This window comes from Arvicanthis niloticus, chromosome 13 (assembly GCF_011762505.2).
Source record: "Arvicanthis niloticus isolate mArvNil1 chromosome 13, mArvNil1.pat.X, whole genome shotgun sequence".
Lineage (NCBI taxonomy): Eukaryota > Metazoa > Chordata > Mammalia > Rodentia > Muridae > Arvicanthis > Arvicanthis niloticus.
The window spans coordinates 48,922,065-49,043,960 of NC_047670.1; the positions used below are offsets into that span (position 1 = coordinate 48,922,065).

Below are 121,896 nucleotides of genomic sequence, written 5' to 3' on the forward strand. Positions count from 1 at the left end.
GCACTTGGCTGGTGACACAGAGACATCTCATCAATCATCCTTCCACCTGTTACCATGTAGCAGAGCCCAAGACACAATGGAGCTGTGTCATGGCATCCACAGGTATCCAAAAGAGTTCAGCCAAGCCGTCTCATCTGTCTCCTGAGCTGTTGAGTAGACACTGTTTCCTCTGAGTTGTTTCTAAGATGAGACCCATAGGTGGACAGAATGACAAAAACAAACTCTCAGTGCTAAATGTCACAGAAGACAGCTTTCCAAAGTCAAGGACCCCAGAGACTGGGATCCGGTCTGGTCTCCTGATTATGAGGCAGGGGGATATGTTCCCTTCATCAGGACTCTGACAAGGCCACCAACCAGGTTTGTCTCACTTCCCAGAAAGCTGAAGACCAGACCCTGTCTTTCCCACCACCTATGGAGACAAATGGAATCAAGTAGAGGTCCTGCCAACTCCACCCTTTAAAACAGCAACTGCTGCTCAGATGCAGCCAAATGGTGGCTCGGCCCCCAGAATAGATGAACACAGCACCCTGAGATCTTATGTCATATCTCTACAAGACCAAGGTCATTTCCCGCCTCATCTCACACTGTGCTTAGCACACTCGGGCGAGAGACAGTAAGGAGAAAGATGCCCAAGTATAAGGCTATGGCAGACCATGTAACAAGGGTGAGTCAAAGCGCATTCAGCACTTCAGGCAGTCAGTGCACACTGGGCCTGCAGAAACTGGACCCTTGCAGGACAGGGACAATTTCAAGGCATGCTAATGATCTACATGCTATGCTAACCAGGTTCTGTGGTGATTACGGTAACCCACAACTAACCAAAAGAGAGTGCTATGGCTGGAAAGCACATACCCTCCAGTCACATGCAGGAACCCTACTCCTAGGAGGGGAGTGAGATGTGATGAGATCATGAGAGATGAGAGACCTGAGTGACTTCCTCATGTTCATGAAAAGGTTGGGTTAAAGCCTTGTCCATTTCCAGCATGAGGATATAGCCATAAGGCATCTCTTTGAAGCACCAAATGTTCCTTCCCTCAGCAGACAATCTGAGAGCACAGCACCCTGCTCTTGGTTCTCCAACCTCCAAGCCCATGGGGAGTAAACTGTTTTTAAGGCCATAGCCTATAGTATTGCTAAGATCCTGGTGTCCCACTAAATTCAGTATACCATTCTAGAAACACACTCAGTTCCCAGGGGTAGCCTGGGACCAGAACTCTCTAATCTACCTTGCAGTGTTGTACAAATATAAGTATCACAACTGCCTTCCCTGTAGCCACTAAGATCCAATGCACCAAAACACCAGCAAAGGGCCCACGGATGGGAACAGGAAGCCCCTGTTTATTCCCAGGCCAGCCCAAGACTCCAAAGCAAAGCAGAACTGGGTGGGCATCAACAATTCACTGAGTGGACCAGGATCTGGGCAAAGCATAAGGAAGTAAGCCTACAACCCCTGTTCTCAACTTTTTTCCTGTGCCATTCTAGAGGTGGAAGCCATGCTCTGTACTGATGGCTTCCAGTCTCCCACAGATCTGCCTAAAACCCCTATCTGGGCTTGACACCACAAACCACCATCACTCCTGGCAGGCTTATCAAGACACAGTGCCCCTTGCCAGAGATGGTGCAAACTGTCAGTGTGGGCTGATAACAATGGTGACAATGCCACACGTCTGCACCCACAGCTGCTCCTACCCTGTAGACCTGCAGGCAGAGCTTCTTTCTGCCCCACATCTTCCTCCATTACTGGTGACACTGCCACAGGCAATCTACTCCCTCTAAACCTGCTCTGATTTCATTTTGCACTTGGTTGGTTTTAAGCATCGCCTAATTCCAGTATCGTGCAGCGTATTAGGTAAAAATGACACTCAGAACTGGAAAAACAAGCCAGGGATGGTGGCCATATGCCTATAAACTCAGAACTTGGGAAATGGAGGCAGGAGATCAGGAGTTCAAAAAAACAGCCTCATCGGTCAGCCTCAACTACATGAGGTCCAGGCTCAAAACAAAAACAATTTTTTTTTAGAAGCACAGGGCTGGGAATATGGTTCTGTGCTTGAGTGTTTGCCTAGCAGATAAGGCCCACCAAGCTTTTCAAGTCACAGTGGCACATGCCTGATCCCAGCAGTTCCAGAGTTTAGGAGACTGAGGCAGAATGAGGACACATTGGCTACATAACAAGACAAAGATAAGACAAAGCAAAACAAAAAGGGCAGTTCAGACTAGAAACTCATAGATAGTTGTAGGTGTTGGGTAACAAGCAGAGATGACACTATCTCGCTGTACTGTTCACCTTTCTAGGTCTAAGAAGAGCAATAACAAATTTCACAAAAACCCTTCAGATCAGACCAGGGACCACCTGCCTGGACATCCTCCAAAACCAGCCCAGGTCCGGTTCCTGTGCCTGTGGGTTCACTATGCCTAGATATCTGGCCACACAGAAGCATCATCAGGGTAGAATAGATCTTAGAACCAACCCTGGCCTAGCTCAAAGCCTAGGTGACCTGATAGGAATGACGGCACAAGAAGGAACTGTGTACCAGGGCAGGCTCATGTAACGGTACGGGGAAGCTGCTTGTCCTCACAACTGTAGGGAACCAAATGAGACAACACAAGGACTGAGCCAGTGAGTACCCCACCCCCCAGTTCAAGGATCCTTCTTGCCACACTCCTAATAAAGAAGTCTAAGCCCAGCAGCTGAGCAGCCAGTAGCCACGATGAGCCTCCTCCAGCAGCGGGCATTCTCTTGGCATGGGTAGCAACAGCAGAAGAGCCTGGAGCTGGAATGCAAGGAAGATGGCACTTCCACAGGCAGAAAACAAACAGCCTGAAGTAGTGCTTGACTTGAGAACATAAGCCAGGCAGCCTGATACACCCTGGGTATGCACCAGGCTTGGCCACTGTGATGTCGCTCTGGGCAAATCACTTAACCTTCACATTCTGAGTTCTATCAGAGGGCTCAATGCTCTTTGTGTTAGTGGCTGTCACTCCTACTCTTCAAGTGCCTATTCCACAAGAACAAATACCCCTTGGGCCCATGGTTATCACACAGAGACTGAAGGCTGTGTGAGCCGTGGTGGTTTCTGGGCCAAGGACACAAAGCCAGGGCTGGCCACTCCCTGAACTCCTCCCAGGACAAAGCTGCCAAGCTCCCACTAAACAGTAAAAGGTACAGGCCCCTCCCCACCCTCTTCAGAATTAAGATCACTTTAGCTATATACGTGACTCATTCAGCAAGAGTGGAAATGTTTTCAATAGCTTTGCAATTCTCTGTACTTTGCCTTAGGACACAATTGTTGATCCCCACTGCCTTCCCCACAACACACACACACACCCTACTCCTCACCATACCCAGCTACAGTCTATCTGTTGGGAAAAGACAGTTTGACCTATAATCTGACCTCCCTGTTCAAGCTTTCCCAAGTCAGAACTGCCTTCAAATGGTGCTGAGCAATGGCAGAACGGCTGGCCCATTCCTTGACCTGACTCCATCCATCAGAGGGGAGTGCTGCACAGAGGTGTACAGGGCCTCAACGGGGGAGGGCTTCCCTATTCCAAGCTTTGATGCAAACAGTTTTACATAAGCGATATGAAAAACCACTAACAGTCACTTGAGCATTCCTGTTGCTTGCCTGACTGGGAGGAGATTTGCATGCTGGAAGGAAGCCCAGGGGAGTGCAGTTATTTCTAGAGAAATAAAGCAAGAGGACCTCTGTCCTTTCCTGTACCTGCCTTCCATCAGCACACATAGATTCCCCAAATCAGGAGACCCCACCCTCCATCTTAATGCCCCAAATACCAAGGAAACTGAAAAACAGTTGCTGTGCTGGAGATAAGCCAGCAAGGCTCCATCTCTGGGGTCACTCAACATCTCCGACAGCCTCATTCTTTGATTTCAGTTGTCTTCTCTTACCCTTCGAACAAAGGGGCTAGGGTCCCTCTTTCTATGCTGACATCTCCTTGCTCAAACAATCTTGAATGCATTCTTTGGTTTGTGTTTTTTAGTCTTGCTCTGTAGCCCAGGCTGACCTCAAACTTCCACTGATGGTAGATGTGAGCCTCCACACCCAGCTCTCATGTGCTGTACCCAGCAGCAGTGATGCCAGAGACAGGTGAAAAGCAAGGTTGGACCATGCTGTGGCTCTCTAAAGCAGTCAAATCTCTTGCCCACTGCTGGGCACACAGCACTACCTCAGTGCCTGGATTTGATGCTCTCCAGCCACTGCATGTTCTGTTCTGAGCATGAGGTTACAACAATTTGTTGTTGAATTACTAAACACCCCAACAAGCCAGCACATTTACACGCCTTAGCAGGATTTGAGGAGTTAAGCACTCCACAGCAGCTCATCCTGGGTTCTCAGGAAGAGGTTCTAACGCCCTAGTCTCCCAGTCCAGGTTTTCTTCATCATTCTCCCTGATCCACTCAATGGCTCTCACCTGAGACCTGCAGGCGCCCTCAGGCCTAGAGCAGGAGAAAAAGCAAATGGGAAACCTGGATTACTAAGCTAGAGTCCCCAAGAAGCCCCAGGCCCAACCACCTTGCTCTTACTGCCATTCCTTTTTCTGGCAAATTAAATTTTAACTCAAGGCATAATCCACAGGCTTACATTTTAACCAACCCAAGTAAAGATGCAAACCCCTAACTGAACCACACAATGCCTTTGAAATCCCCCATCTTTCTGCCGTTTAACACGTGGAGTACTCAGAAAGTACGCAACACAATACTGTGAGGTGTAAGACAGACCATCTCCAGTGACAGCTAAACAAAACAAGGGCCTAGTCCCTCAGATATGCAGGGGACATGTAAAAGCAGGAGATACCCTGGAAGAACACTCTCAGGGTCCCCAGGTACAGTCTTCACACAGTATCTCCTAAAATTAACTGCCTGAGAAGTCCCTGGCAGGCCACATCTAAACCCAAGGTCACCTTCATGCTTCTTCCACACCTAGACAAAAAGAAGGCTGTCAGACAGAGTAATGGTTCCTGCTTATAATACCAGCACTTGGGAAGCTAGGCAGAAGAATTGCTGCAAGTTCAAAACCAGTACAAAACTCTGTCTTTAAAGAGAGAGAGAGAGAGAAGACTGTTCTCACAGAATGTTCCAGCAGCAGAGGTTCCAGGGACAGACAGTTCAGTAAGTCCTTTCCCTGAGACACACACCTTATAGGTCCCTTACTCAGCCACTCTGTTCAGAGACCCAATTCCATGATGTTCTAAGGCATTCTGTAACGTCTCACTGGGCCTGATGAGTTATGATTCTGTGACCAAGCCCATAGACCATAGTTACAAAAGTCAAAACTGCTTCTCTGGACTGAGATGACATAGCCTAAAGATTACAGAAATGTTCTGAATTACAATTTCCATGTACTTCTGTCACACAAAAGAACAAAAGTAACCAATAAAAAGTTTTTCCAGTATAAAGACAAGTTACATTAGAATAAACTTCACAGGGGGAAATGAAGACAGCCATTAGTATGGGGGTGGGGGGGAGGTGGCTTTGACACTATTAAGAACAATTTGTTCTTGTTCTTCCAAGAGGCATTAACCGTGGGAATGATGTCACTAGGGTGTCTGGCATTGGGTCTTACTTTTAAATGCCTACAAATACTACAAATGACATCTTTTCAAAGCTATTCAAAATTGGAACCAGGCACTCGGGAGGCAGAGGTAGGCAGATTTCTGTGAGTTCAAGGCCAGCCTGGTCTACACAAAAAGGTTTTGGTATGTCTATATTTTTAAATATGTCCAAAGTTTTTCAAAGTTATATGAGAGCATTTGCACAAAAACATGGGAAGGCATCTATTTTAATGAAATTTAACCACTACTGTAAATAAGAGAGTTTCTTTTGGTATTCAGCTAGTCTTCCCTATGTCCAACTTTGATCCTCCTGCCTCAGCATCCTGAGTGCTAGGATTATAGGTATGTGCCACCATGTCTGGCTCTATATTTTCTTTTCCCCTAGTATTTTGAGACAGGGTCAGTCATTACCCCAGGCTAGCCTAGAATTTATTATGTAGCTCAGGCTGGCTTTAAATCTGGGGCAATTCTCTGCCTCAGCTTCTTGAGTATGGGAATTGCAGGTGTGTGCTACCTTGCCCAGCCTTGTTCAATACAAGTGATTTTTACCTCCATTATAGCTGTCAAACCATGCCCTAAAAAAATAAAAAATAAAAAATAAGTAGATGGTGGTAGTGTACACCTCTAATCTCAGCACTCCGGAGTCAAAAGCAGGTGGACTTCTGAGTTTGAGGCCAGCCTGGTCACATAGCAAGTTCCAGGAGAGCCAGGGAAACACACAAGAGAACCTGTCTCAAAATAAACCAGTAAATAAATAAATAGGTAAGTAAACAGATGGAGGTAGAGTGCCATGGCTCTGCAGGTAGAGTTAATTGCCATGTGAGGCCACAGAAAAGCAGGAGAGACCCACCACTCAAAATGTTCTGATGTCACATTTTGCACAGTTGCATGTGTACACCTCCAATGCATAGACATTAAAAACTGTTAAAAACAAAACCAAAACCCAAAACTACAGGGGGCTGGACATGGTGAGCATTGGGATGAGGCGGCAGAGGCAAGAGGTTGCCTGGAACTCACTGGCATGGCAGCCCCCAGGTTCACTAGGAGACTCTTGATTCAAAATTAAGGTAGTGATCTGTAGAGGAAGATACCCAGTGTTAGTTTCTGCACGCGCGCGCGCATACACACACATACACACACACACACACACACACACACACACACACACACACACACACACACACCTGATGGAGAGCTGCAGTAGTAGCAGCGAGTCCCACACAGGTCCTGATTCAATTCCAGTCTTCCAAAAATTTGATGGAAAAATACTTCCTCCTTACTCCAAACCAAAAAATCACACTCTGCTGATTGGCTGCACTTCCCTCAAGTGGTGACTAAGTTGCTGGCAGCAGAGAGCTATTTATTATCCTTTGGCTTACAACATCTAAGTGACTGCATAAAATTATGCAGTAGGACTTGTACACAAAGTACAGTGTCCACTGCATCAGAGCCAAATGCATGCCCACCTCAACGCCTCAATGTCTCTTCATCTTCTAGTCCAAAGTGTGGCTTTTCTTACTCAAGATTTTCCCTTGTCTGAAAAGGGGATGTGGTAGCTAACCAAGTTATGTGGCTGCAAGTTCAAGAGACACTAACTACAAGAACTCAGATCAGGGGTTGGCTGTATAGGGTCCATTGGCCATGTAAGAGCCTGGCATAGCAGGTCCCATGCTAGGGCCCTTCCCTACCAAACTGCCCAGCTCGGAAAACCCTTCTATAGATGTGGGAAGGTTCAGCTGAAGACAAGGAGACCTAGTCTGTACAATGTCTCCCAGTTCTGGGCTTGAAAGAGGAAAGGAAGCTAAGCTTAAGGATCAAAACTATAACTGGGCAGTGGTGGCAAACATCTTTAACCCCACCACTTTCCAGGAAGAGGCAGGCAGATGTCTGAGTTTGAGGCCAGCCTGGTTTACAGAGTTAGTTCCAGGACAGCCAGGGATACACAGAGAAACTCTGGCTCAAAAAGAAAAACAAAAGGATCAAAACCATAAAGCAGATCCCAGGGCTGTTCTGGGTTCCACTTGTGAGCAGCCTGACACCCTCGGACCCTTGTACTTGGAGGACACACCTAGCACCAAATAAGGATGAACAAGACAAAGAACGGGTTAGCCCCTTTTTTACATAGACAGTAAAACACCAAAAAATACACTCATACACATACAACAATAAAGTAAATAACACAAACAAACAACCACCACACCTAAGCAGTAGCTGAGCTACTACTACAGGGACTTTGGGACTGTCCTCACTCCAGCCTCAGGTTCTGTGTCTTTCCCACAGCTCCCAAAAGCCCAGCCACAGCATCACTGGAGACGGATACACTCGGCTATCCACACTGCCTGTCTGACCTTCTGAGGCACTGACACCCACAACCTCCATGGAGGACACAAGGCTGGCCACCTGAGAACACAGTGGCCCCTTGAAAAGGGGCATGAGGAAAGCTAACAGTAATTTTTTAAAAAACAAAACAAAACGCTGGGCGGTGGTGGCGCACGCCTTTAATCCCAGCACTTGGGAGGCAGAGGCAGGCGGATTTCTGAGTTCGAGGCCAGCCTGGTCTACAGAGTGAGCTCCAGGACAGCCAGGGCTATACAGAGAAACCCTGTCTCGAAAAAAAACAACAAAAAACAAAAACAAAAAAAAAAACAAAAACAAAAAACAAACAAACAAAAAAAAAACAAAACAAAACAACAAAGAACAAAAAAACCAAATGGGCTATGTCTGCTGAGTCTGTGTAATCCAATCTTTTCTCTTTTTAAATAGGTCTCAGGCTAGAAGGATGGCTCAGTGGTTAAGAGCATGTATTTTACGTGTTAGAAGTTTTTCCAGAGGTCTCAAGTTTGATTCTCAACATCCACATCAGACAGTTCACAACTACCTCAAACTCCATCGGGCTAGGAGGCTAACACCTCTGGCCTCTGCAGGCACCTACATTCTCATGTACATATATACACATATACAAAGACACACATATATACATCACTTAAAATAAAATTTAAATATTAAAGAAGAGGGGCCTCCCTACATATGCCAGGCTGGACTTGAACTTTCAATCCTGCTGCATCACCCTTCCTAATGTTACAATGTTTTATTCTTAAAAATGCTTCTCAGAGCCAGGCACCTGAGTACAAAACTGTAATTCCAGCACTTGTCACGAGGAGGCACCCCGGAGGTAGAAGCAGGAGTATCAGGATTCCAAGGTTAGTCTCAGCTATGTGAGACCCAGTCTTTAAAAAACAAAATCCCAAACACACACAACCAATAACAAACCCCAGGCACACTCCAGCCTTCACATAAAAAGCAGAAGGTGCCTGTCCTGAGCCTGACCAGGTTCCTCAGGCTGGGAACAAAGATGTCTTTTCCACCAGCATGGAAGAGGCCTCAAGTTTCTCTGAGAGGGAATATCACGGGGCTCAGAACTTGATAGTGGGGGATGGGGGAAGAGGAGATGGGGGGGGACACTCGAGGCACATTTTGAAAGTTCCCATTTAAAAAGATCCTTGTTCATTGACTTTGGTGGAGCAGTTACGCTAATGCAAACAAGGAGACCTTGTCTAGGAGCTGGTGGGGGAGGTGCTTCAGCTGAGCCCTCTGTAGACTCTGGTTTATGGGGTCTTCCACCCCCACGATGGGTTTCATCCATGAGGCTGTCCCCACTGCTGAAGCGCTGCTGGACACCACTGAGCACTGTGTTACCTGGTCTACAGTTGAGGCTCTCTCCTAATGGCATATCACTGTATGTACTCTCGTTGACATAATTACATCATGATTAAAAAAAAAAAAAATCCAGGGAACCACAGGAGACGAGCATAGAGTAGCATCTTCACCCACCCTTAACAAGAACACAGCTTTTAGCACATTCTGATTCCACAAATTACAGGCACAGTTCTGCCAGGGGTGTTCCCCAGGAGGGCACTAGCAATTTGGGGTTGTCTGCCACCTACAATGATCACCAGCCACTCTTATTCAATGCCAGCCCACAAATCTGTCAGAAACCACCCCTGGCTGGATACCCAAAGCTGGGGCACCAGGGTCCTCCGGACAATGAGAGGGCATAAGGCAGGGCAACCGAGGCATCCTAAACCCTAACACTACCCTCGTTCAATGCCCTCATCTGCCTTCTGGATAACACAGGTGAATCAATTCAGCATCCCCTAAACACCACTCAAATACCTTCTGAGGCTCCGTTCCTGCACAAGAGACCTCAGGAGTTGCAGCATCATAGCCCCCTCCTCCCCAACAGCTCTACAGGCAGTCAGATGAGGGCAAGAAGGGTTTACTGCTCCCCCAGCACAGACTCCCTCCTCTCCAATAAGCAAAGGTGGAGGGTGTTAAAAGCAAGCTACCTTGGAGATCACCCAGTCTAATCTCTGATCTGCTTCCGAGATGCAACAAGGGCCAAAGCTGCAGCACACAGCATCTCTGCAAGGAAGCCAGTGAATCCTCCAAGGCACCCGGTGCTGGCCCTGGGCCACCTCCCTTCACAGTCCCTGGGTTGAGGCAGGGATGTTTCCCAAATAAATCACCCCCACATATACCTTACATGCATTTCAAACCTTTCAAGAGAACAACTTCTCCGCAGCAGTCACAAAACAAGCACAATCAGCTGGAATGCCACTCAAGTGTAGGATTTTCAGATGACCTACTTCCCCAATCTCTCCCCGAAAGCACTTGATTTCTTCACTATGCTGGAGTCTCTTCCCACCTGGAGCCCACACAGCTCCAGGCCCTGGTCACTGCCTCTCTCCCTTTCTCAGCAGCTTCTGCAAAATCTCTGCAGAGCCTTAACTTGCCCATCTAATGCAGGATTCAGATCTAAGCAGCAAGAGGGTGTTAGTCACATTGTTTCAAAGCTGGTGGAGTCTCCCAGTTTTAATGACCAGCCATTTGTCACCCTTAAGCAGTAAGGCACCCCTCCAGCTTCTCACTTTATGCTTTCTTTTTTTTTTTTTTTGGGGGGGGGGGTGTTGAGACAGGGTTTCTCTGTGTAGTCCTGGCTGTCCTGGAACTCTGTAGACCAGGCTGGCCTCGAACTCAGAAATCCGCCTGCCTCTGCCTCCCAAGTGCTGGGATTAAAGGCATGTGCCACCATTGCAGGCTTTCACTTATGCTTTCTTACTACAAGGAAAAATAACAGAGGAAAAGATTTCCACCACACCCTACCTGTCAGCAGACAGTGGAGCCAGCTGCAGGGAATTTGCTTAGAACACACTTCACGGTGCAGTGGGGCGACCCAGGTATATGGCCCACCCTATGAGTTTCTGGGCCTAGATGATCACTAGAAACAATGGCTTCAATCGCTCATCTTCCAAATCCTGTTTGCCAGGCACTCTTTGAGCACCTCAGTGCAAGAAGCTGCAAGGCCCGGAGGGAGGGCGGTCAGCTAGGCGACCAGAAGGGGAGACTAAGGCAGAAGTTGAAGCCACACTCTATCAGTATCCCGCCGGGAAAGCACAAGACCCTGACTCCCCAGGGCACCTAGTACCTCTTCCCACCCATGGCTGGCCCCACCTTGTAGAATTATTACGAATAACTAACCAGCAGGCTGGGCTCCCCAACTTGGACATACCTCCCCTGGAAAAGCCCTCCGCAGGAGTGTGCTCTCTGGGCGCCCATCAAGCGCAGCACACCTTGGAGAGGAATGGGTTAAGCTCAAGGGACTGGAGGAAGATTGGTCTCGGGGAGAGGGACCGGGTTTCTCCAAATCCGAGGCTCTGCACCTGGAGCGTAGTGCTCCCGTCTTCTCCAGGGACGAGGTGGGCTTCGGGAAATAAAAGGTGCTCGCAAAGGGTCAGACCACCAGCTAGCAGCGCTGCAAGCAGTGCGTGTTTGGGGACAAGGATAGAGAGCGGTGACCCAGGAGCATTTCAAGGTGGTGGGCCCAGAGCCGGTGAACTCCCAGAAGTTAGCAAGGGCTGGGCAGAGGAGGGTGCGCACCCAACGCTAAAGGCGGGAGGTGAGTGCTGGGGTGGCCCCGGGCGAGTGTGCAAGGAGTGCACACACCGCGGCCGCAGGGCCCGGGATGCGGACCAGCAAGGGCAGGTGCGGGCTGCACCGCAGCAGCCGGGTGGGGGCGGGGAAAGACGCGGGGTCAGTCGGGCCGCGGGTTCGAGGCACGGGCCGCGCGGAGGGGGGGGGGCGGCAGGTGCGGCCGCTCACCTGTCTCCTCCGGCCGGGGCCGCGGGGCTGGTGGGGCTGGCTGGTGGCTGGGGTGCGGGGCCCCGGGCGCACCGAGGCGACGGCGGGGCGTCCGGGCGGCGGCTGCGCCCTCGGCGGCGGCCGGCCGGGCGGGTCCGTCAGTCAGCTACTCGGACAGGGTGCGAGCGCTGCGAGGCTGCGGCCAGCTCGCGGGGACAACGCCGCTTTATCAGGTCGGAAACAGCCGCTGCGCGCCGCTTCCGCTGACGCAGCGCCGGCCTGCGCCTCATGACTATGCAGCGGACTCTAGGGGCGGGGCCTGAACCAAGCGCGCCCATTGGTTAGGAGCTGCCTGTGACCCCGCCCCTATGGAGGTCCCGCCCCCTGCGCGCCCCGCCCTGGGCCTGCTGGTGGGCTCTGGAGACGGTTGTGTATTCGGCCGCCCTCGCCTGGTTTTCCTGCCAGACACCCTCAAGGTCTCCAGGCCGCAGCTGTGTGGCGCGCTGTGCTCTCCCTCCACCAACAGAGCTGCACCCCTCCTGAGAGCAAACCGACTGCTTGTAACTCCCCTATCCTTATTTCTTCCCAACCATCGCACTCCCTGGGCATCTCCCCTTTATGAAGCACTTTGAACATCCTCTCAATCCTGTAAGCCCTCCGGATAGAGTTGGGCAGGATATGACCCACGCATGCCCAGGGCACGCAAGCCTGGGCCACAGAGCCGATCTCTTCCCACTGCTGAGAAGCAGAACAAGGCCAGGTCCGGAAGGGAGCTGAACGGATAGCAGAATTGATGACTGATGTCAGACAGCCCTATTGGCATACCAGCCCTAAGTCCGTGCCAAAGTTTAAGTGTCTTTGGACGAATTATCACACCTCTCGGGGCCCCGATGTCCTCATCTGCAAAACAGAAACCCTAAGATCTATCTGAGAAGCTAGGAAGGAGTTTAGAAATAAAGTGCCCCGGTCAACATCCAGAACAGCTAAAATGGGAAAATCTGACAATGCCAAGTGTTGGCAAGAAAGGGAGCAACTGGAAGGCTTGTACACTACTCTTGTGGAGATGTAAAACTCACTGCCACGTGGATATCTGCTTTCTTATTTGTTTTTGTTTGGTTGGTTGTTCTTGAGACAGAGCCTCAGTATGTAGCACTGGCGGGCCTTGAATTCACTGACAAGGCAAGACCAGGCTTGCCTCAAACTCACAGAGATCTGCCTGCCTCTGCCTTCAGAGTGCTGCCACACCATGCACAACCTGGAAATCTGCTTTAAAGGGCTTAATGCCCAGTACTTTCACACCCACGAGGCTGCCCTAACTTCCGTTTTCTGTTCTTAGCGGTGCTGTTTGGAGTGGCCTCAAGTAGAAACTGTACTGATAACCTGTAGGTCATTAAAAGGTTATATAAATTGTGGCATATTCACTATTGGATTGACACTGAATAATTTACAACTACATACAATGACTATGGGTGACTCTTACAGAGGACTTTGAGCAGAAGAAGTCAGATAAGAGTTAGGCACTCATCAGTGGGGAAACTCAGGATTCTCCGAAGTTCAAAGCCAGCTTGAGCTACTTAGTGAGTACCAGCCTGGGCTATTTCACACACACACACACACACACACACTGGAATGAATGAATGAATGAATGAATGAATGAATGAATGAATTAGGTACAGTACTCACTTGCTTTCCCAGTGCTTGGGAAGTTTATGTGACATTGATAGTTCTAAGCTAGGTTTGACTATATAAAAATATATCTCGGGCCGGGTGGTGGTGGTGCACGCCTTTAATCCCAGCACTTGGGAGGCAGAGGCAGGCAGATTTCTGAGTTCGAGGCCAGCCTGGTCTACAGAGTGAGTTCCAGGACAGCCAGGGCTACACAGAGAAACCCTGTCTTGACCCCCCCCCCCCAAAAAAAAAAATATATATATATATATATATATTCTCGGGAAGGGAAAAGTTAGATATATAAGGTCTATGCCTCATGCTTATGGAGTTATAGATGCGTGTAGCAGGTATCGGGAGTCAGGACAATGGCTACGCTTGTGGGAGAATGCCAGGAGGTAGATAATAAGGGTGAGTCTGGGGACTAGTTTGCTTCTGGTTGCTGTCCACATTTGTGTGTGACTCATGGGTGACCACCAATGAGGGCATCACTCCCCTGTTGGCATTTTGTTGTTGTTTGAGTACTTATTTAGAGGATTTTTTTTCAAAGCAGGGTTTTTTTTTATTTTATTTATTTATTTATTTTTTATGTAGCTCTGGCTGTCCTAGAACTCAATCTGTAGACCAGGATGGCCTTGAACTTACAGAGATCCTCCTGTTTCTCCCTCCCATGTGTTGGGATTAAAGATGTCCACCACCACTGCCCATTGAGGGTTTTCTTTTTAAACTGTATGTATGTGTTTCTTTGTGTGTGTGTCTGTCTGTCTGTGTGTGTGTGTGTGTGTGTGTGTGTTTCTCTCTCTCTGTGTGTGTGTGTGTGTGTGTGTGTGTGCTTTTGTGTGTGTACAGGTGCCCACAGAGGCTCTAAGAGCCAGAGTTGTACATAGTTGTAAGCTGCTCACAGGGGTGTGAGATCCTCTACAAGAACAATGTGTGCTTTGTACCAATGAACCATCTGTCTAGCCCCATGCGGGTTTCAGGGAACAAACGCAGGTTGGTGGGCTTAGCAGTTAGCACCTCTACCCCCTAAGTCATCTCATCAGCCCCTCCCTGGTTGGTTTTTGACTTGTAATTCCAGCTGCAGAGTGTGTCATCTATGTGACCATGTACTTTCCTGAGTCCTCAATGAGCATGGTGATAAGGACTAGAGATGGCTCAGAAGTTAGGAACGCATACTGCTCTTGCAGGACTCCAGTCTGGTTCACAGCAACCTCATCAGAGGCTCCCAACTCTCCAACTGTCCATAACTACAATCCCAAGACTCAACATAGCTGGTGTTCCCCGGTACCTGCACTCATGTACACAGACACACGCATACACATAATCTAAAACAATCTTTCTTTAAAATGTAGTTCTCTATGACACTGAGGATTAAATAAAATAACAAAATGAGAATTTTTATTTGTCTGAAACAAAGTTTCATATAAAGCAGGCTAACCTGCAACTTACTTTGTAGCCAACAAAACCTTGAACTCCTGATCCTCCTGCCTCTACTTCCGAGGTAATGAGATTGCAGGAACACAGTGCTACATCTGCTTTTTGAAAGATTTCTTTAATTCTGTTGTTGTGGTGGTGGTTTGAAGCAGGGTTTCATTAGCCCAGGCTGGCCTCAAACTCTGCTTGTACCCAAGAATGATCTTATTCTCCTGGTGTATACCATCACATTCAGCTTTTTTAAAAAAATGCCTTTGAATAAGACAGTTCAGAACGGAGTACCAAGGGCAGCTTAGAACGATGTTTAATTATTTACTAACTGATGATATTTATTGATCTTTTTCCACCTTCATTCATCAGCAAGCAGATAGGGAGTGTATGGGAACCATATCCTCAAGCCACACTGGACTCCGTTACTTAGAGCCAGGAGCTCCTCTCCCTAGAGATGCCACAGAGGAGAGGGAAGCAAATATGGATGAGTGAGCATCAGCAGAGGCAGGGACATTGTCGAAAGTCTGAGGCCAGCCAGGGCTTTGGCTCCATGGCAGGATTCTGTCTGAGCCAAGTAACAGAGGACAGTAGTACCTGGTTCAGGGGAATGTGGAAGGTAATTTCTGAGCCTCGGGTGTGGAAATAGCTCAGGCGTTTAGTTCTGTGGTCTAGAGCTAAATGAAGATATCAGGTAAAAGGTGAGAGAGAGACTAGGGAGATGGCTCTGTTGATAATAGGGCTTGCTTGCTCTGTAAGCATGAGGACCTGAGTCTGTATCCCTAGTATCCGCCGCCTCACACACTGGGGCTGCAGAGATGTGTCAGAAGTTAAGAGCCCTGAAAGCTCTTCCAGAGGACATGGGTTCAAATATCTATACACATATACATATTTTAAAAGCCTGACAGTGGTACGCACGGCCTAATCACAGCACTGAGGAGCAGAGACAAGCAGATCTCCAGACCACTCTAGTCTGCCAGCCTAACTGAAAAGACAAGGCTCCGATTCAGCCAGAGATCCTGTCTCAGGGCAATAAAGCAGAAAAAGATGCAAGAAGATACCGCAAGTCCTACTTTGGCCTCGGTATGTAACTGCATATTCACACATATATACTGTCCCACACACATACACACATCACAACACATTCACACACACAGCACAGCACTTTCACACACACTATACCGCATTCACAAGCACCACATCATATCCATATCCATATCCATACTATACTATACATACCACAATATATTCACACACACACACTACACACACACACCACCACCACAAATACACCACATCACAATACCACATAAATACTCACACAATATACATACCTACACACTGCCATGCTTCCTGCCTGATGATAATGGACTGAACCTCTGAACCTGTAAGCCAGCCTCAATTAAATATTGTCCTTTATAAGAGTTGCCTTGGTCATGGTGTCTCTTCTCAGCAATGAAGCTCTAACTAAGACAGGTATGCATGAATGTGCCAAAGGGCCAGGGTTGAGCCACCCTGACTGTACTCTGTCCCAGGCCAGGCCTGATATCCAATGCTGCCACCAAGGAGGTTTTATGTGTGTGTAGCCTTTGGCTCTGCTATCATGCTGTACTCAGCAGCTTGAGAAAGGGTTCTCAGTCCCCAGGTAACTTCTCCCTTCTCTAAACTCTGCATGAGTGACAAAGTCCTGAATAGCTGCTCCGTCTAACTTGTCCCAAGAGAGCTTGACACAAGGCAGTCCTCTTACACTAGGGTCTGTAAGCCTTGTACCCACACCTGTTTTCCTAGCACCCAAGAGGTTGAGATAGGAAATTCAGGAGCACATGGCTACTCTCTGCTATATAGTGACCTTGAGACCAGTCTGGGCCACACAAAGCCCTATCTCAAAACAAAAATAAATAAGCAAAGCTCTGGACCTGGCCTGTTGCAGGGGCAAGAATGCTTGAACCTTTACCTGTCTTGGGGCTGAGCTGTGAGACCCCACTGGCTTCGCAGACAGGAAAGTGCCTGCCATATTTGGTTTTTCATTCCATCTCCATCTTCAGATGCTTAGCAGTTGCTTTTTGAATATTTAGGTTTTTTTCCTTTAAGTTTATGTATACGTATGTTTATGTATGTGCATGCATATGTGTAGGTATGTGTACATGAATGCAGGCACCCACAGAGGAGTTGGATCCCACCGAAGCTGGAGTTATAGGTGATTATGAACCACCTACCTAATGTAGGTGTCAAGAACGGAACCCCAATCCACTGAACCCTATATGCTCAGCGATCTTCCTTTTTTTGTTTATTTTGGTTTGTTTTTTCAAGACAGGGTTTCTCTGTTTAGCCCTGGCTGTCCTGGATCTCACGCTGTAGCTCACTCTGGCTGGCCCAGAACTCAGAGATCTGCCTGCCTCTGCCTCCCAAGTGCTGGCATTATAGGCTTGTGCCTCCACCACTCTGCCGCTCAGCAGTTTTTAAAACAAGGGTACCACAAACTACATAGCAAATCCGGAGTTCTTGTTTGTAAAGCACAGTGATCTCCCAGCTGCTTAGGAGCTAGCAGCCTAGAGTGTCACAATGGCTGTATGTCACCCCATCTTACCTAAGGATGCCTGCTCCATTCTTTCCATTTTTGGCCGTGTGTGTGTGTGTGTGTGTGTGTGTGTGTGTGTGTGTGTGTGCATGTGCGCATGTGCATGAGTATGTGTGCTCCTCTTGAGACAAAAAGGCCTAAGAAGTTGTACCTGCCACTGTGCAGTATAGTTGACACAGCCAAGATTCACCTCTGGGTCACATCTCATTAGGTGTCCAGTAAGCGAGATGGCAGATGAAGGAAGGGAGGATTCTGTTTATTGTTGTTAGGCCTCTTTCCTTCCCTGCCCATCTTTGTGTCTTACCTATGAGGAAATGAGAGCCCTGTCAATATGGATGTCTGCACTGCACCCTGAATTAATCAAGACAGCTACCGATTGGTGGTCTTCCCTGAACTGCTCCTCACCCTGTGCTAAGAAAGAGGAGATCCCCACCCCTGGCATGCATGGCAAGCCTGTTGGACCACAGCAGAGGGGAGGATGATGCTCAGAAAAACCCAAGTCCACAGCAAAAAAGGAGATGGACTCAACACACTCAAATCTACCCACACCCTGCCTTTAGTCTTCCATACTTTGGGCACTGGTATGATCCCATTTCACAGACAAAGAAACTAAGGTGGGGGAGGGACTATGTCTAACCTGAGTATCCTCTCTGCTTGCAGGAATTGCTGGGGTTGAGGGCAGGAAGGTCCCAAAGGAAAAACCGATGGAGGCTGTTGAGAGGTACAGACCTCTATGTGCATCTAGGACACAATCCCAAGGGCCTGTTCCATCTGCCCTTCCATGGACCCCCCTCTGACTCATCAGGCTGACTGTCCAGATGCCCTTTGAACTCTCCTGGGAGAATTCTTGCCTCTCTGCAGCCACTGAAGTGTCAGATTGATAAGGGATAACCTTGGACTTGTGGGTTCCAGGGAAGGGAGGGAGGAGATGCACACTGAAGCCCTGTATATATTAGAATGGCTCAGATTGTACTATGATTAAAATTCAACAAAGAACTGGGTGTGGAGGTCCACGCCTATAATCCCAGGACCTGGAGGCTAAACCTGAGGCGGCAGGATCGAGAGTCGGAGGCCAGTCTGGGCCACAGAGGGAGATTCTGTCACGAACAGACAACTAAAGAAAACAACAACAACAATAAGAACAACAGTGGCAACAAACACACCCAACTAATTAATTGAGGCCCCTTCCTACCTTGCCAGATCCCTTTAATCTCAAGGTAAGTTCATTCAGGGGACTGCAACCTGCTGCTGGGCATGGGACAGGTGGCTCTGAAGAGGGAAGAGAGGGACAGCTTCCCTGACTGAACAGTCCCTGGGTAAGCACCTTTCCTCATACAACTGCTTGCTTTGTTTTGAGACAGGGACTCTTGCAGCCCAGAATGGCCTCAAACTCATTAGGTAACCCAGGATTGGCATTGAATTCCTGATACTCCAGCCTCTGTTTTCAGAGTGCCAAGATCATAGCAGACATGTATTACCATGCCCAGTCCACACTAAAAAAAAAAACCAAAAACCAAAAAACAAAACAACAACAACAACAATGAACACCTTAAAAAATTCCTATTTTCCGGTTCCTCATTGTCTCAGTTATCATGCTAATTTAACCACCTAAGATTCTGAGACTGCTTTGAGCCACACCCCTTTCTCTGCTCGGACTAAATAGTACAGCTGCATCTAGTGTGCCCTAAAACCCTCATCCCAGCTAGCCCAGTTCAAGTGCCCTTCAAAACATGTACCCTGGGGAAGCACACACACCCCCAACTCCCCCCCCCCCCCGTTGTAAGCCCCATAGAGAATGAAGTGGGTGGGAGCCCCACAGAGTGGGGCAACTCCCTAGGAAGAGAGTGAGTGAGCCTACACTCTGAGGCCAAGATCTCCCTCCTGCAAGGTAAAGACCTCTAGCCTCCCACAAGCCCTGAAATGTCACAGGTCAGCCATCCAGGAGTCTTGGCAATGAGGAACCTCAAAACGCCTCAGGCTTGGGCACAAAGCTATGTTAATACTTTAGGCTCCAGAATTGGCCACAAAGCAGAGATTACTGAAATCCTCAGGAGTCCACAAATCTTTCCAAGGTCATGGGGCCATTTGGGTCCCAATGACATGGGTACAAATCACATAATTTCCAGGGTGACCCCCTAGGTCATATGGACACCTGGGGAATCACATGGCTTCCTATGGAAGTTCAAATTCCTTCCATTGTCTCTGAATACCAGGTGAGTCCTTCCCTAAGTCTGTTTCCCCATCTGTGAAGTAAGTAGACAATGTCCCCATAGCTCCAGCTCTGTGATGAGGACACTGGAAAAGGATTGTGAAGGACCCACTGAGGCCCAGGGAAGTTCAGAACAATATCAGCATCAGAAGGTCCCTCAGATTAAGCAAACTTGTGTCGCTACCCACGTCCGACCTGCGGAATAAGGCAACGGCAACCGTGTTCTTCTTCAAGCGGTTTATTCAGCTATCCCTGTACAGCGAGCTTCTTCTCTCTCTCCTTCTACTCCCCGTGCATCCCCTTAAAACCTTTTTCTTGTTCCAATCAGCGATTGCCACGATGTCACTGGAGATTGGCCATTCTCAATGATGTGAGGTGGGGTGATCGGGTAACCACACCTCTCAGCTCAAAAGCTCCATATATGGAGTTGTCTTTTCTCTCAAGCAATGCCTATGCCAAGCGCCACCTTGTAATGGCGAGAGAGGAGCCGCTTCCCACAAACTTGATAGTGCATATCTATAATCCTAACACTTGGAAGGGAAGTCAGGGAAAGAGGATCTACGAAAGTTTGAGGCTAGCTTGGGCTACATCACAAAAATCTACTGAAATAAAACAATTGACAACAACAAAAAGATGTTCGTTGTGCTGTTTAGTTGAAATTCTGGGGAAGGTAGAAGCAGGAGAATTAAAGGCTCAGGTGTCAGCCAGGTAGTCAGGAGGCAAAGGCAGGCAGATGCCTATGAATTCGAGGCCAGCCTGATCTACAGAGTTAGTTCTAGGACAGCCAGGGCTATACAGAGAATCCCTGTCTCAACCAACCAACCAACCAACCAACCAGCCAGCCAACCAACTAATCAACCAACGAACCAGCCAACTGACCAACAAACAGCTCAGGCCTTGTGTGATCAAAGCCATCTTAAAGCCAGGCATGGTGGCACAGGTCCATCATCCTAGCAGTCAGAAGGCAGGAGCAGGAGGATCATGAGTTCAAGGCTAAGATACTGTCTCAAAACACAAGCAAGCTGCCTCAAGCACATAGCCATCCAGGGCTGTTGGTGCCTCTCTGTAGAAGAGGAAACAGGAGCAGAGACGGCTGAGTTATCAGACCTGGGATCAGACAGTAGGCAATCGGCTGAGCAAAGATCTGAACCCATGAAGGCTGTATAGCTTCTGCAAGCAGCTTCCAGGCCTGTAGGGAAGAGGGCCACAGCACCACATATGTAGGTCACCCTGTCAAGATGAGCAGGGGCAAGGGAAGAATCATGTCACTTCGGCTGGACTCAGAAGCCGAAGCCATGAACCAAACGACCAGGGTGACCTGGAGAGGAGGCAGGGAGCCAGCCACCCACAGCAGGTGGCAGGGTGAGGCACCTGGCACAGCTCTAAGAATGAAGGGTGAAGACAGGTTATGTACGGGACCGCCCCACTGGCTGGCATCAACAAGGCACTGCAGTCTCCAGGGTGCTCCTCCCTGTGGCGTCACAGTCCTCGGCTAGACATCTATCTCTTAGGACAAGCCCCACATCACCTGGAGCTGTCTCTCTTCCCTCTCGTTTTTTCGATCAAAATCCTTTTGTCCTTGCTTTCCTTGGGCTAGGCTGCCCTGTGTGTCACTTCTCAAGTGCCTTCGCAGGTCACTGTAGCTGATAGTAATTCCTGCCTCCCTCAGCATTCAGCCAACAGAAAGCTGAGGACCAGTGAGCTGACCCAGTGGGTAAAGGCTCTTCTTACCAAGCCTGACAAAAAAAAAGAGAGAACTGATTCCCTAAAGTTGTCCTCTGTGTGCTTGCATTTTACACACACACACACACACACACACACACACACACACACACACACACACACAGAGAGAGAGAGAGAGAGAGAGAGAGAGAGAGAGAGAGAGAGAGAGAGAGGATGGGTGGGTGGATGGATGGATGGATGGATAGATAGAAAGATAGATACAATTTAAAAACAAAAATAACTTAAGAGCCAGGCATAGTGTAGCACAAGCTTATACTCCCAGCACCATAGAAGCCCTAGAAGGAGAATCTTTAATTTGAGGCCAACCTGGGTTATACAGTCTGAGGCCAGCCTAATCTGCATAGTAATACACTTTCCTAAAAGGGGATGGGAAGAATGAGAGGGCAGCTGGGAGATGCTTGCCCTCTTTGGATAAAGTCTGGAGTTCTGGGTCAGTCTTCAGCACTACATAACACAAACTGTGGTTGCTTGAACCTGTAATCCCAATATGGAAGGTCGAGGCAGGAGGGTCACATGTTCAGGCTCATCCTTAACTACATGGTAGGGTCTAGGTCAGCCTATGTTACCTGAGACCCTGTCCCAAAAAGATAAGTACGAAAAAACAAGATAAACCCTAGTTCACATCCCCAGAACCCATGGTAAACGGAGTCTGCCATTCCAGCATTCTTGCATCAAGATGGGTGAGAGAGACAAGAGACGCTCCAGAAGTCCGTGGACCAGTTAGCCTGCTGTCTCAGAGATAAACAAGAAGAGACCCTAACCCAAACAAGATGGAAGGTGAAGACTAACACCAGGGGTTGTTCTCTGAACACACACACACACACACACACACACACAGAGAGAGAGAGAGAGAGAGAGAGAGAGAGAGAGAGAGAGAGAGAGAGAGAGAGAGAAGGAAGGAAGCCCAGCGTTAGCTTTGATTGTGACCTTGACCCCAGGGGAGTCAGAAATTCTCAATTCACAGATGGACCCAATATTCAAAGGCAGCAACCAAGCTCCCCAATACTCAGAGTATCAATAACTAGTACTTCCAGGGGACCAAGGGCTGGCCCTTCATTCTCTCATTCATTCAATGGCAAAAATATAATCTCATAGAGGGAAATGGTAACAAACAAACCGGTCCTCCTGCTGGGGCACCAGAGGTGAGAAATCTGTGGAGAAAGTAAAGAAGCTATAGGGATATTGAGTCACTCCCCAAAGGAGCTTAAAGAGCAACCTGAGGAAGGAAGGGACCAGAGAGAAAAGGGTATCCATTCCACAACTGGGCTTGGCAATTACTGAATGGACTGTCCCTCATTCCTGCCTCCCTCTGAGGCTAAGGCCTGGCCTCTCTCCATTTGCTGACCACTGACCCTAAAGCAACCTTGAGGCTAAAGAAGGTGGGCTCCAGTCAACACATTGGTCCCAGTCTCTGATGCCCAGTGTATGCCCAGCACACACTTCATAGCTAAGAAAAGAGCAAGTGGGTGAGAGACCCTGTGGACTGTCAGACTCTGAATGCAAAACACCAAGGAGCTCACCTTTAAATGGTTGGCAGCAGGAAGTGAATAGAGGGCCTCAAGGGCTGGGGTGTTGGAAAGGGGAGAGAGTGGGGAAAAGGTAGCCAGCCAGTCAAGCCACTAACATGTTGAGCAGGAGAGTTGTTGAGGGTGTCAGAGTACAGGAGGGACAAGCGGGGAGGGGGGAGGCTCGCACGCTTCATTTCAAAATGTTCTTCAGGAGCGGCAGGGCATGCAGTGGGAGGAGGAGTCAAGAGGTCAGGAGTTCACAGTTATCTTTTATGTTTGTGTTGGTGAGGGGGGGTTCCCCCATCCTCAGCTACATAGTAAGTTTTGAATGAAAAAATAAATGTGGCTATGATTGTTCCAAGGTATGGTCAAGGAAGTTTATTGTAGACATGGGGAAGAAAACAGCCAGAGGTATCTGGAAGGGTCACGACTGAACTGAGCCAGCAGATTGAACCGGGCCCTGAGAGGAGCGGGGGTGGGGGTGGGGTAGCCGTGAGAGAGGAACTGAAGAGAGAGGGAGCAAAGAGGGGAGCCAGGGACGGAGAGACAAAGAGTGAGCCAAAAGGACAGCAGCCAAAATGGCTGAGTTATACAGGGAAGGGAAGAGAAGAAGCTGGGGGAGGGGGAGAAAGGCTCAGGGGTGGAGAGGTTTAGGGTCCAGGACAGGGCATGCCTGTCAGGATGATTCTCTAACAGGTACTTACTTACAGGACTCTACTGAGAGTCCACTTTATATGTTATATAGGCTCCTCAGCCATTTGTCCTGAGTTTGGCACCTAAGGAGTTTGAAGCTAGCCTGGGCTACATGAGATTCTGTCCTAAACATTGAAATCAAAGCCTGGAGATATAGGTTAGTTGGCAGAGTGCTTGCCCAGCACACATGAGGCTCTCTGGCTTCAATTCTCAGGGTCACATAAATTGGGTGTGGTGGTACATAGCTGTCACCTTGGATGATGTAATCCCATAAATAGAGGCAGAAAGATTGGAAGTTCAAGGCTGTCCTTGGCTACATAGCAAGTTTGAGGGTAGCTGCAGATACCATGAGGTCTTGTCCTAAGAACAATAGCTGTCTCAGTCACTATTCTTTGGCTGTGAAGAGATGTGATGTCCACAGCAACTCTTATAAAGGAAAGCATTTAACTGGGGCTGGCTTACGTTCAGAAGTTTAGTCCATTATTGTCAAGGCAGGAAGCACGGTGGCATGCAGGCAGACGTGGTGCGGAAGAGGTAGCTGAGAGTTCTACATCCGATCGGCAGGTAGCAGAAAAAGAGAGACACTGGGCCTGGCTTGAGGATTTGAAACCCCAACACCCCCATATACACCCCCCACACCAGTAACATACTTTCTAATCCAGTGTGGGTCTCAACACTGGGTGTCGACACTTTCCTAAGATCATCAGAAAACACAAATATTTTTATATTACAATTCATACCAGTAGCAAAAGTGCCGTTATGAAGAAGTAATGAAAATAATTTTATGGTTGGTGTGGAGTTGCGGGGGGGGGGGGGGAGGTTTACCACAACATGAAGAACTGTATTAAAAGGTCTCAGCATTAGGAAGGTTGAAAACTGCAGTTTTAATTCCTATCGAGCAGTGTCACTTCCCTAGTGACAAGTATTTGAATCTGTGAGCCTGTGAGGGCCATTTCTATTCAAACCACCACAGTAATAAATTAAGTTAAAACATAGGGACTGGGCAGAGGGCTCAACAATTAGAAGTTCTTACTGCTCCTACAGAGGCCCCGGCTTACTTCTTAGCACTCACGTTAGGCAGTTCAGGGCCATCTGTAATTTTAGTTCCAGGGCATCTGATGCCCTCTCCTGGCCTCCACACATACCTGCACACATGTGATGCACACAAACTGATACAGATACACCCCCCCCCCACACACACACACTAAATCTTTAATTATAAGGAAGATAGGCAAACTATTTGAAAACAAAATAAACTTCTTCAGGCTGAGGACTGGAGAGAAGGAGCAAAGAGAGGAGCTACAAATGGGGCTCAGGGAGTGAGCAGAGGCTGTGGCCTCAGTAAGTTGTTATGTGTTACGAGCCTACTGCACACTCAGTTTCTTCACTGGAGCAAGTGTGGGATGAAGCAAGCCTCATTCCATGCTGGGCACTGCTAGAATAAGTAGGGCGTAGTACACCACAGGAACACAGAAAATGGTGGCTTTTTTTTTTTCCCCTTAAAAAAAAAAGCACTTGGGAGCTGGCAAGATGGCTTAGTGGTTAAAGCACTTGCCACCAAGATTGACAACCTGCGTTGTTACATGGTAGAAAGAAAGAGCTGACTCCTGGAAGTTGTCCTCTGACCACCACACATTCCATGGCGTGCACACCCACACACTAAATAAGATGCAATAAAGAAGGTTGTGGGAAGTAGGTGTGGTGGTGCATAGTTCTAATCCCAGCTCCAGGAAGGCTGAGGCAGGAGGATTGCTAAATTGAAAGCCACCCTAGGTTACAGAGAGAATTTCAAAGCAGCCCAGGCTATAAATTGAGACATCTTTTCAAAACAAATAAGATTTAAGGAGTTGGAAGAGGGCAAGGCCAAACTAAAAGGCCACTCACCCACTCACCACAGAGAGTAGGTGGGGCCAGCTGTTCTGCATCCAGGGCAGTAGCTCTGTTAGTTGGTTGCCTGTGGCAGGGTCAGTACTGCCTAACCCTGAGGCTGGGGAGCCAGAGATGTTTCCAGGCATGCCTGAAGTCTAGGGCCAAAAATGGTGGTTGCAGAAGGGCTGGCTGTCCAGTCCTGTTTTCCAAATTGTCTACTTTAGCTCCAAGGAGCTTTGAGTGTTTGGGCTCGTTCCCAGGGACACCCCTTGGATACTGTGCTGGAGGCAGAAAGGAACTCTGAGGCCTCCTGGGCTGCAGGCTGCCAGTGAGTGGGATGGCTCAGCCCTCCCTAATCTGAAGTCTGGGAAACAACTCCCAAGCACCTCTGGTTTGGGCAGGGCTGGAGCCTGGGGCAGAACTGAGCAGAGACCTTCTTCCAGGCTTTCTGGGCAGTCAGGAAAGCAACCTAGTAAACTGAGAACCTAGCTAATGCTCAGATAAGCCAGAGCCAATGCTGATTCAGCAAAGCATCAGGGTTTGAGATATGCCAGGTTTGGAGTGAATGTCTGACCAAGGACAGCTCTCAAAATGTCACAAGAATCAGGACTCTGAGAGGAAGGCAGGGCTCAGAGCAGATCAACGTTCGAGCTCAGTATATGAGTGTGGCCAGGGTCAGGACTCAGTATAGAACTGGGCATGATGGTGAAATCTCAGCATCTATGAGGGAGAGGCTGGAGGATCAGGAATTCAAGATCATCCTTGGCTATAGAACAAGTTTGAGACACAACTGAGCTACTGGAGGCCCATCTTTAAAACCAGAAAAACAAACCTAAAAAATTCCCACAGCAACTGAAGAGATGACTTAGACGTTAAGAACACTTGCTGCTCTTGAAGAGGGTTAAGTTCCCAGTACCCACAGGGAAACCCACAATTGCCTTGTAACAACTACTTCAAGGGATCTGATGCCTTCTTCTGGCCTTCTTGGCCCCCATACATGCATCATCCATGTGATGTATAGACACATATGCAGACACTCAGGCACGCATATAAAATAAAACAACAAGAAACAACAGCAAACACAAAACCCACAAAACTCAGTGTAGTGCAGTACAGGCTCAGGGCTCAGTGTGTGACCAGGTATAGGCTGTGACTATTCAGTGTCCCAGGGAGATTAGATTAGAGCTTGCTCTGCTCCTGAGATTATGACTAGTTTGTAAGTGGGATCATGGCTTAGTTTTTGACTAGCTATAGGACTCAGGATGGAACTGACATTACAGTTAAACCCTAAGGTGGCCTCAGGTTAGAGTAGCCTCCTTTATTTGAATCGATTGGACTTCATTTTGCCTTACCTTATCTTGCCCTTTCCTGAGACATGGTTTTCCTATGTAGCCCAGGCTAGCCTTGAGTTTCTTTCAAGTGCTAGGGTTACATATATGCACCAGCCCACACAGCCTCCATCTTTCTTTCTCTTCCACTTGAGAATCATTTGCTCTGCCAGGCTCTATCCTGGGTGCCAGAGACTCAACCCCCATGCAGCTAAAGCCTAGACTGAGTTGACCTCTCAACTGCAGGGTAAGTCACCATTGTGAACTAGAGACAGCTGAGGAACTCAGGGAGGCCTGGACCTGGGAAGGTTCTGCAGGAGTCTGTGGGAGACCTGCACAGGATGGGTGAGAGGGCATCCAGCAGGGGTGACTGCTCCAGCAAGGGGTCAGAGGCTGGGGCAGCAGAGCAGTATGGCATAGCGTATGGGGGATGGAGGTGGGCTCTGTGGTGCTGCTCTGTCCCAATGAGGTTCTTGTTAGCTTCATTAACATGAGCACTCTATGTCCCTCAGATAGGCCACGTCAGTGGACAGCGATTCCTTCAGTGGGTGGTGGGTACTCCCTGCCTCTGTCGTGGGTGAGACAGAAATCCCAGACAGTGGGAAGGAAAGAATACAAGGAGCTAGTAGTGGGAGAGGCCAGAACAGTGGAGGGGTGGGTGAAGATGAGAACAGCAAGCAGGTGAGGCAGAAAGTAACTGGAAGGAAAAGGGGGCACCCAGAGGGGCTGCATGAAGGTCACTCTGCTGCCCACCGTCCTTGGATCCTTGACTATGCCTCTGTAGCCCTTGCAAGTCCATCTCCATGTTTCTAGTTGGAAGGCTTCATCTTGGGACCTTGCTGGTCGGTCTTTTGCCCTCTGCAGCGTAACACGGGTTCAGAAACTGAACAGTTAGGCGTTCCAAAGAACACAGTGGCATGGCCTTGGCCTACCGTTGTTACCGGACCATCTTCAGGTCTGCCTTTGCAGAAGTTTTGGAAGGATTGTTTTGCTTGTTTTGAGACATGGTCTTCTGTAGCCCAAGCTGTCCTGGAACTCACTGTATAACCAAGGTTGGCCTTAAATTCTTGATTCTTCTGTCTTTACCTTTCCAAGTGCTGGGATTATAGGAATGTGCCTCCATGCCAGGTTGGAGTAATCTTTTTCAAATACAGTGGACAAGGTGCTGTCCCTGCTGGAAACCTTTCCTCCTGATGCTGGATTCTGAACTTCTTGGTCAGCTTCCATCTGATCTTCCACATACCCATGAGGGACTGGCCCATCCCAAGATCCCTGCTGCCCACCCATGCGGGCACACAAAACTCTGGTCTCTCTGTTCATTGCCCTAGGCTGTCTTCAAGGCTAGGAATAAGGTCACCCTTATCCTACAGGGTGGGGTACAGAAACGGAAGGAGGCCCACCTAGTACTCACCCAACCTGCTGGATTGGTTCAGCACCCCACGCCTGAGGAGCCCGCAGCTACGCCCTCTTCACCACTCTGTCTAAGGGCAAAAACTTGGGCTGCTGGGCTGGCAGCCCCACCACAGGGGATCAGGCCCTCGGGACACCCTCCTTAAGATCTGGAGAGCACCAGAGAGAGAGAGAGAGAGAGAGAGAGAGAGAGAGAGAGAGAGAGAGAGCCTCTTTTTGGACAAATCCTCAGGGCTCCAAAGTGTGAGAACAGGCATTCAGGCACAGCTGGCTGCCAGGCACGTGTGCCATAGGAAAGAGGGATTTCCAACTGAGTCGGGGCAAATCACATGAAGCCAGAACTCCAGGTTCCACACCTGCAGCATCAAGCAACACACATTCCTCACAAAACCCCAGAGAGTTTCTGGATTCTTTTCGGAATGCAGGCCCATCATCTCCCTGGCTCACATCCCAAGCCCACATTAAGGCTGTACACCAGCTACCCCTAACTTCATTATAGGATGGGGGGGGTGTCAAAGGGCATAGGGTGCAATCGGTCACTTTCCTTATCCAAGCTATGAGGTCAGACAACCTGCTTCCTTACTCCCTGACTCAGGTTCCTCCTGACTAGGGCTATGGCACTGACATAGACAACTGTCTCATTTGATTCTCTGATGTCAAAAAGAGTCTTGCAACTTATGAAGTGAGTGGCCCCTAGGGTATAAGACTAGGATTTGCAAACACATCCCTACCTGCACTGCCTTGAGACCCACAGGTGAAAGAGCTCATACACACAAACATGAAGAAATGTGCACACACATCTGTATGCCCTGCTCTGCTCACTGTGTAAGCTCTGGGCTTTCCCCATTCAGTGCATGGGATGCTCTGAGAGCTGGCACAGGCATTCGTCTTTGCTCTTCCCGCCCTATTCTCTGATGCACTTTCTGTTGCTCAAGTTTTCCTGAGAAGCCACTCAGGGCCCCAGAGTGTCATGGGAGCCGCCAGACACATGGTCTGGGTCTCCTCCTTTCTCCTGCTTGGGTCCCAATGGGGCACCTCCAGAACCAAGGTTATCTTTTTTTTCTTTTCCCTTTTTTATGTGCATTGGTGTTTGGCCTGCATGTATGTCTATGTGAGAGAGTCAGACCCACAGGAACTTGAGTGACAGACCGTTGTGAGCTGCCATGTGGATGCTGGGAACTGAACCCCAGCTGCTCTGGAAGAGCTGACAGTGCTCATAACCACTGAGCCATCTCTCCTGCCCCTGAAGTTACATTCTATTAAGGCCTTCTCCCCTGGTAACTATGCAGATCACACTCAGCCTCTTGGCCCTCAGACTCAGCTGCCCTAAGGTGAGGAGCCTGATCCCAACACATTTTGTCTGACTTTAGTGCTGAGGCTATCTGGTGGGGTTTCTGCCTGCTGACTGAAGTTACTCATCATCCCTGTGACCCCTGGTACTCTGTCAGAGGAGGACAGAGGAGCTGTTCTACACATCTATCCTGGCTACGTCCCTTCACTTTCCTGAACCTCAGTTTCCTCACCTGTAAAATGGGACAACCTTCCCTTTGAAGGGTATATGAAGATGAGGTGGAGAGCTTATTCCCTGGAACTCCCTGGTTGAAAAAAAAAAAAAAAAAAAAGCAGTTGAGAGAGACAGAAGGGTTGGGACAAACTTGTTTATCCCAAAGGCCACAGCTCCCCCCAGGCCTGAAATCTTTTCTTAGACTCTATGTTAGTGGTCTGATCAGCCTGTGTGATGCCCTCGGTGACCAATAAAAACACAGGAACACAGCCACACACCTGGCTCTGACTCCTTATGGCACAGTTGGTGGCGGTGGGGAGGACACAGCAGAGAGGATTCCACTCCTGTGGGCTCCAGAAACCCTGCAATGACCCCAGGGCAAGGGGATCCAGAGCAGGATTTGCCTGGTGTGTGGGTGAAGAGGCTGGGGTTCAGGGGATGGAGGGACACGTGGGGATCCACTCAGCTCTAGTTCTTGGCTGCCACTAAGGGCAATGTGGTGCCCCCTGTGCCTCGGTTTCCTTATCTAAGAACAGAGGCAGACTGCCTGGGCAGGGGAGTTCAGATGGGGTTCCTCACTTCTCTTACACAAGCTGTTCACCCCACTATGCTTCATTTCTAAAGGTTTTGTCTGCCACTAGCGTGATTCCAGGGCAAGAGGGAAGCTATGCTTGCAGAGGGCCTCACTGGAGATACTTCCTGGGTGACGAAACTCTAACAGCCCTGACTTAGGAGGGAGGACCTGAGGCCGTGGGAGTTGGGGCTAAATTTTGGTCAGGCAAGCCCTGCCTGGCCACGCCCTCTCTGAGCCTACTGCTTCTCTCTAGCTGAATGATCCTGCAGAATAAGTGTTACTGAGGCTCTTTCTAAAATTGTCTGTCCCAGTGGAGCTCAGGAGAGCCATGCTGTCAAGGGGCGGGAGGGTGTCTCTCAGGGAATCACTCTGGGCTCGGTGACTCTTCTTTCTCCTTCTGGGATCACTGCTGAGGTGAGAAAGCATTGAAGAAAAGCAAAGTTGCCTCCAGCTTGGGCAGCCTAGCTGGATGATGCCAGGACTTCAGCAGGGCAAGGTGGGGCCTGGAGAAAAACATCGATACACTTGTGGGTGTCTATAGCCAATGACTGGAGGTGGAGGAAGAGGACAAGGATGCTGTTGCAAGGGTCCAGGTTTTGAAATTTGCCTCTGACAGCATCCTGGTAAACTTGATTCACCCCACCAGGCTGGGCTCTACCTCCTGAACTGTTGTCTTCCCCTGTAAACTCAACCCCTCTGTGTCCTGGTGAGAACTTGGTTCCCTTACAGACTTGCTAAGAGGAGGTCTTAGGTCATTCTCCTGGGAGGTTAGGTGCAGAGAGGATTCCCCTCCCCCTCCAGGTGTCATACATTGAATTGTGACCCGAGGAGCATATGTGGGAACCCCTGACCCATAGAACCAGAAGATGATCTAAGTAGCTGAGACCTGATCCTGGTGGGCTGCATCCTCAAGGTGAAGTCTGGGACTGCGAAGATAGCTCAGCAGTTAAGAGCACTGGATGATCTTCCAAAGGTCCAGGGTTCAATTCCCAGTACCCATATGGCCACTCACAGCTATTTGCACCTCCATTCCAGGGAATCCAGCACCTTCACATAGACATACATGCAGGCAAAGCCACAAAGGAAGGTATCAACTCAGGATACCCCAAGACCAAGTTCTCAGCACAAAGAATATTTATTTGGCCGGGCAGTGGTGGTGAATGCCTTTAACCCCAGCACTTGGGAAGCACTGAGGCAGAGGCAAGTGGATTTCTGAGTTCAAGGCCAGCCTGGTCTACAGAGTGAGTTCCAGGACAGCCACAGCTACACAGAGAAACCCTGTCTCAAAAACAAACAAACAAAAAACCAACAAAAAACAAAAGAAAACAAAACAAAAAAGAATATTTATTTGCCCTAGAGGGACAGAGGGCAGGGCGGGGGAGAAAAAGAGACAAAGACAGGAAGGAGATAGAGGACAAAGGAGAAGGGGAAAGAAACAAGGGCGGGGGGAGGGATGTTTGTCCTGGGATAGGTGGGCGTCAATGCCTGCATCTAGATAGGGAGGAGAAAAAGAAACCCCATGTCCGGGTGGGTGTTTAATTTTAATTGGGCATGCTAATTAGGTGAGCCAAAGGGGGCTTTTGATTGCTGGATTTCAATATTCTGATAGCTGGACCTTGGTAGTCAGTCTCAGGAGGAGGAAGTTGCCAAATAAGGGAATAGACCTTGGTGGCCAGCTTTAGGAATGTAGTCTAATGGTTTTTTAAGCAAGGCAGAGGGACTTGGGGAGAAAGGCTGGGCCTGCCAGAGCCATGTTTGCCATGCTTGAGCTGACTAGAGTCCCTTCAGAAACACCAATACACATAAAATAAAAATAATAAATCATTTTAACAAAAGGGATTAGAGGAGTTTGATGGAGTTTGTGGTATATGCCTATAACCTCAGCATTTAGGAGGTTGAGGCAGGAGGATTACCACAAGTTTGAGGCCATCCTGAGTTACATAGTGAGTTCCAGATCAACCTGACCACAGAATAAGACCCTGGGTCTTGCATACATGTACCATGGTACTTCTAAGTTAGTAGTTTAGACAATATCTAGGCCCCTCTGGTGACTTCTTTAAATTCTCTGTGTCTCAGTTTTCCATGTATCAATATCAGCTCTTCAGGGACTTATGAGGATCACCTATGGCCCAGGACTGGTAAATTTCTAGATAGAGCTAGAGAGTGTTTTGGTTTTGTGGTTCAGGAGTTCTCTGTTATAAGACTTTGCCTCTACAGGTACAGCGTGAGACCTAGTGGCCAGTCTTGAGAGGATGTGGGGACGAACACCTGTATGCTAGCATTTGGAAGGCAGAGGCAGGAGGATAGCTGAAAGTCAGAGGCAAGCCTGGGCTGTAAAGAAAAGGAAGACCTTTTCTCAAAAGAAAGGTTTGAAAGAGAGAGCATGGTTGTAAAACTCCCAGGAAGAAAGAAGATACTCTAAAGAAATGCTTGTGCCCTCCCTTCGGCAACTGAAACAATGTAACCCTAGAAACTGGAATTTCCCCGAGTGTCTCTTGCTGGAGAAGGAAAAGACTGAATCTTTATGTTAGCCAGAGGGGAAATTTGTTTACTGGAATGAGATTTATAGCTTATCAGACCAATTTATAAGAAAGACACATGCCCAGACAAGGATGCTAGACTGACTACCGCTGCATACCTTCACACACCTCTCTCTCTACTGAAGCTGGATCTCATGACCAGACCCTAAAGAAGATAACCTTAGCAGTGCAGTGTAACCAGACCTCTTCCTTCTTCACCTTGCTGTAGCCGGTTTTGATTTTCACTTAAAAAAAAAAAAGAAAAAAAAAGAAAAGAAAAGAAAAGAAAAGAAAAGAAAAGAAAAGAAAAGAAAAGAAAAGAAAATTTATTGCCCAGCATTCCTTTAATTCCACGCAGCACTCAGGAAGATAAAGGCAAGCAGATCTCTATGAGTTCAAGGCCAGCCAGGTCTACAAAGCAAGTTCCGGGACAGCTGGAGCTGTGCAGGCTCTTTGAAGTCCAGATAAGGTATTGGATCCCTGGAGCTGAGTCACAGCTGGTTCTGAACCAGCCAGTCTGTATAAGAGCAATACAGGCTCTTAACCTGTGAGCCATCTCTTGCCCCTGCTTTCTACTTTTAACTGGCTTATGAAGTCTAGCTTATTAGGGCTGCCAGGGCCCAGGCTCTGACACAATAACTCCAGTAACAGTGCGTTCTAATAAAGCTTTATTTGTGGACACTTAAAGTTAAATTTCATATAACTTTCATTGGCCATTATAAACAGTCCCCTCCTTTGAGGTTTCCAGTCACTTAAAATGTAAAAATCATTCTTGATTTATGTGTATGTGTGTGTGTGTATGTGTGCGTGTGTAAATATATGATGTGATGTGTGTGCATGTATGTGTGTGAGTGTGGGCATATGTTCATCAGATAACAATCTAGGGATTTAGTCCTTGCCCTCTCTACTTTAAGACAGGGTCTCTTGTTTACTGCTGGATATACCATGCTATCTGGCCTATAAGTGTCTAGGGCAGTGGTTCTCAACCTGTAGGTCATGATCCCCTTGGGAGTGGAACAACCCTTTCACAGGGTCACATATCAGATATCCTGCGTATCAGACACTTACATTATGATTCATAACAGTAGCAAAAGTACAGTTATGAAGTAGCAAGACAAATAATTTTATGGGGGTACTGGGAAGAGAGGGGGGATTCATATTGGGATGCAAAGTGAATAAGTTAAAAAAAACAAACAGAAACAAAAAATAGAAAAAAATAATTTTATGGTTGGATGTCACCACTACAGTGAGAATTTTGGTTTCCTTAAAAACCCACTTATGTTAATGTGAATATGTTTTTGTTTTAAGCCCAGATGCCAGATATGGGGCTGCTTCAGATTGTCCACAGCAGCTAACTATGATTTGTCTCATGCTCTGGTAGGGGTGTGATTCTGCCAGCTGAAGATTATGTTTGGTGTTCTAGGCACTCTTGGCAGGGTATAAAAATGCCAACTCCCGCTGGGCGGTGGTGGCGCACGCCTTTAATCCCAGCACTTGGGAGGCAGAGGCAGGCAGATTTCTGAGTTCGAGGCCAGCCTGGTCTACAGAGTGAGTTCCAGGATAGCCAGGACTACACAGAGAAACCCTGTCTCGAAAAAAAAACCAATAAAACAAAACAAAACAAAAAAATGCCAACTCCCTCCCCCAAGAGGCAGTAGCTACAGCTTCTCCTGCTTCTCCTACTGGTCTCTACTACTGCTTTTGCTAGCTGCTCTGATTGCTTTTGCTGGGTTGCTGGTTGGAGATATCTAGACGATGAAAATTGAACTTGCCCCGAGGGACTCAAAGACCCTAATCAGCAGGAATTAATCTAAAGAGATCTATGTCCATTTCCCCTCTAACCTTCATTTTCTACTACCTAGTGTTGGGTGGTTGGGAGGGATTGGGATTGGGAAGGGTGGTAAATATAAGAACCCAATAAAATAGCCAAAAAGTACGGCTGCCCACCACAACATGGGGAACTGTGTTAAATTAAAGGGTCACAGCATTAGAAAGGTTGAGAGCCACTGCTCTAGGGAGTCTCCTCTCTCTACCATCCATATGGCAGTGGGAACACTGGGATTATAGATATGTTCTGCTGTAGCAGGCTTTCTATGGCCCTGTGCGCTCCTTCAGCTCGTCATGCAGTGTAACCAGCACTTTAACTGCCTAGCCAGCTCCCTGGACTCCCCAAAATTTTTTTTGTTGTTGTTTCTTGACTCCGTCCACACAAAAACAGGTCCTGGCCAGGCTTAGCCCACAGCTGGGACTTGCCAGCCCAGCCTGATGAGAACGGGGTCTCTCAGCTCCAGGAATGGGCATCAGCAAGAACTGCTCCACCCTTTTGGGGCTGTGCTCAAGAAGAAAGTACTGGAATTCTCTCGATCCCTTCTGCGGATTCAATGAACTTCCTGTGTTATCTATCCTTCCAAGCAAAAGATTGCCCAGTATCTGTAATGACCAAGCTGCCCCACGTTGGGCAACCAAACTGTAACGGCCCGCTCTGTTCTGCAGGTCCAGGTCTAGCGAGAGAGAGTGTGGGGCAAGCGACTCGAAGAATGGAGACAAGACAGAGGTTCAAGTCTAGTTTAAATAAACTAGATCAAGTCTAGTTTATTGTGTCTCTCTCACCTTTATTGTCTCTCTCATTGTCTCCCATATTCTCTTGTCTCCTCCTCTATTGAAGGGAAACCTGGGGTATTTATAGGCTTTTGTCACGTGTCTTGTAGGCTCTGGATATCATGTGCCTAACAGGTGTTGATATGACGTAAGCCTTACAGGCGAGTATAGCGTAGATATCATGTACACTGCGTGTCTTGTAGGCTTGGATACCACGTGCGCCTTACAGGCATGTATGGCATAGATAACACGTGGATAACACGTAGTTAGCAGGTGAACCGCATGCTTTGTAGACATGGATACCATGTGCGCCTTGCAGTTGGGGACAGTAAACAACAAAATAAAATATGTGGGATATCAGAGTGTGCTTCAGCTGTTGTAGGCTGTTAAAAAACAAGTCTCACGTCAGGGTATATGGCTTGAGATGGCTGCAAAGTGGATAGCCGCTTTCTGCTAAAGGTCGGCTCCCAACAAGTATCTACTGTGCAGCTAGCTTAGGGTCATTGCAGGTGTCCTTGAAAGAGTAACAGGGCTTCTGGCTCAATGAAGTGAGCTCTTAGTATCTCTCCCTTTCTACAGATAAGCAAAGAGAAGCACACATTCAGGCTATTCCAACGTTTATCTCACTATGTTGTTGAGTCCGGCCTTGAACTCTTTATCCTCACGCCTTCCTGTACCAGAGTGCTGAGTTTGCAGGCTTGCATCTTTATGCCTGACTAGTAATTTAAAAAGTTTTAGTATTCATGTTTTTTTTTTAAGAACAAAAAATGGGTGCTATAATCCCAGCTCTTAGGAAGCTGAGGGAGGAGGATTACTATTCGTCGAGGCCAGCCTGGGCTACTTGGTGTCCTAGTTTTGATGCATTGCTGTGATAGCTACCATGACCTACCTAAAGCAAACTGGGGGAAGAAAATGTTTGTCTTATCCTTACAGGTCTCAATTCATCATTGAGGGAAGTCAGGGCAGGAACTCAAGGTGGGTGCTTAAAGCAGAAACCATGGAGCAGCACTGTCCTCCAGATGCTGGCCCGGGGGAGATCTAACTCAGATGCTAACACAGGCAAACTCCACAGGAGGGACACAGGACAGACTCTCCCACCTTGCTCAAGAGGTGAGGACTGATCTGGGTGTTCGGTTTCTGGTAGGCACATTATGGAGTGCAGTACCCCATGAGGTCAGCCCGAGTGTCTATCCTCCCCTGCTGGACCTGCTTTTGTTTTTAATTTTTAATGTTTTACTCTGTATGTGTGTGTGTGTTTGTCTGTATGTGTGGGTCTGTGTGTGGGTCTGTGTGTCTGTATGTGTCTGTGTGTCAGGACAGCTTTGGAAGTTGTTTCTCTCTTTCTGCTGTGTAAGATCTGGAGATGGAACTCAGGTTGTTAGGCTTGCAGCCATGTGCCTTAGACCAGCTCCCGCCTTCCAGCCCCCAATCTAGACTAATGGGCTTCCTGTCCCATCTGGAGGGTGACCTGAGGCCTGACCCTGGAGGCCCAGGCGGATCAGCCGGAAGGAAGGCCTCCCCAACACACTTCACTTCGCAGCAGGCGTCTGCCAGGGGTTTCCCCAGGGACTCCCTCGGGAAGCATTTCACACTCTGGTGGGCAGCCAGCCAGCGTGGCCCCCAGCAGCTGCAGGAGGCCAGAGCTTCTGGGATACAGAGGACCAGAGCCCTGTATCCAAGGTCCTGGAGGTACCCTCCCAACATCTGGGCTTGGGTAATGCCAGGGTGCCCCCCAACATAGCAGAATTGTCAACACACAGACACAGAGACACACACAGGCACACACACACACACACACACACACACACACACACTCCCTGTTTCTCATCCGACTTCTGCAGCATAGATGGGTGGTCTGGGTACGAACTTACACTCCCCCAAGCCTTAAAATCCACCTCTGTAAAATGAAGCCCTAGACACCTCCTTTGTAGACCTATAGAGAATGCAATGCATTGGTGTTCACATAGGCCAAATAGTGCTTGGTCTCTGGGAGAAAAGCTGTAAGCAGGGTCTACCTTTGGGCTGAGCGTATGCTCCTATGCTTGTTCTTACTGGAACATTCTCCCAGAGCGAGCCCACCAGGTATCTTGTTCACTTCCCTTCAGAGTGAGTGTCCAGGAACCTCCAACTTGCTCACTCACAGTGCCTAGTGGTGGGATGACGTCTTTCTCCTCCCATTTTTCTGTCATATATATTTATTTATCAGGTACCTACTACTATATGCCACGTATTTCTTGAGTGCCTACTATGTGTCAGACCCTGCATTAAGCACTGGAGTATGTCTGGGAGTGAGAGGCCAGTTTTGCCCTTCTGAGGTTCATGGTCTATGGACAGGTTCGAGTAGATAAGATAGTATCATCTTCATCCACATGTACCTGTGACCACTGAAGTGCTAAACTCGGGGTTGTGAACAGGATCCCATGGAGTAGGGAAGAGTAGCGTGACTGATATCCTGGGGCCAGGCTCTACTTCAGAGCAGTTGTAGGGGAATCCCTGAGGGCAGGCCTCCCAAGGCAGCTGAGTGCTTAAGCTTCCCGATGAAGCAGCAGGGAGCTGCTGAGATGGACCAATATAACCACTTCAAGACATCTGGAGAGTTCACAGGTCAGACTGCAGCAGAGGGTGAAGGGTGGGACCAGACAGACATGATGGAGCGCTAAGAACTGCCTGCCTTTGGCAGGTTGGGAGTGGTACAGTGTCTGGAGGTAAACTCAAGTGCAGTTGTTTACTGCACATGTTGGGCTCTCCTTGGACCTAGAACATGGAGTTGAGGGAGGAGGATTACTATTCGTCGAGGCCAGCCTGGGCTACTTGGTGTCCTAGTTTTGATGCATTGCTGTGATAGCTACCATGACCTACCTAAAGCAAACTGGGGGAAGAAAATGTTTGTCTTATCCTTACAGGTCTCAATTCATCATTGAGGGAAGTCAGGGCAGGAACTCAAGGTGGGTGCTTAAAGCAGAAACCATGGAGCAGCACTGTCCTCCAGATGCTGGCCCGGGGGAGATCTAACTCAGATGCTAACACAGGCAAACTCCACAGGAGGGACACAGGACAGACTCTCCCACCTTGCTCAAGAGGTGAGGACTGATCTGGGGGTATGGGGCCTGTAGGAATAGCTGCAGGACTCACTGGCACAGCACTGGCTCTGCTTCTCAGAAAAAGGTTGTAGGTGTCTGTCGGAGCATAGTGAGGTGACATCTGAGCATGCTTATAACTGATATCTGGGTACAAACACAGGGACTGTCAGGATAGGGGGTTGCCAGGCAGGCAGAATTGGTGTGTGTGTGTGTGTGTGTGTGTGTGTGTGTCCATAGCTCAAGCTACCCCAGATCTTAAAATAACCTTCCTGCCTCATCATCCCAAGTATTGGGATCACAAGTGTGCACTATCATGCCTGACTCATGGGTCCACATGAAAGCTCCTCAAGAATTCTCTGAGTGAAAGAAAGTGCTGATCCTACTATGAATGGACAGTCAGTGGTAGGTCTATCCTGGGGACTGAAAGCAGGTTTTTAATGCCCTTAGCCAGCTTCCTGGTGATCTTCAGGCATGACCCCTCAGGACCAAAATGGGACTTCTGTTGCCTTGCATGCAGTCACAGTACTCTGATTCTGTCATCCTGTGGTTTTCCATAGTTAAGCCAATGCTTGTGGCTTAGTTAAGCCCAGCAGTGGACACTGGGGAGTTGGCTATTCTGAGTGATTTGGTTCCCCTTCCCCCCCCCCCCCCCCGTCCTGTTATGCAGGAAGCAAATCCTAATAGCAGCTCTGTCACAAACAAGGAAGTAAGATCAGATCACCTATCTCCAAATATCTGCCCTGAGCTAGGTGGAGGCAGCCAGTCCCCAGCAATAGGCTGAGCATGACAGCAAGGGACAGACAGCAAAGCTGGAGGACACAGGTCTTGAACTCTGATCTGCCTTGGATGAGCTGTATGCCCTTGAGAAGCACGGTTCCTGATCCAAGCCCCACTTACGGACTGGGGCAGTAAATGTAATTTAAAGGTGAATTGTGCTAAAAAGAAGCCCTGATTTCAGAGCTGCTTGTCTAGGGACGAGATGGAGACAGGAGCATGGACTGCTGAGTCAGGTGAGATGAGTTTTTCAGGTCCCACTGTCATTTACAACCTATGCAACTGTACATGTAACCCTGGCTGTCTGGGTCCGCAAGAATCTGGAGACAGTAGGGTCAGAGTTTAGAAAGAAATCAGCCTAAGGAAATTAGGCCAACTATAATGTTTGTGGTACCTCTCTAGGCTCTATGGATGAGGACAGGAATTGTGGCTTACCATTGGGATAGTGAGTTCCAGTTGCAAAACAATGAGCTACAGAAGCTGGCATGGCTCTCTCAGTTCTCAGCTGTCATCCAAGCCAGACCCTGACCCAGTCTCTGGGGTTCCTTGGGCTGTCTTTCCCCAAGTGTCTCCAAGATCCCAAACCCTTAACCTACTCCTTTCCCACTGTGAGCTTGGCCTTCTGGGATGAGCTTGGTAAGGCTCTATTTCCTTGACCATGCCTTCCTTCCTGCACAGGGAGAGTAGGGAAGGCTTACCGGCTCTGAGCCCATTACATCTTCTGCTGGTTGGGACACAGCACTCACCAGATTAAACCGGTTCACCCACTGGCTTGCTCAGCCCATTTTCATTAGCATGATGGTTGCGTGTCCTGAGCTGAGAGGTTTAAGGTTCTGAGAGGGACCCTAGGTTGGGAAAAGGTGGCCAGGAAGGATCTACAAAGGATGGGAAGAGAACAGACAAAGGAAAGCTTCTGGTAGGGGCTGGGCAGGGTCCAGGCTGGGAGTTAGAAAGGAGTCCAGGACAAGAGAGCTTGGAAATAGAGACTGGACATAGGATGGAAGAGGATAGGAAGAGCGAGCATGATGGGTAGGCCAGAGCTCTGGGCATGGCACCTGCTTGTCAGTCTTGGCAACTGTGCCAACTCTGAAAAGATGAGGCATGACTGCATGTGGCAACGGGAGAAAGGACACCATGCTGAGGGCCTGGCCCTCCAGGACATGCTGAGAGGCCAGGAGAGGAGTTGCTGGGGATAGAGGTTGGGGAGTCAGCCCCTGTCCTTGTACCCAAGGGTGGAAGTGGAAAGGAGGCCGAGGAACAAGGGGAGGAGGGCCAGAGAAAAGTCTGTGTCAGTATGTGGGTCTGGAGACCACCCAGGCTATGTTCCCAGAAACAGGGAGAACCCACTCTTCCTTATGAGACAGCTTAAGGTTAGGAACATCTGCCCTAGTGCCTTCCCAGACAAAGGACCATCAGGAACCAGAAGAGTCAAGGAAACTTGTAATATAAAGCAGAGTTCAGGGAGAGGGCTGTGTACCTTGAAGGCAAAGCAGGCAAACTGGGGAAAAAGAAAAGAGCTGACAGCTTGGAGTTTGTTTACCTAGGCGTTCATCCAGATAGGCGTAAAAGCTGTCTTCCACCCAGGATGATGAGAACCTTGACGGCAAAAAGTGCATCTCTGCTTGCCAAAGGATGGAGAAGCTGCTAACGTCAACCTAACCCCCTGCACTTAGCTAAAGCCTAGTCTGTGTGGCCCCGGAGCTCTGGATGGTGTTTGAGACATGTAACAGCCGACTGAACTTCTGTGAGTTTACTTCTAGCTTTTGCTGGCTTTGGGTCTCAGAAGGGCCCAGCTAATGGTATTTACAGCCCTTAGTTTACCCTTTAGCTTCACTGCCCGTTTAGAGCCCCAAGAGACTCTTCTGTTCTGGTTTTTAAAAAAGAGTCTCTTGTAGCCTCTGTTGCCTTCAAAGTCACTATGAACTCCTTTTCCTCCTCCCCCCACCTGGTCCTACAGGCATGTGTCATCAGACCTTATTTTGCAGGTTCCTTCTAAACTAAGTCATGACAAACAGTCCAAGGGATGCGTCATTTGAAAGCTTTAAGTTGTCCTTTGGGAATCAATCTCCTCCCACAATCCCTGTTTCCTTGTGCACTCCCCATAGGGCAAGAGGTGACATCCCAAAAGAGCCACAGACACTCAGATTCTGCAGAAACTGCTTCCTGGGGAGGGGGGGTGTTCTCACCTCCTGCTCAGCCCCAGTGCCTTTCCCCATACCCCACCACCCTGTGACAATACTACACCTGTCCTCCAAGTGCCCATGCCCAGGGCAAGCCTAGCTACATTGAGTACTTGGCAGCCATGCATAGAGGACAGTATGGAACGCTGGCTTTTGCAGAAATGGGGAGCCCATGGGGCAGAAGCAGGTGGGAAGAGGGAAGCAAAGGCCCTGGCAAGGGGTAGGTCAGGGAGGCCGGAAAGTAGTGTCAGTAGGGAAGCTTCCTACTAAGGGCTGATGGTGCAACTGCAGTGTGTGTTCATGCATGCCTAGGTGTACGTACCGTATGCTCAGCGTGCACACTGCTGGGTTCTACACTGTTCTGTCTTTCTGGCCTCTTGAGCTCAGGCCCTCTCTCCAGCTCCAGGGCTCATGATTACTTACTGTCTGTCCTTGGCTTGCTGCCCACCCAGACCTGGGCTCCATGTCCTCTATGTACTGATGTGCCAGTCTCCAAGGGACCATGGTGGGTCTCAGCCATCACCAGGTCAGGTCCAAAGAAAATTCCATTTCCCCAAATTCCAAAAGGCAGAGGGGACAAATGGCTATCTATGGTTCCTGTTAGTACATCAAAGTGCATCCTACCCTCTAGGCGCCCTCAGTATCACAAGTACCAGTAGCACATTTCACAGTTCATGTTAGTATCCTAGCCCACCTTCTCCCCTACCCTAAACGCCTTCTAGATCACAGGCTCTCCTCCCTCCTCCATCCCCCGACATCATTCTTATTATAACCCTGCTATTTTGGCCATCTGCTCTCTTTGTGAGCCCTACCCCCACCCTGCCACACCCCTCCTATGTTCTGCTCCGGCTTCTCTCATGGCAGGGGTTCAGCCATCTTCAGTCTACTACTTTTCTTTAAATCTTTGCTTTGGACTCTTCAAGATGCCCCTGGCTGTTTTCTCTCTTATATTTAGAATAAAAACCTTCCCTTAGCCATACCTTGGAGTGGTCATGTCTTCCAGTCTATACAGCCAGTATGACTGTATTGACTATCTGGCTGATATCATGGTTACCTGAGGCATACCCAGATGGTCCCTGATCCAGGTACCCCAAGCTGCAAGGAGAGAGTTAGGGCCAGGCTGGTTCTCTATGCCATCTCTCCCTCAGACTGTTGACCCTTTTATATAGTGGTCTATGGCAAGGGCATAGGAACCAGACTAGCTCACACACCTTTGCATGCCATCCTTTACCTGTCTTTGCCAGGTTCCATCTCAAACACAAGACAGGCCCATGAGAGCCCGAACTTCTCTGGAGTCCTGTGAACTCTCTCTGATCTTCAGGCTGAGGCCCCAGAACTGTGACAGCTCCCTGAAGGGACACAGTGCAGACATGCTCAAGGGTAAAAGTTGGGGCAGGAGGTCACAGAGATGGAAGCCTGAATTGGAGGCTGCTTAACACTGGAACGCCTATGGATTATGGGTGATGTCAAGGGTCAGCCTGTGACTGACCAGGTTAGAGGCTCAGTGTGTCACCAAAAAACAGTGTTCAGACTATAACCAAAATGAAAGTATGATGAGGGTCAGTAAATGAAAATGAGGACAGGACCATTCCTAGGTGTGGTCGAGGAGAAGGGTTTTATTATAGATATGAGGGAGAGAACAGCCAGAGGCATCGGGAAGACTCCAGACTGAACATGGCCAGCAGAATAGACCAAGCCATGGGGGTCAGGGGTAAAGAGAGGGGACCAAGAGAGAGTCAAGAGCCAAGACAGTCGGTGGCTGGAATGGTTGGGCTATATAGCAATCAAGCTGGGAGAAAGTGAAGCCCAGCCCCTGGGGTAGAGAGGTGGGAGGGGACAGGGTAAGAAGTGCTGGTAGGGGCCATAGGGTACTGAGTGAGCTTTCCCCAGTTTCTTTAGAATCTGACAGTTAGGGGTCCAGGGTGTTGCTAGGACAAAATCTAGGCTTGTAAATAGGATCAGTGTTCAGGGTGTAACCAGCATAATCAAGGTTCAGTGTGACAAGGACCAGGATACAGGCTCAGCATGTGACCAGGATTAAGTCTCAGGTCATAGGTATGCACAAATATTCTAGGTTCCCATGGTAGTTTCTGGGCAAGGAGATCAGAGCTTGCAGACAGGGGAGGGAGGTGGATAAGAGTGAAGGTGGGAATAGCCCTTGGCCATGACGTGAGCTTGGTGCTGGGAGATCCGTGGTACATCCTGAAGTTCACAGGACTTGACTTAGGATACCTTGGATCATTTAGGCATTCCTGAACCTCTGTTTCCCCTATCTGTGTCTCTTAGGGATCTTGTGTAGGTGACTGAGGTCAGCATGTATAGCGCTCTCACGGGACACACCCTGACCTCATGACCCTGCTTGCCTTACTTCCTCTTGCCACCCATGTTGCTGACTGCTGTAGTGGGTCAGCAAGCCTTCCCAGAGCCACCCTTGTAGGGCTGGGCCAGACCTAAGACAAGAACAAGGGAGACATAGAAGGCACACTCCCTGCCCTGGCAGAGTTCACCCAGGCCTGGGAAAGGTAGGTATGAATAGTGTGAATGGGTGTGATGACCATGCAGCAGAGATTTGTAATGATGGGGAGTAAGAACAGGGGACCACAGGAGTGCAGAGCTCTGGGGAAGCCTAAGCTTAGAGGCAGCTTTAGATAAGGTGGCCAAGGTGTTGCAATGAGAGATACAGCTCTCTACAGGAAAGCCACACTTCCCCTTCCTCCCAAGTTACACCAGGCATGTCCCTCTTTTGCCTTAGAGACACAAGCACCAGACAGGCAGCCTCTGGCTCTCTTAGGCTGAATCTAGAGAAGACACCAGCTCACTGTGAATCATTCAGCAGAGGGAGCTCCCATGCCTTGGCCAAAAGCCACCTTTTTGCATCTAGCTCAGCAGCAATGGCTGCTGGGAAATTCAAGCTGGACACATTCCTATCTGCCAGCCTTGGGCTTCCCAGACATCCTGGTGACATTACTGGGGGGTTTTTGGAGGTCGTTGGTGACATTTCAAGGAATAGTTCTATTTTTTTTTTTTTAAAGAAGGGTGTTGCTTTTGCTCAGAGTAGATAGGCTCCAGATGAGACATCCCACCTGCTTCTGGGCTTGACTGAGCTGTTTACGTTCTCCTTCTCATTCTCTTGTGCAGGGCCCCTAGCCCTTCCCGGCAGGCTTGCCTGGGCAGGGCAGAGGGAGCAGAAATTAGAGATAAAGAGCACCCTCAGAGCTGCAAACAATGGCCAGGTGTGTAATTAACATTTCAATGGTGATAGTATCGCCTCTGTGTGGACTCTCCCTCTCTTAGCTAGTCCACAGGCTGTGTAATCTTGTGGGTCCACCTTAGTCGCATCCCCCTGTTGAGAGGAGCCGGCTCAGCCTTCTTCCTTCTATGTTCCTCTTCTTTGCTCAATCTCAGGTGTTTATTTTATTATTTGGATTTTTGAAACTGGGTCTCATGTAGTCAAGCTAGCCTTGGACTCATGGTCCGCCTGCCCCCACCTCCCAAGAACTGGAATTACAGGCTTGGATTATTGCCATTATTGTTGTTGTTTTTATTTTAAAGAAAGGGTCTCAGGGTTTGAGGCCCTGGCTGGCCTCAAACTTGCTAGATTTCTGAGGCTGGCCTTGAATTCCCAATTCAGAACTGATCAATCTGCCTCTGCTTCCCAAATTCTGGGATTACAGACATGGGCTAAAATGGTCAATCTAGGCATATATGTATTTGGTTTTGAGAGTCTCACTGTGTAGCTAGGTTGGCTTTGAACTCACAGTCTTTCCATCTCAGCTTCTAAGTGTTGGGATTATAGACATGTGCAACCAGGTCTTGCTCACTCAGGAGCTATTAATTCAAAAAGACAACACTATGGAATGCTTGCTGAACTGGGAACAGTGGCTCACACCTGCAATCTGGAAGATTCCTGAGCATTTGAAGCCAGCCTAAGCTCATGGGCAACCTCAACTCTAGAGTAAATGAGTCTCTGGTTTCAGCACCAGAGGAACGGAATTTAAAAAAAAAAAAAAAAAAAAAAGAAAGAAAAGAAGGAAGGAAGGGCATGACTGTTCCTAAGGGTTGAGGGTTTTATTACAGATAAAAGGAAAAAACCAGCAGAGGCAGAAACATCTGGGAGAATCCAGAGTGAACATGGCCAGACAGAGCTGGTCATGTGAGAAGATGGGAGAAGGAGAGCAAAGAAAGGAGCCGCCAACCAAGAGGAGCTGCCTAAGCCGAGACACTGGCCAAGAAGCCAAAAGGTAAGGAGGCTGGTATAGCCAGAATGGCTTGATTATATAGGGAGAGCAACTAGGGGAAGAGAAGCCCAGGCCACGGGCTGGAGATGTTTAGGGAAGAGGTCAGGATATGCCAGCCAGGAGAACCCTGTAACAGGTGGGACTGAGGGATGCTGGGAGAATCAGTGACCAGCTTTAGCTTTGATAAGCGAATAGGACCATAGCTATTTGTCTGGGTTTGGGGTTTGAGATCTAACAGAGTGAGACCCTGACTAAACAAAACAAAACAAAACAAACACACAAAAATCAACCAAATCTTTCAAGTTTCCATTCTACAAAATGTTCTGCAAGACCCAGAGGCAGCTTGCTGACAGGTGGCACTGTGTCTGGCTGCAGTGGCCTAGGTACTGAGTCCTTCCTTCCACCTCTGTCTCAGGGAGATTCCACCTCCAAACTGACAGAGGGAGCCTGCTGTAGATGATGTCTAGCCTGGAGGAGTGGTGATCTATCCATCTGTCCCTGCCTCACCTTTTGAGTCCTGTGTAAAGAGCCAGGAGTCCTGAATTCCTTGGTTTTATAGAGGACACTCTGAGGGCAGCTGAGGCTGCAGGGAAGTGTGAGAGCTGCTGCAGGCTGGCAGCCTCCCTCCCAGTCATTCTTGGAGGCCAAACCTAGCTCTGAGCCCTCTATGTCCTTGCTATGGACACCTATAAGCCCCATGAGGAGGGAGAGGGAGGGGCCAGGGGTCCAGTGCTGAGGGAGTTTGGTTCTATACTCTCCCTGGCCTTTTGGGCTTTCCCCTCTCAAATGACCTGTTTGGTTGGGCATGATGGCTCAGTGGGTAGTTGCTTTCTACAAAGCTCCAAGATCTGAGTTTAATCCCTAGGACCCACATAGAATGAGCTGACTTCTGCAAGTTGTCCCATGACTTCTTATGCCCTGGCATATATGTACCCCAACACATACATGTACATGGCAAACACAGAATAACTAAATAAATTTTTTTTTTTAAAAGAAAGAGCTGGGTGGTGGTGGCACATGCCTTTAATCCCAGTGCTTATAAGGCAGGGACAGATAGAACCCTGTGGCTATGGGTTTGAGGCTAGCCTGGTCTACTACAGAGTGAGTTCCAGGACTTTTAGGGCTACAAAGAGAAATCCTGTCTCAAAAAAAAAAAGAGAGAGAGAAAGAAAAAGAAAGAAGGAAAGAAAGAAAAAAAGAAGAAAGAAAGAAACAAAGAAACAAAGAAAGAAGAAAGGAAGAAAAACTGTTCCTGTTTGGGGCTCGGCCTTGGGGAGAGCAGAGTGGGGAAGAAAAAAAGGCAAAGCCTTTACTCTCCTTAGGATGCTCCAGAGGAGGAGTCTTCTGGTCCTTTGGGTCCCCTAGGTCCAGGAGTCTGCACTGAAATCTCCCCTCAAGCCCTTTGTGGAGTGAGGTAGAGGACGGTCTGGACACAAACCTGTGTGGGGCCAAGACCTGTCTGCCGGACAGCACGCTCCAGTGAGTATCTTCTATTTCCAGCTTCATCATCGTCAGAGCCTTTCCCTTCCCAGCCTGTTTCCCTACCTGTATCAAGCCAGGTATCCCTGTTTCCTTGCAGGGTTCAAATAAGATCACAGACTGCACAGACCTGGAGACTCCAATTCTACAGAAAGAGTACCAACCCAAGAACCCCCACACTTGGCACAGATGGCTCATGACCCTGTCCTGGCTGGGCTGGGCTGGTACAGTCCTGTCCTCTGGTGGCTGAGGCCGCCAGTCATTGGCAGAAGCTGATGTTCTCAAGTGAGACAGTAGGGACAAGAACATTAATTCATTTGAGTGGCTGGCTCTGTAAGGGTTTCAGAGAAAAAAAAAAAAAAAAAAAAAGAAAGTTTGCGAAGGCTGAGCTGAACCAGAAGTGCGGAGGTGAGGAGACACAATTGGTACCTAGGGACCTGCCTTCAGGAACACCTGGTTAGCAACTCAGGGGTTGCTAGGTGCCAGGCCATCTGATGAGGGAGGAGTGTGAGGACGCACCACACTGGAGCCAGAGTCTTGTGGGCCCTTGGATAGAACATGATTGGCAGGAGGGGAAATCAGAGGAAGGCACAGGGGAGTCTGGAGAAACAAAAGGATAAGAGCAGAGTAGCCCAAGAATCTCCCTGGCAGGGGTGGGGTGGGGTGGGGTGGGGGGCTTGACTGGCCTCCTATGGCTTGATGGAGAAACTATTGGGCAGAAAGATCAGGTCTGAGTGTAGAAGGGAAACCTTGAGTTATAGGAGACCTCCAGAAATGGACTGGATGGGCCTGAGCCAAGGGCTAAAAGGTGGGATTAGGCCTGTTCAGAGTGGGAATGGGTGAGAGGAGGTGGCCACCAGGTGGCCCCAGAAGCCTGCCTCTTCCTTGCATGCTCACAGCTGCTACAGAATGAGCACGTGTTGTTCTCCATGGACCTAGGACCATTTCTCTGCGCAATGCGAGACCAAGGTAGGCGTGGGAGCTCCTAGGTGAGTTGTTGAACAGATGCTCTTCCTCACTGGGGGCACTTAGGATGAAGGGTGGAGTCAGGTGACAACACCCTTTAGCTTCTAGGGAGCCTAGTGCAAGCTGCTGCAAAAGCAAGGAGCCAATTCATTTTTCAGACTTCTAGAAGGAAGCACCTTGCCTGCATCTTCACCTTGATGATGACCCTCTAAAGTGATAGCTGACTCTGTCACCCTTGGCGGCAGAAGGGAAACAGGCATTTCAGGGGTCAGTGACCAAATGAGCCCCAGGTTCTTGCTACCCAGTAGCCACTGTGGGCTGGAAAGAGCCAGGCCAGTTCTAGCGCAGGGAATGTGATTCTAGGACAGGGGACAGTCATGAGGACAGGACTGGTCCTGCCTCTAGGCTGGGCTGACACAGGAGTTAGGTAAGTGATCAACTGGACACTGTGACACTCAGACTCACATGCCCTTGTGTGTGTGTGTGTGTGTGAACTATCACATATGCATGGGGGAGGGGAGCTGGTGAAACTGGTCCGTGTTTAACAGTGCTTAGGTGTCACTGGAAGGGTCAGAGTGAGCAGTCTGTGGGTCATTTTCTTTCCCTTTTGTTTTTGAGAGTGTCACGTGACTCAGGCTGACCTTGAATTCACTACTGTAGCCTATGATGACCTTGAGCTCCTGATCCCCTCCCACCACCCCACCTCCCACCACCCCACCCCCCTTCATCTCCTAAATGCTCAAATTACAGGCATGCACTGCCACACCCAGTTTACAAGGTGTCAAGTTTAAGTCCTGGGCTTTGAGCCTGTTAGTTAAACACTACTAAGTGGTCTGCATCCCCAGCCCCTGGCTTTCTGTTTCACTGAGACAGGTTCTTGCTATATGTCTTAGGCTAGCCCGGGACTGACTTGGTCAATCACAGAGGCTGGCCTCAACCAGCAGCAGTCTTCTGTCTCAGCTTCCTGAGTTCTGGGATGACAAATGTGTGTCACCACCTTCAAAGCACTTTCCAGGTGAGGACTCATGTCCCCCACACTTGGCTTGGCCTCTTCACGAGCACTGGGCAGAGCCTGGAGCAGCCGGGGCCCATTTATAAACACAAACAGCACCTGTGGTCTTTGCTCACACCTCCTCAGGGCGTTGTTCTTGTTAGTAGATAAGGGTGTTTAGTAATAGCTTTCCACTCCTGGCATCAGGTCGACCTTTTCTGGCATTTGGTGGATGGACTTGGTTGTGCAAGCATCTTCATTATGCAGTTTACATCTTCTGTGCAAAAAGCCAAGACCCCTGAGGCAGCTGCTCTTAGTATGACTCCAGCCCTAGCCACTAGCTCCCTGCTCTGCTCCAGGGTCTGGTCTTCTAGACTCCTCCAAATCAGCAGAGCTGCCTTTGAATTTGGCTTTTTCACTTAGCCAGACATTTTCTTCCTTCCTTCTTTTCTTTTTTCTTTTTTCTTTCTTTCTTTTTTCTTTTTCTTTTCTTTCTTTCTTTTTTTTTTTTAGGGGATAGAGGGAGGGTGTGTTGAGATACAGGGTTTCTCTGTATAGCCCTGGCTGTCCTGGAACTCGCTCTGTTACCAGATTGGCCTTGAACTCAGATACACCTGCTTCTGCCTCCTGGGTGCTGGGATTAAAGGCATGTACCACGACCACCTGGCCTTCTTTTGTTCTGTCTGTATACACATACATACATACATACATACATACATATATAAATACATGCATATGTACATACAGGCAGATCATCCATACACATGAAAAAAAATATATATGAGCATCACTTGTGTGCTTGGTGTCCTCACAGGCCAGAGGACATTAGATACCCTGAAACTGGAGTCACACATGGTTGTGAACCATCATGTGGGTGCTGGGATAAGAACCTGGGTCCTCTGGAAGAAGTCAGTGCTCTTAACCATAAAGCCATCTCTCAAGTCTCATCCACATGTCAGAGTGCTCCCTTTCTGTGGCCGAGTATCAGCCACTGGAGAATGTCTATGTGGTCACCCCTTGGTGCATACTTACATTGTTTCTGTCTTCTAACTGTAGCAGTGGTCCAGTGGTCAGGGACAACCCTCTACCCAGACCCTGGGCTTTGGGTCTAGGGTCATAGCTACATCCTTACACTCCTTACCTTCCAGCGCCTCCGTCTCTCAGCCTCCTCAAGGAGTGAAACTTCCTGAGAGTTGGGCTGGAAACCTGGAAGAAAGCAGGCCTCCCAGAGGAGGTGGTTGGTGTAGCCTGGATCTTATCAGCGCTGGTGTTTGGGAAGAGGTATAGAAGGTTATAGGTTCCATAGCAGATGACTGGACTGGAGGGGGAGGTGGCTCTGGCTGGCTTACTGGCTGTGTGGTGGGGATGGACCAGTCAAAGCTGCTGTTCTTCTAGGCACCTTTGATGTACCCATAGGTCCCCGGCCCTCAGGTCAGAGAGTCAGAAAGTTCTTAAAGTGAACATTTCTGTATCCTAGGAGACTGAGAGGGTGGAGGATGGGGCTTACTAGAGTTAATGGACCATGCCAAGGTTGCCTATCTCCACCCCACAGCAGGCTTTACCCTTTGTCTACTCCCTGGTAGTCCACACTGATTGGGGGCATCAACATCCATGGCTCAGGCCAGCCTTGCTGTGAAGTTTGTTTCTCCTGAGCTGTCCTTAGCTGTGTTTGGTCCTCTTCCCCTTTGAAATACTGTGTCTTGGCCAAGGCATGGCCTCTTCCCTCAGTCTTAGCCTGAAGTCCCATGGACCACTTTCCCTTCCTGCTGGCAATCCTGAGTCTCACCACACAAGAGTAGAGAGAGCCTCTTGTGTCTTCCAGGAAGGGCCAGTCCTCCTAACAAGGGGTTTGGGCTGGGAGCAAGATAGTAGGGGCCAGGAGCTTTGCAGAAAGCTGCCCATTGTGTCTGGGTTTCTCAGCCAGAGGTAGGGAGCTGACTGGAAGGTAGTGGCCCGTTGCCCCCTCCCTGGGCTGTTCATCCAGGGTTATGGAAAAGCCAGACTCTCCCCAGTTTTCTTCCAAGCTTCAATACCCTTGGGCTAATACTCTGGACAGGAAAGTAAGTGGGAAGGTTGCTAGGCAACCAGAAGGGGCCTCTGCCAGGCAGGCAATGTGTAGTTTTTCAGCTGTTGATAAGGGAGGAGCAGGTTGTGCTGGGGAAGGTGCCTGACCTCCTCCCCAAGCAGTGGCCTAGCTCCCACCTCATCCGTAAAAGGAGGCTTTTCAGTTATACTTGAGCACAAATGTTTGAGGCCAACCTGGTTTAAATAGGGAGTTCTAGGCAAGCCAGGGCTACAGAGTGAGGCTCTGCTTATAATATAAATGAGTGGGGGCTGGACAGATGGCTCAGTGGTTACAACCACCAGCTGCTCTTCCAGAGGATCTAAGTTCAATTCCCAGCACTCACATGGCAGCTTTCAACAGTCTGTAACTCCAGTTCCAGGGGATCCAACACCATCACAGAGAAACGCACGCAGGCAAAACACCAACGCATATAAAATAAAAATAAATTCCAAAAAAAATAGCTAGGTTGGAGTCAGTATAGCACTGGCTGCTCTCTAAGGAGACCTGGGTTCAATTCCCAGTACCCACATGACATCAGGGGATCTAAGGTCCTCTTCTGGCTTCTGTGAACACCAGGCAGACACATGGCACTCAGAGACATATAGGCAAAACACACATTCATATAAAATGAAATCTAACTAACCCACCCACTAACTAACTAACTAACTAACTAACTAGACTAGTTGGTCTGCTCCAGGAGTTCTCAAAGTGGCTTCCAGAGGAGCCTTGGACCTCCTAGTGTGGCCTTTCAGCCCCTCCCTCATCTGCCCCTCAGGACCGAGTTCCTGCTCCATTCCCCTCCCCTCCCACCATAGCCTGGGAGTGGGTAGTGTGGCTATGGCAGCTTAGCTCTGTCCTCTGTGGGAAAGGACAGGCTCTGGACCCACAAATAGTCAAGTGTGGACAAAAATAACCCTGGCTTTCACAACACACATGGAAAGTTAAATAGAAAGTCTGAGCACAGGCCGGGATCATCTACAACCGGGAGCTTCCTTGGGAGATGGGCTTTTCCAGTGTCCTTTATAGACAAGGTACCTGAGGCCCAGGGGTGGGAGAAACTTGCCTGGATTATTCTACAAACTGGTCATCTGTGTGTCCTGTGACATGGCTCCAGTTTTACATCTATCTTCAGAGTGCTTGCTGTTAGAGATGACTTCATTAATTTCTCCCATAGAAAAACTCCTACACATCCTGCAAAGCCCAACTAAGTCAGGCTTCGTGGTTTATATCTGAAATTGCAGCATTTGGGAGGCTGAGGCAGGAGGATTGCCAGAAGTGTGTTTGAGGTGAATGTAGTCTACAGCATGTGACTCGATCTCAAGGAAATGAAAAGAAAGGAAGAAGGAAGGAAGGAAAGGAGGACGGAAGGAAGGAAGAAAAGGGAAAAACAAAGTCTGCTTGAATGTCTCTTCTCTGGAGAGCCTTCCTCAGCTCTCTGGCAGGCAGATGAGCCAGCTGGAGTTCTTTGGGAATCTCATCACACTGAATTGGGGCTGGGAGTTCCTTGAGGACAGGGAGTGTGCCTTGTTTATTGCTGCACACCTCAAACCCCACCCCATGTCACGCCAAAGCTGATAGCAAGTGTTCACAAGAGTGTGCGGAATGATGGAGTGGCAGGCTGTGTGCAGTGAACTATGTGCCTTGCTCCCTCCCGGGATTTTTAGCATAGTAACCTGAGAAATGAGGGTCATCGTGACCATTTTAGCAATTAGGAAACAGCGGCTCAGCAAGGCAAAAATCGCAAGGCCAAAGGTCACATCAGCCAAGGGCTGGGCCTTGCTTCCACCCCGGTCTCCAGCTACGTAGATTTCATGCGGAACCCACTTGGAAATCAGAACTGGGCTTAGGTGGGACCTGGTGTCTCCTTTCCCCCATCTCTGGCCCCAGCTCTCATTGTAATTCCTCATATCCCACTCCCCCATCTGCTGGACTGGCCTGTCTCACAAGGGTCCTAGGAGAACTTGATGAGAGACACAGGCTACATGGGGTACAACTGAGCCCATCTCATCAGGGATCCTAGAAGCTGCCATCTATAGCTTCCAGGAGGGAGCAGGAGAGGGAAGGGCTTGGTATTCAGCTAAAGCCAGACCAGACCTGCAGAGCTTGGGAATGACCTGTGACCACACTCCTCTTCTCAGGCTGTTCCCACGTCTCATACTTCTTGAGGACACAAAGACCCAAAGGTTCCCACATTGAGGGACTTGGGTGGCCATGGCCAGAAGCCAAGGTTATGGGTAGGAGGTGTGTGGAAGTTGCTTCTCTTTAGTGGAGCTAAGGAGAAGATGTCTGATTCACTTGTAAAAAGGCAAAGCTTTGAGCCCCCCCCCCCATTTTCATTGCTACCTTTGCTCTGGCAAAGAGCTCCTGGTAGAGGGGCAGGTGATGGACTCGTTCTGTGAATGGTCACAGGCTGCAGGCAGTGGAAGAAACGGAGGGAGAGCTACAATCTGATCAGAGAGGTGGTAGATACCTTCCCTGACACAAGCTCTTGCTGTGGCTGGACCCCAGATGGTTCTGGAACCCAGAAGCCCTCTATGGCAGGCCAGAAACCCTGATGGAGCCAGCCAATTGGCATACAATGGCCTGCCATTCTATGCTACCCTCTGCGGCCAAGCAGCTTATGGCAGTGTCACAGCCATGGCTGTTGGGACAGGGCCGACTGGTCCCCAAGGCCTGTATTATCCTCTCTGCTTCATGGCAGAGGCCCAGGACTGCATGCCACTGGTATCCTGGCGTCTTTCCACCACTCTGCCTGCTGTTGTTGCTTTACTGCCTGGCTTAGGGCAGTTGCCAGCACTTTGTGGTTGGATATGTGAGGTGCTGTTTGCTGGTACACCCCTATCCTCAGACCTGTTTTTCCTGCCCACGCAGTGGGCTCAGCTGCCAGCCAGATCCTATGACTCAGGGAAGGCAACTTTCTGGGCTCTTGAATATCAGAGTGAATTATGGTTATTTGTTTGTTTATTTAGAGGTAGAGTCTATCTGTAGCACAGGATAGCCTGGAACTTTTGCTCCCCCCCCTTTAAAAAAAAGATTATATATATATATATATATATATATATATATATATAAAATAAAATATATAAATATAAATAAAATATATAATATAATTTATTTATAAATAAATTATATATATATATATTTATTTATTTATTTAGTGTCTTCAGACACACAAGAAGAACCCGTTACAGATGGTTGTGAGCCACCATGTGGTTGCTGGGAATTGAACTCAGGACTTCTGGAAGAACAGTTGGTGGTCTTAACCACTGAGCCATCTCTCTCCAACTCCACTTTTGATCTTCTTGTCTCAGCCTCCAGACTGCAATGATTATGGGCATGCATCACCATGCGTGGCTTGTGAATAAAATTATTCTTCCCTTACTATTTATTTATTTTGACCCTTCTGTGTAAGTGTTAGCCTGCATGTATGCATGTACATCACCCGTGTGCCTGGTGCTGCTGGAGGTCAGAAGACGGTGATGGGTCCCTAGGAACTAGAGTTACGAATGGTTCTGAGATGCCACGTGGGTTCTGGGTACCAAACGCAAGCCTTCTGCGAGAGCAGCCCGTGCTCTGAACCACGGAGTCATCTCTTCAGCTCTGAATAAAATATTTAAACTGGTGACCGTGGGTGACCGTGGGGTGCTTTCTGCTCCCACAGATCACCTGCAGGTGTAGTTTGGCGGATCTGGAAGGAGGGTGGTGACTCTGTCCATGGAGTCCACCAGCTTATGGCTGTAGAGGCGAGAGGCCTAGAGGCATGGCCCAAGGGAGGGAAGCAAGTTGCTTCCTGTCTAGCCCCAGCTCCTGGGGGTGACTTCAGGCCCAGTTACTTGATGTCCCTTCCTCTTTATCCTCATGGTCATATAGGGAAGACAATACTTGCTTGGCAGTGGGGTTAAGAGAGTGGCCCTTCAGCGTGCTAGCTTTATACTGGGCAGAGTAGGACTCTGCTCCTGGATTAGGGCACAGCTTGCACACTATGGAGCTAGGCCTTCAGGCTCCAAGGCCAAAGTCAGCTGATCTCTTTGGTTCCTGTCTGGCGCCAGGGTTTAAGTGCTTACAGGCAACTGGTTTCTTGGCTGACACTGTACACAGTTTACAGGCAGGGACGCCTCTGAGCCTAGAGCATGGTTTACTCCTGTACTGTATCAGGAGAAACTAAGGTCAAGGCTGCAGGCCTGCTCAGCCACAAGGTCTGGCCACTAATGGCTTCCCTGACAAAAGGACAGCTCTTTCTCTCTCTACTCCCAGGCACTGCATGTCTACATGCCAGGCAACAAGCTGGCAAGAGCATCAGGCTGAGGGTGACTCAGGCCAGAGCCAGAGGTCAGGTTCATTATCCCTGGGTCAGAAACTCTACCCGGCTCAATCCTCACACCCCAGGGCAGACCCCAGCCCCTCATCAAAAGCCAAGCCATCCCCTCGGTTTCCCTGTGTCTGTGCATCTGCTTGCTTTGCTGTGATGATATCTTTCTCTTCAAGTGTGGCCTTTGGATTCTCTTCCAAGAGAGTCTTGGTGTCTGCCTCCTGACGGAAATCCTCATGGATGGACATTCTATCTGTGCTGAGCTCAGGCCTCCTTCTGCAGGGAAGGGCACATTCAGAGATGACTGCTCATATACTTCCCATGAACACAGATGAGGCCATGGCATAGGTGCTAAAGACCCACGCTGTATAGTTGAGGAAGTGGCGAGGTGTGTGTCCAGTGTGCTGTTTGCCCTCAGTGAGGCCCTTCAAGAGGACAAGCCTATGGTGAGGATAGCAGAGGCTATCCCAGGACCCTAGCAAAAAATGGTGAAGGCTCTGTCTGAACTTGTCCCCCACAGGAGAGGTTCTACCCTGCAGTTGGCTGAGAGCAAAGGCCTCTGTCTTCTAGACTTGGTGCTCCAGTTAACCCAGGTGGTGGGAAGCTGGCTCCTCGGAATGGCTGTCAGGACTTCTGACACCTGTTCCTAGCCAGCAAGCGCCACCTGGTGGCCTCAGGTCACAGACACTCCGGTGCAAATGACGACTCCAAGGCTACAAGTTGGCCTCACTCGAGATCTATTTCAAGTCAGGATGAAGGTCAGCAATTTTGCACCCAACCTGGGGCCAGGGAACTGCTCTTTCATTTCTGACCACCTCTGATGGGTGGGATGAGTGCCATCTGAGGACTCTATCATGGAGACCATAGTGTGTATGTATGTGTGTGTGTGAGCTCATGTGTGTGTGCTTGTGGGTATGCATCCACATGTGTGCATGTGTGTGTGTGTGTACATGTCCTGTTGGGAGAGAGACCTCATACTCATATTACATGAGGCATAGCTTAAGAGTAGAGACTAGGTAAAGGAGTGAAGGAGTGAATGGGCTAGACCTTTCTGGGGATAGCCCTGTCCTCTTAAGCAACTCAAACAAATCACTAATTATTAAATGAGGAATACCAAGGACTGACACACAGACTCACACGTATGTGCACATGTGTATATATGCTCCCTCATGTATGCTGACACACAGATGCACAGACTCATTACATACACAGGTGCCACATGCAGGATGCACGTACACACAGGCACCGTGACTGCACACGCAATGCGACTGGCCGCCTCATGCTCCTGCTGCCATGCTGGATTGAACTCTGCTTCAACTGTAAGCCTTAAACAAACTCTTTCGTTTCGGCTTTTAAAATATCTTTATTTATTACTTATTGCGTGTGGGAGAGTGCAGGTGTGAGCATGCCATGGCATGCATGTGGCGGGCAGAGGACGGCTCCCGGGATTTGGTTCTCTCCTGTCTCTTGGTGGGACGTGGAGATGGAACTCAGCTCTGTCATGCTGGCATGCAAGTGACTGCAGCTGCTGAGCCACCTTAGCAGCACCCTTAAGGTATTTCTTGTCAGCCGTTGAGTTATGGCAACAAGGAAAGGAACTAACACAGAAAATTGGTTCCAGAAGTGAGATCCTGCCCCTCAAGAGACCTTTCCTATCCATCTAGCCAGAGTGGAGAGAAGTTTCTTTCTAACGGCTATGCCTTAAACCCTTCCAGAAAGACAGGAAGGTGAGCAGCTCTGCCCTTTACTCAGACCTTCGTATCTGGGCTACCTGTAGGAAGGTGTCACCCACTCTTGAGGGTGGGCCCTTCTTCTCAATTAAACCTCTTTGCACATGGTGTCTCCCAGGCGACTCCATATCCTTTCAGGTTGACAGCCATGACAACTACCACATACACACACATGCATATAGACACACGGACACATATGCAAAGGCTTATAACCATGTACACACAGACTTACACATATACATACATACACATATGTACATAGATACACACATGTAGACTTATACCTGTGTATATGTAGACTCACACATGTACATACATACACATATATACATGGTCATGCAGACACATACATAGATTAACATCCATGCATAAACAGACTCATATGTCATACTCATACACACACATATATGTATATATACATGCACACAAGATTTAAAACTATGCATTCACATACTCACATATGGTGTACATATATACTCGTGCATTCATGCATATATAGGTGTATGCATGCAGACTCACATCTGTGATACATAAGCACAGACTCACGTACACTTTCACAATATATACATTATATATGTATATATACATTTGTACATACATATTCAAATGACGAGGAGTAATTAGTGATAGACAGTAAAGTAAGAAAGATAGTAAAGTGGATGGGGTGAGAGTGGGGGAGGGGCGCAGGGTGGAGGGTGCTGAGAAATAGGTCCTATCTTGGGGTAGGCTGGGGAGGAGTGAGTCTGGGCACAAGTGACCTCGTGGAGCAAGGCAAAGAAGGAAGGTGGTCCCCAGGAGGGTAGGTGCTTGGGAGATACTAGCAATATTGTGAATAGAAGTGTTTTGAGATGGGGGTAGAGGCAGGGGGGCAGAGAGGGTGCCACAGGCAGGGAAGTGCTGTGGACTGATTAATCTAGGGGTCTTCCAGGGCCATGAGGTTTCGTGGACTCTGGAATAGGGAAGATGTACCCAAGAGAGTGTGATTTGGGAGTAGGAGGGGCCTTTTTACCTTTTCTACCCTGCTCCCCTGCACCCCATACCTTGTCCTGAGGCCAAGTGACCCTTGCTGGCATCCAGGGGACATAGCTCTCTGCCTCTTTGGCCAGACCCACATTTTCAGTGGCTCCTGTGTATGTGGGTCCTGGCTGGGGCATGGTCTGTGTGAGGAGTTCCAGTCCCGTCTTTGTGTGACACTGAAGGACACTGCTTTATCTCCTTGCTTTTCCAACCACACTTTCCCCCTCTGAGAACAAGAGCCCAGCCCAGAGGATATGTGGTGGTACCTACAACCAGCGAGGTGATGTCTCCTTCCCTTGTTTGTATCTGGCTTCCAGGATCCCCCCTAGGAAGTGAGAGTGAGGTCCAGGGAGCTGTGGCAGACCTAGCTCCCCGACTCCAGAAGGTGGCTTTGAGCTCGGGAGTGTGGGTGTGGAGGGTGTGAGCTTGGAATTCATTTGAGCAATTCTCTGCACGCCATCAGCTTGAGCTGGACTAGCCCCGCCTCAGGCCTACAGGAAGCCAGGGCAGGCATCCGAGGTGACATTTCCTGCTATTAATGGAGGTTAATCTAAACAGTCCCTAATATTTACCTCTAGACGCCTCCGGCTGCTCTAGGGTGCCAGACAGAAAGAATGATGAGCCTCGTACAGCCAAAGTCCCTCCCTGCACCCCTGTCTCCTCTGAGCCTCCCAGGGCCAAGGACTGTCAGGCTGTTTGAGAGAAAAAAGCTGGGTACCAGTGGACCAAGCAAAACCTTCCCAGACACAGCATTCCCATCAATGGACTGAAGTGGATACCCTCACCTTTAAGGGCAGAGAGAATGGTTTTCAGGCACTTAGTAGGCCCACAGATGGGCCAGTGCTCCCCCCTGCTTCTAGGCCACACTTTAAGGACCTGGTGAGATTCTGTGAGGTATCTAGGTGTTCCTCTATCTCTTCACTCTCTCCTTAGGAGTGTTCCTCAGTGAGGGGACAGGGAGGGGCACATAGGTCCCTTTAGGCTGGGTACCCCCACCAGCCCCCACCTGCCAGCTGGGCGCCGAGCCAGGCACAGAGAAAATAAACAGTGTTAATTTAGGGCCAGGACTTCTAGAGAAGGATGCTGTTTACATCGGATATAAATACACATTTCACGTCATTTGGTGTTCTGAAAATCTGGGCAGGGAAGAGAGACTGGTCACCAAGACCTCATAGCCTGGGCACTATGGGCCTGAGCAAAGCCCTCCTGGATGAACCCTTAGCCGCAATACCTCTGAAGTCGGGTGGTGTTCTGACCTTCCAAGACCAGGGAGACCTGTCAAGATGCCTTGCCCTGAAAACTCACTCTCTATCTCCAAAAGAGAGTTGGGGGGGGGGGCAGGGAAGCTGAGGCCTCACAGCCTCAAGAGAGGTTGTCTGGGTTCTCAGAGGTGGGAGGATGGTCCCAAACCTGGCTCTTGGCCCCTGAGATGGCAGCCAGTCCTCTTGGCTAGAATGGTGGCAAGCTCCTGCCTCGGTCCTCAAAATCCTTCACTAAAAGCTCTAAGGCTGAGAAGCTTCCAAGGCCCTGGGAAACACAGGTTGATGGTGTTACTTTAGACTTAGAGATAGGAGAGGAATCTGTTCATCCACTTTAGGGATCCCTCTCTTCTAGAAAGGATTATACCAGACTAATTGCAAGGTCCTTAGCACCAAGCCTAGTCATTCACCCTTTAGTGTGAATTAGAATGATAACAACAGGGAACCAGGATGCGGGAGCTTTGATGGGGATGGGAATGGGCAAAGATAAGACTGGTTGGTGTGGCATGGAACAGTGGGGTTGGGGTAGGAGACTGGGGCATGCTGAAAAAGAAGGTTTGAATGATAGTCATGTGAGGCCAAAGGGGCTGGTGTAGTTCCCTGTGATCACTGGCTCCCAGAGGGGCAAGCTCAGACTGATCTCTAAGCAAGCCACTGCCCTGCCTCAGCCTTCCTTTCCATTGCCTGCAGTCCCCACCTCTATGAGATCTGTGTGGATCTCATAGCACAGGAAAGAATCATGGTCCGAGGGGCATCATGCATCAAATCATAAGGACACAGGCTTGGGTTGCCCGGAAGAGTCATGGGAACTTGAGAGACTCCTTAGGATGGAGTCTGAGGTCTCTGGCCCAATATGACCTAGTATTTGGGGAAGGACCTCAGGATGAGGCACAACAGAAGCCTCTACTGAGGGTTTACTGGTGGTTAGGGGGGCAAAAAAAATGCCATGATTTTGCTACCTGTTTCTCAGGTATACAGATAGGAAGTAGCCCCAGACAAGGTTCTGCTCCACTGGCTTCATGTTTTTGATGTCTGAACTGCAGGTCATCCCAGCCATGAAATGGAAACCTAATTGGGATAAGAAGGGTGAGGGACGGGGACAGGGACGAGAATGGGGACAGGGACGGACGACATGACCAGCCTGGAGTAACAAAGTGCACTCCTCCCCCATGACCCCCACAAAGCCTTTCTTCTAAACCTCAGGTCCTGCTCCACTTTTTGTTTTGTTGAGTTGGACTGGAAGTTGGATCTAGGGCACACGAATGTTGAGCTAACAGTTTATCAGTGAGCTATGTCCCATGCCCAGGCTCCTTGCTGAAAAGTAGGGCCCTGACTCTCTTTCTTGCTCTCGCATAGCCCCCTGAACTCGGATATGGGTACCCTGTTTGGAATCAGTGAAAACTGTGTATCCTGCCCCTGCCCCAACTACCCCCTGTTCCCAGTTGCTCAAGTCCCAGGTCCCTGGAACACAGGAGGACTTCTCACTAGACCAGTGCACAGTCTGGGCCCAGATCTCATCTAATCTGCTTCAGGAACTGTGATGCAGAGCCTGCCCCTCCACTATAAACCACTCTCCCAAACAGCAAACAGGAGTCTAGAAGGAGCAAGAGGCAAGAATGACCGACTCTCTGGAATCCAGGATGGAGCTGGTGATTGGAGAATCATCTCCATGGGAGCCCTGGTCCCCAAGAGGGGAGAGCCTACAAGACAAAGAGGCCTTGGGTTGGTGGCCCTGAGTTTGAGTTGGCTTGTATCTTTATTCCTAGCATTTTCTACCATTGGACAGGGCTGTGGCCACACAGAGGCTGGGGCAGTGGTCAGTGGGTTCAGGATTATTCCTGGGTTGGGTCTTTGGAGTCTAGGAGGTAGCCATGGAAACAGGAGCTGGAATGCTGGAGACTGTGAGACTGAGTCTTGGTGTTGAGCCCACTACAATCCAGTGGTGGTGTCTGAGTCAATTCCCCCTTTGCATGCACACACACACACACACACACACACACACACACACACACACACACACACACACAGAGAGAGAGAGAGAGAGAGAGAGAGAGAGAGAGAGAGAGAGAGAGAGAGGAATACAATTAAAACTAGCCTTTTCATTTGGGGTTGCAGTAGTTCAAATATCAACCAGATACCCAAGTCCAACTCCTGGCACACAGAGGACCACCTTGTATTGCTATGCTGTGGTGTAGTTCACAGAGGCCTGGAGTGTCTCCACTCCCTGTATGTTCACCTTCTACTCTAGCTTATACAACTGCCTGTAGTGGAGTCTTCCTGTTGGGTTTAACCCTCCTGGGGGTCATCAGAACACTGATCTTTGTGCTTTCTCTGGAAGAGCTTCTTCAGGGAACAAGTTCACAGAGGTTAGGAGCAGCTCCTAGATACCCTTTTGAGTGGTCAGTGGATACTACATAGCCATAGGAAAGGCAAGCATCCAGCATTCATACCATTATACCCTATCTGGAACCCTTGCAGACATTGCTAATCAATCATAGCACAGTGGGCTTAGTTTGTCAACACAACACACTGGACAGCCATATCCAACGAATCAAAAGGAAATCAACTTGCTGTCCAGGACCGGGATATATCTGTCTGGTAACCTCCCAGAGCCTTGACCTTTGACCTTTGGCAGAGTACTGCTGTCGGTGGCTCAGGTCCGTTGGTCAAAGGCTGGGTGAGGGGGTGAGAACCGGTGCTGAGGATGTGAATGGGGGCTGAGCCCTTGGTACTTTTGTGCATGCTGACCACATCCATACTGCTGGGTCTGAATTCTTCTCCATGCTGGTAGAAGAGGCCTCGGACAGTGGCCTGGAAGCCACTGGTGATGAAACAGTAGACAATGGGGTCCATGCAGCTGTTGAGGCTGCTGAGGGTGACAGCCACATGGTAAGCCACGAGACTGGTATGGTAAGGTACATTGGGCCACAGTGCCCCAGCCACCTGGGAGGCATGAAAGGGTGTGAAACAGACCAGGAAGATGACCAGCACCGTGAGCAGCAGCTGCATGGCCCTCACACGCCGCTGACGGCCCTGGCGTAGCAGGCCTGGCCTCGACAGCGCACACATGATCCGGCCTGTGAACACGCTGATGACCAGCAGTGGCAGCAGGAACTCCAGAACGGTCAGAGCAAAGACACGGCAGCAAGATCGTCCACCAGACTTCACACCCAGTACAGACAGGGTCACAACTCCTGCTGCCAGCCACACAAAGATGCACACAGCCTTGGCACAAGCCGGCTGGCGCCAGCGACGAGAACCCTCGGGTTGCACAATGGCCAGGTAGCGGTCCACGCAGATGCAGGTGAGGAAGAGGATGGAACAGTGCATGTTGAGGAAGTAGCCCAGGACATGAGGGAAGGCGCAGTGTAGGCACCCGGGGGCACCGTAGAAGACAGCAAAACGCGTGGGTAAGGACAGGCCCACTAGCAGGTCAGTCACCACCAGGTTGATAGTATAGGTGACCGAAGGTGTCTTGGCCCGTGTGCGGCAGCAGAAGACATACAGTGCCAGTCCATTGAGCACCAGCCCCGCAAGGAAGATGGTGCTATGCACAACCATTAGTGCCAGCCACAGCTTGGGGAAGACAGTGTGCAGTTGCTCATCCATCTGGGCAAACAGGTGAAACAGGGGCGTCTCTGGCACACTTCCATTGGTCCATGCTGCTGCAGTGGTATTGGGGAGCACAGCTTCCCAGGACCTTGTAGACAATGCAGAGGGCATGGCAGTGATCAGTGGACCCCCAGCCTGGAAGCAAGCAAAGGAATTATGGCAGGTATCTGGCATTCCCCAACACATGCTTTTGTTTGGCCCATCTCCCTCCACCCAGACAGGGTATTGAGCACATGAAGCAAGATGCTGAGGTTCCGGAGATCAACCAACCTTGCTGGACAGACAAAAATTTTAATGGAGGACTGTCCTCAGACTCCAGAGAAAAGCGAACACACGGGCTTCCTATGCGACTTCAGGGCTAGCTCTTACATGTCCTAGCGGCACCTCCTCAGAGAAGTCCCTTAGCTAATCTGCTTTCTTTTCTACTCTGTGCCACCGGAATCCCATTGCCTTTGGGAGCATTGCAGACATAGCTAGTGCATGATGAACCAGTTCTGCTGAGACAAAGACTAGTTAGCCCATGTGGGGACTAGAAACTGCCTGCTACACCCCTACCCCACCCCCATTGTCAAGGTCCCAGCCTCTGGGCACTGGTCTATCCTTACCTTCTCTCGGGCCAGCTCCAGAACACCACTCTGGACCTTCCCTGGACAATGGGTGTTCAGCAGGCTGTATGGGTGCTGAGAGTTGGAGCCAGGAGGCAGGCAGGTCCCAGCAGAAGCTGCCTAGCTGCCTGGCCTCCGGTGTGAGTCAAATAAACACTGGACTCCGTGCAGGGTGGCGTGGGGCAAGCAGGGGGCTGGGCTGGAGCCACCCGCTGTTTATGTTCCTGTCATAGTGTTTAATTCTGCTCTGATTTATCCCTTTATTTAAAGAGGAAGGGTTAACAGGATCCCACCCCCACCCCAGCTGGCTGACCCTCCAAATATGGAAATTTTTGGGGGTTTTCAGGGGAAAGGAGCCTCTGGGAAGAGGCAGGGAGAAGAACTGCACATAAAGCATTGCTGGTGCCCACTGCCCCACCCCCCTGCAGGGCAGAAGAAGACCTTCCTCAAGCACAGGCTGCCTTCCCTATATCACTCTTGTTGGTTGACTGCTGTAAACAGCTCTACCAGTGCCTGGCCACATGGCCTCGAGCAGCAGGTTCCCTCTGGCCACTGCAACCCACAACAAACCACCAAGTCTTTCCTCCCAGGAGATGGGGGATGAGAGTCCAGTGTCTATCCTAGTAGGGTAGATTCAGCTTTGACTTTGAAGGGAAGGGTCTGGCAGGGCTGGTGGCCACTGCTATCTTTAGGCTCAGAGAGTTCACTGCCTGCTGAGGTCATCCAGCATGCCTTTCTGTCCCAGAGTCCTGTACCTGGACATCTACCCACTTGAGGCTTCTAGGAGGAGCTCTGTGCTGTGCAGGGCACAAGTCCCCTTAGGCGGAAAGTGTTTGCTGAGTAGATTGTATGGCTTTCCTGTGGCCTATGGTTCCAAGGCACCAGGCAGAGAGCAGGAAAGGTTTTCTATAGTTGAGAGGGAGTGTGGTGTAAGACCTGGTATTTCAGGGCTATGGGCTGTACCTTAGGATCAAGGACACAGAAGGTTCCCAGGAAGGAGAGAGACACCAATTGTTAGGTTCTTACTTTACAGCAAAGAAAATGCTGGGAGAAAAGACAGCAGAGCTAGCAAGGAAGACTACTCTGGGTTCTCCCTAGGCTCCTTAGGTGAGTGCCACAATCAGAGACTTGTAGTAAACATTACAGATCTCCCTCTGGGAGTCAATCCCAGGGTAAAGCCAATCCTCAGGGTCCTGCTTCTCCAGAAACTCCCCAGGGCCATCTGTGATCACCAGAAATGTTATTGAGATGCTGGGGACACAACGGCCCAGTGGCTGGGCTCTGGGGATCCTGAGCCTTGCTTGAAGGAGCCGTGTTCAGAATACCCCAGAGTCCCGTCAGGTGAGGAAGGAGGGAGGCACGCATACTGGTGCTCCAAGAATCTGAGTCCTCACTTTGAAAAAAGCTGTGTCCTGAACTGAGTGTCACAGTAAATCCTAAAACTTGCTCACTGAGCCACGATCTCAGTAAATCAATGAGCCTTGGTTCCTGTCCCACTCTGAGATGGGAGCTGGCTCACACACTGAGTCCTGATCTCAGTAACACAAGAAGCCTTCATTCACGTAACACTCTGAACCCAACCTTAGTCAAACATTGAGCGCTCTACTGGGTGTGGTGGTGGTGTACACCCTTATTCCAATACTCAGGAGGTAAAGGCAGGCATGTGTCTGTGAGATGGAGGTCAGCCTGGTCTACATAGTGTTCCAGGCTACATAAAAAGACCCTATGTGTGTGTGTGTGTGGGGGGGGGTGTTGTTGTTTTATTGTAAGAGCTCTGATCTCTCTCTGAGCCCGGATCCTGATTACATACTGAGACTTGATCCCAGAGATAGAATGAGCCCTGATCCTAACTAGATACTGTGTAAACTGAGGGGTTCCGAAGCACCTGGTGTATAAACTGAGAGTATGACTTCTCCAAGGTATGGTTGAAAAGGTTCTTATTGTAGATATGAGGGAGAGTGTACAGCCAGAGATGCCTGGAAGAGTCCAGAGCAAAGAAAGTAGCAAACTGAACATGGCCAGCAGACTAGACCAGGGCATGAAAGGAGATGGGAGTGGGGGAGGAAGGGTGAGAGGAGAGATGAAGAAAAGACAGCATGGACAGAGGAGACTGAGAGAAGGGCCAAGAGATGAAGACAAAAGAGAGACGGTACAGTCAAAATAGAGTTATTAGTGAACGGCAAACCAGGGAGGGTGTGAGGTGCAGGGAGGGGAAGCCCCTGAGCTGGAGAAGTTTAGGAAAGGGGTGGAGTAAGAAGAGCCAGAAAGTCAATGCAGACTCTGTAACAGGTACTCATGATTCTGAGAGAGCTGGAAGGCCAGCATGCACCTTGGTATGCTAACAGGCACCACAGATAGCTGTTTGGCCCCGAGTTTCTTTTGGATCTGATATACACAGACCCCCAAGCCCATAGACACCATCAGGTCCATCTCTGTCATATTGAGCCCTGATCCTGCATGTGTGGTTTCTTCTTTGTTGTACTCAGATACACAGGCATGTTGGTCCAGAACAGTTGCATACTGGTCCCCATCTCCGATTATAGTTATGTAGTGATCTTGCTCTCCTCTAAGACCTGGTCTCGTTTTCCTCACAGCTGGGGCCTCATGCTTGGGTGTGTGATCTTTCCTTCTTCCCTCCTTCCCTCCCTTCCTCCCTCCTTCCCTCCCTTCCTCCCTCCTTTCTTCCTTTCTTCCTTTCTTCCTTCCTTCCCCCTCTGTTGAGTCTGCCGCCTCTGTATCCATTATGACTTCCACCTCTGATATTCTCTCAAGTGCTCCCTTAGTTCCAGCCTCCCCTCACAATGAAGTCTTCAAGCATCTTTGAGTGATCACTCCCAGATTCCCCTGTCCTAGTGGAGAGGGTGTGTATACTGGGAAAGCCTGGAAGGAGAGGCACAAACCTGGCCCTTGAGGAAGAGGAAAGCTGCAAGCAAGCAGGTCACAGAGACTTGTCTGAGGCTGACAGCCACACCTTCCTCCTGGAAGGAGAAGGCTTCTACTGGGGCAACTATGCCTCTTTACCACCCTCCCTGCCTCCGTTGCTTTGGGGCAGAAAAGTCTGCTGCGGGCCTCTGCAGAGTGAGCATGCGTGGTGGAGGCTTGCTTGGCCCTGTTAACTTCTTTTCTTCCCTCCAGGAGGTTAGGAGCCAGAGCCCACATATTATAGGCCAGTTGAGGCTTTGCTGAGGGCAGGCTGTGGTGGGCTAGGTCCCCCAGATCACACATAAACAGCCTTCAGAGGGGTTTGCAGGCCCTTTCCCCCAGGAGCCTGAGGCTAGGTGTTGACCGGGGTTGGAGTGTCCCTCTGCTGCCAAGGCTCATGCCTGCTAGAGAGAAACTCTCCCTCTTGCAGGTATCATCCCTGCCCAGCTTCTGGGTGACCCTTCAACTTGGCCTTCTGCTCCAAACTCCTAGGATGCTGTATGTTGGACCCTCTCACCAGTCTGAGAACTTTCTGTGGGCTGTCAGAGCCCAGCATAGACTAGCCACCCTGTCAAAGCCGGCAGAGCAAGGCTGGTTTCTTTCCCTAACCCCCGTTGTCTAACCACTGTTCACCTTCCCAGAGCCCTGAGGGTTCCACTAAGGGTTGGGGTTGGGGGGAGCTGTTACTGGTTTTTGCCTCCAACTGTACCCTTCCTGTCCACCAACTGAGCAAGGGTGATACCTCTTCCAGGAAGCCCTTTGAAGTCACCCAGATTGCTTGGTTTGTCCCCAACCCAGCACATCACCACACGCCATGGAATTGTCTGCTTTGAGCTTGCTCCACTTCCACCTGAACGAATCCTTGGGATTCACGCCACCTTGTAGAGTCAAGACTCTGGGGACCAGCATAAATGGAGTGCTACCGAGAGGCCTGGAGGTGTTATGTGGCTCAGTGGGGAATGCCCACACCACCCACAAGAGAGTTGTAAGTTACAGAGAGCATGTTGACGGATCCCGAGTGGCCATGTCAGCCAGCCCAGGATTTCTTAGAGATGTCAGAAAGCTCCCAGGGACAGAACGAATTTCTTCTCAAGTCTCTCTCCCTTTAGGTCATGTTATATACCATGCCCTAAACTCTGATGGGAGTGGCTACTTCTGTCCCTCACGGCTCTGAGAACAAGGCTGTGTGGCATGTTCTAGCATAGGATTCCCTATTGGTCACCAGGGGCCATGGCTACTTCTCTCCTTAACCCATGAGTGGGGAATAGCTCGTCTTGGCTTTTCCTTAGGCTCTGCCCAAACCCATCCTGATGTCTGTATGTGGCTTCTTAGCTGTCTAGTGGCTCCACTGTTGCTCTTCTGGAGATTGGCTGCCCTGCCTGGCTCCACATGGGACCAGGAAGCTAAAGGGTGGCTCCGGATGCTCCACCTGACTTCCTGTGCCAGGCTTGGGAGGGGCAGGCACTGAGGTGCTCTAGGGATTGGCTGGGCAGGAGTATGAGAACTCCACAGCCCCAAGGTAGCAGCAGCTTTTATAGGAGAAGCAAGCCATCTGCCCAGGGTCATGACCCTGAGGACCCAATACGTGTTGGGCGGGACCAAAATCCACGTAGGGAGCAGGGCGGGGGTGCTAGTTGCAGCAACTGGGAGGTTCTTGGGGACTCTGAAATCACAGGTGTATGTACAAGTCTGCCAGGGCTCAGAGTGTAACTGTAATAAAGACCCACATGCCTTCTAAGGCCAAGCGAGCCATGGCTAGGGAAGCACCTGCTTGCTTATTTTTATTACTAATCATGATTTTTGAGACAGTCACATTCTGGTCCAGGCTGAACTGGAACCTACTATGTAAACATAGGCCAGCTTTGAACTCACAACAATCCTCCTGTTTTAGCTACCCAAGGGCTGATTACGTACGTGTGTGAACTACTGTGCTGAACTTGGTAGCATCCACTTCAGATCCAGGAGCAACTGCGTTCGATTGGCTTGAACTGCCCTTTGGTTTCCCCTCATTCAGTCTGGCGTAAAGACCCAACTTTCCCTGAGTCACCTAGCAGCTCTCTGAGGCACAATTAAGACCTTAAGACCCCATACCCTGCTTTCCTAGGACCTTAAGGCCGGGCACTGTTGTGAATAGGACCTGGGCTGTATCTTGCTGACTTCCCCCTCAAAGTCACAATCTGAGAAACTTTAGCTTGGGAATGGGACTAACAAGAATGCCACATGTTTCTGGGGAATCACACTTGGTCACACTCGGGAGTCCTGACGTTCCCAGGTCTCCCTGCCACGCTGGTTCCTTGCTCACCTCTAGCCTAGACAACCACAGCTTCCCTGTTCCTTGACACTGTTCGCCAGTTCAGCCTTTCTAAGGGCTACTGGGATGTGCAGAGTTGGGGGGTGGGGGTGGGGGGGCAACTGCTTAATTCTTCTGAGTGCCTGGTGCACATGGTCTCTGCTGGTTCTTCATCTCGGGCAAGCTGTTCTTTGTGCCTGGGTTACCTTGTAGAGTTTGCACACTCTGTTCCCCGTGCCTAAGTCACCTGATATAAGTGTTTAGGACTCATAGTCAATATCCCATACAACACTCTGTGAACCTCCTTAAGACCCTGGTACCTTGGATACACCCCCCCTCCCAGGGAAAAGTTATAATCTTATAATTCTTTGGTCCCTATGAGGATACCTCCAAAGATCTCACTAACCCCTCCCCCTCCCAAGGGAACCCCAAGTAGGTTTTGCTGACCCCACTTTGGTTGTGAGAGGCCTAGAGAGGCTCATTCTGATGCTCAGTGTCCCATAACAGGGGCCAAAGCACTAGGTTTGACCTCTGCGCTGTCCAATTCCCAGGTAGAAGCTCTACTGAAGCTGAGTGCACAAGCAGCCCAGGCCTTGTTGCCTGTCGTGTGATGGTTCTCCTCCACTGTGCAGAGGACTGGCTCGGTCTCCTATTGTCCCCTGCAGACTGTAGGTAGAGCTGGGAGTTCTTTCTGCAGGCATTAGATCAGGCTCAAACCCCAGCACTGGGGTCTTAAGGGATTCAGGCTGAGTTGGTTCCTCATACAGTTCACAGCTGGGGTGGAAACAGGGTCAGGAGACCCATCTAAGAGAGTAGTGTAGGGAAAGGCTGGACAGACACATTCAAAGCCCTAAGGTGGTAGTTGTGTGGCCCAATACTTTGTGGAAAGCCAGGGCAACCTAGGTACATCATGGCCTTGGGATTGACTAGACCTGTGGAAGGAGTCTTACTCAGACATCTTTGGACCTACTTCATCTCCTCAGGGGGCACGGCTGGAGCACTCGCCTTCCCTAGTTCATGCTCTGTGCAGCAGCTCCATGCCCAACAGTGTCATGTTCACCTGTTTCCCTGTTTTTATTTGCATGGTATCTGGCTGGACTGGAACTAGTGAGGGTGTGGCCGCGGAATTGTGTCAGGACAGCTGTGAAGGTTGCAAATAAATGCTTCCGAAAGACCCCTCTGGAGTTGGGCTTAGAGGCACACACCTGCAATCTCAGGATTTGGAAGGTGGAAGCAGGGGGATCACTGTGAGTTTGAGGTCTGAGCAACACAGTGAGCCTGGGCTACATGAGACCCTGTCTCAAAAACTAAAATCAACCAACCAGCCAACCAACCAAACCAAGAAATATAAAGCAACCCCCCCTACCCTCCAAGCCCACTGGAACCGGGTCTGATGCACACACTCTCTAAAGCTGGCACTTGAAAGCTGAACACAGGATGACCACTGCAGCTTTGAGCTCAACCTAACCTATAAAGCTAATAAAGAGTTTCAGGGAAGCCTGGGATATGGATTGAGGCCTTGTCTCAAAACAACAAACAAACATGAAAGAAAACCCCTCTGGCCTTCTGGGGTTACCATAGCCAACTTCACCTCACACTATCTTGTGCAGAATTGAAGAAATCCCTGAAGGCTCCCAGGAGGAAGCAAAGCTCCCTTCATTCTGACTGTGCTGACAGAAAGACCTGCTCAGCAGACACACAGCCAGGCAGCCCCTGGGGGGAGGGAAGCCCCTGGCAGCCATTGCTGAGGGGCAGCAAAGAGGCAGGCAATGGCAGGTAATCCCTGTGGGCTATGCTTTCCCTTCACCAGCCTCTCTCTCAGTCCAGCCTGAGGCAACCCAGCTGCTCCACGTCTGCCCCGCCAGCCACTCTGGCCACCAGCCAGTTCCCAGCCAGCCAGCCCCCTCGGGACCCTGCTCTACAGCCTTCTCACAGGGCAGCTACACCAGGGAAGCTCAGTCCGGAAGCATCGCTCCGAGGTCCTGTTGTGGGCTGAGCAGAAAATCCAGTGATGGGCCTCAGTAAAGAGGTAGAGGAAGGACCTAGGCTAGAGCAAAAGCCTTGAGCCAGGGGTGGGCAGATGTGGTCCCCTGTAGAGAAATTAGATGCTGCTCCAAGCCTTGTCCCCTTCTGATGCTAAGGGCTAGGGACCCAGAGCTCATCAAATACTGCTTGGATCACTATTTCCCAGCCCGGTCTGAGGGACCATCCCACTACCTTCCTTGACAGGAGAGGAAACTGAGCTGTTGGCTTTGGACTCAGCAGCAGTGTGTGATAGATTTCATGAATGAAATCCAGAGTGGGCAAGGTGGGTGAGGGTCACTGGGAGAACAGAAAGCTACCCCATGGGGCAGGGAGGGTGCCACTTCTACCCCTCCCCCTCCAAACTCACTCTTTCCATCTCTGCGATTGTCTCTGTGGCAGAGGGCTGTGAACTGGACTTGCTTCCTGGCACTGTTTCTCTTCCCTTCTCTTCTTCCTGAATCACCCAACTGGGCAATAAAGATACCCTGATCCGTGCATGGGGGTGCCGGAGGCAGCAGTGCCTGGGGAACTCACCAGTTCTTGCTGCATCTTCTCTGCGATGAAGATGAACCTGGGCTCTGAAGCTCTAGGTCTGCGACCAACAGACAGTGCCTTCCCAGGGCCTGACGTCAGGCTAGCCAGCTGCTTTTGGACACAGGCAGAGGGGTGGGAGGGGTGGGGGCGGAGCGGTCTCCCTCTCCACCCCTGCTGGACTGGCCGCCTGTAGGAGAGGGGGATGGAGAGAGCCTGGGGGGGGGGGCTGTCAGAGATACCACACCTTCCCTAGACAGAGGGTTGAGCCTTAGCTGTTCAGACCAGGAAGAGTGGAGGGGGGCAGGGTTGGCTTCTGGCCCAAGGCTATGGGTTGTCTTAGAACAACTTGGTCAGTTTCTGAGAGAAGGAAGATCTGCTGGGTGGGTCCTGCCCCAGCAGCCAGGGGCCTAGGGCATCCAGGCAGGTACAGTCATAGACAGCTGGCAGAGGATGGTCTCTGGGCAGGGCAAGGGCTGAATGTCTCTGGGGCTGAGGCTGTACAGGGCTGTTTGCTCTGCCAGGAGTTCCCTCTAGTCCTCTGCTCCTCGTGTCTAACACCCACGTCAATCACACCACAGTGCTTCCCTGAGCACCCACTCAGCAGCCATTCTCACACCGCTGATCCAGGAGGGCTATGTGCAGGAGGCCCCGGGTACCTCAGAACTCACATTGGGTGTGATAAAGAGTATAGGAAGAAGTGGGTGCCCAGTGGCAGATCCAGCCAGCCCAGACTAGAAGTGAGGGCAGGACTCTGAGTGGATAGAGGGAAGTGTCACAGGAGTGGGCTGCTGGGATGGGTAGAGGGAGGAAAAACCATTTGAGTAGGGGCAGCTGCATAGTCTGCAGGGCAGAAACCTGGAGATCGTGATGAAGCTGGGAGGGAGTGGTCACTCTCACAGTCTCAGCAGCCCTTAGGGGCTCAAGTGGTGGCTTTGATCCTTATGGGAACAGAAGGTTCTAGAAGAGGGTGTAATCCCCCAGCCTTAGTCCACACTCACCATAGTATCTGTAGAATCTCATTGTATTTGTCCCACGTGGGTAAATTGAGCCCCAGAAGTGCAGAAGTCCATGGCTTGTTAGGCCACCCCCCTTAGGTCAGCACTGCCTTCTGGTCCTGGAGGGAAGGTTTCAGGCTTCTGTTGGGCTGCAGGGCTGAGGGGTAGGGATTCAAACTCACTTCTCTGGCCAAGCAAGAAAAGGGCTAGAGGTTGGAGGAGCTCACATTTCACAAGCTGGCCAGAGGTGGGTCCAGAAATCCATGGTCCTCACCTAGAGATCAGTGCCCACCTGTTCCTTCTACACTCAGCCAGTGGCTGAGACTTTCAGTGCCTGGGATACCCGGCTGTAGCCTGGGTGCATAGTTCCTATCTCTGCCCTGTCTCCATGTTGGAACAACACAGGAAGGGGTGTGCTGGCTTTTCCTCTTCAGTGCCCTTCTGCCACCTCCAGGAAGCACCTGGGTGGGTCCTGTCCTATCACTTGGCAGGGTATACAAACCTGAGGAGAAGGAAGGGTGGCGCTGAGGATCAGGGGCCAGGGCAGCCCTGAGGCAGAGGTCTAAGCCTCAGTGGGGCTCTTGGCTGCTGCTGTGCTTGCTGGACTTTGTCTGAGGGGTGACAAGGTACACAGGTCATAGGTGACAGGACAGGTGCATGGCTGGGTGCAGGGGGGCTGGAAAAAGGAGATGGCTGAGGTTTGATGGAGCCCTAGGGCATTACTGGGTAACTTGGGGCAACGTGACCTTTGCAAGAAGGGGAGAAGACACATAGCTATCTGCCTCCTGGGGGCTAAGCGGGCCTCAAAGGGCTGAGAAGGTTTCAAGGGGTCTCACCATGATCCTGAGCAAGGTGAGCTGAGAGAATAACTCAAGCTCTCCAGCCTTTGTGCATTGACACCAACAGGGGAAGTTGAGAGACTCTGCTCAACTGCTGGGTCATGTCTTGCTTGCCATCTAGAAACACAGCCTAGGGGGTCCATCATTCAGCAAGAAGTGCAGGATGAAGCTGGGTGGTGGTGGCACACCTCTTTAATCCCTACACTTGGGAGGCAGAGGCAGGCAGATCTTTGAGTTCAAGACCAGCCCGATCTAAGGAGTGAGTTTCAGGACAGCCAAGGCGACACAGAGAAACCGTGTCTCACAAGACAGACAGACAGACAGACAGACAGACAGACAGACAGACAGACAGATGAAGAATGAGACACCCACAGTGGTATCTGTCAGGCACAGGCCCAGGGCTAGGTCTCATTCAACCTCCAAATTTTCTAAGGAGCTGCTGGGTTCCACTCTTAGGACAAATCAGAGAGGTAAAGTCACCTGTCCAAGGGTACGTAGTTAGAAAGAGGGGAGCCAGACCTGGAGCTGTCCCTTCTGTCAAGCTGCCAGTCACACATGAAGGCAAAGCCTGGCCTGCTTTCTCCATGCAGGCTTCAGAAGCAGCTCCAGGCCTAGTACTGGGCAAACTGTGGGCTTCTGTCTCTTCTAGCACATTGGCCCTGGGGACCATGTACTACCCTGATTTGGCTGGGCTTTCAGCTCCCTTGGTAAAACTGGACTAGGGTCAAGAGTTGGCCAAACCCCCTGCAGAGCCTGGACTGGCTTTCTATTTCAGACCTGTCTGGCCTCTGATGGTCCCCTGGGATCATGATAGCTGAGTCTGCATGGGACTACACAGTGGGTCTCAGTAGGACAGCCAGAGCCGCTCTCTAAACCACATTGCTGTGTGTGCGCAGAGCAGAGATGCTGTATGTTGTCCTGGTACTGTCCTTCAGGGGCACTAGGGGTACCAGGGGCACTAGGGGCACTAGGGGCAGGGGTGTGAAAGGGAGGAGGGATGCTGTTGGGTTAGATGTTCACTTTCTGGAAGGCCGGTGACAAATTCCTGGGGTTGACTGACAGGCAAGGCTCAGGGTAGCGTGACTGGGAGGAGCATCAGATGATGAGCAGCCAGTCAAGGTGAGCCTGGTAGAGGTTCAGGTCAGAGTCCCCGTGCCCCCCACCCCCCAAATCCGGGATCCTGAATCCAAATTGTGCTTGAGTAAAGGAGTCTTGAAAACAGCTTGTCAGCTTGCCTGACCTCTAATCTGCCAGAGCTGAGGGTGCTCAGGGTCCCTATTTTATTTGGTGTTATGGCCACAGCTTGCTGAGGGTCATGGTATATTTGACAAAGAGGCTCCTTAGGCCTGGTAGAGCCCTACAAAGGGCACTGTCCACATCTTACTGTCTTCCTGGACTCTACACCAGACACTGAGGTTCCAAGAGAACCAATGTTTGTCTTTTTTTTTTTTTTTTTTTGTCTCTCAATTATTTAAAAATTGTGTGTGTGTGTTGTAATGTGTGGTATGTGGTGTATGTGTGTGTGGTATGTGTAGTGTATATGAGGTGTGTGTGGTGTGATGTATGGTATGTGTGATGCGTATGGTGTGTGTGTGTGTATGGGTTTGTGTGTGGTATTTGTATGTGATTGTGGTGTCTGTGTAGTGTGAGTGTGTGTTTGTGGTGTATGTGAGGGTGATGTGTATGAGTGTGGTATGTGTGTGTGTGTGTTATGTGTATATGAGTGGTGTGTATGTGATGAGTGTGTGTGTTTGTGGTATGTGTGTGTGTGTATGTGTGTGTGTCTGTCTGACTTTGAGGGAGGTATGTGCACATAAGCACAGAGGAAGGTTTTGGATGTCCTGGAGCTGGAGTTACATGTGGTGGTGAGCTGTCTGGTATGAATGCTGGGAACTGAACTGGGTCCTCTGAAGGACAGTAGATGTTCTTTACTGCTGAATTAACTCTCACGCTCTACACAGGAGTGCAACAAGTCCCAGAGAAGCGGTTTTCCAGAGGAGCTGCTCTGTCTTCTTTCTCCAGACCAGGACACAAAACCTTGCTACGAGTTATCCCACACTAAGGCTTCAAAACTGAGGGTGCCCAGAGACACTTATTTCTCTGCATGTGTCTTAGAGTTTGGCCCTATCAGCAGCCTTGGCTCTATTTAGTCTCCCCACAGCTACCAGCCATGGATGGACCTCTGTCTCCAGCTTCATGGGCAGTGGCCCCAGAAGGGCCAGCTTGGGTGTCATCAGGGGTCCTTAGACTCTTTCCAGGTGAGTCAGCCTCTTTTCCCCTCTCCCTTCTCTTCCATGAGAGTCAGATGGGAAGGGAGGTCTAAGACCCCAGGGCTCAAGTCCCAGCTGTAGAGCCTCAGCTGGCTCACTGGAAAAGAGAGTAAGGACCAACCTGTGACAGATGTTCTTCCATGACCAGGGTCATGGCTAAGGCTGTGCTAGGGATCAAGGCTCAGTGTAAAATCAGAGAGAAGTGTTTGAACAGAGTCGAGACTCAGAGCATAACAAAGATCAGCACTCAGAATACTGTCCAGACAAAAGGAGCTCAGTGTGTGACTAAAGCCAAGGCTTGGTGCATGAACATGATCAAGGCTCAGTGTGAAAAATAAGATCAAGGCTCAGTATGTGACAGGCTTAGGACTCAGGGTGTTATCAAGATTAGGGCTCGGAATGTGACTAGAAGCCGAGCTTAGTAGTTAATAAAGGTCAGATCTTAGGCTGTGACCAGAAGCGTGGCTCATAGTTTCTCTGGCTACAGTTGTCCATCTACAATCCTAGGGCTTGAAGGGCTGAAGCAGGAGGATTGTTGAAAGTTCAAGGCCACCCTGATGTACACAGATTTCCAGGCCAGCCAGGATGACATAGCAAGACCTTGTCTCAAAAGGGAGTGGGGGCATAGAAATGGCTCAGTAGGTAAAGGTGACTGCCATCAAGGCTGACTATCTAAGTTCAAGTCCTGGGACACACATGATGGAAGGAAAGTCAATTCCTGTAAGTTTTCCTCTGACTTCTATATGTGCACTGTGGTTGTATGCACTTACGTGAGTAAGGTTGGAACTGGCCAGCCAACCACAAACACAGGAGGACACCATACTGATGTCAGCCACAGTAGTGTGGCTACCTCAAAGACCTCTTAGGGGTTAGGAATAAATACATTTACCACAGTAAGAGAAACCCCTATCTAAGATGAACTGAAACAAGCTGAGGATGTGAGGGGTTCAGGAGCAGGCCTGGCTTAACCCACCAGGCACCCAGCCTCCAGCTGTGTGAAACTAACAATCAGCCTTGGGAGACCTACCATCCTGTCTTCATCCACCTGTCCTCCACCAGGACTCTGAAGAGGTGCTGTCACCTTACATTATAGCTTTGTTCAAAGCTGGAGATGAACAGTTACCCTCTGTGATAAGATACAGCTTGTTCTGTTCTTTCTAAAGAACAGTCTGGGAATCAATCTCACTCTGTGTCTCTGTCTCTCTGTGTCTCTGCCTCTTTCTATTTCTGTTTCTGTCTCTGTCTCTCTCTGTCTCTGCTCTCTCTCTGTCTCTGTCTATCTCTGTCTCTGTCTCTCTCTCTGTCTCTGTCTCTCTCTCTGTCTCTCTGTCTCTGTCTCTGTCTCTGTCTCTCTCTCTCTCTCTCTCTGTCTCTCTCTGTCTCTCTCTGTTTTGGTTTTTGAGAAAAAGTTTCTATGTAGCCCTGCCTGCCTTGGAACTTGCTTGTAGACCAGGCTGCCCTCAAACTCAAAGATCTGCCTGCCTCTGCCTCCTGAGTGGGAAGATTAAAAGCATGTGCCACCACCTTCCGGCTTTGATGGAAACTTCCATTTCCATTATGTGATGAGGGAATCAGAGCCCCCAAACCTAAGGCAGTTGGCACCTCTGGCTGACTTTTGCTTAGCATCACTAATCAATTAGGCTCAAGTTTCCATCCAGTTTGCAGAGATCTTCTCATGGTCTTCAGGTGTCAGGGGGATAGACCAGAACAGCAGGCGGTATAGCCCCAGGATGGGGTCCAGAGTTCTGGCTTCTTGTAGTCTCTTAACCTAGAAACATAGGAGTGAAAAGAAGGGTTAGTGGATCCTCACCTACAATGGTTCCTGAAGGAGCTGGGCTCTAGGTTTGGAACTTTCAGCTGGGCCTGTTGGAGTGACACTTCTGGTCGGGGTCATCTGCAGAACCACTGACCTGCTACCTCTTCCTGCTTGGTGAGACACTTGAAATCTGCAGGATCTATACCTTATACTTGAAAGCTGCAAGACCAAGAGTCTGGACTGGAAGCCAGGCCCTATGTCCTACATGTGGCTCCTTTCTTACAGCACACAAAGTATAGCAGATGCAGGGAGCGAGGAAACCATCCTTATCAAGGTCTTTGGGTTTGATGGTGACAGTCCCTGTCCCGAGGACTCTGGTCTGATGGAGGAGACAAGAAGGTGACTGGGTTATAGGTACACGCGGGAAAGCCAGAAGCAGGTTACTTAGCCTCATTCCCCCCTGCACTATTAAGTCAGCAGCTCAGGGGTGCTGTGTGAGCAGTGTCTGAGATGCTGGATGATCTACATGGAGTCCCCTATGCTATATAGCTGCAGCTGGAGGGATGTCATGTTCTCTCAGGCACTTTGGTCCAGCACAGGTCCCAGGGCCCTAAGTAGAGAAACACTAGATGCTAGTGTTTTCACAGAAGCTCCAGGATGACTCTGACATGCAGATGGAGGTTGGGGAAGGGCAGTGTCCAAGCCATGCACAGGGATGCTGACCTGAGTTAACTGCCTTTTTCTCCCAGAGGCCTGTTTGCAGTAACTGTCAGCATCCTCCAGGTACACAGTCTCATTCACTCGCTCACTCATCCATCAACAACCATCTTTACAGTTTCTCAATCCTTGTAGATAATTCTTTTTCACACTGTAAACTTTGCAGGGCTTCAGCCCTGACCAGATCTCTTGCCTGCATCTCATCTCTGGAACAGGTTTGTTTACAGTCCACTGACGACTCTTCTCCTGCTGCCTTTGGTGTTTACATGGGCACTGCACTGTCCCAGGAAATCCAAGGACAGGAAGGAGGTGGACAAGGCAGGCCCCCTGACGTGAAGATCTTGGGGTTTGTCCAGACCTGTCTCCGGCTCACAAAGAAGGCCTGGGGTTGGGGTGAGAGGCACTGAAGGGCAGGAGCAGAATTAAGACGTGGCTCTTCAGGTTCCTGTTTGTTAAGAGGAGAGAGCCCAGGCAGGCTTCTTGGAGGAGGGGACATGGAATTAGTTGTCTGTGAAGACTGATGTGTAAGGTAGTGGGCATGGAGCATCAGGTGCTTTCCAGCTCTGGAAAGAAAGCAGACATGCAATATTTTGTTTTGTTTTTGTTTTTCGAGACAGCGTTTCTCTGTGTAGTCTTGGCTGTCCTGGAACTCACTCTGTAGATCAGGCTGGCCTCAAACTCAGAAATCTCCCTGCCTCTGCCTCCCAAGTGTTGGGATTAAAGGTGTGTGTCACCACTGCCCAGCCATGCAATGGTTTTTTTAAAAAATTATTTTGTATATGAGTATACTGTCGCTGTCCTCAGACATACCAGAAAAAGTCATCATATGGTTGTGAGCCACCCTGTGGTTTCTGGGCATTGAACTGAGGACTTTTAGAAGAGCAGTTAGTGCTCTTAACCATTGAGCCATCTCTCCAGCTTTGACATACAATGGTTTGACTCTACTGGGTAAATGTGGTCTGATAGAATGCTATCTCCACTCCAGGCTGATTGTCCTTGGGCACGCTACCTAACTCCCTGTGCCTCTGCTTCCTCCTCTCTCCAGGAGTAGCTGCGATGTGTTGCTCCCACAGGGCTGGGCTGTAAGAGAAAATATGCTAAAACAGTGTATGCTAGACTGCCTTAGGCAGTCTGGGGGCAAGGGCCGAGAAATCCCATAGAACTCTGTCCATGGCAGGCTGGGAGCGAGGCTGAGAGCATCTTAAACCAAGCTGTGTGCCTGTCACACCTCAGCATTTGGGGCTGTGTGAGGAGTGTCTGAGATGTTGGATGGTCTGCATGGTCCCACTGCAGCTGGGGGGATAGCACATTTCCCCAGGCACCTTGGTCTAGAGCACAGGAACCAGGGGAAAATTGTGCCCAAAGACTTTTGATGCTTGAATCTCCAGGAGAGCAGGCCGATCTGGCTTCCAGTAGGGGAATCTTTGCTTTTGGCCACTGAGTCTCTGTGGTGGGGCTTAGTGATGTCTCAGGACATCCGGTGCCAAATTCTGGAATCTGATTTAATCTGCTTCCTCTGAGTCTGAGGACACAGTGGTCTAACCTGAGCTCACTGGGTCCCTGGCTTCTTCCCTAACCCTTCTAACAGTGTCATCCAGGGCAGAAGGTAGAGGACTTGGATGGTATTGGGTAGCCTGGAGACTGGTTTTGCATAGATGCTTCCTGTTCTTCCAGGAGAGAGGAAAGATGGGACAGAACATGTGTCAGGCCCTGAGTCTGCCACGCAGTAGACACTCAGCAGATGCCAGCTCTAACTCCAGATCCATGACTAACACACCCCTCCTCAGCCCCTGAAGGTTTCCCCACACTTTGGGGAAAGTCAAGCAAGACATGTCAGTGTTAGGTTTCAAACCTGGGACAAAGGGCTAACTGAGGTGACTCTTTAACATATCACAGCAGACCTGGCTGCTTGGTTCTCCCAGCATCCCTCAGTCCCTATGTGTTATGAGGTATGGCTGGTATATCCCACCCCCTAGTCTAAATCCCAGAGGCTGAGATGTTCTTCCCCCAGCTGCCCTTCTCTATGTAATCCAGCCATTTTGATTACCTGGCCTTTTTGATCTACTCTTTACTCTTCTGGCTCTCCCCTCCCCCATCTTCTTGGATGGCCCAACCCAGGGCCATGTTCACTCTGGACTCTCCCAATGTCCTTCCCTCTGGCTATGCTCTCCTCTTTTTCTACAGTAAATCTTCTCCATTGTAACAAGGAATAATCATGTCCTTTATTTTTTTTATTTCTCTCTTTTTTTTCATTCAGTCAGGTGGCACATGAAACCCCATGCCATCTAGGTATTTTGCTAGGGTGTGAACTGTGTGGTCCCAAACAACTCTGCCATGCCCAGCTGCCAGCCCACCCCCTTCAGACCTCTGCACCTTATTGGTGCTGTTCCTGTGCCAGCCCTTCCCACCTTCAGTGGCCTGAAGCCTCCTGTGAGTGCTAGGCTAATGTTATCCAGACCTGTGAGTCTGTCACTCTTGGAGACATATAGTCCATGGCCTGTCAACTCTTGAGAACCGTCCTTGAATGATACTGGATGATCAGGGTTGCTTGTACCCCAGCGCTGATAGTGATTCCTTCTCTAAAGCAATGGCTGGATGGATGTTCTTGGTGAACAGTGTTTTATGTTCAGCCCTGTAAGCTAGCAGATCAAGGGAGAGGTCAGTTTGAATCCTCTGATTGATAGGACAGGGCAATCTTAGTTATCAAGAGGCTAAGACAGGAAGAAGAAGAACATGCGTCTGAAGCTGTGATAACCAGTTTCAAAAAAACTAACCAACCATGATAGACCCAAATCCACCGGTCCTCTCATGACGGAGATTGCTACTCTCTGGGCTATGTTTTCTGGAAACAAGGGCACAGGCTCCCCTAAAAAGGTTCGACAGAAGGTCAGCTGTTCTGTTGGGGGACAGTGATGTGACATCAGTGAGGTGCCTTCAGTCTCTATAGTTCTGGAGAGCCATGGGATCCTCTGGTGGCAAATGCTTATCAGTGCAGAGGGCTCGAGGCTTGAGTTTCACGTTGAGCATCTGGCTTCTTTGAGCTCCTGTCCCTGAGTTCCCCCTGCTGGAGACTTGGGAAATGGGAACAAGGCTTAGGTCCCTTGCTTCATCATAGGGAGAGAGAAGCATCTTAAGGTTCCAGAGGTCAGAGATTGAGTCTTGTCTTCTGGATTCTTGTGCCCCTGTGCCCAGGGATGAGGCTTCAGTTGTCCTTAGCCTGGGCCTCCATGTCTCGGGCAGCAGCAATGTTAAAGTTTTCCGATCTCACTGTTCCACACCCCCACACCCCATCCCCCCCCCCAACCCCAAAGCCTGACCATTGTTTTCCCACAGGCCTCCTCCAGGGGGCGCTCATACCCAGCAGGTACAGCCATCCTTTGTGGGTAAGGCCGGCTTGCCAAATCCTGGGCCAATGGACTGTCTATCCGTCTGCCCTCTGTGGAGTCTTGTGTGGATGCCTGAGGCATTCTGTGCCACCCCAGTCCCCGAAGCTCCCTGCTTTACTCAATCTGTCTGAATGTTGCCCGGGAGTCATATCACCTTCCTTTGTCTCTTCTGCCTTCTGAGGGTAGGGGGTCTGGGGTGGGACTCGGAAGTGGGTAGGGGGGCGGGACCTGAGTCGAGACTCAAGGGGACCAAGACAGAGGACCATGGCCCAGTCACCAGACCTTCCATTGTTCCCTCTCCCTTGTTTCTTGTTCCTCCTGACCATTTCAGAGGCCCTAATCTAACATGGTGAGAACAGCAGAGCAACCTAATGACAAATCCTGTTTTCCATGTCAACCAAATCACAAGCTCCCTGTTGTCCTCCATGGAGGACTAGAGACCCCAAGGCAGAAACAGCGCTGCTCTGCTCTGGAGTAGAGTGGTCTTTGCCCGGAAGCCTAGTCAAGGTCTGAAAAGCTCTTATTTAACACACAGGATCTTAGCACTGCTGAGGCCAAGTGGGGAAGGGTGGTTAGAGATTCAGGGTCATGTCTCCCTCCCCTCCAGCCATATGCAGATGCAGGCCTGCTTCAGGTTGCTTTCCTCTCATCATCAAGCAAAGCAAAGTCTATTTGACACCTCCTGAGCCCATGGGTTCAGCCCAGGGCTGGCTGTGCCTAAGGGTAGGGTACATCAGGGAAAAACAGCTAAGAAGTTGCAGGGACCATTTATTTATATATTTGTTGTTGTTTTGGTTAAGATTTTCCCCTCTGATTTTTTAAAAAAGATTTATTTATTTTATGTATATGAATACACTGTTGCTGTCTTCAGACGCACCAGAAGAGGGCATCAGATCTCATTACAGATGGTTGTGAGCCACCATGTGGTTGCTAGGAATTTAACTCAGGACCTCTGGAAGAGCAGTCAGTGCTCTTAACTACTGAGCTATCTCTCCAACTCACCCCACCCAACCCCCACCCCTGATTCTTATTAGTGATTATTAACTCACAGAGTGGTGTGTTTCCTCATGTCATTTACATATAAGCATCTAAGTCATTTTGATTGTATCTTGTCTTCCTGTCACGCACATAGGTTACCTTCCTATTCTCTAATAGCCCAGCCTCTACTTCATCAGCTCGCCCACACCTGGCTTATCTCACTTAATGAGATGGTCTCCACTCTCCTGCAAAGGACATATTTGTTCTTGGTCGTGGCTGAATAAAGCCCCGCTGTGTATAAACGCTACCATTCTTTATCCATTCAGCTGCAACTCGGTTATTAGAGCCAAATGGACAGTAAACACGGATGGGCAGGTGCTTCCGTGGTGTGCTAGCTTAGATTCCTTTCTGTATACACCCAAGATATGGCATTTGTAGAAGAGAAAAACATAGCCCAGGGAGGCAGGTGATCTGTCCGAAGTCATGTGGCTGGGACCTAACACATGGGGAGTTTCCATGTGTGCACTGACGTGTAGTGAGTGATATGCTTTTAGAGGGTTGAAGGACATGAGGCAGAGGCTTCTGAACCAAGGTGGAGAAGTGAGTGGACGAGGTGCAGGGTTAGGGTGTCCCATCTCAGCCACTGATCTAGGAGTCTTTAAAGACCTTTTCTGCGTTCCCAGTGGAGGAGCCTCGTGGGACCTCTGACCCGCGCAATTAGCTGGTGGGGCATACTGAACCCTCCAGCTTCCATTCTGGACAGACCTGACTCCACTGACCCTCAGAGTCCAGTGTCAATTTCCTGTGAGCACCTCTCTCCCCGGCGTCGACTCTAACACCCATGAGGGCTCAGTGTCCCTCCTAATGGCCACCAGTGGACAGCATGGGAGGGTGGTGCTGACACAGTATTCTGGTTTCAGTGGCTGGACAGGTGGTGGGCATCACTTGAGAACATATCATGCCTGTGATATGTTGAAGGTGAAAGAACAGGGTTTCTGGCTGACCTCTGGGGTCCTGACACCTAGGAGTTCCAGATGGGGTCCTGACCCCTGTGGGTGGGGTTGCAGGGATATGGCTGGCTAGCTCCCGCATACTTGGTAGTAGCTAAGACTGCCCTGGGGAGATTCTAGTGATACAGGAAAAATGGGGATCCTCTTAGGGTTCTTAGTCTCATTCATAAAATAATGTAAGAAAAAGTCAAATGGAAACTTGAGGACAATTTTATTAGAGTTAAAGCAAAATCAAACAACCCGGCAGTGCTGGTCACACCTTTAATCCCAGCATTTGGGAGGTGGAGACAGGTGGATCTCTGTGAGTTCCAGGCCAGCCTGGTCTACAGAGAATTCTAGGACAGCCAGGGATTCCCCTAGGATAAAACTCTGTCTTGAAAAACCAACAAAAGGGCTGGAGAGATGGCTCAGTGGTTAAGAGGATTGATTGCTCTTTTAGAGGTCCTGAGTTCAATTCTCAGCAACCACATGGTGGCTCACAACCATCTGTAATAGGACCCTATGCCCTCTTCTGCTGTGTCTGAAGACAGCGACAGTGTACTCATATAAATAAAATAAATCTTAAAACAAAAAAGATAAACCAATAAAAGTAACCAACCAAACAAACAAAAACCTCTTAACAACTACCACCACCACCACCAAACAGCACAGGCAAATTGTGAAACTTGGCAGCTGCTTAGAACAGGGTAACAGAGGAAAAAGCCATGTAGTTAGAACCCCATGGAGGCCAGGCACACAGTGGACAAGCAGCTGCATGAGGAGAGGGAGGAGGTTTTTAGAGAAAGGGAAAGCCCATGATGTTGGGAAAGCTCAGATTGTTATGAAAGCATACTTAGAGAGGAGACAGCAGGAAAGGAGAAGCCATGAATTGTGGCAGACTTATGAAGCGATCTGGTGAGTTCTGTGCTGGGGAGGAGATCCTGGGAAAGGAAAAGTACAGTATCTCATTAAACAAAGTTATTCCATGCATCTGGAAATAGCACCGTCCAAAGTGAGCCTGCCTTCCTAGGGGTAGTCCCTTGGCCAGGTTATTTTATTGATCCTGCCCAACTGAAATGTTAGGTCACTACTCGGACCAGAGATTCTACATATTGGGCTTTTATGTGTACTCTATCACTGGACTCCTCAGACCTTACTGGGCTCTGCCTTTGTCCCTCTTTACTGCCTGCTCCAGGCTGGACCCTGGACTCCAGAGAGCTCTGTGGTGCCTGCAGATTCCCCCATGAGAGGGTAGAGATTCTCTGACACCTCAGGGCCTTCTTTTAGCCATGAAATATTCCCGATTCTTGGTTAAGCTTCTCACTGCTCAGCCTTAGAGGATTGGGTAATGACTAGCCTGGAGCTCTGCAGGGGGTTAGTGGGCTGGGTCTCTGGGTACCTAGAGTGGTGGTACATCCTATGGCCAAAGTGGTTTGTGGCTGCACCTCCCTGCACCTTGGCTTCCTGTCCTGAGTGGGTGGTGGTAGGAACTTCGTGCTATTATATTGCCTCTCACTGTCCTCAAAGCCAGCACAGGAGGCAGGCTCCAAGTGACCCTGAGGCAAGACTGCACCAGCGGTTCTCAACCTGTGGGTCATGACCCATTCACAGGGTGGTGGAAGATCATTGGAAAACCCAGATCTTTACATTACGATTCAAACAGTGGCAAACTTACAGTTATGCAGTAGCAACGAAAATAATTTTATGGTTGGGGTCAACATACCATGAAGAACTGTATTAAAGGGTCGCAGCACTAGGAAGGCTGAAAACCACTGTCCTACACCCTTTCAGGGATCTTGAAGCCACAAGATTCTGAGTCAGAATCACAAAACTGCTCCCTCAGAAGGCAGTGCAGGGACTGAAGGGCAGTAAAGCCAGAGCCAGAATGGTCCACATGGTCAACTCTGATCAGAACCACCACAAGGGGGTGCTAACGTGTCATGTCTCACACTAACACTAACACTGGAAGGAGGTACCATAGCGGGCAGCTTGGTGTCTAGGCATCTTCATGGTCAGGAGCTCTCCTCAAAGGGTACTTCCAGATGCTGGAGCCACCAAAGACAGTGGCAGATGCCAGAAGAGGCCAAGGGAGTAGGAGGTCGGATGTGGGGTCACACCTGTCCCTTCTCAAGGAGGCTCAATTGTTTCTATAGGATGCCCCACTTTTTTTTTCCTGGATGCTCTGACCATAGGGAACTCTCTGGGGACTCCCTGCTCTCTGCCTGCTGAAGTAATAGCCTCCTTCCTGAGAGGATAGCCTTGGCACTCAGGTACCCATTTTTGCTTATCTGCTGTGTCTACTGACTGGCAGGCCTCTGCTCTAGACCAGACACCTGGAATGGTCCACTCTGAGGTCTAGGTCCCATATGCCATCCTAGATGTTCCTAATTGCTGCACCTGAGCTATCTGAGTGGGCTCTCTCTGGATCCCATCCATACCCTGAATTGAGAAGCCTGGTACAATGTTCAACAAATGTGTCAGGAGCCAGCAGGTTCTAAGCTTGCAAATGGAGTTCCTTCTGCCACTCTCCATAAAAGGTTGCAAGCTCTAATGTCTCCCACCCCTTACCTTCTCCTCTGGTAGCTTCAGAAGCTCCACCTGGACAGTTACTACCTCTATCCCATTTCCCCTTGGGAAGGAAAGCATCTTAGTCCTACACAGGAACCAGCCATGTTGCTAACACTTGCTCAGTCTCAGCCTGCATGGGCTCCATGCTTCCTTTCCATGCCACAGTGTGACCGAAAGAAATCAATTTCTTGACGCTAGATCATGCATGGGCATCCCAGTTTCTTGCCAATTCTCCACTTGACTTATGGAGTACTTTGGTCCCCGAGTAGTGTGGATGATCATGGAGCCCTAGAGGGAATTTCCCAGAGGGCTTTGAGCTTGCATCTTGGAGGCTGCATCTGGCCAGCCACAGATGATCCACTGCATCTCTGGCTGACTATCCCCTTATGGGATCCCAAGCCAGACCTCCAGCCAACAACATTTGGCTATTTCAGGCTACTTGGATGTTGGTTAATTGCCATCGTGAATTAATCATTGCGCAACTAAGCCACAGATAACCGCACCATCACAGTGGCACAGTTACAGAACAGGGGACTCAGGAATGAGCCATCTAACATGGTCTCTACAGTTCTTCCATCATGCTGCCCCCAAACCTTGCTTCCCTCCAACTGCCTCTGTTTCTTGTCAGGGGCACTGCTGCCCGCTTCAGTCCCCTTCTCCCAGCAGAGCTGGTGATGTCAGGAGTTGGCTTCAGATGAGTTATTATGAGAGAGGAGGACTCCTAAGTGAGGAAGTCGATACACAGATGTGATTCCGAGGGTCCCCTGGTTATAAAACTCCAGGGCATATTTTTCTAGAGACAACAGGAGACTGGGGATAGATACCCCAGGGTAGCAAGATAAGATACTGAGGTGTGTTTCTACTGCTGGCTTCCCTGCTGATGGGAGCTGGCCTGGGGCCATTCCATTTGTACTTCAGGGCTCCATGCTATAAGAGGGATAGACACTGTCAGTGAGGGGAAGGCTGTGTTCTCCAGAATGGCCACAGCCACTGAGGCTAATCGGGATGGATATGGGAGGTAGCTCAGAACAGGCCCCACAGTGGCTCCTCATTCTTTTTGAATTCTCTCTGACTTTCTTTTTACCACAAGCTCTTTGTCTTTTTGCTCACGCCTGTCCTCAGGAAGGAACTTTATCATGGATTTACATGAAAAGAGTGTGTCTTGGGTTGGCAAAACCAAGCAAGTATGGCCAGTGCTGCCTTGCTCCATCTTCTCCATGGCCCTAGGATTGTAACTGTTAGCCCCACTCTCTCTATAGATGGAAAGACAAGTCAGGGGTTACATCATGAAGCCCAAGGAGGGGGCTCAAAAGCCACTTCTGTGGCATTGGCCTTACAACTCCTCCAACCTCCCCCAACCGGATCCTGCGTCCAGCTCAGCATTTCCCTAACCAGGGCCCCTCCTTTCCAGCCTTGCTGACCTGGGGCCAGGCCTGGTGGCCGGAGGTAGTAGCTTCCTGGAAATCCACTTAGCACTGACCTCATTCCCTGTCCTCTGAGCTAATCTGCTGATGCTGTTGTCCCTGAGGGCAGGTAGCTCCTGATCCAGATACGTCTAGTGCAGAGGGGCAGGATGCTTTCAGGGGGACTGTGTCTATATCTGCAGCTCCTGGCTCTGACTCAGCCTCTATCTTCCCCTCTCCCAGCCCCCATCTCATCATTCCCTGCATAGACTAACACAGCCTGAGGTTCCTTTTTGCCACAGAAACCTCAGGATCTCCCCATTGCCTCCCACCCCGTACCTTCCCTCCACTCTGTGTCCCCAAACTTCAAGGACTCTTGTAAAACAGGGCTACAAGTGCTTCCTCCATGCAAAGAGGTGAACTTTGGGGACTTTGGATTTGATCAAGCGCATGGTCCGGCATCTGCAAGTGTCTGACGCATTGGCTGGAAACCATCAGGTTGGTGTCTTCTCCCGGCCACTGGCTGCCAGGGTCTGGGTGAGATGGAAATTCTAGGCTTACAGAGGCCGAGTGGAAGGCAAACCCACTGTTCCCAGGGGAAACGCTGGAGTAAAACTCCCGAGGCTTTGGGTAGGAGAGGAAGGAAAGAGCAGAGGAAGAGGAGGCTGACATTGTCTAGGTGAGAGGAAGTCAAACTTTTTTAAAAATCAGCAACTCAAACAGACACACAGCCCTATGATGAGGTGGGCATGGGAGCTGCTGAAACAGGTATTGAATTACTGAAGAGCTGGGAGCATAGCCTTTTTTCCTAGGACCTCAGACTGGGATGTCTCCCATACCTCTCTGTGGATCTTCGGTGAATTACCCTGAGGTGTGAAGGCAACTCACCTATTGGGGGAAGAAGTTTTGGAGAGTGTGAGGGGACAGCAGCTAAGGACCCCAGTTAGGTGGCCTGGGGACAAGGTGGGGTTTCTGGCCCTCACCAGCTTCATGGGTCCCTTGCAGGATGTTGTACAGAGAACCCTCACTTTAGCTTCCTGGTGTCTCTCCTGTCACGGAGGAAGAGTGGATGAATGAATGTCTTTGGAAGAGAGAAGACAACAAAACAATCTGGACTTTTGGCTTGCTGGATTGATGCTGGCTTTGGCACAGGGGCACAGGCTGGGTGGGTGTGGCACTTTGAAGGGTTCATCTTGAAACTTCCATAGGGTGGGCAGGGGATTCAGCACAGAGGTAGAGGACAATCAGCCCAGGAGAACTAGTCTCCGAGCTGGTTCTCCCAGGTGGTCCTCTTCTAGAATCCGGTTAGCGCAAGAGGTCTAGAAGTCAACTATAGGTCCCCAAGCCCAATGGCTATTGCTTGCTGGTCCATGAGCCCCCCCAACTTATCCTTAGGCGAGGGACTTTGCTTTAGGAGACCAATAGAGAAGCAGAGGACTCTAGAAGCTCCGATGAACTTCTGGCCTGGGGTGCCTAGTTATGGGGCTCAAGAACAGACCACCACGGTCCCTAGTGGGTTCTCTAAGCCCGCGCGCGCGCGTACGACAGCGTGCACCGGTGCGCTCCCATTGGGTCGTGCCCCCACGTGACCCGGTGCGCGCCTCGAGACGGCGACGCCGAGGCCGCGCCCCTGCGCGCGCACGTCCTGACGGCGCCGAGGCCGCGCCCTGTGCGCGCGCGTGCCGAGCCCTCCGCGTCGTGCCGGCGCCGGCGCCCGGACCGCCAGGTCAGTCTCCACCGCGCCGCTCGGGCGGGGGCGCGCAGGGGGCCGTCGGCGGGGGCGCTGCCTCGGGGACGCGCAGGCGGGGACGCGCGCCGGTCTGTGTGTTTGCTCCCGGCGGGGGCCGCGCCCCGCTGCAGCCCCTGCGTGAACCCGGCCGGTAGCTGCCACGTGCAGGGCCGGAGCCGCAGGGAGGCCAGGCGTGGGGACCTAGCCAGTTGTTTTCTCGTTGTGGCGACCAGACCTGATGGGTGGAAAGGGTGACTCTGCTCCCATCTCTAGGGGTGCGGAAGATTCCCTCAACATCTGTCCGATTTTCATCTTCCCCAAGATCCCTATCTAGGATTTGGTTCGCCTCAATTTCCTTCTCTGCATAGCTTGGGGCATAGGACCCCATAGATTTTCTTGCCTCCCGCATGAATGTTAGTGGGTCACCTTTGAAGGCTGGGCACTAAGTCTTGGTCCCCTAGGGAACCAAGTCCTGGCTTAGGCATCCTGGATCAGGCCAGATGGGACAGCACCTCACTGTCCACGAGTCCTGCTGCAGCCTGTCCACATGCAGCCAGCTTAAGCAGGCGAGTCCTAATAGGCCTACAGTCTCCTGGTAGGGAGCTGTCAGCATGGTTGGACTGGATGCCATGCTTAGCTCCAAGGCAGGCAGAGTGACCATTCCTCTGACCCCATCAGTGAGGGGCAGAGTGGATTCCAGGCCTGTTGTCACAGTGTGCCGTGTCCCATGGGTAAGTGGTGTATCCCTCTGCTTGGCCATATACTCTTGGGGGAAACTGCCCAGAGTCTTGGTGCTGAAGGCAGTGTAGTGCAGACCCTTGTGTAGTGCCTATGGCCTCAAATCCTCCCATAAGGTTATTAACCCCATTCCCAGATTAAATTGGCACTAGAGAAGTGGAGTCAGGTCTAGCCCCTAAGGTCTAGCCTTGTTCTACCTGCAATGAGGTGAGGGTAGACAACATATGGAGTCTGTGGCCTGCTCTGAGGCAGGCTGTGGGGGCCCTACCCTGCACTCTTACCATGTGCCTAAGGATGGGATGCCATGGGAATGTTCCCAAATGTCCTCTTGAGAAGGAACTGGTTAGCCCTAGATATCTATCAAGTCTCTTCTCCTGGCCAGGCCTGGCACTTGACTTGGAGGTGCTGGTGGCAGAACTAGGACCTTGGTGGCTGATGGATAGGGCAGGGTAAGCAGCCCGGACAGACAGTCATTGTGAATGTCGAGGTAGGAGCCTACCAGGACCTCTTTCCCACTAACTGGGGAGGACTTTCCCCACTGTCTCCTGCCAGCATAGAGCTTGACAGAGGGTGGCCAGCCCGTGTAGTTGGTCTGGCAGGAGGGGAGCTGAAGGAGAGCCTCTTCCTTGGACTGGCTGTCGGCTTGGATGCTGGTGGGCAGAAAATGGCAGGAGGACCTCTGGCGGGGGAAGCTGGCTTTCACTGACTCGTGCTCTTGGCTAGTTCTGGTGGTGTAAGTTGCATGCCTGACCTCACCGCTGTAGTGTTGGGATACAGGGCACCCAGCTGGCCTTGGTCTCTCATGCCCAATGGTGACTGTGATGCTCCAGGAGGCATCTCGCTAGGAGGGTGAGGTGGTGCCCATTGCATCTGTCCAGGGGCAGAGCCAGGAAGCTGGCAGAGCACTGAACATTTCCCCAAGCCTCTGGCCTTGCTTTGCTCCCAGAGCAGTGAGCCTGATAGCGTTCACGGGATGGCATGCAACGGTTTTCACTTAAGTTAGACAGTGTGCAACTCCTGTCTGCCTGCCCTCCTGCAAGAGGTTTCCCTGCCCACCCACCTCCATCTTAGCCTCTCTGACTGTCGTCGCTTCTTCTGGCCTGTGTACCTTCCCTGCCCACAGTGGCTTCTTCAGCATCTCCCTGCATGCCTGTGTGAGGCTGGGTTCAGCCTACCAGACCTGGCTTCTTTCTTTCTTGTTTTTGTTTTATGTTTTTTTTTTTTTTTTTTTTTTTTCCTACACAGGGTTTTTCCTGTGTAGCCCTGGCTGTCCTGGAACTCACTCTGTAGACCAGGCTGACTCCAAACTCAGAGACCCACCTGCCCAGGCATGCGCCACCACTGCCTAGCTTGGCTTCCTAGTTTCTGATTAATCTAGTTCTGAAGTTTTATCTCCTGTAGAATTGGGGTGTGCTGGGAAGATGAGTATTAAGGATCAATCGATAGGGGACATACATGGCCTTGTTATTCAGATGCCACCCAGTAGGGGCTCTGGGATCAAGAGGTCTTGTCTTTGGGGCATGGCTGTGGTGTGGTGGTGTGCTGTGGACTGGGCTGGTCTTAGCTTGGGGGTGTACATGTAGAGAGCCTGCCCTGTGTCCTCCAAATGGACAAGCTGCAGGGTTTGGAGCACAGAGGGGACTGCTGAGGGCCCCGGAACCACCAACAATGCAGCTCCAAGCCATGTTATATTACAGTAAATAAAGTGATGAAGCAGAGTTGACTGGCTAAGGGAGAGGATGGGGCTGTGGGGTTCTGAAGACTCCATAGGAGTTCACCTGGTGGAGGTTGTGCGTTTCTTCTCAAGGGGTTCCTCAGGCCAGCACTCCAGAGTCGCACCGTAATCATTTTGAGCCGGGCCAAAGCTGTTGGGCCAGAGACGGTTCAGACAAGAAGCATGCTGCTAGGCCAGTGAAGCTGGTGGCCCCGAGGGGTCTCTGATGTCATCATAATGACAGAACTATGACTCAGGAGCTTGGCTGGCCACCTGGTGTCCATGTAGCGTGCAGCTCATCCTGGGGACATTAGCAACCAGGTCTTTTTTTCTAGAACCCTTGAAAGGGACACTAGGGTGACATTGTGTACACAGTTGTCTTCCCTGGAACACCCTTCTTTCTAGCTTTTGCTGACGTTCAGAGCACTGTGCCCCCTCCCCCCATGCCCACCTGCTTGTCTCCCACAAGAGGCCCTGGTGTCTCCCAGATGTCTGTCCCAGATGTAGGGTCTATTAGAAGAGTCAGAATGGTGCTGTGTGGTCTTTACTGCAGACCACACACTATCCTGCTTGGCTGCTATAGATCCTTTCTGTCCTGCTCAGAGCGAGCAGACTACCCTGGTGTGAAAGCTCTCTCTGCTGCATGGCCAGGTGCTGGGGAAGGTGCCAGTAAAGGTGACATCAGTGGTGACCACAAGGACCTTTGGACATCTTCCTCCTTGCTTTCACCCAGGTTGTGAGGTTATCTTCCAGTCCTACAGCTGTGCTGGACCTAGAGGTACGGGAATAGTACGGGGATGTACTTGGGCCACCCTGCTGGTTGAGGGCAGGTTTGGTCTAGGGCTAGAGGCAAGGCCCACCATTGTGACTATACTGCTTTCTTGGGGTGAGTTAGTGGAAAGGTATGGGCTTTCATTGTTTGAGTGGGGGACCTCAGGAGCAGGCAGCTCCAAGGTTACCAGGTGTGTACAGTCTGGTTCTCCTTGCCACAGCCCTAGCGGAGTGTGGTTGTCCGCGGTGTGGCTGTCCCTGGTGTGCTAGTGCACCTACGAGGAGGGTAAAGGTCAAGAATGCTAGAGAGTGGTCAGCAGGGTTGGGTCACATGGGTCACAGGTGGTGGGGGGCAGGTGGCCCTAGTTTGGCTGGGCATAAACTTTGGGCATAAACTTTAGTGTCTCTTCAGTTACCTGTTAAACGGTGCAACTGTGCAGCTGATGGGTTGAGGCAGCGTACTGAACCAGGGGCATGACGTTTGTCTCGAGACTACTGAGGATCTAGTGGTCGCAGCTGGGGAGTCAGGTGTTTACTGGGTGAGGCTGGTGCCCAGTAGTGGGCTACCTCTAAGCTCTGCCTTTTCCACTCCAGTGAGCTGTTGTGTAGGTCCCCAGGGACAGCATGAATGTTTTAGGCCACTGTCATCTGGGGGGGGGGGGGTGTAGGCATGATAGCCTGCTTCACCGAGAAGTCCTGAGATTATGTTAGCCAGAGTATATAGAATGCCTACAGGGTGTCGGGTTCTTCTTGACACTGTCCTGGGTGGTGTCTCTCATAGGACCCACCCTCCACAGAGTCTGAGGGGTGGCTCGGCAAGGCAGTCATATCCTGAGGTCAAATGGCTCTTGGCAGTGATGGCTTTTGGAACCCATGACCTGGATCTCTGGAGGGATAGAGCTGGAGATGGGATAGAGCTGGAGATGTTGGTGTAGGTGATATGAGGTTCAGGGTAGACGTTTAGAAAAAGGGGTCCTACCTCCAGGCCTAAGCATCACAGTGGGGGTGACCTGTGCAGTCTTTCTAAACTGCCATTTACTCTTCTAAAGGAAGTGACTTTTTTTTTTTTTTTTTTTGCACAGGGGCAGTATCAGGCAGTGAGGTCTGTTGCTGATTGAAAACTAAAGGCACTTTGCTAGACACCGCTGTCCTCTGCTACTGGGGCCTAGGTGTCTAGGAAAGGATATTCCAGAAATCAGCCTGGAGTTAGGCACCGGCCCCTCCTGCTGACCTGCCCTTTGTCCCGACTCGCTAGGCTCCCACCCTTGTTGCTTGCTGCGCAGCCCCTGTGTCTCCATGCAGACTGTGTAGAGAGGGGTCTGCCTGGACGTGTTGGGCTGGAGCCCCTGGACAGGGCCAGGTTGAGATACAGGCAGAGGCTACTGGGTTTTGGCTGACTGGGCCAGTGATCAGGATCTGGAAGGTGCAGGAAGGGCCCAGTTTTCCTAGTGGGTGGCCTTCAGGTAAGGATCAGCTTAATGGTCCCTGTACTTGCCCTGGAGATCCAAGGCTGACCCAGACCCATGGCTGTCGCTGGAGAAGCATCCCTGGTTGATCATATGGTTTGAGATGCATATCCCCAGGAGCCTAACATCTTCCTATGGCGGGGGTGGGGGGTGGGGGTGGGGGGTGGGGGGGTGGGGGTGGGGGTGGGCGGGAGAGGAGAGCATCAGGTGGGGGAATTGGTTTCCTTGGATCTCAGAGTACCATTTTCATCTTGGAATCGGCAAGAGTTATAGAGTACCCTAGCAGTGCCGAGGGGCTGGAGCCCAGTATGTGGGCAGCAGATTATTTAGGTCACTGGGAGCGAGACATCTGGAGGAAGGTTCGAAGGAAGAGACTGATATGCTGCCATAGGTCTGATCTAGGGAATCAGAATAAAGGCACAACAACAGGTCTCGCTGGCCAGCCCGCCTCAGCCTCCTTGCCTTCGGATCTGAGTGGCCTGAGAGATGGCCACTTACTAGCTAGAACACTCCTTTTAAGCCTCAGTTTCCCCTGTGTAGTGTCTTGTAGAGCTTCTTCTGTATTTCTTTCCCCTCCTTGGATCTGTGGGATCCTGTGGAAGCCTGTTCCCAAGGCCTTGAGTTCACCAGACACACCCAAAGCTGGGGCTGGCCCAGAAGAGGAGGTAGGTCAACTGCAACAGGCAGGCCTGTCTTGTCCCCCTCCCATGAGACCAGGGCTCCCATTGCACTCTGCCTGAGCCTTCCTGTGACTCAGGATTGCCGGAAGAAGTTCAGCTGTGTTTGGAGGATCCCCTGTCCCACCTAGGATAATGCTCGCCTGCCCCATTCGTCATGGCTTCTGCATTGGCTCGGTGTCACTTACTGGTCCCTGTGCCTCAGAGAGGATGCCTCTTCTTCCTGGCAGCCCTCTCTGGCAATACCCACTGGCCCTGAAACTCTGCCAAGGCAAGCAGTTCCCTCTAATCTCCCAGTTAGGGCAGCAATGAGGCCCCTCCTCCAGGGTCAGCTTTCCTCTGGCTGGCTGCCCAGAGGCTCGACATATGCTGGGAATTGCATTGCCGAACTTAGAGGTGTCCAGGACTCCCAGTGGTCCCTCCTCAGTGATCTCCCTGCCTCTTCCATTGGCCTTAGGGTACATGGACATGGCCTTGGATATACCAACTCTGGATGGACCCCACAGTAGACTGGTGGCATATCACACAAAGCTAGATGGCTGATTAATACAGCCTGGATGACTGATTCCTGCCTACCGAGCTCAGCTGCCACACCTGAACTGGACGTTAGCAGGCGTGCCCCGAACACCGATTTCTCTCAGGCCTGTGACCTGTGGAGGTGCTGTCTGCTGTTGCCTTGATTTCCCTTTCTGTCAGGTGATGCTCTCAGGGCTAGTGTGGACCTGTAGTGGTTTCAGAGCTCACATAGACAAGCTCAACAGTTAAGCAGTGTTCACTGGCCAGCATATAGATTTGGCCACGTTTGTTTTAAATGGCCTAGGGGAGAGGTTCCTTGTACACTGGCCTTTCCTTCTATGTTCGCTATGGGAACAGGATGCCAACATCACACTTTCGACTTTCCCATGGCCTTGACTGTGAGCCTCTGGTCCCCTGGTCTTGAAGGGTTGTTTATTGCCTGCCTCCCTACCCCCATTTATAATGGAAGTTCTGGACGGCTAGGGACGTGCATTGGGGCACTGTGTGAATCTTTTAGTTCTGCCTGCTGGTCCTGCTCCACATCATCCTGTTGCCACTGTCCTGGCTGCTGTGTGGGGGATGAGGACACAGCCTATTGCGTTGGCTTTGTTCTGCCTCCCCAGGCTCTCTGGAAGCTGTCCTGGTCTGCCTTAGCTTCATGGGAGTAGAAGATTAGAAAGTGCGTGATCCCGTGCTGGAGGGACTCAAGCACACGGAGCAGGATTACAGGGGATAATAATCGCCTTCCTGGAGCATGGTGCTCTGCATCCCAGAGGTTGTGCTGCAGGAAGGGGATTCTCCTCTTGCCAGGTAGTCAGGTGGGCTTCCAGGAGGTGTTGTCAAATGGTATGGTGAGAGGGGCTAGGGGGGTGCAGCCCATATCACCTGGGCAGGCCTACACTGAGCCCATTTGGGTTGGTGGTAGGCACTAGTCCAGGGCACCTCCTTAATTTTCAAGGTAGCCTGGGGGTGGCTGCTCTTTAACTCCCCCCCCCCCCCCCATTTCTTAGGCAGGAAGCTTCTGTCTGTGGCTGGCCTCCTGCAGGTGCCACCGCTGGGAAGTGCAAAGTGGAAGGCAGGCCTTTGTTATGCACATGCAGAGTGGCCGCGGCCCAGCTCTCTTGGTCCCTTTGTTTGTGATGAGCCAGAGAAGGCAGCCCCCAGGAGTAAGTGGGAGGAACCCAGCCCAGCTGTGGCTCCCAGTCCCCTCAGTGACAGAGAGGTGATTAGCTCATAGGAGGCACTGCTGTTGTTTGACTGTGAGGGTCTCAGTTTCCTCCCCTGTCAGTAGGTGTGAAGTCTCTGTTTAGGGACTCTGGGAGTCCTCTGCTAATGTGAGGGAGGCCTTCCTGCTTCCCCTGCCCCTTTGTCTCCTCCTCCTAGCTGTCGTTCCCACGACTGGCCAGTGCAGGAAGCCATCTGGAGGGCTTATTTACCCTCCCTTAGCCTCCCTGGCAGGAAGTCACCGGAAGGGCTGTCCCCAGGGACCCCTTCAGGCCTGTGAGGACAGCCAGCGGCTTGGGGGTCTGTGCTATGGAGTCCCCCAGTGGAGCAAGGGGGCAAGGAGCCAGGAGAACAGAGCTAGGCAGGGCTGGGAGCTGGGTATGTGGCTGGAGGGGGCTTGAGACATTCATCCAGGAGCCATCTGTCCATCTGTCCACGCTCCACCCACCCCTCCCCTACCCAGAGGAGGCCCAATAGCCCTGATCATAGGACTCAGGCCAAGCCACTTGGGCTACATCCCAGGGTGGTCTGTGTGATGTGTGTGGGATCTTGGGAACAGAAGGGGACACACACTGCGTAGACCACCAGGTGGAGGCTGCATGGGGGAGGAGGGATCTAAGGGCAGGAAGCTGAAGAGGGTACAGGAAGAGGATGTGGCCTTGGGAGGGTAGGGGCCCATGGGAGTGGAAAGTTGACTTCTCAGACACAGGGCTAGGGGCAGAGGAGAGAGAAGCAGACAGATCACGGGGCACAAATGGTACCAGTGGTTTGGGCCCTTCAGACCCCTCTTTGCCCCTCTGCAGGCCTCTGGCCTGTTCCTCAGAACTCCATATCAGCTCTTTAGACTGGCTATTTAGGCCTAGGGACCTGGGCTTCTGCCTCACAGGCCAAGCATGTCCAGCTGCCCAGGCATTTGTGGCAGCTCCGCTGTCCATTGGCTGGCCCAAGTGTGATTGACAGGGCCTGGGGACTGTTCCCACGGACACTGCCAGCTGAGCCTGCCCTGCCCCAGGAGGGACCTTGAACCCTGTGGGACCTGTGGCCTGAGTTCTTGGCAGCCTTGCGTCTGTCCTGGCTTCTTGTCTGCCTTGGGGAGTTGGGTGGGCCCTGGGGTCACACAGCCCTGTCCCAGCCAGCTCTGGGTAGGTCAAGGTATAGCCTTGACCTACCCATAGCTCCTCAATTTCTCCCCTCCCCCTCCTTTCTCCCATTTCTGGAGGCTGTGGCTTATGACCCTGTGCAAACCCCTAGATGTGCAGGGGATTCCCAGACAAGTATTCTCCAAGTCTCTGCCCTGTGCTGAAGGAGGTGAACATGAGAATTTAGAGACTAGGCCAGTCTGAGTGGGAATGGTGGCTGTCCCTGGGTACAGTGGTGGCCGTTGATTGTCCCAGGAGGGCCACTGGCAGGCAGGTCCACAGCGTTTGCTGTATACACTGAGGACATGCTGTCCTGTGATCCAGCTTCGTGCAGCCCTGGGCTGAGAGTACCCCACCTCAGAGGCTGTGCCGCGGTCAGAAGATATTGGCTGTCTTTGGGAGGTCAGACATTCAGAGTGGGGTCAGCCTCGGCTCAGCCCAATAATCTTGCCTTCCCACGAGATACTGAGTGAATCTGAGATAGCACGGAGGTCCCAGTGGAACGGGCTTGAAGTATTTTAACCATAGCCAACCCCAAGTGTGACCAAGGAGCATGGGCATCAAGCACAGTGGGCCGGGTGTTGGCCTCTGGGCTGAGAGTCCGGAGACCCGGTTAAGGCTGACGGCACCATGCTCCGGCATGGCTGGGACAGGACCACCTTAGCTGTGATGCTTTCCTAGACCCAGTATACCCTGCTGATACCAGGGGATCTTCCCTCTACTCTTCCTTTAGACTGCCAAGAAGAGGGTATTTGGATGAACAGAGTCAGGCTAACTTGGGATCCTAGGCATGTGTTCAAGGCTGGGAGGTAACACCCAGAGAATCCATAGGCCATGCCACATAAACCTGACGAGCATGGGAGCAGAAGGATGGGTCCTGGTCCTCAAAGATTCTAGAGATGCAGTGGAGACCGTCAGACCATACAGGCCAAGGTGGTCTGGATAGTGTGTGCGTGGTTCCTGGCTAACAGCTCAGCAGGTCTCATTCAGGAAGTCTTTGCCAGGGTGGGGCTACATCCTTAAAGATCCTGGAGTGCCTCCAGAGGGAGGCAGCCAGGATAGACATGAATAAGAAGCCCACCTGCCCTGTGCCCTTCACCTCCCCTTTATCATGTAGGAACATGCTGTGTTCAGAAGTACTGGTCAGTGTTCATCTGCCATCAAACTCCACTGAGCACTGGCTAGACTGAAGAGTCACTGGGCAATAAGAGAAAATGGCAGGAACCCTCTCCTCTAAGCTTCAGGAGCTAGCACGAGTCATAGGCTGCCCCAGCTGTTGCGTACAGCCCATGGGGGGAAGAACAGGTCCCCATCAGTTAGGGAAGGGCAGGTTGAATGCCTGGGAAACCTGTATGGTCCCTGCTGCTGCCCAAGTCTGGGGTTGCAGGCTTATGTTGGTACCCTCCATCCCTCCAGCTGCATGCTGACCCTGGATAACTTGTTCTTGTGCACTCACTCAGCTTCCTTGCTTTATGCTCCCAGATATAGGTAATTCTGGTTCTTTCTTGTCTTGTGCTGTCTTCCTCAGTGGGGTGCGGGGGACATGGGTGGTCTTGGTGAGAGCATCCTGGGGTAGGAGCCTTCCCTCTCTAGGGGGATCCCAAGTGGTGACTTTAGATTGTCCCTGTGTTTAGTCCAGGCTCTGGGGTTGGGGGGCTTGGTGGGAAGGGACAAGCCTGCCATCTGCCCTTCTCCTCTTCACTGGCCACATGGTCCTGGCCAGGCCTGGTGTCCTGGGTATGTAGTCCCCACCCTGCTCAGATCCCACTGCGCACTCCCTGCATTTACAGACCTGTTGAAACACTGGGTACAGTGTTCAGAATCTATAGACAAGGGCATCTTCCCAGTGGGGAGACAGACAGATCCCAGGCCAGGCAGTGCTGATGGCTGCTAACAGCCATTAGCCCAGAAGTCCACTGACCCTCATGAGGTCTGAGTGATGATGATGAGAGATGGAAAAGCAGAGAGGTGATGCCGTGCACAGGCCTGGAGGCAGCACTGCACTGTGCTTAGTGGTTTGCAGACACAGCTGGGGAGGCAGGTGCAGAGGAAGCTTGGAGAACAGTCACAGGTTCTGGGGAGATCCTTCTAAGTGTGAGGACAGCTGGAGGACTGAGCAGAGGAGGTTATGGTCTCCCCGAGATGTGTTGGGGGAATATGGAGGACCTAGGATACCCAGCTGGGGCTGTGGACTCCAGGTCACCCTTCACCTGGAGGCCTGGCCCACAGGCAGGTGGCTCAGCATCTCACTGGACCCCCTTCCAGAGCTGCCCTCTGCCTGGGGCTGTAGGGACTCTCTGTGTCCTTGTCTTGTGATGGTGATGGACTGTGGGACAGGCCTGGATGAAGACCAGAGAACTGTTGGTGCCCATGGTGATTCTGAGAGCCGAGAGCTGGCCCAGCCAGCTTTCATTACATGCCCCCTACTTGTTCCTCAGTGGTCCTTTGTTTCTGGGTCCTCCTGTGGACCCCTACCCTTCACTGTTTCATTAACAATGACATGTACCTCATTGTCCTGTGTATCTGAGGGTCCCACAATAAGCCCATCCTAGGGATGTGCACCCCACTGCACAGTTGGGTGAACTGCAAGAAGGCCAGTGTAAATAGACAATGACTATCCTGTATCCCGTCCCATAGGATGGTGGTGGCTGGCTAAATCTCTCTCTTTTTTTTTTTTTTTTTTTTTTGATTGTTGTTGTTCCCCTCCTAACTCAGAGTTTAGGGTCCTTCAGGGAGAGACATTAAACTGCCCAAATCTCCCAGGAGCCTGCTGTGTTCAAAAGAGCTCAGTAAACAGCCCCAGTGTTCGCTTGCACATATGAGTGCTCTGTCGTCTCTGTCTCTGTCTCTGTCTCTGTCTCTGTCTCTGTTTCTCTCTCTCTCTCTCCTTGTCAGAGTGTATTGCAGCGTTTTCAAATGCTTAGACAAACATTTCCTGTCCTCAGGGGAGTGATCCGAGCTCTCCTGCCGTCCCCATTGCCCCGTGGCCCATCAGGCCTTCCCGTCTCTCCTCCTCTCCCTTCACCTTGCACCTCTTCAGTGGCAGCAGCTTGCACCTCTCCTAGCATACTGCCAACACTCCGCCAGACCTAGTAAGGGACTGATCAGGTGCCCCAGGTGTGGGCTGGATTCTGTTATCCTGTCCTTGTTACCATGACCCACTTCCCCTGCCTGGATTTAGCTTTAGGCTTCCTGGTCCCTCTCAGGGTACCACAGTGGCTCTTGGACCCCAGCATCTCTCTGCATCCACCTCCCCTATTCCTGCAATGATCAACACTGTCCCCAACTTGGGCTCAAAATGATCTAAATGTCCCTCAGCTGAGGACTAGATAAACCACGGCGTGTTCCTACATTGGAATATTATTCGGCTGATAAACGGAAGTGAAGCACTGGCCTGCTACAAGAGAGATCTTTGAAGACATGCTTGTGTGGGAAAAGACATCACAGTGGTTCCATGCGACATCTTTTTATACCAGACAGGGAACCACAGATGGGGGCCAGAGGAAGAGGTGTGTGCTGAGGGGAGGTACCCAGAGCTTCACACATCAGCTCCCGGCACTTTCCTGATGGGCTATACAGCCCCAAAACTTCTAACTTTTAAATCTGGAGACAGAGTGTTGCTATACACCTGAGACCAGCCTTAGACTGACCATAGCCCTTTCATCTATGCTGCCCAAGTGCTAGGATTAAAAGAAAAACTCTCCTGAAAATTTTAAATTTATGTATTCAATCACTGGTTGATTAATCGATCGATCAAGCGATTGATTAATTAAACTCACAGGAGTTGGTTTTCTTCTTCCACCATGTGGGTCCCAGGGATTGAACTCAGGTCTTCATACTTGTGTCACAAGCCCGCTGGTTGAACTATCTTCCTGGCCGCCACCATCATCACCATCACCACTAGCACCATCATCACCACTAGCACCATCATCATCATTAGCAGTAGCCTCGAGGTCAGCATCCCTTACATAGGGAGTTGGAGGCCAACCTATACTAGCAAGACTTGCCTCAAAAAAAAAAAAAAAAAAAAAAAGGAAAATATGATGGTGAATTTCATGTTTCTCGAGTTTATCAGAGAGGAGACATTGAAACAGCCTTGTCTAGGGGCTTGCTGAACATGTATTCCCTGGGTTTGTGAAAGGACAGAGATGCCCTTGCCTTTGCCTGGTGTGTTAGGACTCTGATCACACAAGGTTGGTGTTAGCAACTGGGGTGCTGGGCCCAGGCTGCTGGCCGCCTCCTACCTGAGAAGCTTCGAGTGATCACGGTGAGGAACCTGGGGCCATGAGGGGAACCTGTTCTTTGTCCTCATGGCCAGTGCAGCAGGTACTTGCTTCTGTATGTCTGTCCTTTGGGCTCCCAAAGCCTAGCCATGACAAGAGCAGCTAGGGCACTTGTCCCTAGCTCCTGGTCCCCCAGGTGCCAACAAGTCCTTGCCTGGCTTTGTCTTGAATCTCAGGGAGCCTCTGAGTCTGGCCGACTCGTGAATGGCCCAGCCACAGCCGTGCCAAATAGAGCAAAGGTCCCAGCTTACCCTGAGAGCCATTCTCTGGACACTGGGTCCCTCCCACCCTGTGGTCCTCTGTGTTCTAGGCTGGGAATCCCCTCTGTGCATGGCTATCTGCCTCAAACCTGGTGTTGGTGCCTCCTACTCACCCCTGCCAAGACCCATGGGAAACAGGGCAGCCCAGAGGATGTCTGGTGTTTCATGAAGTGCCTGCAGGTCCCTCCCAGCAAACCCAGCCTGTACTTGGTGCCAGAAGCTGAGAGGAATTTCGCTTTAATCCTGGAAGCAGGGTAGGGTGCTTATGCAGGCCATGCGACCTGTCTGGGCCCAGCATGCTCAGTGTCTACATCCACCCCCCAACGCTTGTTGAGTGACCCACTCCTATGTTTATGGGAAGTTGACCCTGCTGCCGTGGGCAGGGTGACCAGGCATTTGGATGGGCAGCAGTGAGCCATGGCTGGCGCCTTCTTGCTGCATGTCAAATCTGAGGCATGGAGTGATCTAGTGTGAGGTTGCTGCTGTGGGCCTCTGTATCACTTCACGGTACTTAAAATTGGTGTCAGACACATCTGGAAGGCCTCTTGGCTGTTACTCCCTTGTCTCTATGTCTAGAATGGGGGTCTCTGGAAAATCTTGTATGAAAGAAGTTATTTAGACTGTTTTCCAAAGAACCCGGGTGTTAGTCCTCAGCCCTAGTGTGAACCTGGCCCAGAGTCAAAGCTACAGGGACAGTTCTCAGGGCTCTGGGAAAGGGACATGTCTCTTAGATCCTAGACACTGAGGACAGCTCCATCCAAGGCCAGGCTTCCAGAGCACCCATCTCACTGATGAGCAGACAGAGCACAGAGCAGTAGAGGATGCCACCCAACGTCATACAGCTCATACAAGGGATAGGTAGCAGGGGACCATCCAGAGGTCCAAGCTGGTGACTCTCTTTGTGTGAAGGAATGGGTTCTGCAGGCAGAAGTCAGAGGCTGAGCGAGCCTATAAGGCAGCCACCAGAGAAAGTCCCCTTGTCTGCCACCTCAGGGAGCTTGCTTGCTTTAGGCTTGAGCTGAAGCTTTAAGGGGTGGGGGAGTTGAAGGTAAGTGTCAAGTCTTTCTGAGCTACCTCCGTTTCCCCCAAGAGTCTTATGATGTCATGGGCTGGCCAGGCCAATGGGAGGGAAGTGATTTGGAGATAAGTAGGGCCCAGTAGAGGCTGTATGGACACTTAGGGGCCAGCACTGGCTTTGCCAGTGTGTGGCCTCCAGGAGTGTAACTTGTGTGTGCATATGTGGGGTGATGCGTGTGCCTAGTGGCACCAGTCACAGCAGCCGGGGACAGCCAGCAGAACCCCATGGTGTGGTTTACTTCCTTCTCTCAGGGAGGAGGCCCGCTGCCTTGCCATCCATGTGCCTGGCATAGGCTTGGCCTGAGAAGACAGTGGGGTGATGTTCTGAGGTCTTGTGGACAGGGAGGGAGTCCTGAGGGAGTGCGACCCCCAACAGTCTCTTGGCACATCAAGGATCTGTGGTGACTGTTTTCCACCTGTGTCCTGGGCTTCTCACTTAGCTGGACCTCTGCTGTCCCTCACACACTAACTCTTTGGGGGGTATCAGGGCTGTGTCTTACCACCAGCCCAGCCCAGAAATAGCTGTGACCTCTGTGGCCAGCCTGGCAACACTGGAGCATAGCAGCCTACGTGCACCAGGCCAAGTCCTCTCACCGTGAAGGCCAGCTATTTTGGACATGGCCTCTTGAGGCCAGGTCAGAGCTCTTTCCCGCGGCTCCTTGGGCCCCTCTGACGTGCATCCGAGGGCCTTGGCATGAAGCCCTGGCTCCCTACGTGATCTCCAGCCCCCCACCCTCACCCCGCCCCTGCCCGTCTGGCCCCAGAGTCCTGGGCTCTGGGTAGGACTGAGGAGGAACCCCATGAGGCAGACTCTGGGTGAGGGATGGACTGTCTGAGCCTGTCATGCGTTAGTGGACTTGGCTACTGTGAGGAGAAAGCACACAGGAAGTGAATCTCCGGGCTGGTTCTGTACGTGCCTCAGTTTCCTCACCCAGAAAATGGAGTGACAAGTGCCTTCCAGGACTGTCCTGAGAATTGGTGTGGTATATATAATCACCACACAGGTTTTGGGGTTCCCTCATCTCATAGACTACTGGGCCCAGAGAGGAGCCAGCATGGAGTGGATACAGGTTCTGAGTTGGTCATTGATTTCTCCTACTTTCAACTGTGAACCACTTGAGTTGTTGAGTTGAGCACTGAGATGCTTGTTTCCACTGGCCCACAGTCTCTTACCCTGTGGCCTGGATGTATGTATTTGTTGTCTGCCAGAGACAGACAGGAAGCTGCTAGGCTTCCTGTAGAAGTGACCATATAGACCCAGGATTCCCCGAGGTCCTGCCATCCTGGAGGACCACAGCTTCCTGGTTATCCCACTCGTTGGCCCTGTTCTGGAAGGCCAGGCTAGCCTAGCTTCCGACTTGCCAGGAGCAGAGCTTTCCATCTGTCTGTGAAGTTGCTGAGTGGGTTAGAAGCGGTTCTCAGTGTTGGAGTTGGGGCACGAGGGAAAGGCCACATGGCCAGCTGACTGTTGGCTGCATGCTGATGGTCCTGGGATTTTGACTCCTGGAGAAGGGACCCAAAAAGGAGCTGTAGCTGGTCCCTCAAGCTGAGGGGCTGTGGCCTGTGGCTTGATGTGCCTTTTGGCCACGGTGACAACTCTGTTTACACCACAGAGTACAGGTTTACGTCTCGCTTGGAGGTGGGCCAGATTCCACGAGTACCCTGGCTGTGCAGGCAGCCTCGGGCCTGGTGGACATCAGGCGGAGGCTGTGCTGAGCAATTCTCAGTGTGGGTCTCCATGTCTTCTTGGGACCTCTGACACCTGTACGGACTTATCTGGTAGCTAACAAGAGTAACAAGAGGTTATTAGTCTTCGGCCCAGGGACCCACTCAGCTCTCCGAGGCCCCAGCTCGCAGCTCTTGTCCGCTCCTAGGGCCTGTGCCTGGTAAAATCCACAGGACTTGGACTCAAGAGATGGCCCAGTGGTTAAAAGCACTGGCTGCTCTTCTCAGTTCAATTCCCAGCACCCACATGGCAGCTCACACCTGCCTGTAACTCCAGTTCCAGAGGATCTGACACCGTCACTCAGACGTCAGCAGGCAAGGCACCAATGCACATAAAAGAAAAATAAACATTAATTGAAAAACAAAAAGGAATCCACTGGATGGTTCATTGTATGACATGGAGGGCAGGGGTCACCTGGTGAACTGTGGGACAGACCTCTTCTAGGCCTCTGTTTTTGGTGGGACTTTAGAGAGTGGGGGTCTTACCTCCCACAGGGACCATTAGTACCAAATGAGTTCAGGAGACTCTGTGCCCTCTGGGATGCCATCCCCACTCATTGGCCCTAGGCTTTGGGGGCCTTGCAGCTTGGCTGGCACTGTGGCAAAAGTTGGTACCAGCCTGGATGATGCCAAGGAGGGAAATGCCAAGACTGAGGAATGGGTCTGATGCTGGGACTACGGTGGACTTTCAAACCTTTCTCCTTCGACTGGATCCTGGACCTGCAGAATTCTTGTCCTAGCATCTGGTGCACCAGAATCACAGGCTTATGGGACACTAGAACTCTGGGCTTCCCAGACAGGGTAGCCCTGGGGTTCCAGGACTGTAGAACTGGGTTGGATTCCCACCTGCCTACACGGTCTGCCACAAGTATGAATCCTCATGCACGAATGGACTGGGAATCTATATACACGGATGGCACAATGGAAACCTCTGAGTCCAGTGTTCTATGCAGAACTGAGGTGGGGCTCCCCAGGGAGAGGTGCAGGCCTTCAGTAGGCTCTACCAGTGGACGTGGACTGCAGCGAGGGTGACATTACTTCTCGGTGTGAGGCTCCTGGCCATGCGGGGATGGACAGAGTGGAAGAGGAGTTGTCAGCTGAGGATAGGAGCACCTGGTAGGTTCTGTACATCCCTAGAGATTCTGATAGGTCCAGCTACTGCAGGATACTGAGTTCTCTTTCCTGGCACAGGTATCTGGTTGATCACTTTTTTCCCTCCAGAAATTTGTCTCTGTATGTCCCGTGTGCACAGGTCCTTGAGTGACATCTGTGTGGAAGCATGTGTATACGTGTGTCTGTGTGTCAGTGTGTCTGTGTCCATATGTGGAGGTGTGTTGTGTACAGCTTTTCTTCACATTACCATTGTTGGAAGAGCGTGCTGGTTGAGGAGTGACAAGGGACCGATCCTGAGAGGCAGGAACAGCCCCTGCCCTGTTTATGGAGTTTCTACTTCATGGGCAATGAATGGGAGTAGGGGTTAGTGCTGGGCAGGAAAAAGTGTGCCTGAGCCCCTGGGTTGGGCCTTGGTGGGCTGGGCGTGTGGGCCTGGTCCACTTTCCCCTCCTCCTTCCTCCTAGAACAGTGGTTCTCAACCTCTGTGTTGCGACCCCCTTTTGGGGTCAAAGGGCCCTTTCACAGGGGTCTCCTAAGACTGTCAGAAAGTTACAGTTGTGAAGTAGTGATGAAAAGAGTTTTATAGCTGAGGGTCACCACAGCCTGAGGAACTGTATTAAAGGGTCACAGCGTTAGGAAGGTTGAAAGGAAGTGTACTGCACTAGAGGAAGTGTGAGCCCCAGCAGGCTCTAATGGGACATAGGATCCAGGGCCAAACCTAGACTGCTGCCTGCTAGGAATATCTGGCCAGTGGTTTTGGGTATGGGGCTGCTTACTTGGAGGGTGGGGATGAGTTTAGACTCTTATTTCTGGCCTGCATTAGGCAGGTCGCCCACCCCTGTGGGGCTGTGATGACCTGCTGCCCACCCTCCCTTATTCCTGCTATCACAGGGCCCTGGAGAACTGCCTGTTCCCTGTCCCCTGCTCGTCAGGGAGAACTGTATCAGGCTGTGTGACCCTGGACCCTGTGTCGCTACTCTTGTTTGGGCTGCCCCTGAGCTCAATCCTGGGGCTGCTATATCAGGGCTTCTGCCTCCACCTCTGGCATAGAGGGAGGTGAATAAAATTAGCTTCAAGGGAAGGATAAGCTCTGAGGACCCAGGTGGTGAGTGTCACTAGCTCTGAGTGGGAGGGCCCCATGTTTGGGGACATCAGGCAAGAGGAGCTTTTCCCAGAGGGAAGGGTGTCATAGCACTTTCTAGGGGAAGTGGGGAAGGGTGTCACCCATGTGGCCAGAGTGGCATCTTTTTCTGGCAGGACCCAAGCTCTGTCTTCCTCTCAGCTCTCTTCATCGTGGGGTACCTGGCCCTTCCTACTGTGGTACCCAGCTTCAGTGTAGGCTGATCCATGTGTGTCCTGTTATTTCCATACCAGCCATGCCATCAGAAAGTGGGCCAGGACCACAGTGAGTGGCGATGTGGTGGCCGCACAGGTCTGGTCGAGCACAGCCACGGGCACCCCCCTGAATCTGCCGCACAGAGGGACCAGTGAGGCCCAGAGCCTCCCCTGTGACTTCAGCCAGCCGTATGCTAACACATGGCAGCCTGGCTTGTCATCCATTATCACCTTCAGCCTAGTGGCTCCTATGAAGTTCTGGAGGGTCACTTCTCATGCTGGTCATAGCTGTATACAAGGTGACAGTCCAACAGTCCCCTGGGCTCTGAGGGGTGGCTGGAGAGACTCTGGAGGTGTCGTGACTGATGGGAGTGGAGTGGCCTCCTGCCATTTCCTTTGGTTGCCCACTGGGTATAAAGCTTCCGAGGCTATGCAAGTCACACAATGGGAGACAGGAAGGAGACCTCAGCTAGAACGAGGCAAGCAGGATGCAGGCAGCCCTCTCCTCTCTATCTATGTAGCCACACGTAATACAGGGATTCTCAGTCTTGGCTCTCAGCTGGGGTTTGTATGTATTTGAGGAAAGACAAGGACTAGATTGTGAGCCGCCAGCCAGGTAGACACTGGTGCTTGCTGCTGGTGGAGAATGTGGTTGGTTCCTGCCCTGGAAACTGAGTCGGCCTGAATGCTGCCATCCCAGTTTCTCTTTTCCATGGTGACATTGTCCAGCCCCTGTCTCCCTGTGCTGTAACTCCCTGCCTGGTATCTCATGCTCTCTGCAACCTCTATCTCTGTGATCTCTGGAAGTCCATTATGGCATTTGTTCCCCCAGTCCTAATCTCGTGCAACAATGAGGCATGGAGGGAGCCTAGAAGTGCTTGGCAAGTTGGGAGCTTGGGACACAGAGTGATCGGTGGCTTTCTGGAGGATGAGGCTCTGGCCTTGGGGGTGTCTGAGGAATTCTGTGAGAGAGAACAGGGTACCTGGAGGTGTGAATACTATATCCCTTCATTTCTCCCACGAAGGGCAGTGAGTTTGGTAGGCTATGGGAGCCGTGGGAGATGTCTGATCTGTGGCAGGTGGGAGACACCATTCAATCTGCAGTTTGAGCCAAACTTTGAGGCCAGTCATGGTGGCTTGCCGAGTGGCTTGACGGATGGACAGGTGTTCAATCCTGGTGCTAATCTGTGCTGGAATGTGAGACATCAAGCTGCCCTTCCACATGGACACATGTGGATGTTACCCCCTTAACACTTTCCTGGGTGTGAAGGGGTCCCTGATGGAGTGGGGAGGCCTGTGGACACCTGGGGATCCCTCAAGCCCCCTTTGTTGGCTGGGTCAGAAATCATGCATGTTGTCCTTTGAGGCAGCTGGGTCTCCAGGCAGAGTCCTAAGTCCTACAGGTGCTTGGATGTTGTGAAGAGGGGCCAGATCCTGAGACTTGGGCCCAAACAAAGGGTGAGGTTGAGGGCATATGGCCTTGGGGGACATCCAGGCCCATGTGGTCCTCTCCTTACTGGATACAGGGGAAGAGGCAGTGCTGTGCTCTGGGTTTGAGTACAGCTTGGAGCTTGCTTGTTTCTGGTGACTTTAAGGGCGTTGAGTTTCTGCCTTCATCCTGATTTATAGGTGCAGAAACCGAGGCACAGAGTTCTTGCTCCTCTGTAGGAGAGCTCTCCTTCATGACAGGAACAGGAAGAAAAGACCCAGGAGTCATGGCTGTGGGGCGGTGTGTGGGAAGAACTGAAGAGAGGAAGGTAGGATGAGCTGGTCCAGGATGCCTCATCCTTGAGCAGACAGCCCAGTGAGAGACAGCATTGGGAGAGCACCGCCCAACTCTGCATGCGGTAGCCTGGGAAACAGAGGTACTGAGTCGGTAGTGATGCCTGCACGCAGGACTGGCAGTTCAGCTGTTCTCTCCTGTCTTCCCTGTCTCCATCCTGCTCAGCCTTGTGAGTAGCATCAGGAGGAGCTCAGCATGCTTGTCCCACTGAGTGAGTGACTGAGTGAGTGAGTGAATGAATGAATGAATGAATGAACGAACACCCAGATTCCCTTCCTCCTGGGAAAGAGTTCCAAGGTCTAGTGTAGAGGAAGTCACAGGCTGTGGAAGGCAGGAGACATGTGAGCCAGGATTGAGCTCTTGGGAGTGAAGTACACCGTAAGAGGAAGAAAGGGATGCCCTGTCAGCCACGATTGAAGCAACTCCTGGAGGCAGGTTCACCCAGTGCCCTTAGAAAGCATGGAGCTCGGGCTGGAGAGATGGCTCAGAGGTTAAGAGCAACCTGGTTGCTCTTTCAGAGGTCGTGAGTTCAATTCCCAGCAACCACATGGTGCCTCACCACCATTTAGAATGAGATCTGGTCCTCTTTTCTGGTGTGCAGGCATACATGTAGGGAGAATGCTGTATATATAATATGTAAATAAATCTTAAAAAACCCCACAGAGCTCAGGGTGGACCTTCTGGGGTCAGAGGTCCCAAGTTTTGAGACCTGGTGGATTTCATACACAATTACCTGGACCCACTCTGGCCCACTCTGTGCTGCCAGTCGGGACAAGTGACAGTTACAACCTGTGGTCTGCAATGGTGCAGGAAGGGCTGATGCCAGGCACAGGCACGAGGGTGCTCTCAGAGAGTGGGAGCCTGGGTCAGCAGATCACTGCTATCCTCCATAGGGCACTGTTCAAGCTGAGCCTTGGTGGGGATAGCAGGTGCCTGCCTTTTGGAAATCCAGGTCTGTTTCCTGGTCATAACCCATGGCATGCAGGGTGCTGGCACCATCTTGGAAGGTGGCTTCGCTCTCTAGCAGTGTGTCCATTTATAGAGGTGGCCTTAGGCTCAGCAGAGGGCCAGCACTGGTCCCAGGTGGCACAGGGCATCAGCACAGATGGTCAATGCAGGCGCCAGGAGTATGTCCACCTCCCTCTTGGGTCACCTTCTCCGGGAACCCTTCCCTGACCATCCTGCCCTCTAGAGTGTCTGCCACCTGGGGCTCTCCCGTGGTCTCTATCCTGTGCATAGTTTCAGATGGCTCTTGAGGGACTAAGTTGGGGGGAGCTCCCCAAGGCAGGAGGCAAAGGGGCAGCTGACATAGTGGCCCCCTCTTGGAAGGCGTGGAGCTGCTGTTAGGGTGGCATGGGTGTCCCTTCCTCTGAGGTTCTGCCAGACCTCGAGGGCTGAGGTCTCGTGATAGGTTCTGGATGACTCCCCAATCTGGACCTCTGCCTAGAACGCCGGGTCATTTGTTCCTTCCATAAACAAGCGGGAGCTTCTTGGTGCCAGGTCTGGGTGGGAGGTGGGGTATGAGTGGAGCTGAGTGCTAGGTTCCTCCTCCCCTTAGGAATCTCTTCCCTGGGCTGGGCACATGGCCGAGGGGGGGGGGAGTTGGGGATAGCATGGAGTTAGGGAGCCTGTTTTGTGAGGGGTTGCACCCTTGGAACTGTGCAGCACAGAATTGTAAGCGCTTTCAGTGGGTTCCTAGGGACTGGTGTGGGTGGAGCCTGCTAGGGTCTCCCCTCCTGGCCCCAGAGATGCGTGCTCTGGGAGGACTCCAAGAAGGCTCTGGGTGTGTTATATATAGACTTCTCCGAAAGGCTTGGGACCCTGCCAGCTGTAGCAGGTGCCCCCAGGCTTAGCTAGAGGCCTCAGCATGCTGGGTGGAGGGGTGTCCCTTGGAGCCCCCGTTGCAGCCCTGACTGGTGCAGTATCTCAGAAATTGCTGGGCCTGTCACCAACAAACCCTTTTCTAGACAACTGGTGGGCCACCAGACATAGTTTGCTGTGCTTTTTCCTAGCCACCTGGAACTGGGACCAGTAGGATCTCAGGGGTTGGGCACATCTCCAAGCATGGTCTAGCTTCCTGGCTGGGTGACTTGGGTGCTCTACTCAATATCTTTGAGTTGCTGGATGCTGGTGCCTTGTGGAGGGTTCAGGGTCCGCTGTCAGGATGGGAACTAGTGGAACAGCCAAAACTATGGGTCTGGTCAGCCTCAATGTAGTTTCTGTGCTGGGTTTATAAGGGTGGCATATTCTGGGGATCTCAGGTGGCTGGCTGCCTGGCTTTCTGGGGTGGAACCAGGATGGGGCTGCAGCAGGATGCTCCAGCCTGGACATTATCAACCTTACTTACCTGGGCCAGGCAAGAATGGGGGATAGTAGGCTCTCTGTGCAAGGCTGGCTAATGGGACTTCTCTCTGGGAGTAGTAGGAGCATGCCCTCTCTTGGCTCAGGTCCAGCCTTTCAGGGACCATTCCTCTCCCCCGCACCAACTACTGATTACAGGGCCAGGCCTCTGTCTGGGAGCGGGGCTTGGGCCAGGGTTCCCAGCAAGGCAAGGCCTCTGGGGATTCTGTGAGCCGGAACTCAAACAAGCCCTGCTCCAGAAGGCTCCCAGGGTAATGCAGCCGCTGGAGCAGGTGTGGACTGACATCTGTCTCCATTCTTGGGCTGGAGAGCACAGGGTTCCTGCCTGGGATGCCTCAGGACAGAACCAGGACTCTGTCTCATCCGTGGAGCCCAGGAGAAAATCCTGCTCAGGGGGTGTCCTGGAAGGCTTCAGGAGACCTGGGTGGGTTAACAGTTCCCTTGGAGACGAGCCTGTGTAGAGTCGGCTCCCATCTCTTGTGTGACTCGAGTGTGCGTAGGTTCAGTGCCTCAGTTTCTTCAGCTGTAGGTTGGGAGTGGTAGCTCTTAAGGTGAAGTGAGGGCTAGTGATGTTGAGAACACAGTAGCTGCTCAGTGAGTGCATACGAAGCCTGAGAGCTGGAAGGGTTCCTTCAGGCCGGTGGCCCCTCTACAGAGGGAGGTCTCCTGCCCTGCAGGATGCAGAGAGGATGGCAGGCGAGTCCGCGGTGGTCCTCTCCCTTCCTCCTTCCTCTTCCTCTGCTGGCCGCGCCTTTGTTTGCGTGCTATCTTTAGGCAGCAGGTGCGGGAGCCGCTGTGAGTCGGGTCGCCAGCCGGTCACCGCCCCCCACGTGACGCCGGGCGCTATAAATAGCTGGGCGGCGGACGGCGGGCATCCGCCCCGAGCCGGCGCCGCTGCGGAGGGCGCGCGCGGGTCCCGGCCCGGCCGGCCGGCGCATGGAGGCGGCCGCACGCCTGCGGGCGCGGGTGAGCCGGGCTGCGGGCGGCGGGGACCCGGCTTCGAGGACGCTCCCGAACCCTAACCCTACTGGGATGGGCCCTGTACGGGATGGCGGCTCCCTGGCGGGCTGGGTGGGAAGCCCCGCTGAGGTCCGGGAATTGTGTGCCCTCCCCACACCCCACCACCGGTCCTTGGGGTTTCCAGCCCATCCATGGAGCACTTACCTGTCTCGACAGCACAGAGCCCTGAACTGTGACCCCTGACTCCCGAGTGTCATACAGGGTCCCATTTAGGTCCCTTCTGATGCACTCCTACCCCATCACTCGAGGGTGGGGCCTCTGTGAACCTCCGTGTCTTCTTCCCCCCCCACCCCCCCGGGGTGCAAGTGTTCCCGATTACTAGACTCGATGTTGAGAAAACCTGTGTGTCTGGGCGGCCGGGCCTGGCCAGGGTCCAGAAAAGGTCCTTCCACACCCCTCTGGCCCATGTCCTCCTTTGGCAAACAGAGACAAAAATGGGTCTTGAAAAACATGCGGGTTTCTGGGAGCAGCTGAGGGCTTAGGATACTGCTAGAGGGGGCTGGGCCGGGATAGAGAAGGGTCAGTCGGAGAAAGGGACCAGGCCATAGTAGAGTCCATTAGCACGAGGAGTGGGGAGGATGTGCTGGCTTGACTGAGTTCCTGGACCCATCATGGTGAGGCAAGGTGAGCTCAGCTTCTGCTCACACCTAGAGCTGCTGGGATAGGGGTGTAAGTAGCTGGTGGGCACACAAGCCTTGGGTCAGACCTGCTAGAGTGCAGTAGGGAACTCTGAGGTAGAGGGTGTTCGTGTCTCCCCCGCCACCCCACCTTCCGGGCTTCTCAACCTCATAGAAGCCATGTGTCAAGCTGGGCTTGGTGGCACATGTTTTAACCCTAGCACTCCGGAGGCTGAGCCAGGTAGATCTCTGTAGTTTGAGGTCAGCCTGGTCTACAGAGTGCGTTCCAGAAGGCAGGATAGGGACAGAGAAAAACTGTCTGCGAAGGGGATGTGAAGAGTGATGTGTCAAGGGAGGGGCTACTTTTGCGGGGGGGCGGGGGGGAGCCACCATGTGGTTGAGCCTGGGTGAGCCTCAGGCATGCTGTGGGCATGCCTCTTTGCCCACACTTAGGAGGTGTGGTCCAGACTGCAGTGAGTTGTGCAGGTATTATAACATGCGGTTCAGCCTAGTGACACCTACCCCTGGACCCCTGGCTTCATCCTCTCAGGCCTGGGGAAGCATTATAGGTGTGGTTCAAGGTTCCTTTGCTCAGAAGTTGCTTCTGTTGCCCCTAGAGTCTTACAACCCACCCCCAACCCCTGCAGTAGCTGATAGGTGCAGTCAGCTCTACAGTAGCCTGCCAGGGTTCTCTGGCTTCCCGGGGCCTTCTTTTCTTCTGTACACACAAGGGCATTGCAGTGTATACACACATGGGATGCTCCTCCCAGGAGGCCCGGATGTTTGTGTCATAGCATGAGAGAAGGCTCTCCTTGCTTACACCGGGCTAGTTGTGGCTCCGCATGCACAGGGGTTGAGACCCTGGCCTGCCAACACAGGCACAGGACTTCATTATGCCCTCTTCCAAGGTGCCCCTCCATCTTAGTCCTTCCAGAATGGTGGCAAGGACTAGCTGTGAGCCACGGTACTGACTTGGAGTGGAGTGCCGAGCTGTCCCCAGGTGTAGAAGGTGGCGAGGGAGGATTCTGCGCTATCTGGTTCAGCTGAGCCTTGGACAGTGGGGCCTGTGCCCGAAACTTAGGACCAGAGTCCGGGGTCCTGTGCTGGGCTGAGGCTCCAAAGGCCTGGTTTGCTTGGTGGGCAGCTGGAGACGTGGGTGCTGGGGCAGAGGCAGAGAGGTAAGAGGTGTGGGCAGAACTCTTCCAGATGGGGTCCAGGAGGGACCTTCCATTGGGAAAGGTGAATGCTGGGTCGGGGATGGGCTGAGTCCAGGGGCTCAGGCTCTACGAACTACTGGGTCATAGCCCAAGGGACTGTGGTGCCATCTTGTTCAGCCTTCATTGTGTAGGTGGGGACAATGTCCAGAGAGGCCGGTGACATGCCCAAGGTCTCCCAGGCCCTCCAGGGGGTGGCAGGAAGCTAGCTGTTCTTTCGCATCCTTGCATCTAGTATATTTGCAGAGGGGAAGATGAGGTGAACGGCTTGGGGCTGATGTCCTCCAGTAGTGTCCTTCCTCTGGGTCCTGTCAACGGTGTGACTCCCTGGCCACCTGTGCTGTCACCTCCTTGGCATGAGCCTGGCAGCCTGCCCCTTGGCCTGTGGTCTCTTGCAAGGCAGAGCGTCTTGTTTACTTCTAGTGCTTGGCAAATCCCAGTAAGTTGTGCGTGTGGGTAGGGATTGCAGAAAACCTGAGGGGCAGCAGTTGAGGCCACTCACCCCCTGTTCCTCTGGCAGTACCCACTGTCCCTGCGACCCAGCCTTTGCAGAATGATCTGAGCTTTACGTTGGGCTGTGGCCAGCAGTCCCAAGAGAAGGACCATTGCCTGCATGAACTGCGCGATGGGGGACCAGGCTCCATGGTCTGTTGCTGTAGATGTACTCTGCCTGTGGGGTTCATGTGTTCCTGGGGCGAGCCCTGATACCCTCTTCACCCTCTCTTGGCGGCTCTGTGTGGCTCTCCTGTCACCCCAGGGGCTTGGGGTAGCCCTGGCAGGAGCTGTCTGTTCTTCTGTGTTTCACATGGAGAATCTGAGGACCTCCCATTTCTTTCTCCCCTCCCATAGAGTGTGCCTTCCGAAGACCAGGGTGGGATTGATGGAGGAGCCCCAGGAGGGCAGCTCTGACTACTGCCGTTCCCAACATCGTGGGTGCTGCCGCTGAGGAGGCCCGTGTACCTCTGGCCCTCACCATTGCCCTTGCCTCCCAATGGCCTCTGCTGCCAGGCCGGAGGCCAGGACTGCTGCCTGAGCCCGCTGCCCCTCTCCAGGACTTGCCGTTCCCTGATGGGGTAACGTGACAGACGGGATCAGAGGCTGCCTGCCCACCACGGCCCAGGGCCGCCAGACTTGGTTGACTTCAAGTTCATTTTCCCCTTGGTCCTGAGTGCTGGGACCCAGCTCTGACCCAAGGGGACACTCCTCTATCCACCCATGCAGAGAGGGTGTCTCCAGCGACGGCCCCATAGAGGACACTGCTCTGTGGCCAGAGTCACCAGCCCGAAGTCCCCTTTGCTCACTTTTCTTGGTTGTTGTTATTTTTATTTTTGCCTCCTCGTAACGACTCCACTCTGAGGGACAGGACTTTGGAGTTGCCCATCTTGCTGCGGGGTGGGGGAGGGGTACGTTTGTTTCTTTTTCCTTTTTCTTTTTTAGATTTTTTTTTTTTTTTTAATTATCCATCATCAGGCAGCTTCCTCTCCCTCTCCCAAGTATTTGCACAATATTTGTGCGGGCTATAGGGACGAGGTTTTAAGAAGTCTTTTTTTTTTTTTTAAATTTGGACAAGCACGGGGATCTCACTGGACTTGGTGTGGGGGTCTGGGGGACCCCCCGTGCAGCCCTTGCTGGCTAGTCCTCTCTGGGCCCCCGGAGGAGGCATGGCCCGCATGAACCGGCCTGCGCCTGTGGAGGTGAGCTATCGACACATGCGATTCCTGATCACCCACAACCCCAGCAATGCCACCCTCAGCACATTCATCGAGGTGAGTGGGTCTTCAGGACTGGGCGGATGCCCTGCGTGGCTCAGGGTGTGATGGTGCTCATGCTTAGCTGGCTTTCCTGGAGGGCTGGCAGCATTCAGGCTTGGGGGTGGGGGTGGACATTGTCTAGGCTGCGCTTGTCCAGACCCTGAGTGACCTTAGCCTCAGTAGAAGCTGAGCAAATAAGAGGCTGAGGAGGGAAGGGCTGATGGGGAAATGGCTTGGAGACAGGAAGATGGAAGATGGACTGGAAGCACTACGCCATGGTTAGTCCAGCCCGCAAGCTCAGGTGTTAGGAGAGAAAGCTGTAGGGAATGGAGCGTGACCATTGCAGTCTGCATAGGTGATGTGCAGAGAGTCCACAGGTGTCTGAGGTCTACAGCCACTCTCACTCCATCCCTAGATGTGACCAGGCATTTTTTCAGAGCCTGTGTGTGTGTGGGGGGGCTGTCAGCATGACCTCACTGGGGACCCTGGGCAGGGCTCCTTGCTGCAGAGTCTGCAGCTGCATGCTGGCCAGTTGGTGGGATAGACTTTTGTGGCATTACATTCTTAGTCCTCTTCTCTGTGGCACGAGCTAAGCCCCATGGGCTCCTGGGCATCAAAACAGGAAAGACTGCACAGAGGAAGGGAATGGACACCCTAAGTCAGGGAACCTGGACCCTGGACACATAGCTGGGTGCTACGCCAGGGAAGACGGCCCCTCTGCCAGTTGAGAACCTTTATGACAGCAGGGCCTGATGAGGGGCTAGGGAACAGAACAAAACAAAAAATAAAACAAACAAAAACAAACCACCATGAGTGACCAGGACAAGGGCTCAGTGCATGACCAGAATGAGGGTTCTGTGACCAAAGACTCACTATATGACCAGGGTTAGGGACCACAGTGTAAGCATGATCAGGGCTCAGGGTGTGAGCAGGGTTGGGCCTGAGTCCTGAGCTGGTGGTAGCTTTCTCCTTGACAGACTCTGCAGCATCCCATGGTCTCTGAGGTGGACACTCCCTTGTTTTTTTTTTTTTTTTTCTTCTTCTTGCACTCTCAGAATAGTTGGGTCTTGGCCTTGCTGTGTCTGTTGTTCCTATCACATGGCCAGCCAGACCATCATCCCTCACCACTCCCGAAATAACCACTGGGAGCAGGTAGGTGGGGGTTGGCCCTGCTTGTGGCTATGGGTATAAATACTTCGTGTTGGCGACGAGCTGAGTGAACTTTTCTCTGGAGGAACGGGGCTTCCCCCGTGGTATTTGAGAGGTGCCACCCAGCTGGTGCCGAGGTTCCAGCTCCTGAGGTCTGCTTGCTGGAGACTCTGAAGGGACTTTGTGGAACCCACCCATGAAGCTCAGGAAGGAGTCTATCTGAGGCCTAGGCCACACTGCTGGGGACCTAGCAGCTTTATCTGGAGACCCAGGCTTTGCTGTCAGGACCCTTTGCCCTAGGTGTTGCAGAGGTGTGAGAGACAGGAGGGCCTTGAAACACAGTGACTGAGCTGTGTGTTTTTAGTGAGCACAGGTGTGCCCTTCGCTTCTTCAGGTGGGACAGGGACAGCTGACCTGGAAGCGACCCTGCTGGTCACAAAGCATCCAAGCCCACCTGTTGATTTATGAAATCTGCTTGTCTCAGGGGAAGCAGCTTGAGGGGACGCAGCTGTTTAGGAGTTCCAGAGGGGCAGGCCTGTGGGGACTCAGCACGGGCAGAACCCTGGGCTGGAGCCAGTTCTGGGTTCTGGACTGCCCCATCTCTCCCTCTTTCAACCCCAGGACCTGAAGAAGTACGGGGCTACCACCGTGGTGCGCGTGTGTGAAGTGACCTATGACAAGACCCCCCTGGAGAAGGACGGCATCACTGTTGTGGTGAGGGACATGTGGTTCTGGGCACTGTGACTGCCTTAAGCAAGTTCTGGGCAGTAGATTTGGGGCTCTCCCCCATGAAGCTGGGACCTCTCCTGCCACCTGATACATCCTAAGCTATCTCTCTGTGCCTGTGCTGGTGTGTAGGACAGATGACTGTGAGAAAGTCATTATCCCTGTACCCATCTTCCCCGTCTAGCCTTGAGGTGAGGTTCTACACACTTGGTGCTACTGGTCTTGTGAAGCACTTGGCTTGTCTGTGTTGGGGCCTGTGGCTCTTACTAGGTGCTCCAAGTCCATTCGCAGCCTGTAGCCCTGTAAGCCTCTGTGTGGGTTCCTGTTTGGACTATTTGAGGCTTGGAGTCAGACATTCTCTTAGACCCCAGCAAAGAGACAGGAGAGCTCGCCTGGGGAGTTGCATTCCCCTAATGGTGCTGATTCTTTCACCTGCTGGGTGTATTTGGCACTGTGGATTGAGGCTTGAGCCCTGGCAGCCCATGGAGACCCTGTTGTACAGATGAGGTGGGGCCCAGCATGTGCCTGCCTGGCTCCTCTATGGCTCCCAGGGGCCTCTCTTGAGCCTCTCATTGTCTGCCACAGGATTCTGTCTCCTGGCAGCAGTGTGTCCTGGGAGATGCTGTGCAGAGGCCATGGGTAGGGATCCTGGCTGCTGTCTCCTTGGCTTCTTTACCCTGGGGGCTCAGCTAAGGGGAGGAGGAGCAATTTTATGGAACTGGTCATAGTGCTTGGAGGGCCAGAGGAGGGACAGCCAGGGAGGAGGGACCTCTAGCCTGGCCTGTTGCAGTTTCCTGGAACAAGGCCTCTCTTCCCAGTGTAGAGCCTGGATGAGCCAGGCCTCTGGCTCAGCAGACCTTGGCTGACTGTGCAGAGGCCCTGGTGCCCAGTCCTCAGCACAGTAGTGACCCTAGTTTACCCTACTGTGAGGACCCTGTGTCAGTGGGGGTCTCATAGCCACTGCCTGGTAGTCTGTAGAGGAAGAAGAAGTTGGGCTTTCTCAGGCCTGGGAGGAATCCTGTTGACCCTTCCCTCCTGTGAGATCCTGCAGGCCATTCGGAGCCTCCCAGGCTTCCCATAATGTGGCTGTTTGGAGGAATGTGAGCATGAGATGAAGGTATTGCAACATCTCTTAGTGTATGGTTGCCCCAGCAGACCTCCTTCCTCTGTCACAGGAGGGACTTGGGTTAGACTCAGGACAGCCACTTAAATTCGTGGCCTCCAGGAGCTGTTCTGTTTGGAGGCAGAGACCCCAAGAGCATCTAGCACCTGAAGACCCATGTTGGTTCACCCATTGGTATCAATAGGTCCAAGATGGCCCCTTTTCCATCTCCCCACACCATGTCCCAGCATACTCTGGGCTGCAGCTTTCTCCATGTGGGATAGCCTCTGCCTCCCACCTGGGACTCTTAAGGGACAGGGGAAGGAAAGCTAACATCCCTAGGGCTGATTCTCAGGCCTCTACCTCTGCAGGACTGGCCCTTTGATGATGGAGCGCCCCCTCCTGGCAAGGTGGTAGAGGACTGGCTGAGCCTGCTGAAGGCCAAGTTCTACAATGACCCGGGCAGCTGCGTAGCTGTGCACTGTGTGGCGGGCCTGGGAAGGTGAGTGACAGGTGGGGCTCATGTTGCTGTTGGAGGCTCCGCTTGTGCCCCTGTGGTCTAACTTTATTGCTTTGTTCTTTTGGACGTGGGCCATATCCGCTCTACCTAAGGCCAGGGGTTCCCAGGCAAGGTCTTTGTTTCACAGGGTGGCAGGGAGGGCTTCCTGCTCTGATCCAGTCACTGCACCTCATGCAGAAAGCTGCCACAAAGACATCCTGGTCATCCAGGCCTGACCCCTGCTTGCAAGGAACAGCTGCCCATACTAGATAGAAATGAGCCAGGCAGAGAGCGTCCCCTGACACCCCTATTGCAGGAAGGCTGGAGGGTGGACTCATGAACAGTATGCTCGGAGTTCTTTTTCTAGGTGCTTAGGCACAGAGAGGTTGTCTGCATCCCTTCAGGTTGAACCGGAGGGGCCAGACCTGTTTGGAGTCTGTGCCCTCCAAGGGCAGCTGAGGGAATTGGGGGAGGTGTCAATCATGCCCTCATGCCCTGTATCTTTGTCAGGTGGCATGAGGCAGGGGGATGAGAAGGGGTGTGGGGTCTCAGGTAACCTCAGCTCGGCTTGTTCCCACAGGGCTCCAGTGCTCGTGGCTCTCGCTCTCATTGAGAGTGGGATGAAGTATGAGGATGCCATCCAGTTCATCCGACAGTGAGTAGCCAGTGTGTGCGCGTGCCACTTAGGGAATCCATGCCGGGTCTTGACAGCTGGGCGGGGCTTAGGCTGTCACCGTGGCCTTTCCTTGTCCCTTGCCTCTCACTTCTGTAGCCATTCCTGTGAAGTCCCATCTCTCTACCCTTCCTGGATGCTCTCAGGCCGGTACCTCCTTGTGGGATGGTAGCCGTCCTGGAGGACCCCCATCTTCCTGATCTTCTGGGCAACGGCTGCACAGCTGATGCTGTACCCCTAGCCTGTGGCATGTGTGTGTGCATGTGTGTGACATATCCATGTGTAGGCACCTCTGTGCTGTCTGAAATAGGCTCAGCCATCTCTTGAGTCTCCAGGGCAGGCCCCGTACAACTGTAGGAGTATGGCCTACTAGCCTGTAGGTGTCCATAGGGGAACCTGGGCTATGAAGACTGATACACAATCTGAAGAACCACACTAAACACAGATTCACAGTTCTCTTGTACAGCACCGAGATGCTGCTGGCTGGCTAGAGAGAGATGCAACTCCCCAGCCTTCACGAAGCCCAGGCCCCCCTGTTTTTTCCCAGAGCACCATCTTAGCCTACCTCCTGTGGGACTGTCTACTCAAGGCCACACAGATAAGCTCAAGAAAGGGTTTGCTCCAGCGCTATGGGCCTCCAGGGCCAGAGCTCCCCGGGGTAGGCAAGGTGTCCAAGCCCGGCTTTATGACCCTTGCTTGTCCTTGTCTTGCAGGAAGCGTCGTGGGGCCATCAACAGCAAGCAGCTCACCTACCTGGAGAAGTACCGGCCTAAGCAGAGACTGAGGTTCAAAGACCCCCACACACACAAGACCAGATGCTGCGTCATGTAGCTCAGGTCCCGGCCCCATACACCCTCTTACTCCTGTACCTCATTACATCTGTGTCTAAGGAGTCCAACGGCTATGTGCGTTCCTGCTCTGTCCCTGTCTGTGCCCACGGCTGTCTTTCTAAGGCTGTCCCTGGACCTTCTGCCAGCCCTGTCCAACCCCTCCACCCCCTGCCCAGGCCTCCCCCCTGGTCTGTGTATTGCAGGTGGGCGTTTTTAACCACTGGGCCCAGTGCCTCAGCGGCGCTGCCCTCACCCTAACCTTTTTCCAGCACCGTTGTTACCAGGTGCTCTGGACTCTCAAGGCAATAAATCAGGAGCTGTGGATGAGTGTGAAGAGTGGTGCAGAGCCGACGAATGGGGTGTGGATCCTGGGAGGCCATGGCCCCCATCTCTTCTGTCCTATTGCTGCTGCGTGCCTCCCTGGCACCCCCTGGTGGCTATACAGTGCTCTAGTTGTTGACACATGAGCACTGAGCCACAGCTTGGACTGGTGACAGTTGGGGGTTGGGGACATTTAGGAGGTGAGACTGAATCACCTTTGCAGGACAGAGTGGGGGTCACTTGTAACTTTCAGTGGCCTTCACTTCCCACCGTCATGCAACTGTGAGGGGTGGTGGGCTGTGATTTGGCCACAGTGGCCACTAGCCTAGGAAATGACCCTCAACTGCCCTGAGGAGAGAGGCAGAGTCAGGGCAACAGTGTGGGGTGCAGGTAGATCTGAGTGTGGGTGGGTGTAGGTGACGTGGGCCTGCCTAGGACCTCCTCATCCTGCTCATAAGTTCTGAGCAGTGGCCTGGCTCTTCCCCTAGCTGAGGAAAGGGTGCTACGAGGCACGGTGTCAGTGTGGATGTGCCAATCTGTCTTATTTCACAGACCCAGTCCCTTCTGTGCTCAGAACAGACCCAGGATGCCTCTCATCGATACTTGCTACCCACTCGGATCTTTCCCTCAAGTTCCTCCTCTGGACTAGGTTCCAGAAACCATTAGGGCCCACGTAGACTCCCAGCAATCCCTGTGCAGCCTTTTGGGGGAGTTCCTTACCCAGACTCAACAGTGGTGACCTTGTGTGCTGGAAACTCGCTACCCGTGGCATATTTA

General features: G+C 51.4%; 3 protein-coding genes across 9 annotated transcripts in view; 1 reads left to right on the forward strand and 2 right to left on the reverse strand.

Annotated features, from left to right (window-relative positions):
* Slc45a4 (solute carrier family 45 member 4) overlaps positions 1-11,976 on the reverse strand; it is a 72,165-nt gene extending 60,189 nt beyond the window's left edge. Inside the window, exon 1 of one of the 2 annotated variants that reach the window (XM_034516634.2) lies at positions 11,731-11,976. The gene's annotated coding sequence lies outside the window, so the exon portion shown is untranslated. Of the gene's footprint in view, positions 1-11,140; positions 11,614-11,730 lie in introns of those variants that run through there. The other variant, XM_076911477.1, reaches the window with a different exon arrangement.
* A 47,508-nt stretch (positions 11,977-59,484) lies between these two features.
* Positions 59,485-71,492, reverse strand: Gpr20 (G protein-coupled receptor 20). The gene is made up of 2 exons (XM_076911478.1): positions 71,406-71,492; positions 59,485-63,164 (listed from the first exon to the last, which is right to left on the reverse strand). The coding sequence occupies exons 1-2, from the start codon at positions 71,418-71,420 to the stop codon at positions 61,980-61,982; spliced, it is 1,200 nt and encodes a 399-aa protein (XP_076767593.1). The 5' UTR covers positions 71,421-71,492; the 3' UTR covers positions 59,485-61,979.
* Positions 71,493-87,474: 15,982 nt separating this feature from the next.
* On the forward strand, positions 87,475-121,120 carry Ptp4a3 (protein tyrosine phosphatase 4A3). 6 transcript variants are annotated; one of them, XM_076911485.1, is made up of 8 exons: positions 113,470-114,032; positions 114,315-114,507; positions 114,589-114,713; positions 114,918-115,834; positions 117,590-117,682; positions 119,168-119,298; positions 119,876-119,950; positions 120,682-121,120. In XM_076911485.1, the coding sequence occupies exons 4-8, from the start codon at positions 115,730-115,732 to the stop codon at positions 120,797-120,799; spliced, it is 522 nt and encodes a 173-aa protein (XP_076767600.1). In that variant the 5' UTR covers positions 113,470-114,032; positions 114,315-114,507; positions 114,589-114,713; positions 114,918-115,729; the 3' UTR covers positions 120,800-121,120. The 6 variants fall into 6 exon arrangements, with proteins under 6 accessions (XP_034372670.1, XP_034372671.1, XP_034372672.1 ...); XM_034516779.2 differs by lacking the exons at positions 113,470-114,032; positions 114,315-114,507; positions 114,589-114,713 and adding an exon at positions 87,475-87,804; XM_034516780.2 differs by lacking the exons at positions 113,470-114,032; positions 114,315-114,507; positions 114,589-114,713 and adding an exon at positions 88,957-89,032.
* Positions 121,121-121,896: the final 776 nt, after the last annotated feature.

Excerpts from the sequence above, each read along its gene's own strand:
- Ptp4a3 (XM_034516779.2), top strand. The coding sequence starts at position 115,730 with ATGGCCCGCATGAACCGGCCTGCGCCTGTGGAGGTGAGCTATCGACAC. Across the intron at positions 117,683-119,167 it reads AGGACGGCATCACTGTTGTG|GACTGGCCCTTTGATGATGG; the intron begins GTGAGGGACATG and ends CTACCTCTGCAG. Across the intron at positions 119,299-119,875 it reads TGTGTGGCGGGCCTGGGAAG|GGCTCCAGTGCTCGTGGCTC; the intron begins GTGAGTGACAGG and ends TTGTTCCCACAG.